Below are 121,896 nucleotides of genomic sequence, written 5' to 3' on the forward strand. Positions count from 1 at the left end.
AGTTTGTTAGTTCTGCCGGGAACCTTTTTTCCTAGCGCATATACGGGACTTCGGAGTCAGTGTTCCTATCGGAAAATATTGAAGTGCTCCGAATGGATCCAGCCCACTTTTCTCAAGGTCCTGCAATATCCCGCTATCATCTCATTGGCATCAAAATTTTTACGATGAACAGAGAAACGAAAAACTAATCTTGCTCCATGTCCTTTTCTTTCTTTTTTTTAAGTGCAAGCGTAACTGAACAGCGAGTGAAGTCGGCGAATGCATGTTTAGTTTTACTGCATTTAGTAAAATTCTAAATTCCATTCTAGTTCATATCTATAATATCTCTATTGCTGAAGGCATCTTTCCATCAAAAATGAAAGTTGCTAAAGTCATTCCAATATATAAGAAGGCTGACAGGCTCAATATTCAAAATTATCGCCCCATATCAATTTTACCGCACTTTTCTAAGGGACTTGAAAAAATAATATTTATCCAGTTAACATCCTTCTGTGAAAAATATCGCGTTGTCACGAAAGCTCAGTATGGCTTTCAAAAAAACAAATCAACACAGTTAGCACTACTACACCAGAAAGACCATATACTGCAAAATTTTGAAAGGAAGCAACTGACAATAGGTATATTTGTAGACTTTACTCAGGCATTCGATCATATTAATCATAACCTATTGTTAACAAAGCTTGATACGTATGGTATCAGGGGCCTCCCACTACAACTAATTAAGTCATATTTAGAAAAAAGACGGCAATATGTGCACATAAATAACTTTAAATCGTTTTCTGGAGAAATAAAAACAGGAGTCCCACAAGGAAGCATTCTTGGACCGCTACTTTTTAACTTATACATAAACGATATTGTTCTGATCTATCCCAAGGCAAAATTTATCATATATGCAGACGACACTAGTGTGTTCATTTCATCGGCATCTTATACTAGTTTAATAAACAGCGCAAACGAGTTTCTCCAGAACATATCCTCATGGTCTATAGAAAATTATCTAAAATTAAATTCAAATAAGACAAAAGCCGTAATCTTCTATGCGAAAGGCACAAAGATTCCACAAATACACACTTTAGAGATGAACAAAGGGAGCATAGAAATAGTAAATGAAATTAAAGTATTAGGTACATACTTCTCTAGTACGCTAAACTGGGATCGACAAGTAGACTCTGTAGTACAAAAGCTTAGCCGTATCACAGGAATGCTAAACAAGAACAGATATCGTCTACCAACATCCGTAAAAATATTAATTTATCACTCACTATTTGCATCACACATTAATTACACACACCTTGTGTGGGGCACAACAACTGAAACTAACCTCAGGAAAATACACTTACTACAGAAAAAGATCGTACGTATAATTGCAAATGTGCCATATCACAGTCACAGTGAACACCTTTTTAAACAATACAACATACCTACAATCTACTCTCTATACAACCGCTCTCTCCTTCGTACGTGGCACTCAAACTTAAACTCTGAAAACAGCGTATTTAATGAAATTGCTTGTCTGCAAAGAAATACAGCTACCTATATTACCCGACGCGGAGAATATTGGTCTATACCCCCTTCAAGAACTAACTATGGTTTGCAAATGACGAAAAATAAATTACCCAGACTGCTTAATACATTACATGGCGCTGGTATTGACATCATTAACATAACACGGTCAGAACTGTCATTACTTATCAGAAGCTTCTCCTAAATAATGAATCAAGCGTAGTTCCTTTCTCACCTATATTCACATGTGTGTCTTGTTAATGTTTGTAATGACATAATTTTTGCTCGTCCTTTTCTTTCACTTAATAATTCCAATAATAATCGACCATCGATTCTTTTCACCTTTAATTATGCATCGTCAAGTGTACGCGATTTTAACTTTTATTTATGTATTGCCAAGTGTATGTAATGTGGTGGTGCCTACTATCTGCATTGCTTTTATTTGTCCTTATCCCATTTCTTTGTTCCTTGTTTGTTTGTTCCGTCATAGAAAAGTCTCTTGATTGATGATTGTAAGTATTATTTATATGTAATGTTCTTTGCGTACGGTTGATTGCGCTACTCACTGCCACCATGTAACACGGGGGCTAAGGGCACCTCAAGCTGCCTCATTGCAGCTTTTATCTTAGTCCTCGTCATTGTATTTTAGCAATGGAAACAAATAAAGAAAGAAAGAAAGAAAGCCGCGAAGGAAGCGAAGGAGGAAAGCGGCTGGAGGCACGGAGGAAGGAAACTAAGGAGAGGCCCTACCCCCTCCGCGCGCTAGGAGAAAAGTGTGGCGGAAATGACGTAGTAGGTTCTCATTTTTTAGCTGCTTTTTTATTTTTTTGTTGTATGGCCATGCCTTTTGGGCCACAATGGCGGCGTTGTTCTGATTTTGAGCGCTCACACGTGTTGCTCTGCTGGTAGGTTTCGTGCCGTGGCAAAGGCGCTGTGTGGGCGGGTTGGCGTTAGTCACCGTGTCTTGTTGCGCTGTGTTACCTGCACCGTGCTCTGCCGGATGTTGCGGGAGCGCGCGCGCTCCGCGCGCGAAACCACGCGCAGCGCGGCGTGGTTTCGCGAAAGATGTAAACAAGAGAGGAGGGTGGCACAAAAGGCGGAGCATCGCCATGAGCAACGCCAACTTCCGGCTTCACTTTCGCTTCACAAAGAGTGACGTCAGGGCCTCTCCTTAGTTTCCTTCCTCCGTGACTGGAGGTGAAGAGAATCGCGCGCCAGGAAAAGCACGAAGGAGCGCGCTGCAAAGTAACGCCACCTAGAGGAAAGTGTAGGTAATGTTAAGCGAAGGGGGGATGGAGAAGCGAAGCGCCGCGGAGGAGGAAGGTATGCGGAGGCGCGCTGGGTTGACCTTCTCTGGAAGTTGCTACCGGTTGTGTGAGCGCTACGGAGGTACCGGGTGCGTCTCGTGATCGAGTGGCCGAGCGCCGAGCGAGAAGGACGGAGCAGCAACGTAAGTGGCGGCAGACCAACCAGAAGTCAACCGACCCCGTAGTCGTCGTCGTTGAGCGCCGGGTACAAGCTGATCAAGTCCGGCAAAAGGCGCGGCCTTCGCGTGCCCAGGAGACTCCCGAGGAGCGTGCTAGGAGGCTTGCGACAATGCGGGTGTATCAAGCAATAGCTCCGTAGCTTAGAAACTCATCAACAGCGTGAAGCCTGTTTGGAAGCCCAGCGCAGTGTATTGCGCCAGGACCGGAAACGCAAACCCGAACAGATAGTATCAATTGCGATAGCAAATTAGTAGACAGCAACACCAAGTAAGGACAGTAGTTTTATCGGCCGTACTAACTTCCAAACATTCGCTTACTAACAAGCTAACAAGCACGGCGTCAGCGCGCACAAGCAGACGTGAACACATGGCACTCGATGACCGCGGACACTCGCCCTCAAAACGCTCCTGCGAGGAAGCGCGGCAGCAGCAGCGAGCGAAGGGACCTCGCTTCAACGCAAACTCGGCGGCGAGAACACAGCGCCCACGCAGCTGTGAGCCGTCGGTACACCTACACCCTGCGGATCGCTTTCAAGGTAATGCGCATCCGGCCGCGGAATACGCAGTTGCTGGTGGAGTACAACGCCCCTCTCTTCTCTCCCCCCCCCCCCCCACGGACCATGCACACGACAAAAGACAGCGCGCTGCCTCCCCGCTTTCCTCTTTTGCGCACGCGAAGTCGTCGGCTCACACAGCCGCACGCTTTCTCTCGCGCGTACAGAGCGGGGACGACGCTATCGCCCTCGGACTTTATGCAGGACGTCGAGGCGACGACATCGGCAGAAATGCGCCTGGAGTGTCCACATAATTGCTGTCGCAACTGTCGCAACATAATTGCTGTGTGCGCGTAACGCGCGTTCGCGAAGTGAACGCCAGTGTAATTTTTTTGTTCCTCCAAGCCGTGACACTCATGACGCCAGTAGGACGTCCCGTATTTCGCGGTATATTTTCGAGCGTATACCTGCAGCATGCGCATCTGAACCGCATGTCTTGGACTAGCTGCTTTATACTGGTCCTCTCCGATATGTTAAAAGACAATCACAAAACAATGTTGTTTGATACCGCAAAACGCATGTAAAATTGTATTTATAACGAAGCTCACGAATATTTCCTGATTAGTATGGTATTCTTTTTTTCTTCGCTATTTTGGGGGGTAGTTAACCGAATTATCTTATGGTTATTACAGCCATAATGGTATTTGTGTAAACTAATGAGCCTTCAAACGTTAACATTAAAGTAGAAATGCTGCCTCCCCAATAATGTTTCTTACGCCACGAATACGCGCAACTATACGGTCTAAGGGTACTTCGACAGTTCAAAGGAACAGAAATATTGCAGTTGCGCTCGAAGACGGCAACCCAGTCAAAGGGCGGGGGGGGGGGAAGCGGGATAGAGAGGGGAGGGGGGGTTCCGCATACACTCTCCGTGCACCTGCGGAAGCGCGCAGAGTGGTCATGCAGAATGCCACGAAATCCAATGCCGACGAAATTACGAAACAAAAAGAAAGAGAACGAAATTCGCGAACGCAACTAACAACAACTTCGGCAGGCGTTCATCCCTCATGCCCGGGAACTTATATTGCGGCCGCGGCTCGTTTATTAGATTTCTTTCTCTTCCGCCACTGTATGCCGCTCGAAAAAATTTCCCCCCCTTCTATGTTTCGTTCAAACGGCCGGTTATGGCGCGTTTTCATATAGATTTAATAAGACACACGCGCGCTTTCCGCCCTTGCATGGGCGCGGTCTCTCGTCCATATACAGAGAGAGAGAGAGCGGGCGCCCGGTCTCCAACGCCCTTTCGATTAAATTAGATTGAATGCGAACCCGCGCAGCGCTGTACACTTTCTACTCGATGGTTTCGCTGATGCAGCACTTTCCCTTTGCATCCAGTTCGTTTCCCCGCTTTCTTGTTTTCATTCTTTCGTTCTTTTTTTTTTTGCACGCGTCCGACTCGCATAAGTTGGTGGACTCGGCTCTCTCGACTGTGCCATCGACACTGCACCCGCTGCCCGCGGCAATTCGCTTTCCCACCCGTGCGGGGCTTTATCGTACGCGGGGCTTCGGGCTGAAATTACTGTACGCAGGGAACGCTGGTGCTCCTGTCGGTCAAGTCTATTGGAATGTGCGGACAATTCTTTCTTTTTCTTTTTTTTTTCACCCGTGCGAAAGACGCCATATCAAGGGGCTGTTGTATTTTTATTTTTTTAAATTTTATTATTTACATATACTGCCATCTTGCATAGCAAGATATTGCAGGAGTGAGTGCATACATATGTCAATCAGTTGAAGAATACATTTGAGTGGCAAAAAGAAAACGAACAATAGAAAAAACAATATCAGGAATAGCTAGTTGATTAATGAACATGATTAGGTAATAGGTTGGCAAATACATCACTTGGTAACTCGCGCAAGGACCCCTCAAGGCCATTCCAAATCACAATTGTATGCGGAAAAAAGGAAAACCTAAAACAATCAATCGTTGCATTCAAAGGAACAATGTTAAGATGATGACTTCTTCTGGTGGGCCGAGAAAAAGGGTTAGTGAAAACAATAGGTGCATTAACATAAGTTTTCCCATGAGCAATTTTATGTAGCAGAGCAACACGGTCACAAGTACGTCTATGGGCCAGTGGCTTTAGTAGTAGCTTGCTCGCATGTGATGTCGGTGAGAACGCGTAGATCAACCGTAGTTTCGCGCGTTGGCCGTTGCAGTTAGTAAACGGCCAGTAAACGCTTCTTGAAGATAGTATGCAGTATATTTTTACTTGTATTAGTACCTATAGGCTTTCATTATTAATTTTCCTACGGTCTGCCACGTCGTTGGGAAAAGAAAGTCCATTGACCTGGTTTAACGTTCCCGATCCCGAGCTGATGTCGAGGAATTGTTGAGCTTGCATACGAATTGACTTGCCTGCTCTCCTTCGCTCCCGTGTAATGTGTAACCGTCATGTGGTCACTACAGACTGTGCCTTCGGTGGTGGCACCAGCAGATGAAACAACCTTCGCTCTTGATATCTCCTTCTCTATTTTCGTTTTTAAATTTTTGTTTTCCTTGGGTATCGAATTTGGAATTTCGGGATATAGCCGGCTCTGGCATATAGCTTATCTTCCCATGATTCTTCCCACTTGGTGCTGCTGTTTCTTTGTTTCAAATCATGGATCGTACCCGTTGTGCTGCGAGCTTTGTATGCCATTCGGAATAATTCTTCTTCCCTTGTTTTTGTTGTTGTTTTCTTCCTAAGTGGATAAGCAAGCTATACCGACATCCCGTCGCTCATCGACGAAATAGTCGCGCGCTTTCCTCGAACTGTTACGCAACGGCCATGCACGCCTGTCTCGCGCTATTGTTGGAAAAAAAAAACGAAAGCAGTAAAAAAAAATCACATGACGAACTATCAGGCATAAACGGGAACAATGTATGCTTTAGGGTAGCAGGAAAGCCCGTCGCTGCGAAGTGGGGACGCATGTGAAATTTGCGTAATCATACATTCACGAACTATAAAAGCGCGGCCACGGTGTCGAAATTCGGGCATTCACTCTCGCGGACGCAGGCTCGATGTATGTATACCGCGTAGACGCGCGTATAGTGGTTGCGTAATGCGTTAATTGCGAACATTGATTTATCTCCGCGGGAACGAGGAGAATATGCGTGGCTGAGCAGTTGGTCCCATATATATATATATATATATATATATATAGACGCGGAATCGCTAACGTTTACAGCACGCATGTGCGGCTGCTGCTAATGCACGAATTTTAAGCGTTTTTGGACGGACGAGGTCATCGATAATATGGCAACTTCAGTTCGGTCGAACCTGTAATTTACGTTACGTGCGAAAGGTCTGCGCTCTTTTGGATGATTAGTGCTGCGTTGGAAATTAAACGCGATCCCTCCCCCCAGTCCCAATTTTTGGAAAGAACGTGCATTCGGTGGCACCCTGAGTTTTACGTGAAACGCTACCACGGAAAACGAAAAATGCAGATCCCACAACGCGGGGGAATCGATGTGAGCGAAGATGTCTGTGCTGTTTGTGTTCATTGACGATATTGGGCGGTGATTTTGACGGCATGCTACAGTCGTGATGACGGTGTTGACCTTTCGTGCACCACTTGCGTTTGTCCACGTAGTACACAGAGCGCACAGCGAGACGTGTTTGCTCGAGAAGTTTGTTGTGCGCCAATACCCGTAGCGTGCGAGAACGTCAGCACTGTCATTCCCTCACAGGCACATCGCATCGTGGCTGAAATATATATATATATATATATATATATATATATATATATATATATATATATATATATATATATATATATATATATATATATATATATATATATATATATATATATATATATATATATATATATATATATATATATATAGCAAGGGGGCGAGAAGCAAGGGGGTTAACCGAGGGATCCGATATTTGTTAGTCATGCAATGACAAGCCAACAAACACTGACACCAAGGACAACGTAGGGAAAATTGCATGTGCTTAATAAATGAAATAAAGTAACGATATATAAATGGAAATTACAGTGGATGAAAAAACAACTTGCCGCAGGTGGAACCGAACCCACAACCTTCGCATGTCACTCCTTCGCATGTCACACCTTCGCAACACTCCCAGGGTTCTCCTAGTACACATAAATACCCAAAAAAGTGGATGGGGAAACGCCGCCGCAGTAGCTCAATTGGTAGAGCATCGCACGCGACATGCGAAGGTTGTGGGTTCGGTTCCCACCTGCGGCAAGTTGTTTTTTCATCCACTGTAATTTTCATTAATGTATGGTTACTTTATTTCATTTATTAAGCACATGCAATTTCCCCTATGTTGTCCTTGGCGTCAGTGTTTGTTGGCTTCTCATCATATGAATAATATATATATATATATATATATATAGCGTCACGCAGCACGGCCTTTTTCATGATTGCAGGGTGTTGCGTACTCCAGGGTAGCGTATCGTACTGCTGCCGAGAAATAGCGGCGCCTGCCTATCGAAGCTCGGCCGACAATACTTATTGGGTAGCGTGGTGTTGTCGGCGGGCTGCAGGCATCCGGTAGACCATGGCGACCGAGCAAGGGCGAGACGATTTGCTAGTGCGAAACTTGCACGGTTTATTCAAAGGTAGATGAAATAAAAGCATGAAGTATCTAAAAGTACATTTCGGAGCCCCTTAAATAGGCTCTCTACAAGTGTGGGCGGGATCTTCCTTCCGTCGATGTCATGTGACAGGCCCAGAGAGAGGGCCCCTCCTCCTCTGGCATCACCGAGCAAGAAAAGGAAAAGTCACGCCTCATTTCGACGAAGCCCGGTAGAATGCGGGGTGGTAGAAGGTCGGGTGAAATTCCTGTCGCCACGTGGTGTCCGACGCCAACCCTAACAAGGGTTTGGGATAATCGCGGCCGAAGCGTCGATTTGCTTGACCGCCGTTTGCGTATTGTCGTCCTGACGTCTCGCCGCGACTTAATGCGGCTTTGCGTCTGCATCAGTTGTCGGCACGAACAAAGTTGCTCGTTGCAGGTTTATTTTTTCAAAGATATCACAAACGTGCCGTACCATACCTTGAATTATTATTATTATTATTATTATTTTTTTCACAGTTTTTCCGCAACAGTCGCCATGTCTAGTGGTATAGCGTTCCTTTCATTGAAGAGACCCCAAACGAAGCGTGCTTTCCGACAGCGCCATTCTCTTCTCCCGCGGTCCTTCCATGTCACGCGCGAAGAGTGGTTATTCACCCGTTACGTCACGGTGTTGGTTTTACGCGTTCTCCGCATCCTCTCTGTATGCCATCTCCCCCTCTTGGCTGCTGTGCGTGAGTGTACACAAAGGTAAGCGCTGCAGCTTCTGCAATGTTTCTTTTTTTGCGGGAGGCTCACGCCTAATTACAGCCTTCCAGAGGGCATTGTGTCGACGAACAGGAAATTCCAGAGCTACGGCATTGTTGCGACGCCTCCGGAATTCAACGACGGAAAGGTCTCGAAAACACCTCTCATGCGCCACTGCCATGTACATTACACATGTACTCACTCCCCCCCCCCCCCCCCCAAAGCCGCGGAGTGCAATACAGCAACAACAGCAGCAGTGGAGAAGGAAGGGGCATATATAGCTTCACTTTAAGAAGCTTTGCTTTAAAAGAAGAAGAAGAAGAAGAAGAAGAAGAAGAAGAAGAAGAAGAAGAAGAAGAAGCTTTAATAAAGAATAGTCCGACAGTTCTTGCTGTGGTGGCCTCAGGTGACGGCTCGAAGTCCTTGGACTCGAGCGGCATCTTCAAAGAAAAAAAAAAAAGAGACAAGCTTGCGGCAATTACGCCGGCCTATGCGGTACATCTTCTCTCCCGCTCCTTCTCGACGACCAAGCGCCAGTTGGCTGTCGCAACGGTTGACGGGGATAAATTCGCGCCGAGCGAGCTCGTTCCGGCAGCTTGTTGCGGCATTCCCGCAGCGAACGCCGCCGTTTCTGGCTCGTGCGTATGTGTAGCGGCCTATATGAGTGGTTCTGCCGCGCAAGACTGTACACAACGAGCTTCTCGCTCGCGTCACCACGGTGGCGAAAGCGCGAGCTCCTTAACCCCCCCTCCCGACTCCCTCCAGCTGTCTTCGTTTCTGTATTTATGTCCTGCGCGCGAGAGCACGCATATATAGGAGCGCGTCGTCGGCTAGCGCAGAGGCTCTATACACCGGGTGATTGCGAGACACCCAACTTGTGCTTCGACGTCGCGGAAAGGCTCCTCCGGAGAATCCGGAAGACCCTTCGAGGCCTTGTGCAGTGCTGCCCTCGGCGGGGTGCCCGGTATAAAAGGCACGCGTGGAAAGCAGTTGATGTCGAAACGCTCCTTGCAGCTGCGGAAGAGAGAGAGAGAGAGAGAGAGAGAGAGAGAGAGAAAGAGAGAGAGTCGGTTCAGATGAAAGCCTACAAGTTTGCCCTTATGTATGCGCGACGAGCTCCGCGCGGTAGACATACGGCGGTAACGACATTACGTATGCCGTGACGAAATCGCGGTAATTAGATTCACCGCCGGACTGCATATCTGTCTCCAGCCGGTGTCGCATCGCCCTGCGTGCCCGCGGCCTCGCAAAGGCTCACGCGTCAAGCTAATGCATCCGGTTATGACACAAACGGCGACGCTGCCACAAAAGTGCGGCATATAGCTGCAACCCGTACAGCTGCAACCCATGCAACACCGGCCAACTTGTCTCTTCGGCCTGGAATCGCACAAGCGGGCCACTCGTAAGCGGTTTCAAGTCGCAGTGATGCATAGCGAGCGTCAACGCTAGGGGTTTTCAACTCTCCAGAGCATGCGACGTTATTTTCGAGTGCGCTGCATGGCAGGGGTTTTCGCAACGGCTCAGAGCAGCTTTCCCACTCGCCGATGGCTGACAAGTCCAACTTCCGAGTCCATGTACGGGCTCCCTTCAAAAAGACACCGAATAGAAACAACAAAGTGTATTGATGCGTTAGGCTTCTCGGGATGCCAGATATGCGCACTCCTACCGTGAGCGCACGCGATATGCGAGTCAGAGAGGAGGCAACCGCAAAGGACTGGTGGCCTCGCAATTCTCAGGCCATATCCCCGTGACGTCACCCATGAGATGACGGCGTCATCTCAGAACTAGAAAGGCGTTTACCTACAAACACTAAATTACATTGGACGTTCCGGTTGGCGTAAAAACTCAAACCTAGACCCAGTGAACGCAATGACATCTAGTGGACATATCCTGTAGACATCAGCTGCCACGGATGTCATGCGCTGAATACGTCCACCTATAGACGTGTCTCGCACGATCATTTGGCCGCCCATTCGGTGTTCTGCGAACACCCACCTCACGTGCGCGAGGAACGTCATGGGGACAAGACGCGTACATTGTACGGACACGTCGGGGCCGCAGTGTTTGCTGTAACGAATATTCCGTTCGCAGGGATATGATGTGCGAGAGATGCAACAGAGCGCACGCACATCAAGATCAGATACATCGCGTGCATACACGTACACGCGCGTGCGCGGAAGTGCAGCGTGCTTCTCATTCTTCTACACGCCTTTTACCAGGTGCACGTGGCACACTGAAATAACTGAATGTTTCAAAGCTATTGCTGCTTCAGAAAATACGCAAAGTATACGATGTACACATGATATGCAGACATAGGCGCCGACTAATTTCTAGTATTCGAGTTTCTAGCGTTTGTTTCTTGTACCTGTGCATGCATCACGTTCTCCTAGTACCTGCATTGGACTTGCTTCGGCAACTTTTTCTGTTGCGCTTCTAGATTTGTTTCTCTTTGTTTCCAAATATGTTGTGTATAACCCACTCCTGCCTAAGGCCCCAATAAGAGGTCGGCAGTACTCCTGAAATAAATAAATAGAGTACGGGAGGGGGAACGATATGGAGAAAAAGTATGGAGAAAACGACGCGACTGAGCTCCCACCCGGTTCATAAAGCAGCGCACTCGAACAGGCTCCCTCTGTGTTATCCAGAACGAAACAAAGAAAATAAAGAAAAGACATCGTGATCGAGCTAGTGCCTCGTCTTCCACGCGCCGGCCGAAGTAACACGTCGCATCTTGTGTTAGTTGGAAACAAGCTGTGATAGCTGTTGTCTTAGCGTAGATAAAGTGCACAGATGTTTCCTTTTTTTTGCCACAAAACCGATCACCACAAAAGCGAATTGACAACGTCAGCTCGAAGGTTTAAAGGTGCGTTTTGTTTCGTCCCAGTCGCCATGTCTTTCTCTAGTGACCAGACGGTAAACATGATCCTTGCCTTGGGATCTGCAAATGGCAACAAGAGGAAGGCCACAGATATATATATGCCAGTCACGGAAGTGTGGCGGTAGACCAAACGCATCGACTGACATCAGAAATTGCGAAAAGCTGAGGCAAACCAGCAGCTTCGAGAAACAGCGGCGGAGGACTCCGTCTTTGAGTCCTATAGACTACGCACGGATGTTCTAACACTAACCAGAACACGCGAAATTTAATGAAATATTGATCACGTCCAAAATTGCGTAATCGTTCGACGGCGTCGTTGGAATGCGGCTTCCAATATGGGAAATTAGGCCTTCTCGCTTTGTCATCTCCAATAATCAACTTCCACGGCAAAGAAATCGTGAGCTTTGAAATAATGCTTCACCGGCCGATTGTTTTCTTAGGTTATGCATGGTTAAAGTTAAGGTTAGGTTAGGCTTAATAACGACAGTATGCATCCATAGAAAACGCACGCGCAATACCCGTGAACAGCTGTTGCGAAGTACGCTGCATATTACGAGACAATGAGAGAGATTTATTAACAGAAAGGTCAAGAGGTCGGCCTGAGCTATAGCTCGCTCTAGGCTGCTACTATTCAATAGGGAAAAGGGAAGCGTTGGAAAATGACAGATGCATGAATGATCATGATGACGATGATTACGATGATGACAGGAGAAGGAGGTGCGTATGTACAAGACCACGACGTTTTAGCATCCCTAAAGCCGTGCGTCCATAGACCAGTGGCCCGTAGAAAGGCCATAGCCGCACTAATTGTAATCACAGCTGCGCTACTTGCGTCAGGCCAAGAACCCATATTGCGTCATAGAAAGGAACTGTATAGTAGCTTGTAGGCGGATGGTTAATGCGCCTTAATAAATAATGCGAGAAGACACGAGCACAGGAACACATGCAACACCATACATGTCGCTTACTTGCAAGTCGAGAGAAGTCTTTAAAGGGACACTAAAGTGAAAAATGAATTCTTTGTCATCAGTGAATTACCGTTCTACCACACCAAAAACACCACTCTTACAACGATAAGACGTTTGGTAAGCCAGAAAAAGCGCAAGAACGAAATACGGGTGGCGACGCCTACTCAAGTTCCCGCACCTGGGCGCTGTGACGTCTTGGATTTTGATGGCATCTTCTAGGGCCTACTAGCTATATATAGCGGTACAGATTGACTACACTGTGTTATAATGGAACCAGATATTAAACATGGCAAGTTTCGGGAACTTTTGTTCAGCCAACGCTGCCCAAACGCGAAAACATACTTTGGTATCCCCGACGTCACGCTGACGTACCGGCGCTGGGTTTTCGGCGCGAAATTCAAATACCGATACTTGGACCTTCATTTTCTCATCTAATAATCAAACTATTTTTTTTAAATGGCTGCCTGCAGGGTTCTCAAACAATGCTCCATTAGTCTAAACTGATTTATTGTTTCGCTTTAGTGCCCCTTTAATTCCGGGAAACCGAATGGCATCAGCGCTGGTGGCGACATCTCGTGACGCTATGTTCAACCACAATGTTTAGGAATGGTTTGCATTGCACGAGTGCCTCGGCCAAGAGGAGTGGGGGGAAAAAAGACACACACGCAGAAGGGAAGCCGCATATATGACTGTTTCTGAAAGAGCGGATTGAAAGTCAGCCGACCTTCGGTTGAATTTTAATCCATCCTGAATTTAACGGTTCCAGTGTCCCGACTTGACCCAGTCGCGAGGGCCACATGTCCCGACTATTGCTTTATCTTTTTTCCCCCCACTGGATAACAATAAATAGGCCAAATTTCATTTCTATAATGCCTGCACGTTGTTCTTCTTTTCTTTTTTGTTACATTGTCATTAACATAGAGGTGCTTTTTTTGTTTCATCGTGGTTCTAGTTCTAATGTAGGCATTAACTCTTCACAGTACCTATATCCGTACTAGTAGCCGTGCTACTCAGGGAATTATACAGCACCTTTCTTGTTGTGAATTGCGGCATGATAGGACAAAAAAAAAAAAAACTTGTTTTTTCAAGTTAGCTGCACGTACAGAGTGCTGGCTCTTGGCACTGACAGGGTTGGTCGCCGCCAGCACTGTCGTGCTTCGTGTGACGTCACGATGAGTCGATGACGTCAGGTATTACACTACCGTAATGAAAACACGCAGAACGCTTGCAAAACACGCAGTGCACGTGGCGCTAACGCCAAAGAAGCGAAGCTGATAATGCCTCCTGACGACACAGGGAGCTTTTACAGAGTTTCCCAACTAGACAGCGACGAGTTCGGCGACGATTTCAGCGACAGTGGCGGTGTAGTTTCTGACGTCCCAAACACACGGTGGCCAGCAAAAAATAATGAGTCGGGAACACGCAACCAATCTTTAAAATTCATGTTCAGGAAAACTAAATGACTTGTAGCCGTATTGTTTGGCACAGATAATCAGAGTGCAATAGAGAACCTATATTAAAATTTTATTAAGATCAGTGGACATCGAAAAATTGCCGGAGTTGCCCTTTAAGGAAACTTAAAATTAAACTTTAAAATTCAGATACACGTTTGCGGGTGTCGAGATCAATGTGTAGTGGTTACCGAGAAAGTATAGTTACCATGCAGAACACTAAAGTGCAGCACTAAACTAGTTTACGGTGGCATTGTTGCAAAACTCAATTCTCATTATTTGGCACCCCCGAAAAGCGTTGATTACAATTAGAAACTCGTGTCCTTTCAACATATTAATGCGGCGTGTCTATCTATCTATCTATCTATCTATCTATCTATCTATCTATCTATCTATCTATCTATCTATCTATCTATCTATCTATCTATCTATCTATCTATCTATCTATCTATCTATCCATCTATCCATCTATCCATCCATCTATCTATCTATCTATCTATCTATCTATCTATCTATCTATCTATCTATCTATCTATCTATCTATCTATCTATCTATCTATCTATCTATCTCTTCTTTTTCTTCTTTCCTTTTTTTTCACTTATCACGTATGCTTCCAAGTTGGATTACGCCTCTACAGCAGGTGCTTGTATTTTTGTATTTATCAAGTAAAAATACCCCGTGGTTGGTCAGATGTGACCACAGTATACGGTAAATAAATAAAATGAATACATAAAAAAATAACAGGGGGCGGAACCTAAAAAGCGTTTGACGAAGCTTTCTTCTCCACAAGGTTAGCATTTGTGAGGAGAAGCCCACTTCAATAATTTCTTCAGAGGTACTCGTGTGCGCGTGTGCGCGCATGTTATACCTACGTGTGCGTGCGTGCGGGCGTAGACGAATGCGTGCGCATGCGTGTGGGTATTTAAGTGTTTGAGAAAAAAAAATGTGTGCTTGTAGAAAATATTTACTGAGTGCGAGGAGCACGAGCAGCTATCGCGCTTCACAGGTCTTCGTCGAAGATGGCTTCTCCACATCAGGACTATTTGTTAGGAGAAGCCCGCTTCACTAATCTCTGAGAAAGTATTTGTGAGACTGTTTGCGCGCATTGTGCGTGTGTTTGAGAGAAGAAGAATGCGTGGACGTGTGTGGTGGTTACCGCGACGTTCAATGCACTAAACGCAGAGTTTCTGAATGTTTTAAACCATTTCCGTAGCATTGAGGTACTGTCGTGGAGGATGGAACACATACTCATCTGGAATGACAAAGCCTTAGCACAGTGGAGGCTAAACAGCGTAAACGGAAAGCAGTGCACAGTAAAGCGTTTGCAGCAGCGATGGTGGCGACAGCTGGTGACTCCAAATCGAACCAAAGCGCGCAGAACTTTTATTTCAATGACCGATCGCGTTCCGTTTAGTTTGTTGGTACTCTAAGTGACTTACGACACTATCCCCGTTAGAGGGCGACTTTTGTAGTATTCTTTCTTTCTTTCCTTCTTTCTTTCTTTCTTTCTTTTTAAGAGGAAGAATGGTGCAATGCGAGAACTTGCGAGCGCATTGCGACTGACCACATCGTCGCAAGTTGTCATCAGGGATGGACTTCTCAATCTCAATAAAGAGAAAGCCACAAACGCTAAAGCGCGCACAAGTGAGATGGCTTCTGAAAGGAGCCCCGCGTTTTCATCCACGTATAGTTGAGGCTGGGGAGGACAAACTATAAACACCTCACTAGCAACAGTTTAGATAAGACAGAACACACAGCACCAATCTTGCGGCTTTTTTCCCTTCCGCGTCTGCAGGGAAACGCGAAACCACCGCACACGCGGAAGCTGCGTCGATTCAGCGTCACATTCCTTGAGCAACCATAAAAGCACTGTCAAAACGTTGCCGGGCTACACACTCGACGCCGCATAACGCCTGTGCAGCCAGCAACGCGCCCGTATAGCTTTCTCTTCACGGCAGCGCAGCCACAGAAAGTTGTCCGCGAGTATGGTCGAACGGGGGTCGGTTTCCCACAGTGGAGTCAGCAAAAGGTTTCCCAGCGCCGCCGAAAAACAATTGACGGAACGCGTCATGACTCCCCCACCGACCGATGGCGCCGCGTCTATATATAAACCCTTTTCATGCTTACAAACAAGAGTTCCCAGAAGACTTCCGGTTAAGCCATCAGGAGCAACACGAGTTACAATAGCCTTTAAACTTACAGGAGCCTCCAGCTCCTGCAACAACAGCAACAACAACAACAACAACAACTAAGCCCACATATGAGTTCGACGCATGGGGAACGTTCTTTATATCTCAAAACATCAAGAATATGTGCCTACAGCATACTGTACGGCAAAATACTTCTTTTTTTTCTCGGCTAACCGGACTCTCGAAAATGGCCGACCGTAAGTTCTCTGGGCTCGCGAACGCACTGCTGTCACATCGCGGAACCCAAACCGGCGCTCTCGGCGCGACGGCGCAGCGGGCACGTATACGCGACGCGTGCGACCGCAGCCAAAGGCGTTGCGACACGCGCGCAGGTCTCGCCCCGCCGCCCGTCCTTGTCTTATCAGCTACGCGGGCCACGTGTCCATTTCCGTCCGGCATCCTACGATTGTTCCTCGCGTGCCCATCGCTGGACAAACAGAGAGAGCCCGCAACTTTTGGTTGCGCAGCCGTCGACGGTAAACGCGCGCTGGCCCGACGGTCCCGGCTCGCATGCCGCTGCATGCCCCCGGATATCCGGAGTTGCTTTTTTATGCGAAGCATATTACTATAGTCGGATACAACTTTAGAAAAAAGGGGAGGCCCCGCCCAGATGATCGAAGCGGCGAAGTCACCGGCCGTCCGGCGCATGACGTCGGTCCAGAATGCGCGCCCATTGGTGCACCCGCCTCGGAGGAGTAAACGCCCCCTTTTTTCTAAAGTTGTATCCGACTATAGAGCTCAACCCAGCTCCCCAGGCGAGGCGGTGCCGCCTTCAATACCACGTGACACCGTGACGTCACGACAGAGGAGAAACGGGGCTCCAACTCGCGCCGTCGCTCGCGGCGTCGCCTTCAAGGCTGACCACGTGACACCGTGACGTCACGACAGAGGAGAAACGGGGCTCCAACTCGCGCCGTCGCGGCGGTATATAAGCAGCTGCGCTTGCCTCTGCTATATAGACACTCACGAGGTGAGATGCCTCCTGGAGACAGAGCTGCTCGTTGGAATGAGAAGCGAAGGTTGCGGCGTGCTACAGAGACTGTTTCTAGGTGGCTTTGCTACGGCGCAGCGACTACGCGCCCCGCATCGGACGCGGTGAGCGTCGAGCAACGCAGCGTTCGGCGCGACAACGAAATGTGCGCCTGAGCAAGCGCCGCACGCCTGAGCCGACGCCGACGACACCGGCTTTTCTGCGACACGAGCTCCTTAACGCTGTCGCGTTAAAATAAAGGCTAGCATGCTTCGCATCCTGGGCTTAACCTTAGCTAAGCCACAGCCAGTTTTTTTTTTATTCGTGCTACTCGTTGCAGAATCTGTCCCGACCTTATAGCTGGAACCATGTATGCTTCTATGTATCTAAGCTCGCTTAACTAAGCAAGAAGTTCCGGCATCTATACGGACAGTCGCGTCATCTTTACCTTTGTCTGCACCATGGTGCAGACAAAAGAAAAAAATATAGCAACTCTGATCAGTATTGGTAACTGCATTTTGTTTTTCTGTTGTTTTTTTAGGGGAATGGGGGAAGGGGGAGGGGGCACTGTGTCGTCAGGTCGCGGCCCAAAACACTTCCTTTTCATCGAAGTGTCGCTAAGTGATGATGACGATAATGATGATGCGACCGCTTACTCGAAATCAAATTTTGCTATTATTCGCGTTTAATTTTTCAAACTGTTCCTAAACGTATTCGTTACTATATTTAAACTGTTGATTTAAATTACTTCATGTGGTGGCGGACCAAAGGGGAAACAGTCCCCAATTTACTAAAACGATATGATATCGTTAGAATGATGTAATCGATCTATAATGTCAAATCGTACGATAATTTCTCATATGTAAAACAGCATGTATTGCTGAATCCCTGATTGCTTTGATCTCTCAATGTAGTGCCGTATTTTGTCATGCCGACCTGCTGTCATGATGTGTGATCCCGAGGCGAAGGCCCTGTCAGGAGGCATGTTACCTCCTTTTGCCGCGCCTCGTGGACATCCTGTACCATCCATGTATATCCAAATAAACTGAATTGAATTGAATATTGGGTTTTATCTAGAGAACCAGCTTTGATGCCACTCAGATTGCTCACTGATAAGCACTTCAGTATGCCTTTAGAAACAACAACAAATAGAGGTGAAAATACTCAACTTCGGATGAAGTGGGATCGAGGCATCGAACTTGAGAAAATTAGAAATTTGAGAAATTGAGAAATTTCCTTGAGAAATCTTACCCAAGGCAATTTACTGGCTATTTCACTGAAAGTCACTGAAAGTATTGTAAGGTCTCCGAAACGAGAACGTTGTTGTCAACGGTGAGTGAGAAATACTAAATATGGCGACTTTCTTGCTACGTTCCAAGGAACGCGAAAAAAAATGATAGTATAGCTACGAAGCTATCGCCGTATTGAGTGCAGTGAGACTAGGAGTTTCTCGCGCAGTGTACCACATGTCCGTGTAACTTGCGCGAAAATATAAAAGTATGCTAGTGCGACGTACATGGAGGGAGCCAAGGTAATGTTGTTTGCCGTCTCTTGCAGCAAGTCAGACTATATTTGTTGTATTTCGTCTTACTACGTAATTAGTTATCGTTAATGCGTCAACTTCATTAAGTATTATGTTCAGAGCAAAAGTGCCAATGAGAAAATCTTAGACCACCCTGAAAAGATCCGACAAAAGCCATATCTCGATAACTGTCGACGGTAATGCGTTTAAGCACAGAATCCATGTAAGTACACAACGTACCACCACGATCGAAACGGGTTATCTACGAGGCGTGTAGCCGCAGCGAGGCTCCTCTTTCGCGCTTCCCTAACACGCGGCGCCATCTGGCGGCGCCGCAGGGAAGCCTGCGCAAGGCCTCCGAAATTCGTGGCGCACCGGCGCGTGCGAACGCTGAGAACTGTACTCTCGTTCGCTGCACACACAGTGGCACATACACAGTGAACTCCAAGTTTGCGAGATATGTACAAACACACACAGACACATAGGTAATTGCCCCCCCCCCCCAGAAAGTGTGTGAAGTACGCTAACAACGCTAACGCAGCAAAGTATTTCGTATTTCGAGGAAGGAACGTCGCTTGCGGCCGCTGCTCGAAGCAGAGGGAGAGAGTGTCTCCTTGTGCAGACGCGCTCGCCTCCCGGCGGTGTCTTAACAGGGCATTCAATTTCTTTTGTTTTTCTCCAACAATAAACCGACCTGAAAATCGATTTTGACAAAACGATCCCTAGACGGCGTTTTAAGATTTCCTGTGTATAACCAAAATTTGCAATGAGGCCTGCTGAGGGACTCTTTGAGCAAAGTGCCACCAGATGCCGCCACCAGCGGTACTGCTGCCGTCCGATAGTTTCTCCCGCACCGGTAGTCCTTAAACGGTAGTGCGCGAGTACGAGCAGGCTAAAACATTTCTTGCGGTTTCGTGCTGTTGTCTTATCAGCTGCGGCCGTTAAGAAACTTATCAGCAAAATCGGCAAAGCATTTACTGTGACCGTGGAGGGGGATTCCCCTACCATACCAAGAACCTCGAGCAATCGCTCCTTATCATTTTTTTTTCAACGCGCTCCTTCCGATAAGCTCCCATAGTTTGCGCGTGCCGTCATGGCCCAAAGATTGCAGTCTGTCTGTTATCTAAAATGTGTTTAGTAGAGCCCCGAAAGACTGCGACTGTAATCTAATACAGAATGGTTTGAAGTGGATGCTGCGGAACCCCATTAGACTTGCGTTATCTTTCGCCACAATTCATGCGCGTACGTCAGACTTTTATTTATCAGGGACGGCGCATCGCGAGAATTCCAAAAGCCGAGATGCACCGAGTTCCTCCGCATGCACTGACGCGATAGCGTTTCAGTTTCGCCCTTCGTTACGCGAGACAAGCGACGGACGATGGGAACGTGGTAGACGCTTCCAGAGAACAGCAGAATAGTTTGATTCAATTAACTGATGGCCTCTAGGGTGCGATCTTGTACGCGTTCCAAAATAGAACGGAGGCGGTCCGTTCCATCAAGCCGCACACAGTTGGTCAGTTTGAACGGTGACGAACGCCATGACGTCAATTGTGAAGTGATATCTGCTGTCAATCATTCCGTGTTGTCTGCTATCGGACGAACGCAATGGAACGGACCGCCAATTTCGAGACGGAAAGAACGGACCGCCTCCGTTCGAGTTTGGAACGCGTACAAGATCGCACCCCTAATGTCTCAACACAATACGGGGACTGTGAAATACGCTGTTGCGTATAGTGTAGCATGTGGCGAATTGTTGAATATCACGCACACCCACAAAAAGTAGAATCTGCGCCAAACTTCGCAACAAAATATGATATCGCAATTGTGTGAAGTACACCTATTCAGACATCTGAAATGGGCGAAATTGATGCATTACGCACCGCTCTGACATGTATATACCCCCAATTCGCGAGCAGGATGTCTGAAATGCCCTCGGAAACATTGTAACAATGTCACGCAAGCTGTAAACTCATCAAATTTGTTTGCCTTAGATGCACTATCAGACGTGATTTACAGAACTGCGATATTTATTTGCGGTGGTGAGTTACGAATTTGTAAATGTCGCGCATTATTTAGTTGTTTTTTCGTTTTTGTTTTTTTGAGGCAGCAATAATAGGACTTCTTCCTTTCCTTTACGTTGAAGTCTTATATTGTGGGGTCTGATGTGGGATTCTCACACCGTACTCTTGGGACAAAGGAACGACAACACAGTAGTGCAAACAATCACAAGGGCATTTATTGCACCTTTCATACATCAATGCCTGCTAGCCGAGTTGCTGTCCACAAAACATGCCGATGGGCGCGCGACAAATCTAGAAGTCCGACTTACCGCGACCGGAAGCGAGCGAATGTGTTCGCCCCACGCTGGATCCCAACGCCTGCTCGTTCGCGTGTATAGTCACGCGAATCGTGGCGCGTTCGAAGGCGGCCACGCGAGACGGTCTCGCCGAAGCATCGGTCGGCGCGCACGCGGGAGACGTCCCCGCCGTGCGCCGACCCGCCGGGAAAGAGGGTCGCTGCACGTGCGGCTCGGCACGTCCGTGCCGCTTGCTGGCTCGAACCCAAAGAGAGAGCACCTTGTCTCTCCCGCACCCAAGTAACCCCGCAGCAGCGCAACACTAGCGCTATCTGTCGGACTGCGCTTCAACCACATCGACCGCGCGGGCGTCACGCAGGCCACGCGGCGAAGCGGGATTACAGGAGACGCGCTATGCGGGAAAAACATCAGGGGAGGCGCGAGGGTCGCGCATCCCCACAATATCGAGCTTTTCCTTTCAACACAAGTCGGTAGGATTCAGCTCTCTCTCTCTTCAGTGCAACAAATTTTATTCGAATGGGTCCGGCGGTTGTCCAATAAGAACATTTCTTCATTTTACATGTAACTGAAAAGGAAGATCCAGGTTGGCGAAAGCTTCCCCTTCGCGTGCGCTTAGAAAAGGGGGAAATTATTCTTGTATTGCGCAACTAAATATAAATGGGAAAATCATAATTAATTTATATATATATTCCCATAACCATAGGCGTGCGCATGGCTTATCCGTTAGAGGGTTCACAGGCTAGGGTGCCTCGATGTGCCGCCTCGGCTGCAGCTCCGTGCTGCCGGCGAGGAGGACGGGCGAGGCCTATGTGGCGAGGCACCCTACCCCTATCTCGACGGAGCTGCCAGGTGTCTCGAAGAACCGCTCCCCAACATGTGCCCTACAGCAGACGGCAGCCTCTCTCCTTCAAGAGAGACTTGGGGACCACCTTCATATCTTCGTCGATGGATCAGTGATACCGGAGACGGGCTCATCCACAGCAGCCTGCGTTGCACCGGCCCTACGAAAGAGCAAGCTGTGCCGTCTCCCGGGGCACGCAAGTTCTACCGCAGCAGAGTTAGCAGGGCTCCATCTTGCTGTGGACCTACTTGCAGAGGCGCTGCCAGCGACCCCGGCAGTCATCTTCTGCGACTCCAAGGCGACGATGCTTTACCTGCAGAACCCTGACAGGGCTAGCCTTGGGGTTGCGCTGCTCTCTTCAAGACTGATGGCCCTTCAGGACGCAGGATGCTCAGTATCTCTGCAATGGCTACCGGCACACGTGGGGATCCCCGGGTAATGAAGAGGCGGACACTCTTGCAAAAAGTGCCCACCGCTCAAGCGTCCCCCTCAGCCCTGCTGTAACGGCCACAGACTTCTCGAGACACAGGCTGCGTCGGCACATCATTGCCTGCCACCCGGACAAACGGGTATCCCTGGGCCGGCCTCCACGGCCTCTTCCATAGCACGGCCTCCTACGAAGGGATGCCTCGTTGCTGCTCCGAATGCGAGTTGGTTACTACTGGACGGCAGCCCGCCGGCACCGCCTTGGGAAAGCCACCTCGCCAGCCTGTGCCTCCCGCGATGAACCAGAGACTCTGGAGCACCTCCTGATGGCCTTCCCTGCTCATCTGCAGCACCGCGGCCGACTTCTGCAAGAGTTCCACCGTCTGGGGCTCCCATGTTCACGACAGGAAGATATCCTCTTCCCCTGTCGTAATCAGCTACCGGCCCTCCTAAGTGTCGTCGAGTAACTCGATTCGTCGGGGCTCTCGGCGAGACTATAGGACATTTCTACAAAGACGGATGGCCTAACGGCCATCCCACCACCTCGGGCTTCCTGATCCGCCACTACTTTGCTTCCATCTCTACGACCCTCTACCTTTCTCCCTCCTACCCTCTCTCTCTTTTAATCCCATCTCCCCCACCCTGCTGGCGCTGAGCCGTGCTCCCGCATGGGTTGCAGAAAATAGCGCTATCCTTTACTCCTTCCCCACAAGAACCACTTCTCTCTCTATAGGCCAAACCATTATTGTATGAAACTCTATGGGCCAAACTGAAGGCCGAACTCGGCCACACTTGCAGCGCCCTCCCCAGAAGTCGCATCTATCCTATAAATGAAATTGTGTCCTTTGCTCCTCAGGACAGTGGGCACTAAGGGCTCGAGATGCTCACAAATGTGGTAAAATTCGGAATAAAGGTCGCCAGTTCGCGCGCTAGCGAGCCAAGCAGCCTTGTAGCTGCGCCACTTCCCGACAGCGGAACTCGGCGGAATTCACAAACGCTCGTCTGCACACTCTGAATCCGCATCTCCGGCTCCGTCTTCCACCTGCAGGGATATCGCGAGCCGAAGAAATTAACGCTGCTGTGCCGCCTGTGGCTCGGCGTGGCCTTCACAAAAGCATATACACTCATTTCGCATCGGAATGGACGACAAACCAACATATGCGACGACTGTGGTTGCGAGGAGACAACTGCGCACCTTCTTTTGTGAATGTCGTTTCAGAGCGCCTAGGAGAAAACTTCCAGCAGCACGAGACAGACTTGACGATCGTCCGTTGCCGGAAGCGGATGATCGCCCGTTGACTGAAGCAAGAACCCTTGGAGACTGGCCGAGAGCGTCCTCAGCAAGGAAGGCGTTGAACGCGTTGTTGCGCCTTTTGAGGACGTTTCTTCCTTTTATGCGAAGCATATTACTAGAGCTCAACACAGCTCCTCAGGCGCGGCGGTGTCGCCTTCAATACCACGTGACACCGTGACGTGACGACAGAGGAGAAACGGGGCTCCAACTCGCGCCGTCGCTCGCGGCGTCGCGGCGGTATTGGCCTCGAGCTCCACCACTGGAAAAGCTGGCGCCACCGTCGGCGTGACGTGCTAGGAGGGATCACGTGGACATAGCGGCCGCGTCGGCTGCTTCGGGCGCGCCGAAGCGAGCTGAAAACGAGTTTAAATTCCCTCGTACGCTGCGGTTTTCATTTAGTGGCGAAATTTTCCCGCTTCGAGTGTCTCCTTTACAACGCTTGAAAGCACTACAACAGGTAGTGGCTGCCTTTGAAGGCGCCCGACATGGTAGGCTACTGCTCGGTGCCGCAGGGCCGGACGCACGTAACGGAGGCCGGTGTCAGCCTTATTCACACGTAGCCGCAGGACAAGAAGCTGTGTGAAGCTTGGCTCGCGAAACATAAAACCGGCAAACAGTCATCGGCTACAACTCGGATATGCAAGCACAGACGCGGGGAAGATTTCTGCTACGGCGCCCGCTCTGCGATGTTCTGAAAACGCGCACTGAGGCGCACGCCCGAGTCAGCTGCCTGACTAATGTCATGACGGTTTGGTCTATCAACTTGTCGATACTATAGATACTGGCTAGTTCAGTGGAGTGGAAAGGCAGCGGTAAGAAGCACATTTGAAGAAAGCATGGCATATGGTCATGTTTGTGTTATGAATTAATGCACTGGATTACAAAAAAGGAGCAGCGGGAAATCGCACGCTGAGCACGCCGATAAACATACAGTGCGACGCAACTCGAGAAATAGTATCGAATGGTCAAAGAATTTTGAAGAAAAAAAAGATTGAATCGTCGCGACGGCACATCACAGTCCCCGTAGGCGTCGAAGTCTCTACAATGAAATTATTTTTGAACAGCTCTGATAGCGCCCACGCAACAATGGTTGCTTGTATACTGTCAAATGCTCATATGCTGCGGCCTAAAGCTCATAGCACGGTGCGAAAACGAGCGCGCGGAGAAAGCGAAACAGTGCGCGGACAAGCATGCAGACGCGCAGTCGGTCGCTGCGAATCTGCGTGATCGCTGCATTCAGGCTTCATTCTTTTACGCTCCATTTAGTTATACAAACACTATAAGAACATATTTCACATAGTTTGCTCTCAGTGTTCACCTACCTTTCACGCAAGAAGCCGGTTCGGCAGACTCCATCGCGGCGACCGTGCGCAGTGGCGTTCACTGTACGTATTCGGTAAAGAGATAGCGACTGTAAACGATTGTGTGCTTTCAGTTTGCCCAACATTATTATTTAGACAGTAAGAAACTTCTATCGTTTCGAAAGTGCTTACAGAAATGTCCGGGAAAGCTCGCGCGTGGTGTTTTCAGTGAGCGCTGACAGCAAAAGCTATGAGGAGCGCGCCACGTGATCCCTCATACTACGCCAGCCAGGCGCTTCCGATAGAGGGCGACTCTGTAACTCCTTGCCGGCAATATAAGCAGCTGCGCTTGCCTCTGCCAGACACTCACGAGGTGAGATGCCTCCTGGAGACAGAACTGCTCGTTGGAATGAGAAGCGAAGGTTGCGGCGTGCTACAGAGACTGTTTCTAGGTGGCTTTGCTACGGCGCAGCGACTACGCGCCCCGCATCGGACGCGGTGAGCGTCGAGCAACGCAGCGTTCGGCGCGACAACGAAATGTGCGCCTGAGCATGCGCCGCACGCCTGAGCCGACGACACCGGTTTTTCTGCGACACGAGCTCCTTAACGCTGTCGCGTTCAAATAAAGGCTAGTATGCTTCGCATCCTGGGCTTAACCTTAGCTAAGCCACAGCCATTTTTTCTTGCTCGAGTCTCTTTCTATATCATCTTTAATTATCTTTACCCTTTATCCCATCACAGGGTAGCCAGGCGGTCTACACTGGCTAACCTCCCTCTCCTTTTCCCCGAGTAAAGATCCGATACTCACTTACGCACGCATCCTGTCTTCACCAAACCATAAGTGTTTTTATTATTTTTATTATTTTTTACATGCAATGTATACCGGTCAAATCATAGCTGGTAGACAGCGCGATACCGCTCAACAAAAGGCAAAAGCGACCACTGACGGGGCTCATGGAACAAGGTCGACCCGAGTTTTTGTTGTCACAAATGCCAGGTTTGAAACGGCCCCTCAACGCATGAGCAGCTTGCCGCTGGGAAGACGCGTAACCATCACGATCTTGTGCAGGTTCTTCTGTGGCTTCCGAGTTTTGAAAGACGCAGTTGAGCCCGCAAGAGGGCAAGTCAACATTTAAGTAGTCTCTCTCACGAAAAAAACAACAACACAAGAAAAGAAAAACTGGGATCTATGCTTTTACGTGTCAATTACGACCCGATTATGATCGAGGCACGCCGTCGAAAGGGGGGGGGGGGGGGGGGCTCCGGATTAATTTTTGGCAACCAGAGTGTGCCACGCAGAGTACGGTACAGGAGCGTTTGCATTACGCCCTCGTCGCAATGCGGCCGTCGAGGGCGTTTTCAAGTAACAGTCAGTGAATATACACCTTCTGATAATGATCGTCAGGAGAACGAATGTGCAAAAGGACGTAAAAGCACATCCTCTTACCAGAAATCCCGTGAACAGCAGCGCTTCTGGGAGAAATACGTCCTCAAAATGGGCAGTGAAATGCGTCGCAGTTTTGGGTGTAACATTTTGCCGAACCACACTTTTTCGTCCGAGAAAGGTCAGCTGAAACGCCAGTGTAGTTAAACAAAAGAAACTAAATTGTGGGGCTTCACGTGCCAATGTCACGATTCATGAGTCACGCCGTATATAGTGAGGAACACCGGATTAATTTTTTGAACATCTGGGGTTCTTTAACGTGCACCCAGTGCACGGTACACGGGCGCTCTTGCATTTCGCCCCCATCGAAATGCAGCCGCCGCGGCCGGGATTCGATCCCGCACCCTCGGAGCGAGATGCCATGGCGACTACGCCACAACGGCGGGTCCAATGAATTTTCCGCCGCACATTTCAAAGACTTAGTTCTCGAAAGTGGCTCAAGGGACAATACTTTAGGCACACGGGAATGTTCTGCGCGTTCAGGCGACATCTTCAATTTTGCAATAACGTACGCTAGCGCTGTTAAGTGACCAGGTAATCATTAAATACTAAACTATTCCATTAGTTAGTCATTATCACAAACGACGTGTTGCCGAAACAATGGCTCGCAACGCTCCATATAACGTGCACTGAGCCCCTATTCCGTGAACTGCCTTTATTGTGACATCACGCTTCACACACTCGATGGCCAACGGTACGTACTTGCCAGAACTAAGATGGGCCCGCTCGAATTGACCGCGACAACCGAGTGTAAACGCACGGACGTCGACGAGAACCTACAGAAGCGGCGCGACCGAGTCGTGTCCAGCTGCGCTCGTTGTTCAGGCCACAACGTCGTCCCAGGGGCGGGGCAAATCTTCCGCGGCTGCCGCAGCCCCTTCCTGGGCGGCGCTGTTCTTCGCCTCCAGGTAGTACTGCTCTTCGACGCGGACGATCCACGCGCGGACTTCGTGCGTGCGCGCCCGGTACGACATGTCGCCCGCGCGCAGGTAGCAGTCTCCGTCCGAGGTCGTGTACACGGTGCGGTTCACGCCGCGCACCCACACCTCGACCACGTAGTGGTGCGCCTCTTCCGGCTTGTCCGCCGCGTGGCGCAGCACCGGCACGAACTCGACGCCGAAGCTCGTGGACGTCAGGTGCGGGCGCAGGTTGCCCGCCATGAAGTCGATTCCGCGCCGGAGGCTGTCCCGCTCCTCCTGGTTCAGCATGACGCCGCGCACGAAGCCCTCCGGGCTGATGCCGTAGTAGATGGAGCACGGTTTCCACGAGTTCAGGAACGAGCAGGCCACGTTGGCCAGGATGCGCGCCGACACCTGCTTCATGCTCGCGAGGGGCCGCACCTCGTGCGTCTCGTCAGAACGCAGGTTCACCAGCATGCCGCGTATGTAGAAGCGATCGCCAGGTGGCGCGCCGGCCGGGCCCCCGCCCGTGAATGCCGATGACGGCGGCACGTTGGCCATCGGCTTGGGGATCTGTGTCGGGACTGGACGACTAGCCGCGGCCGCCTTCGCCGCCGATTGCAGCGCCTCGCTCGTCGGGTAGCAGCTCGAATCGGTCGCGTCCTTCAGCTTCTCGGGCGTCATGGCGACCAGTCTGCGTTGATCCGCGGGCGCGGACTCCCTGTTGTACGCAGGTGGCGGGCGACGGTACGCGCCCGAGTTTGACCCCGGGGCCTGACGGTAAATGGCAGACGGCTCCCTGTTACAGTACGCCGGCGGCGGCTGGCCACGGCGCTCCTGCTCGGGACCCAAGATGGCGCGGAGGCAACGCTCGACGTCACGGTAAACGGTGCCGGTCGGAGGCAAGCTTTTGTGGACTTTCACGATGATGGCAATGATATCCGTGTCGGCGCACTCGAGACGAAGCTGATCGTTGCGAAAGAACATGGCCTGAAGGAGGTTGAGCAAGGCTCGCTTTTCTTCCGTCACCATGGCGACGCTGTCGTTGTCCTGGCAATGACGACGCGCGAGGTCGTCGAGACACAAGAGAGCTTTGGGCACGCAGGCCGCCTTGGCAACGGCCTGGCGGCCGCTCTGCCGGCAGCACATCTGGATCAGGCACTTGGCAGCGGTCATCCTTGTGACGTAGTCGGGGCAGTGGAGGAGGTCGGCGAGAACATCGATCATTCCGATCGCCGTCACCTTTGTCACCATGAAGGTGTGAAATGATTCCTCCTGGTTGTAGTGATTAGTCACGACTCGGAGAAATGTGGCGCACTCCCGCAAGAGCTTTAGGAACGGAACGGCATCCACGTCCTGAAGGACAGCGAGGGCAACAGCCGGCGGCAAGCTCCTCAGTGACGGCACGACCTTGATCAGATTGCCCCAGTGAACGTTGTGGAAACGGCCGTGATCGATGGACCACACCACGGCGACGTCCTCGGTCACTTTTACGACAAGGACCCTTTGCAGGCAGTTGTTGGACAGGACTAGACCAACGACGTCGCCAACGTTGGGAGGTTCTCGACGGGGTTCGCGATTCAGCGAGGATTGGTGGCACTCGGCCATCAGAACATCTATCGCGGTAGCGTCTTCTTTGGCCTTCAAGCTGTCATACACCATCATGTGTCGAGCGTCCAGGCAGTTCGCTACGATCAGCGAGTCGCTCTCGACCGGCGGATCCGCATTCGACTCAGCTTTGGAATCACTTCGTTTTGTCGCCTGCTTAAGAAAGGCGTCGACGCCATCGTAGCCGTTGCGATCTGTAGTGCGGTTACCTTGTAGTTGGACAGCGTAGCTCATCGTCTTGACTTTCTTCGCAGCGACGCCGAGGAAGCGTTCCCACAACTTGTCGCTAAGCTCATCTTCCAGCACCGTCACGGTGCCGACGAGTTCGTGGAACGCGGTCGCTTTGTAGTACTTTCGCATTTCCCGCGAGCTAACGGCGCAAATGCGAGGCATGTCATGCGAGTCGAGATTACAGAGCTGGACTACGAGCTTCATGAAAGTCGTGTTGTTGAGCGCCACGACGCGGCCCTCGCGATCTCTTCTTATTGCCGCCCGAATTTGTGCGAGCTCTCGCTGGGCCGAACTGCAGGCGACGCAAACGTATACGCCGCCGGAGTCGCACTCGCGTTCCACGTGCAAGGTCGTGAAATGGTGGACGAACTTACGGGTCATCTCGTAGATGGTCTCGAACTTGGGTGTCTGCTGAGCCCGCTGCTGGACCTCGGGACGCTTCCTCACGGCCCCAGTTGCCGTGTCGAGGACGCCGACGTCGTCGATGCACAGTGAGGGTCGGAGATGATCTTCGGCACGGAGAGCTTCCTCGTCAGTCGAAGACGAGTCGTCCGAACGCGAGTCCTCGGATGACGAGTGTACCGAAGTCACAGACCGACGGCTGTCCTGATCTTCTTCGGCTGGAGCATCAACACTTGTCTCGACATTTGCTTGCGTCTTTTCGCCGCCATCTTCAACGCTTGCCTCGACGTTCGCCTGCGTCTCTTCGCCACGATTCTCGTCGCCCTCGGCGCTGTTCGCAACATGCTGCTCTTTCGTGCAACAATCGCCCGAACCAGGCAGTGAGGCATCCATTGCTTTGCTGAGCAGTTCCACCAATTCTTCCGAGCTTCTGTACGGCACACACAGACGCGAAATAGCGCAGTCTGCCACGAGTAACGAACAACGCCACACAACCGAGCAGCAACAAAAACAAACGCGACGCGACAATAAACAGCACGCGATGTCAATGTGGCTGCCTGCCGAGCCATGCCTTATTCATTTTACTGCGCCGTCTGCGGTGAAATTTAGAAGTAAATTTCAACGCGCATATTCCGCATACTCAATTTCCTTGACACTATTTTGCACAAAATAATGCACGTAGTATGAGTATAAGGCCCGCGACGGCATTATCTTGACAACGGCGTACAGAAGATGCATGCTGGAGCTACGGAAATTCGGAGCAGTGATCCGGAGATTTACTTGTCTGCTGTTTTGTGTTCCTATCGCTAGTGGTGCAATAGTCGCTAGCGGCGCTTGCGTAATTGGGCTCTTGCATTGCCCAGGGGGCGCTGCGAAAAAGGTGCTAAAAAGCGCCCTCTGTGCAAAAATGGGTCGTACCAAGCTCGGTCGTCTGCTTCGGAAAGCACGTTTACAATATGGACCCGCCGCTTTCGGTTGTGTTGTTTCACGGCCTGCAGCGAATATCGGGCGCCGAAGATTTTTTCAGGGGTGGCACGCTGCGTAAAGGCAAGAAATTATGCAGTGCCGAATACGTGTACGCCGTTCACGAATTAGGCGGCGAAGTTTTAGCACCGTGTCAATCGCAAGTGAAGCGAGTCGCGTACGAAGTGGAACTTCAGGTAAGGTTTGCACGCCAGCTGCTAGATTCAGGCGCTCAAACGCGAGGAAATGCTTGTTATAAATGAATCCACAGCAGCGATAAGCAGGCATCATGTGTACAGAACTGCTCGAGCACACGACGGTACGTGCCGCGATGTACGAACTGCTCGAGCGCACGATCGTACGCGCCGCGACGGCAGTGGTCTTTCGACATGCCGCGAAACGGTGGGCCTCCTGCATTCTTTGTTGACTGCATGCCGCTAAAGAAGTAGTTATGCCTGCGTTGTAGTAGCGGCCATCTGTTCCTTTTAGTAACTGGTAATAACTGATGCAATGCATATGAGCTCGCACGTAGTACGTACGTGCGAATCGCGCTGCAGCGCGAGCTCGTACGCCGCTCGCTTGATGTAGGTTTTAATGACAGCGCTCGAACATCGATGTGCTGCAATCAATACTGCCTTGCTGCGTTGCCTCAACGTGCTGGCTTGAGATCAAGGATGAGCGCATTTAACTCTCTTAACCTGTGCTGCTCGTAGTGGAGTAGTGAATTGTCATCGAATGAGCCCGACCATTTGTGCTCATTTGCACACACCTGGTCACTTCACCACTTCGCATCGGTCGAATTGTTAATTGTCGCTGTGGCCGGGTCTCGAATCGTGAATTACCAGCCATGCCTGCTGCTATGTCGGTCTGCTGTCGGGACTGTAGGTGCAAAATACCGAACATTAGAACGCAGATAATCAAGCAAGCTTCAAGACAGGCGAAGCAGTCAGCATGGCGCGAAGTTTCGCTTACTCAGCGCGACGAACTGCAGCTATGCAGCGCGCCCGACGCTCCACTTCGTGAGGCCTTGAAGGAAAACGGCAGAATATGATGTTGGGATTCAGGCCTTCTTGTTCATGGCATCCCACGACGCAGAAGTAATGACGGTGACGCCTTCTCGAGGCTGGGCTAGGTCTCCGGATCGGCGCTACCGATTCCGTCTGCTCCCAGCATTGCGTCCCACGGCACACAGAGAGCCCGTTTTCGTTAAACTATAGGCTGCGGCGAGCTCGCAGCGTGGTTGACATGGTCTGCGAGAAGTGACGAGCCTTTTCGCACTCGCAACAGGGCAGAAATAAGTGCGAATCGACGCAAAACTCGGCCTAGAAACGTCCTTCGCCACAGCCAGGGCTCAATACAACCCAAGCTGGTACGACCCAGTAGCGCCGCCACCAGGCGCCGCTACTATACCTCAAACTCCAGCGCAAGACGCCCATAGGGAGCCTAACTCTAAGGGAGCCGCCTCTTGCAGGTTTGCATAATATGGCCCAGTGTTTCATCTTTTGGTATTTTTCTTCACACCAAATGACTCATCCCGGTCATATTGACGAACTTGCGAGCCTATCGACGGGCGAAAAGACATCGATGGTATTAATTTCAACGTTATGTTTTTATTTTTCGCAACTGTTTTGTTATTGTGTTCGTCGGGCTCGTGCATGCTTTAGTCTAACAGTGTTACTAAAGAGAAAAAAAATATAAGAAACGCGAAACTGCAAGCTAATAAATACCATGGTACTGCCATGGCCATGGCTCGTTCTTTATTCCATATATGGCTCCACGGCAAGAGATAATGAGAGTGAGAAACGATCTCTGAATGACTGTCAGAGTCTTGTCCATCTGTCTAGACCTGCGGTCTGCACACGGGGACGTGTTTTATGGTGGCCATAGTGCAAGGGCGCAGCTCGCGGTGGAGCGGTCTATCTCTCCCAGGTGCAGGGAAGAAAGGGTGGAATGGTTGAGCGGTCGGAGTGATTTCACGCAGTGTGTGGATCGACGTTATGAGAATCATTTTGCAGGCAACTGGCTATGCAGCATTGTTTGGGATTCCCGCAAAGCGTTACCAGAGTTGACTGATGTGTTTGTGTAAATCAAAAATTTGTGGGTGTGACGCGAGTACAGTGAACTAGAATTAGCGAGAGAGTGCGTCTGTGTGACGGCAGCAGCAAGAGGACAACGACGGTAACAACGATAGGGGCGAAGTGTGGAAAGCGCCCGCGTATACCACGCATTGGGCGCACGTGAATGAACCCCAGGTGGTCAAAAATTAACCCGGAGTTCCTCACTACGGCGTGCCTCACAATCAAATCGTGGGATTGGCACGTAAAGCCCCAGAATTTAGTTTCTTTTTTTTAAAACTATACTGGCGTCTCAGCTGACTTTGCTGCGACGAAAAAGTGCAGTTCGGCAAAATGTTACACCCAAAACTGCAATGCATTTCACTGCCCTTTTTGAGGATGTATTTCTCCCAGAAGCGCTACTGCTCACGGTACTTCTGGTAAGCGGATATCTTTTTCGTCCTTTTGCAAAACGATTCCTCCTGACGATATAATCAGGTGTATACTCACCGACTGCTACTTTAGTGATTTGTGTATTCACCCGCCGCGGTAGCCCAACGTTGTTATGGCTTTGCGCTGCTGAGCTTGTGGTAGCCGGTTCTAATCCCCCCCCCCACCCCCCTCGACGGCCGCATTCCGATTAGGGCGGAATGAAAACACGCCACATGCATATAGTTTGGCCGGGAACCAGCGCTAGATAGGCGGCGCGTCGAAAAAAGTGCGTTGCACGCCGCCCTGGCGAGGAAACGCCGCATATTCCAGCCGCTCGACCAGACGACACGTCCGTGGCCGTTTTATGGTTCGTATGCTTCCGTTTTCGCGCCGCTTCAAGTGGACAGTTTTCGTAAAGAAGCTAGCGCCATCAAGTGAAGGGATGACGAAAGAAGCTTTTTAAGCTTTATATATTTTTCACAGTGTGTCGCGGCGAGCACGTGTGCTTCTTTAAAGGGAAGCTGAAAGGTTTTCCCGAAAAAATGAGTGAACATCTGTACATACTGGTTTTCAACCCTCCGAATTCGAATATCGTATCGAAATTGAGGGAAAGAAAGCGCAAATATATTTTATTTCGACGAAAAATGCAGCAGCGGACACGCCCAGCTCGCGTGTCTCGTTTCCGCCTGTGATTGGTCGGTGCACCTCGTGACGTCAACTCTAGTAACCGACCGCTGCCGCTACACATGAAGCGCGGTGCCAGGTAGTTTGGTGCTGTTTTTCTGAGACGGTAATGGAAAATTTAGAGAGACAGCGTTTTTCTGAGGAGTTCGGCGTTACTCCCTACATGTACGAGCCGAATGCGAAGAGCCGGCCTCTCGAAGAAGCAAACGATGCTGGTGCGAGCAGTGCTTTCGACGCGAACGAAAGTAAAGTCTTGGGATCTCCTCGTGTTGGAAATGCTCTTTGGTGAGTATGTTTTTTGCAAAGCGATCTAGTGATCTCGCCGATCTTTCGCTGATCTAGTGAGCTCGTTTCCGGTCAAACAACTGTAGTGTTGTGTTCCTGCATGCCTCCTCGTGGAACGTAAGCGGGGATGCGATCGTCGGCATTTGTGCGCTGTCCAAAGCTGTCGGCAATCTACAAAGACGGTTTAAACGCGTGAAAAGCTTCCCGGTTCATGCAGTACGTGTAGTGACCTTCATCTGTTGACTACCACTCACGTTGATTACCACTCACGTTGACTACCACGCACGTTGACTACCACTCTACATACACGCAGACGCACCAACAAAGGAATGCAGGGTCGATCGAAGCAGATTACGATGGCACGCACACAGAAACAAGCGCGGCCAGGCACGGTCGCGGACGCTGCGAAGGAACGAAACACTAGAGTTGACGTCACAACACCGCGGTTTCCGGTCTCCACTCCGCTCGCTCACTCAACGGGGGGCGGAGCTAGTGCGCAATTTCAACCGACGATTACGTCGCTCCTAATTGAAAAAAAACCCAAAATTTTACCTACATGGTTTATAAGGTTCCCACATCCGTATATGAGCGTCTTATTGAATTCGACAGACTCTTCAGCTTCCCTTTAACGGTTGCGCCGTGTGCCGTTGCCATGCTTGTGTGGTAGCCTGTCTCGCAAATCTAGCAGCTATGGCGCCGGTCGTGCTGCGCCATGGTTTCGGAAGTATTAGTTGGCCTGAAGACATTCCATACTTCTCTAGCTAGACATAAAAAATTCTGATGTTACTTCGCCACAGCAGTCAATGGGGAATAAAGCTTTATCGCATCAGCGGACTCGGGCAAGCAAAGGTTTGAGTGCTCCGCTGCCTGATCCGCAACAACCCTAGCTACATTTAGCGCTAATTACATAAGTTTACCGGATGCATCTCAGCGCCGAGTCCTCATTCGCATGCGCATTTTTAAAAACACATAGGCGACTTAGCCGCGAGTGCCGGCAATATGCGCACACAACTCGTATTACAAGCAGCTTCCCTCCCACATAATTCTTGGCAATGAATGGATAATATTGACCTTTCGTATCGTTCGCTTGGGGCGGTGGCATTGGAAGGGGCTTGGCCGTGGTATTGCGAAGGAAAAATAGTTGGTACATATGCCGGATGGTGCATGCTATTGCTCATTTTGTTTCCGACGAAATGCCGACTGCAGATTCTGCTGTTTGGTACTGGCTGCCACGGCTGACCGTCTTCACTATCGAATAAACGAAACACACACGCCAAATTCGATTTAGAAACCAGTCCGACACCGCTTGACAGGGCGACAAGACGGGAACTTACTCCGCTCGCCTGACTGCTTGGATCCAACGCCGCCTCCGTTCTTGTTCGTAGGGTGTGCAGAAGGATACATCCTCCCTCATCCCGACGTAGTTGTGGCACTTGTACACGCAACAGTATCGTCGGCGCCCTTTTGTTTTCCTTAGACTTTCAGCGCACGCAACGCCACTACCAGTAGAAATTTTCGTCCACGGGAGCGGCTGCATTGTGCACGTTCTGACCACCAGGGCGGCGCTGCAGGCGTCGCGAAAACGAAAACTCCCGCGCTGGTTCCCCGCCTCGCGCGTCTTCCTCGCCAGCCGCACGGAGCGGTGGGCGAGGGGAACCATGGAGGGACTCGGTAGTTTCGGCTATTCTAGTTCAGTGTAGTTTCGGCCTTCGCTAAAGGAAGGCCATGCGCACGCCTACGGTTATGGGAGTATGTATAAATTATAATTTTCCCATGTATATTTAGTTGCACAAAATAATAATTTCCCCGTCTTTAAAATGGGCACGAAGAGTATGCTTTTGCCGGGGGATCAACACGGATTTTCCTATTCAAACACACATAAAACGCACAGACGTTCTAATTGGACAACCGTCGGACTAATTCGAATAAAATTTGCACTGAAGAGAGAGAGAGAGAGAGCCGACTTGTGTAGAAAGCAAAAGTTCGATATCAGACCTAAAAAATAAAAATACATAAAAATCAGAAAATTGCTGCTTAAAAAAATATTAAAGCATGACATTAACAAATCCCAAACTCTCCACCGCAAAAAGATATTGCAGTTATGCAAATCGCGTCTGTTATGGCATCTATGGCGAAAATATTTGACGAGTTTACAGCTTATTTAGCCTATTAGCACTACATTTCCGAGCGGGGCATGATACATCAATTTTGTCCACTTCAGATGTCTCCAGTAGGTGCAGTTTACACAATTGTGATATAACTGTTGTAGCTGTTACAAAGTTGCGAAAATATCCAAATATATTTCTCAGATTCTGCGTCATCTTTTTTTGTTTATTTTTTGACACTGAGTGGACCTTTGACGATTTGAAACCGACTGTATGTATGCGGTGCTCAAAAGCTGAAACGATAACACCAACGAACGTCTTGGAGTTTTACGCGTAATTGCATGGAAGCGCGACGCGTAATCAATCTGTAACTGGTTTGCAAGCATGGAGTATATATATATATATATATATATATATATATATATATATATATATATATATATATATATATATATATATATATATATATATATATATAGTCTCAATTGTATACAGTATACGTTTCGAGGCCTGCTAGCTGTTACCAACTCAGACAAAACTGGAAACAAAACAACGCATTGATGTAGTTTCGGAATTGCTCACGTTTCGATTTTCGGGCACTGTACGATATATCACAGGTTTGGACCGAAGGCTATTAGAGCTCAGGAAAAGAAAGAAAGAAAAAAAAAACAGGAAAGCTGCGTCCAAGAATTGCCGGATAAATCGCCGATGCCTCGAAAAACCTTCAAGGCTAATTGCGTTCCAGAAAGCTCTCTAGACGCCGCGGATATCAGTCACCCCTATTCATTTTGCATCACCTTGCTTTGCCTCAGAGCCGTTTAAGAAAGTTCGCCACACTTTCTCAAGTTGCCGCCACACCGCCGTAAAGCCCCTTAAACTTCGTAAATGAGTAATACTTGTTGGGGGGCTAGTTGGTGCATGTTTCCAGAAGAGGGTTATAGCGCCGAAAAAACACAACACAGAGCGAGCGAGACGGGACAGGCGCAACTTCCAACTGTTTATTCACCGCGTATGCGAATGAATATAAGGACAAAGATGGGCAGCAAGAACCACACATGCGCACGAGGTTTTTACATAAAGCGGATAAAGATAGGTTAAGTACACACGTATCTCACGCCCGTGTATCTAAAAAAGCAGTTTCATTCTTATAAATGGAGATAGATGGGGCGCTAACACAATCGCTACAGTTTCTTTTAATATAGTAGGCCTCCAACAGTTCACGGGCAGTCTGGTCCTTACTTCTGTTTAAAACCTTTGCTTCATTCAGCCATCAAGTGTGTGGCAAGGTTGAATGAAGCAAAGGTTTTAAACAGAAGTAAGGACCAGACTGCCCGTGAACTGTTGGAGGCCTACTATATTAAAAGAAACTGTAGCGATTGTGTTAGCGCCCCATCTATCTCCATTTATAAGAATGAAACTGCTTTTTTAGATACACGGGCGTGAGATACGTGTGTACTTAACCTATCTTTATCCGCTTTATGTAAAAACCTCGTGCGCATGTGTGGTTCTTGCTGCCCATCTTTGTCCTTATATTCATTCGCATACGCGGTGAATAAACAGTTGGAAGTTGCGCCTGTCCCGTCTCGCTCGCTCTGTGTTGTGTTTTTTCGGCGCTATAACCCTCTTCTGGAAACTTCGTAAAGTAGTGCCACGCTTTGAAGAATGCCGCCACCTCTTCGCGCGCTCTGGCCGAAGCCGACGCCGCGTCGCTATTGGCCTAATAGCATCACGTGGGCCCTCGCGTCGTGCATCAGCGCCATTTTTGCTCGAGAAGCGTCTACGGAGTGGCGAGGAGCACATGTTGGTGCCGCTGCTACGCTCGAGCAGTGTAGGCGGCGCCGCGGTCGAGGAGGGAGCGTGAAAGAGAGGAGAAACGAGGAGGAGTGACGGCGGAGGAGGAGAGTGTCGCTACTTTACGAAGTTTAAGGGGTTTTACACCGCCGGACCCCACCCACCTCAGCTGGCGCGCGCGCTAATTCGCGCCGCGCAGGTGGCAGCTGGTCGAGGCGTTAACGGCCAATGGAGGAGGAGGAGGAGGAGCAGTAAGGCACCTTATGGCATCGTTCAAACACGGTCTCCGAGAATCTCGGAGGCCGTGGTTCAAACGAAGAGCCGGCCTGTCGCGGTAAGTCTGACGAGGGCGTGCGCACACGCACGCGCCAAAACTGACTGCACAGCGCCTTGTTCAACACAACAACAAAAACGTCGAGACCTAATTAGCAATTAGCCCTTGACCTTACTCGAAATCAGGTGTTTGCGAATTTATTCAATACTTTGAACTAACGAATCGAATATTCTTCCACTCAGTTCGATGAAACCCGAATTGGATAGACAAGTTATTCCTAAACACTAATATTTTTCCGATAGTTCACTTTCACTTTATTACCTTAAAGGCCCCACTGCGGGGGGCCTTTAAGGGGTGGGTGTATGAAAAAGGAAAACACGTCGACCATTCAAGATGAGTAGTGAGCTCTTACAGCGTCGACGAAGGCGTGTCGGTTGGTGATGGCCACGACGACGTGGTGAAGGCCGTTACAGTCTACAGTGGTGCGTGGAAAAAAAAGACGACGAAAAGGTGAGAGTATGGGTTCGAGGGCGAGCAATACTTGGGGAATGTCCTGTACGAAGTGATACGCGAGCTGGTGGCAAGAGGTAGCGTACCTGACAGAGAGAACTACGATATATTTTGTGAATTAGGGAAAGACTAGCAATGCGATGGCGACAGTAAAGGTGGGGCAGACCCGTTTCTGGCTTTAATGAAGATAGACTTAATAAGCATATCTGTTGTATGAATACGATGAGAGGATGAACTATAGTAGCACGATTCTGCACCATTTCTAGTGCACCTAGAAGATAAATTTGATTGGGGTTCCAAACTGCTGACGTGTGCTCGAGTTTAGGGCGAATTAGAGACTTGTATGCAACGAGTTTAACGTGAGGAGGGGTGTTTCGTAAATGACGTCCGAGGAAACTTTGGTATTTGTTACTAGGTGATATGATGTGGGACATATACAGAAGCCAATTTAGGTAGTTCCCGACTAATTAGCAAGACATCACTAATTACTATTTAAGGTAGGTATTACAATTTACAAATTCTAGCGGGCAACACTGCAAGGCATATCAACTTGAAAATAATTGTGTGGATGGCACTATGTACGAGATATGTGCCGTCAAACTTGCACTAAAGATAGTCATTTTACTAACTTTCTTAACGAAACTTTTTTTTTTTGCTTTGAAGCAAAAAAGTAACCAGCACGCCAATGCACTTCTCCGCAATGTTCGCGAACTCGTATCTCGAAACTAGTGTCATCCTGAGAATTTGTTCCATTGTGATATCCGCGGCCAGAATTTTTAAATTGCAATATGTGCCCTAAGGTAATTAGTTAAAAACTTAGATAATTTTTATTAATGAGTCAGTTATGCATTTCAATTTTTTGTGCAAGTAATGCCTGCCTCTTCGAGTAGACCAGCTCATTAACTAGAATTGTGCTATCTGCCACAGGATTTTTTTTTATTTGAAGGTCTTCAATGAAACAGCCAGTATATACTAGTAGACGCTGGAAACTGCGATGATAGTTTTACAGGCTACTATTACATGCTGCTCGGAAATTCAACGTTTTCCAGAGATATCTGGCCAGGGAACTTTTGCGGTGTACTGCAGGTAGCAGGACACACTATGCCGCCACGAGAGCCAGACTGTATGTACAGGCGCCGACAAAAGTGGTATTCTCCACGCAGCGGGAGCCAGAGCAGTGGCGTCCCACGGCATTTTGGCGAGCTGAAGCACGAAACATTGATACGAGTCAAGCGACATGCTTGCAGATAATAAAGGGCACCCATTGGCTGTCTCGATCCCAGCTGCTGCCTGTAGATGGCGTTGCGATGCAGTTTGCCGTAGAGTTACTGTATATGCTACCACAGGTAGCAGAGTTGCGCGTAGGTCCGCCATCTTGCCTGGCAAGCAACCATATCTATGCGGCGAAGCCGCACTCTGTTTTTGCAGGCGACATGCCTACCGTATCGTCGATCGACCGTGGACGCTTTTGCATCGCTTGTGGACTGATTTTCCGCCTAATCGCAAACAAAGTGCATCGAAACAGCTGACTGAATAAGATCGTCAAGAAAAGGCGCCGAGATCGGTCCCCACCGAAGCTTATGCCAAGCGTATCCGCCGAGTCCGTCTGCACGCTCTCGGCGCGTTTAGGCTCAGGAATCAAGAAGTCTAAGAAGAATAAATCACCATATTTCAGCTTTCGCATCAGTGTCCTTAAATAAACACAAGTAGCATGAGCGCACAAACAGCACAAGTAGCGACGAGCGCCGATGTGACGCGTCATGAACACATATGTGCTGTCGCCGAAGGATCACAGTCCTAGCCTGCGCTTCTCTGACGAAGATATATGAATAGACAGACGTGTCGACTGAAAGGCATCACTGAACTAAGAAAACGTTGCAGATCCTTCGCGTGAAAAACAACAAACGGCTATCCAAATCGGTAGTAACAGCCCATACAGCGTCCCGGGTCGGCGGTTCATTTAGGACTTTAAAATGCCAATCGCAAGTGAAAATCGGTGTTGTGGCACTTCCGAGCAAGCTACTAAATATGAACAGCAAAATTTTCCTTGTGGTACAGGCGTGAGCTTTAGTTGCTGGGCGATAGCGCATCTACCTTGGCTGAGCGAGACTTATCTCTGTGAAACTAAAACTGCGTCTTAGTCCTTGACGTAGAAAATCAAGCGCCGACGTTCTGCTTTTGGCGTGGCGTAGTGGTAAAGTATCGGGCTTGGGATTTGCAGGTCCGGCGTTCGAATCCTCGTCGGAGCTTGCTTTCTTTTTTCGTTTTTTTTTTATTGCGCCAAAATGCTCTGTTTCTTTCTGTTCTCAAAAATATATATACGGTGTCCAGGCACCGCGTATTTAACGTGCTAGAGCTGTTTTTCGCACCAGTACCCAGTGCCTCCCAGTACGCCGCACCTGCCCAGCATTCAGCGCGCGGCACTGGGCCCATAATCCGGCGCTGCACTGGATACTGGGTTTTGCAATTGGCATACCTGCTTATGTGCCAAAGCTCTCAACGTGTAGGTAGTCTTAAATATTACTGGTGAATCAATGACCAACCATTAGTATTTCGACTCTGGTACCCCATCAAATTTGCTGTAGAAACGTACCCACCTACTAGCAGGCACTGGATATCAGCCACACCTTCAAGTGCCATTTCATTATGTGCCTTTTCACTGCAGGGATTCGAAAAGTAACCTTCTGTGGGAGTGTAGTGAAAGTTTTTCTCTCACAGGATTGACATAGCTACAATATGGGTAATATTGCAAAACACAGTAAAGGCCCTTACCGTATGGTAAATAACGACATTAATTCCTCTTGCATCCTGCTTCACATAAGCAGTAGTAGATGAAATATCTTTACTTAGTTGTGTAACCTCTTTTATGTTCAGAAACAGCAACCAAAGCTGTGCATTATCCTGAAAATGTGAGCTGACTTTTTTATGACAGTTCTGTGAAAGCAGTGTGGTGCATGAGTTTGAATGGGATCGAATAAAAAGCTTTTCCGCTTTCAGAGCGATTCGTGCAGACGGGAGCAGAGCACCCGGTCATTATATCATTCCGATGGGACTGCGCGGACACTGCGATGAACCAACTGTGAGATGCGCTGCGCACGTTGTGTTGTTGCTCCGCAGCTAGCGCGCACGCGAACAGCGAACGCCAAGATCGGCCGGATTCGCTTTGAATTTGACTTGTGTCAATCCAGTTCGCTGCAGCGGCGGCGTCGGGAAATACAAAAATTGGCCCGGGCATCTGCTTCTCCGCAATGCACGGTTGCTTGACTACCACGTGATGACGCTCTGCCAATAGGGGCGCTAGCGGCGGGATAAAACAGACGCGCAACTCTGCTACCTGCGGTAGCATATACAGTAACTCTAGTTTGCCGTTGCTCCGGCTCCCGCTGCGTGGAGTACACCACTTTTGTCGGCGCCTGTACATTCCAGGTAAACTGTGATCATTCACACCCGCAAAACAGTCACGGGTGCCCAACAAGAACACCAAGCAGCTGTGCCGCGCATGCGAACGAACTGACGATTTGCTTTCAATACTGTATTTATGCTTTTAGCAAACAAAAATGCTAGCGATATACAATGGTAATTACAGGAAAAGAAGGCTAGACTCGCTAATGCTGTGAAAACTACGATGTCAATATCATTTCGTAATAACGCTGAAACTGGCTCTCGATCGCACAAGAGCTATTCGAAAAGCATTCGATTCGTTCTCAAAAATTGCTAGTTGAATCTCTATATAACACGGATATAACAAATGATCGTATGTAACGACGTAAATATAAAGTGATCCCCGCTATTACAGGGTAGCAGATGTTTATAACGAATACCAGATACAATGAAGCTATATTTTTGCGTCAGTGGCAGCATAGTTACAATGAGGTTCGAGTGTATACTCGCTGTTACGTTTCGCCTACGACGCGCGGTGTAGCCGGCGCGGATGCAACGGACGCCGGGGCTTCGTTCAAAGTGGCGGACATTTTGGCCCGTTCGGAGCGGCCGCGACGCATCCCCGCCGAGCGCGTCCCGGCATGTTCAGTGCCACGTGTCTTTGTGTGTGCGTGTGTGCCCACGCTTGTCAAAGCGCGGCAGCCGGGGAGAGGAGCTCCCCAAGTGTGAAGCGAGGAGGTCTGACCGGCGCTGGCCCGGCTGATGCGTCACTACACTCGTCTCTACATGTCTCTCAGTCCGTCCGTGCCTCGCTGTCACGTGGTGTCATCCCGTGACCGTCCTTCTTGCCCGCGACGCCAAGAGTATAAAAGCAGCTACCTCCGGACGCCGAGAGAGAGGCTCCGATTTCTTCTGTTGAGTAACGTGCTCTCCCGTCTCTCCACTTCGGTCGACCTGACCGGCCGCTCTTTTGCGATGCTAGAATAAACAAGTTGTTCTGTTAGCAGTCGACTCATGCTTTGCCGGGACCTTCGGATGCTTCCAGTGTGCCCCAGGCCAACGCTACCCTTGGGGCTTGCGACCCATTTGCAACGGGCGCCAGCGGTCCGATTGCAATAACGGGTGTCAGCACTGAGGTTCCAACAGCCGGTGCCATCGGTGGGATCCCAACATCGCGCATTCCTACTCGAAAGGGCTACAACATAAAAATAAGTTGAGTTGTATTGGTAAATTATAAACTCCATTCCTTTAAACAAAAATTAAAGAACAAGACACACACTTACCGCAAGAAGAGGCTTGGTAAGCCTGAAAATATGGAAAACCGAAAGACTGGTAGCGATGGCATCTTGAAGTTCTCGCACTAGCATGCTGTGGCGTCATGGATTTTGATGGCTTCTGTACGGGCTTTTCAGGAGATGGAACAGATAGGCAGAATGCTAGATTGCGATATGGTAAAATGCAAGCAGCTCACACAGGCCGAGTAAGCATTTGTTGCCAACCCAATCCATTAGAGATTACCATAATCATCATAATAAGATTTCTTGCTTTTGGTTCTGCCAGAAGTACTGCTTGGTCATGACGTCCAAAGAATTGCAGCCAATGACCACCACGTTTAATTATGTGCTTGAACGACAAGTAGAAGGAACTTCAGAAAATTTGGGGGCATCAGTCTTTCAAACAAAATTCACAGGCACCTGCTGCAAGTACAGCAATAATATGCTCACATGCTCAAGACTGCATAGCTGTAGAGACTATGTAGTTTTATTCGCTATGTTTGAATATATGCTGCACGGACTTTTTGGTATGTTTGTAAATGTCAAGTGAACATGGAACAAATCAGACACACAACACCCATGTTGCTATGATCACCTCTGTACAATACTTTTCTTCTCTTTATTTCATGGTGAGTACAGCTACAGAGCATTAGTGTAACAACTACACAGCGGCAGGGTCGGCACGCACGTGCCATGAAACGCCACGGTGCGGTAAATACATCATCTTGGATCGGCAAACGGCGACAGATATGCATAATCAACAGGCAGGTTGCCACTGCAACAGCGATTACATACACAAAGCACTTTTATATATTCAAGCGATAGGAGACGTCAGTCTATGTGGAAGATGCACGCAGTCCCGCGTGTGTACTCACTTTGACGAGCATGCCACATGCTGTACGTATACAGACAGCACGTGCGAAAAAATCTGTCAAAAGATGAGAAATGCTGGTTGTACAGGGGTTACAAAGGACAAGAAAAGGCCTCTATGTCTGCGATTCCATGTTCGCTCTACGGCAGTGCTCATGCAATGCGAGTCGTCAAAGGCCAAAAAGAAAGACAATTCAGTTAAATATCGCCACATTTTCGTGATAATGCAAGTTGTGTGGAGGGAGGTTCACTTACCATATCATGCATACGCGAAAAAAATAAGAGTTACTTCTGAAGAATTAATGAATAATCTGGCATGCAAAAGACAGTGTACAAGGAATAGTGCATGCATACACCTCACTTTTGTACATTTAGCCGGTTGGTACAGCTTCTCCTGCTGCTTCGAGGAACGGTAACAGATGCAACCCAGGAGACAAACATCTGTTGAACAAGTAGTAACTAGAGCACCTATGGCATTAAAGTGAGTCATAATCAGTGTTTTAACTGAATTTACATGTTCCCTCATGTACATTTTACACTGCCAAGCATGACTAATACACAAGTCCAGAACGTCCACAATAGACTCATCACCACAAGCAATGATGCATTTGGCTGTTCAACTTGTGGGTTTTGTAAAATGCCCTTTGATCCATCCATCCACGCATGTGTTTGGTGGAATCAATTTTACCTCCAGCAAAAATGGTGAACCTACTACATTCAATGAACCTTACTAAGTTTCCTTCGCTACGTCTTAAATGTTGAACCCTTTAGTGCAACGTTACATCCCAAGTGTAAACTAGGTCCTTTAAGGCGCGAGTTTACATTCTAAATGTCGTAATGGGGCAGCCTGGCATATGCTTGTTTCATTTTTTTTAGCGGAACAAAATTCAGGACACATACACAGCATTACAGAAAGTGCTGATAGCAGTATTTTTTTGTTGTTGTATTTTTTGTTTTGTTTCAGTAACAAGCTATAAGTTATGATTGCAAATGCAATCGGCAGGTTGCAACAACATGCTGCTAGATCAGTAGTTCTGACAGCTCGGTAGTTGGTGGCTGATTGCATTCACAATGGCAGTGAAAACGCACGGTAGACGATAAGAGGATTTAAAAGGGCATCGCAGCCATTGCACTAGAAACTGAGCTTTATTCAGAGGGAGAACTGCTTTATATATATATACAACAGCCTGATATGTAAAGCAAGAATTTTGTTAAGTCAAAGTGAGCAGCACACCAAAATGTCGCTTGTGCTTTTCATATCGCTTGACTGAATGAAACATGTAACAGACAAGCATTTGAGATTTTACATACACAAAGCATAATTCCGTTTTTTTTTTAGAATCAGCACAGCTAACCAAGTGTTTGAGTGGTTAGATAAACAATGAAAAAAATTTACAGCTAGTCACAATGCGGTATCCTGCTGTGCATGCGTTCATATAGTGCTCATTCCTGTGAATAAAAGTTGGTGGTGGCTGCAACAGCTGTGTTATCTTTTTGTCTCCATTTGTGTGATGCGACTCTGCACTGCCACTTTGAATGCAATGCAGAATAAATATTTAATGCATGTTTCTTGTTACCTGTACAATTTCTAACCCTTATACAGCCAACAGTGACCAAGTTAGCGGGGGTTAACGAGCATTAATTTCGCAAGTGTCGGAAGAGATTACTTTCTGCGAAGTGCCGAGGCAGCATTTCTGGGACAATCGTGTTTGATTATGTGTACATACATGTATATATACCTATATATATATATAAAGGTTACGAAAATGTGGCGACACCTCGGTCTCCTGTACAACACAGTACACGCCACAAAAGCAGCCACTGTGACAAGCAAAAGCGTGTATGCACAACAAATCCATAATTACAAATAACACAGTGGATTGTTAAAAACTAAACACGCAGTGAGTCACAAAAGCACGTTAGCACAACTTGTAAATCAGCGATTAAAAAAAAGTTACAAAAGAAAAGGGCAGCACGAATGATAGCACAATCGAGTACTGTCACAAGATGGTTTGAAAGTGAGCTGGCATAAACTAAAAGTTTGAAAGATAATAATAATAATAAAGTGCCCGTGGTGGAGCAACAGCATCACTGCAGTTTGGCGACCTTGGCCAAACTGCTACATATGCGTACAGACGCACAATCACAAAAACACAACAAAGTAATATGATAATGAGCAAACGGCAACAAACGACGAGTAATGATCACAATCATAAAAAAAAAGGGAATGTAATGCGTTACAATCATATAAATACTCTGTGGTTGACAAAGAAAATAAGGCTAATCACGCTAAAAAAATTTTAGCGTGCTTTGCTGTGTACATATGTTTGTGGTAAACACTTCAGCTTCCAGTGATAAGAAGGCAGACGTTCAACAAGCAGTCGTCAACGGAGGTCATCACAATAGCGCAATTAATTTTTTTAATGAGGGGCCTCACTTTGAAATTTGCAAACTGTTCCTGCGGGTCCAGCTTTCGTGAGACAAAGCAGCCCTCGTGAAAGTAGACGGAAGTTTAAAAGTACAGGCATAGCTGCACGCCACACATTGCGCGGCTCTGTGCGACGCCTGCCTACTGCAGACATTAGGAAAACCTCCAAACCTATTTTCCCGACAATTTAACTATGAATGAACAAAAAGCAAACAGCACCCATGCACACAGAGGGCATGGATTATACAAACAGCCACAAATTTTCGTGTTCACTTTTTTTCCTGGTTCACAAATATCTAAGCTATCTAGACAATGAACGAAATTCATGCATATTCTGTCACTTGCTTTCTGGCAACTCTGTGCTCTCTGTGATAAAGAACATCTCCACATATTGGTTCAGAGATATACATAGCTTAAACGGAGTGTCCCCTTGAGAAGGCCACATCACATGTCAAAATACTTTACATTGCACATAAGCCATCTCTAAAAGTGACACGTGCAACAGGAATGTGTGAAAAAAATAATCATTTACCAAAATTCGCAACACACGACACGTTAAGAAGAGCAATAGGGGAAAAAAAAAAAGGAAGGAAATAGGTACAGGACCTGTTGCTACAAAGTAAAACATATTGAATATTAATTTTATAAGGATAGACACGAGCCTGCGCTTGTTTACACAACTGCTCTCAAGATGTCAAAACCAAATAAGACAACAAGAACTCAACATTCACGAAAAAAAAAAGCAACTGCCTTAAATGCTCGCGCGGTTGGAAGAGATGCTCTGTTACAAATTCTATACGGTACAAGAAGTGCTGGCGAGGGTCACACCGTAGCATGTTCAACGTGCAGATGGCAGGGACGGTCTGAATAGAAAGCCCTAAAGAATGGCCTAGTGTTCAATGTAAACATTTCCTATAAATGCATCACTCATTTTGAAGCAGCCCATCAGTGTTGCCTCACTGCTGAACGAAGAAATGCCATCCACCTTTGATTTGGTAAGGTTCAAACATGTTACTGTAAACATTAGGCTGCCTATACCCCAATTCAGTATAAGTGGCAAGATCAGGTCACTAACAACTAGCCAAGGCCGTAGAGGTGCCAAATTACATTACTATCACATCTTAAGTATCTGTTAGTGAAGTCCAAATTACAACTATCTCACAACATCTGCTGTTTGCTCCGTTAAGTCACGCCTACTTTTCTTTGCCCCACAGTGATGATGGCAACCACACCATCAACTGCTCGCAATGGGAAAAGGAATTGTACTAGATCAGACAACACTTCCTACTCACGGCCCTAACACTTTGACATACAAAACCTAGAAAAGTGGCACCACATTAAAGCTACGACAGGAGAGTACTGCCATCAGCCACTAACAATAAGCACAAGCTGCTTGGTGGCTGCTTCAGCACCGTTTCAATGTGCAGAAAACTGAATGAATCTAGTCAACAAGCCTTTTTCCATTACACATTAACATTACACATGATGTGCTTTAAGTTGTAAATTGGCGGTACGTTGTGTGCTTGGAACTTTCTTGTCGGTAACACTATGTGGCGGTACATAGCATTAGAGGAAAAAATTTTCCCTCAATAATAATAATGACGACTACGCTGTTGTGGGAGACATTTGCACCGTAAAGGGCGTAATTCTTTTAGAGCAATACATGTTACGCTTTAGCCTGCGTACTAGTGGCACTGTTCGTCATTCATGTGAAGATGAAGCGCTCACCGCACACACTAGCACTGGGCAGTCGTACTTCACAGCGTCTCCAGTGAAAACCCATCATCTTTCTCATTGCAGGCGAATTACGCAAAGCAACTGTTGCCACCATTATGTTGGCGTACTATGATGCAGGAAAGCAGGCTAAAAGACTTCAAAAGAGAGTCTGCGGTGCTAGTAGCACTGGTCCAATTTTGCGGAACTACATCCACGGTGGAAAGAGAGAACCACAATGGCTGACAGTGATGGATGGAATGCACTATTTTGTAGGTCCCTGGCGTGTCAGGACAATAAGGAAGAAAAGACGCCTAATACTATGATAAACACAGCAGCACTGGGGCTCTACGCTGCTGTCGACGATGGGGGGAAAGAAAACGCACTCCAGAAGGATGCTGTGGCTTGTGAAGGAGCACCGTAATGCTTCTATATATGTGCACAATATACCCTACGGAAGGTGCTGCTTGACAAAGGTCGTTTTCCACTGGAGGGACTGCTGTATTTTAACTGCCCACACTTCGACGGCTGCTTTCGTCGAGTACGGCAGGCGCACATTAGCGACTCTAAAATACACAAACACCGAGACAATAAGAATGCGCTCCGCATGTCCTTAAATATGTTGTGTAGCCTGAAACTACATTAAAAAATATTTCTAACTTATCGAAAACAATTTGTGGGCTGCTCTTTCTAGTGTGAAACAGAGAAGGTAAAAATGTAACGAACTCTGGCCCAAATGATGCTACAAGGCTGCTTCACACATTTAAGTATCATAGGAAAAGAACTGCTTCTCACTTAATAACAACGGCTTAGTCAGATACACTTCTGTGCTACCTGTGCTAGCACGCCAAGCTTTACGACAAACAATTCTCCACCACCAATTAATGATGGCAGCGGAAGGCAACAACACGTAATGCACGCGTACTAGCAAGCTCGAGAAAGGCCTGCCACAAGAGTCTTGCACGCCCACACCCGGACACTCGCTCGCGATAACATCTGCGCGAGAAACTATCACGGACTAATTAAAAAGAAGGCCTCCTTTGAGGTGTGTGGTCCACAGAAGGCAAGCCAGCCCAATCCTGTGGTCAAGTGCTCAAAATAGAACTGCCACCGTGTCTGCTCATTACACCGATGGTACAACTCGTTATAGTGGTGACGCAACGATCCAACACCTTTCGAGAACAATCACGTCGCTTGGTAATTTCCTTAAACCAGACACTTGAAAAATGAGCAGGGGTGCTTAGTGAGCTGGCTTGGCCCTATTTTGGTCTGCCCATGATGCGGGCCCTGAAGCTCACACGTGGAATCCAGAGAAAAGGTGCCCCAAGAGGCTCTCGACTCCACCCATGTGTCGGGACACGGGCCGGAAATGAAACAAAGAACGAGAGATAATACAAGGGACAGCTACACACAATCCTCCAGTGACATCAGCAGTGGGTTGACGTACTCAAATCCCTCGAACTCCGACTGGTCAATCTTCGAGATGACTTTCCTGAAAAGAGGCAACACACGCAACATAAGGGAAATGCTGGCCCAGGACTTTGAGAAGAGTGACCGCACAAAAAACTCTGATTGCAAGCAGCATGGTTGAAAATGAGGACAAAAATAATGTTCCCTTTGCCTACAGCATTATGATTATGTGGTTATGCAGCATGCAAAGGTTCATCAGAAGGCACACATAGAGATGGGACATAACAGCAACACTAGCAGCTCACATACACGTACACATAACAAATACACAAATTGGACTTGCAAAAAGCAACAGAGAAATCAAAGCTTTCACACGAAATCCCCAAGAAAATCATATCGGCATGTTTTTCACATTTTTACCGAAACAGCACACGCATTTATTTGTGCATGGCTACTGGTCTGTTTTCTCTCCAACAATAGTTCTATATGTCCTTTCGTTTTCTTTCGCAGCTAACCGTGCAACCTGCAAGATGACACACTTCCCATAGATCCTTCTTTCCTGCTTTATGGTGATGTGTATGCACGCATGCACACGAACATGAGTACCTCTCAGAAGCGCTAATCTGGTGAGAGAGAGAGAGAGAGAGAGGAAAAAAAAGGCACTTGTCTTGTTGAACACTCACTGCAAAGGAATGCCGCAGCCAACAACACATCTGTTCTGTCAGGCAGTGGCATTCTAAGTGCTAAGGAAACAAGTGCATTACAGCCGTGTATGGCAGTGGACAACAGTCTGCACTTGTGCGAGTTAGCCCTGATCTGACTCGCTATCTGGCGACTATCTTGCGGGTCGTGCAGACACTCGAAAGGCAGGTGACACGGCGCTGATAGAGTCGCTGTCTTGCAGATCTTGTGGGGCACCTGTTTGCGACGGTGCATGCTGTTTATGTGCACAGTCTGGCATCCTGGGAACGCATTCAGTACATAGGGGATGCAGGTGCGGCCTTTGTCTAAATTTTCAAAGCTAAATTCTGTGATCGACAACACCTGTCGAAGGTTAGTGGCCATCTCAACCTTTCGGGCTTTGGAGCAGCGAGTGCTCTCAATGAGCGGCCCAAAAGCAGGTCCAGCAACATGCGCGCAGGTCAAGAGATATTCAACAGCAAGACGAGTGCAAGTTGAGTGCTGCCATGACTGTGAAATATGTATTCAATTCCTAACTGAAATATTCTGTGGATGTGCTCTTCTGTGAAAGCTGGCGATTGACATCTGCAACCATGATGTGCATTTGCAACGTCCTACACGGTGTGTCACTGCTTAGCAATTAAAAAAAAAAAACCCCAGAAAACTGTGAATCATTAGTACGAAGGCATTTAACTAACGTAATTTTTTTTTGCATTTTCTCTTTCCTGCTCGAGTTTTGGTGACTGGTGCACAAGTACTATACCCTGTACACGTTACGCTCTATGACAGAGCGAAAAAGCTAGTGCAAGATAGGTTGCTACATCCCTGCTTCTCACCCCTTGCCACCTCTCTGCGTTTTGTATACAGAGGGTTTTACTGCATCTGTTATCATCCAAGTCGAGGTGATAATAACTTGTTTTGATCCCCAGTCTTGACACACACACCTAATTCAGCGCCCTGCGTCAATCTTATCTTTACAGCCCACTACAACCAAGATGCAGTACAGTGAAGAAGTGAGTAAGCAATACTGTGCGGGTGGCCTTCGCCGACAGGCAAGCACTTTTGTGTTCCAAGAGCAGGGCGACCTTTCATGCAAGTGACAATTTGCATGCGCCCACCAGACATCCAGTCTTTCTTTTTTTTTTTTTCAAACTTGGAACAGCTGCGGAGGAACTTGTTGACAATGAACGCAGGAGTGCTTTAGGGAAGGATGCGGAATGACAAAGGTCAAGCTCATGCTGCCTGGCATTCAACGGGAACAAAGAACAGCAGACAGAACCATTTGTGTGAAAATCAGATTGACTAGTTTTCTTGGCCAAGAGACTGTGCGACAGTGTTTGTCACAGCAGTTGGGCACAGAAACAGACAAAGAACTCTTGCTCGGTTTCCTCAAGTTGGAAAAGGGATGCTGTGTTGTAAAGGGACGTTGTAATAGGTTGTTGTGCGGAATACTAGTCAATAAAGATACACAGCGTTTCCTTGATGCAAAATGAACTGCGATGGCCGTGAGAAGGCAACAGACAATAAAGAAGCAGAAATTCCACAAATGTGCACCAGGTGTGATGCAACTGGTCTTCTGAGGCAAGTTCTGAGGTAAGTGGGTGCGTATCTTCTGCAAATGCTCTGCATGCCTGAATGTGGCCCAACTGATGCTTTCGGTGCTAGAGTTGGAAGTCAAGAGTTTTCGCTGCACCAAACCAGGTGGCAGCACTTGCCTGACAAAACGGTGGGCACAAACAAGACTCATAGCGGGGCAGGGAAAGTGAAAGCATCCAACGTGACCTCCGATGGCTCCCATGCCACGCCGCAAGCAACAGACTGTGCCAAAATAGATAATGGCACACAAGAGATAAGAAGGCCTCCAGGGAGGACGGACAGGCTATCAGAAAGTGTGCGTGATGACACATGGGAAGGTCACTAGGCAGATAAGTGGCAGACAGAGTGACAAACAAGAAGTAAAAAATAAAGCCACGAAAGAAAAGCTAGGTGAGAGAAGAAGGTAGTTGCAGGAAAAGGGAGCAGCTGGCTGCGTCTTCCACACTTTTGTGGTAAAATTTCTAAAGGCGATAAAGTGGCAGGTTATCTTCAAAGCTTTTCCTTTGGCCACTTTGTAGCTGAAGTAGGCACATCCTTTGCACTTTACCCACTCAGCGCATCTCTAAATGTGACATCTTTTCGAGTGGTTTGTGCAGTTAAAAATAAAACACGAGGTGACACATGAACGCAAGAACCTCACCCAAGTGAAAGATGAAAGTTTAAACGCTGACTTGCCCTTCTTGCATTTCTTGTGGAGTATATTGCTGGGTGGACAATCGTGCCATTCAACACCAGTAATTTGCACAGCTAACTACACAACTAAGATGGCTGCTTTCAAAGTATATGGGATGCTATCAGGCACATAATATAGATGCCCAATTATAAAATTCTGCACTAGAAGTGGATATGAAAACACATTCCGCTTGCATATAACAGTCAACCTCTATCAATCTGACTTGAGAGAGCATGAAATGCCTTTTCATTGCTCAGGGTTCGGAAATACCAAAAGGTGGCCACACGTTCTGAAACACTTTATTTTTTTAATTTGAGCGTTCAGATAATTTTATTCAATTTATTAATCTCAATGAACTAGGACGAATGGAAGTTAATTATCGCTGCATATTTTAGTAGCCATAGGAATTGCAGAATCATGTCCAAGTGAGGGAAACAAAAAGGAAAGGAAAAAGAAATGCACAAGCCTACTACTTGGTATGGAATATAGAACAAACCTTTCCATAAGTAATAACTGCATTCAAACCATTGTGTTGAGTTGTCAGCACCACACTTGTAGCACACCTAGTTCTGTGCAGTGCCACTTCATAGTGTTCTCCAGCCAGCTTATGCCTATGTCTATCTCTAATACTAATGAGTCAAAAAGCAAAAATCTTTAAAGGAAAGAAACACCTCGAATTTATGAACACCATTTGCTCTCCTGTATGTCTGCAGCTTACATTGAACATTGTTACGTTTCGCCTACGACGCGCAGTAAATCCAGCGCGGATGCAACGTACGCCGGAGCTTCGTTCCAAGCGGCGGACATTTTGGCCGGTTCGGAGCGGCCGCGAGCGCGCCCCGCCGAGCGCGTCCCGGCATGTTCAGTGCCACGTGTCTTTGTGTGTGCGTGTGTGTGTGTGTGCCCACGCTTGTCAAAGCGCGGCAGCCGGGGAGAGGAGCTCCCCCAGTGTGAAGCGAGGAGGTCTGATCGACGCCGGCCCGTCTGATGCGTCACCTCCTTGTCCCAACGTGTCTCTCAGTCCGTCCGTCGCGGCCGTCACGTGGTGTCATCTCGTGACCTTCCCTCTTGCTCTCAACTTCGAGAGTATAAGAGCAGCTGCCCCCGGACGCCAGGAGAGAGGCTCCGATTTCTTCTGTTGAGTAACGTGCTCTCCCGTCTCTCTACTTCGGTCGACCTGACCGCCCGCTCTTTGCGATGCTAGAATAAACAAGTTGTTCTGTTAGCAGTCGCCTCATGCTTTGCTGGGACCTTCGGATGCTTCCAGTGTGCCCCAGGCCGCCAGGCCAACGCTACCCTTGGGGCTCGCGACCCAGTTGCAATAACGGGCGTCAGCACTGAGGTTCCAACAGCTGGTGGCCGCGCTGAGATTCCAACAGCCGGTGCCATCGGTGCGGATCAAACATCTGGTGGCAGCGGTGGGATTCCAACAGCCGGTGCCATCGGTGCGGATCAAACATCTGGTTGCCAGCGGTGAGATCGCGACAACGGAGGCCAGCAGCGAAGAAATGCGGTTGACTGTATGCTGAGCAGCACAACGACCATCCGGGAGCAGTGCAACGAGCCCTGTGTGATGACTGGTTGCCTGCAGCGGAACGACTGCGCTGAATTCTTGGCTGCGAGGTTTGGTGAGTGCGGGACTTTCTTCTTCTGAGTTTTGCCAGGCTTTTGTTAGTGTCAGAAACAGAGCTGGTAATTGTGGTTGTCGTTGCTGCCGGGTTAGTTGCGGCAAGACAATAGTAGGCAGTAGAGAAAGCAGCATTCAGAGCAGCCATGGATTTGAAGTCGTTGCGCAAACCGAAATTGTTGGAGCTTGCAAGAGAGTTGGGTCTGGATGTCTCAGACAAACTCAGAAAACCAGAACTGCTAAGGGTTATTCTTGAGTTAGGAGCTGAGGATGACGAGCTGTCGGAATGCCTTGAGACCATTGAGGAGAGGGAGACTGCAAAAAGACAGGAGCGCGAACTTAAAGAGCAAAAAGATGAGCTTGAACGTAAAGAACAGAGAGAGAGAGATGAGCTTGAACGTAAAGAACAGAGAGAGAGAGATGAGCTTGAACGTAAAGAACAGAGAGAGAGAGATGAGCGCGAACGAAAAGAGCAGAAAGAAAAAGAACAGCGCGACCACGCTTTGGAAATGAAGCGTCTCGAGGTAGAGATGGAACGCGCTCGTAATGGAAGTCAGGCACACGGTGCAGGAGAACGAGTATTGTTTAAAATGACTGACCTGATGCGGCCGTTTAAGCTTGGAGAGGACATTGGTTTGTTCCTGGTTAACTTTGAGCGAACGTGCGAGAAGCAGGGGTTCTCTCGGGAAACGTGGCCACAGCGCTTGCTCACTTTGTTACCCGGCGAGGCGGCCGACGTAGTCGCTCGCTTGGAGAGAGAGGAGGCAGAGGATTTCGACAAAGTGAAATCGAGTCTGCTAAAAAAGTACAGGCTGTCCGCGGAGGCGTTCCGTCGGAAGTTTCGAGAAAATGAGAAAGGCAAAAGTGAGTCGTATACAGAGTTTGCCTACAGGCTTATGTCAAACATGCAGGAGTGGCTCAAAGAAGAGAAAGCGTTTGGTGACCACGAGAAAGTTCTGCAGTGTTTCGGGCTAGAACAGTTTTATAGTCGGTTACCTGAGAACGTGCGCTACTGGGTCTTGGATAGGCCAGACGTTAGTACGGTGGCTAGAGCCGCTGAGCTAGCCGAAGAGTTTGTGACGCGTCGGGCTCGCGGAGCTAAGGACGGTCAAAAGGGTGAATTTGGCTCTAAGTTCGAGAGGCCGAAGTTCACGCCCATGAGAGCAAAGGGGGACACACGTACTGCGGATGCGAGTGAAAGCAGTCCGACCGAACGTAAGGAGACGGCGGCAGCCGAAGCCGAACGCAGAAAGCGGTTCGAGACGAGGCAAGCGCGCGTGTGTTATACGTGCCAGAAGCCGGGTCACTTTTCGGCGCAGTGTCCGGAAACAAAAGCAAAAGTAGTGTTTTTGTCATTATGCAGCACTGACGAGAACATGAAGCTTCTCGAGCCTTACATGCGAGACCTCCTCGTAAACGGGAAGGAGTGCCGAGTGCTTCGCGATTCCGCAGCTACGATGGATGTAGTTCACCCTTCTTACGTAGAACCCGATATGTTCACGGGCGAGTGCGCATGGATCAAGCAAGCCGTGGAAGCTCATAGCGTGTGTCTGCCCGTAGCAAAAGTGCTTATTGAAGGACCTTTCGGAGCACTTGAGACGGAGGCGGCAGTGTCATCTATGCTGCCCCCCCAGTACCCGTACCTATTTTCGAACAGGTCCGATCACCTCCTGCGCGAGAAGGGGCTTTTGTTTGGTGAGGCTAGCGTTCAGGCCTTAACCAGATCGAAGGTTCGGGAGCTCGCTGCAAAGGCGGTAGTTGCGGGGCCGACGTTGTCGAACAATGAGAAAGGGTCAGAGGCGCAGCAAGCTGATATTCAGAGCACGCCCGAACTGAATAAAATTGAGCCTGTAACGTTAAAGACACCAGTAACTGGAGAGGAACTTCCCGATGCGGGAAAGTTAGAAGAGCTATCTGAAGATTTGCTCATAGCGCCTACGTCAGACGGACTTAATAGGTTGCTAAAAGTCAGCCGGTCGGCTTTGATAGCCGAGCAAAAGAAGGATGGCAGCCTAGAAAACATACGCTGCATTGTCAAGGAAGGTGTCGCCAAGAAAAATGCTCGCTTTGTGGAAAGAGGTGGGGTCCTGTACCGGAAGTATATAGACCGCAGGGGAGTGGAGTTCAATCAGCTGATCGTGCCTCAGTGCTATCGTCAGGATCTGTTGCGCTTGTCGCATGGGGGTTCGTGGTCCGGACACCTAGGAGTTAAGAAAACTAAGGACCGTCTCATGCAAGAGTACTATTGGCCAGGGTGTTTTCGGGACGCAGACCACTTTGTGAAGACATGCGACACCTGTCAGCGGGTGGGCAAACCAGGGGACAAATCGAGGGCGCCGTTGAAGTTGGTACCTATCATTACGGAGCCTTTTAGACGGCTCGTTATTGATACAGTGGGACCTCTGCCGGTAACAGCCACGGGGTACAGACACATTTTGACTGTGATCTGCCCAGCGACAAAGTTCCCTGAAGCAGTGCCGCTTAAAGAACTCAGCTCAGTTGAGATAGTCAATGCACTACTGTCCATATTTGCGCGAGTTGGTTTTCCTGCGGAAATCCAATCAGATCAGGGCACAGTGTTTACTAGCGCTTTGACGACGGCCTTTCTCGAAAGGTGCGGGGTAAAGCTGCTACACAGCTCAGTGCACCACCCCCAGTCGAATTCCGTTGAGAAGCTCCACTCCGTCATGAAGCGCGTGTTGAGAGCCTTGTGTTTTGAACATCAAACTGACTGGGAGCTGTGTCTGCCTGGGGCGATGTTTGCATTACGGACCGCGCCGCATGCGGCTACGGGGTTTTCGCCAGCTGAGCTGGTGTACGGTCGCTCGCTTCGGTCTCCGCTTCGCATGCTTCGAGAATCGTGGGAAGGCAGGGGCGACGACCCAGTCGTGGTGGAGTACGTGCTTAAGCTCCTCGAACGCTTAAGAAGGGCACAGGAGTTGTCAGGTGAAGCAATGGCAAAGGCCCAGCAGAAGGCCAAAGTTTATTATGATCGGACAGCCAGGGCCCGTCGTTTTGAGGTGGGCGATGAGGTCGTGATATTGCGCACATCGCTAAAAAACAAACTCGACGTGCAGTGGGAGGGCCCAGCACGGATTGTTCAAAAACTGTCGGACGTCAACTACGTGGTCAGTCTGCCAGGAAAACGGAAAGCACAGCAAGTTTACCACTGTAATCTGCTCAAACCCTATAAGCAACGGGAAGCAGTAGTGTGTATGATGGTAAACGCTCCCGAAGAGCTTCCGGTCGAGCTTCCGGGACTAGGCTCAGTGACGAACAGGGAAGACACCGATGAAGTCATTAGTGACTTAATCAGTAAAGCACCGCTGTCGCCTGAGCAGAAAACCGAACTGCGCCAGCTCTTACAAGAGTTTCAAGGTCAGTTCTCTGAGAGGCCTGGTAGGACTTCTGTCCTTACCCATGATATAGAACTTACCTCCCCAGAGCCAGTACGATCCAAGGCGTACCGGGTGTCACCCCGCCAGCACGATATTATGGAGGCTGAGGTAAAGAAGATGCTACAGCTCGGTGTTATTGAGGCGGGTGAGAGTGATTATACCTCCCCTTTGATTTTAGTTGAGGTACCGGGCAAGGAACCTCGTCCTTGTGTCGACTACCGCCGGCTAAACTCCATAACTAAGGATCAAATTTATCCGATCCCTAACATCGAGGAGCGCCTTGAGAAAGTTAGTAGCGCTCAGTTTATTTCCACCCTAGATCTTGTCAGGGGTTATTGGCAGGTTCCACTTACAGAAGAGGCTAGTAGGTATGCGGCGTTCATTTCACCAATGGGAACATTCCGTCCTAAAGTGTTGAGTTTTGGTTTGAAGAACGCGCCATACTGTTTTTCAAGCCTCATGGATAAAGTGTTGCGGGGACAGCAAGAATTCGCTTTACCGTATTTAGACGACGTAGCGATATTCTCCGCATCCTGGTCTGAGCATTTGGCACACTTGCGGGCAGTGCTAACCCGCCTGCGCGAAGCGGGCTTGACAGTCAAGGCTCCCAAGTGCCAGTTAGCACAGGCCGAGGTTGTCTACCTTCGTCACGTGATTGGTCGGGGTCGTCGCCGCCCGTCTGAAATAAAGGTGGCCGCTGTGCGAGACTTTCCGCAACCGCGCACGAAGACCGATATTCGGTCGTTCTTAGGTGTCGCCGGCTACTATCAGAGGTACATCCCCAGGTACTCTGATATCGCGGCTCCCCTGACGGATGCTCTAAGAAAGACAGAGCCGCAAACAGTCGTCTGGGACGAGACCAAGGAAAGAGCTTTTAACGCCCTAAAGAGCGCCCTAACAAGCCAGCCTGTGCTACGATCGCCCGACTACACCAAAGGGTTCGTTGTTCAGTGCGATGCTAGTGAGCGAGGCATGGGCGTTGTACTGTGCCAACGGGAAAATGGAGAAGTAGAACACCCCGTCCTGTATGCTAGTCGTAAGCTGACCAGTCGTGAGCAGGCGTACAGCGCCACCGAGAAAGAGTGTGCGTGTCTCGTGTGGGCCGTTCAGAAATTGTCATGCTACCTAGCCGGCTCGAGGTTTATCATTGGGACGGATCACTGCCCTCTCCAATGGCTGCAGACCATCTCTCCCAAAAATGGCCGCCTCCTGCGCTGGAGCCTCGCTTTGCAACAATATTCCTTTGAGGTGCGTTACAAAAAGGGGAGTCTCAACGGTAACGCCGATGGCTTAAGTCGAAGCCCCTAACGTGGGAATCAGCCTCAAAATTGTTTGTTATTGATGTTTTTCTTCCTGAGGCAGGATTTTTAACATATTGCTTTTGTGTAGTGTTTCAAAGTGATGATGTGCTTTCTAGTGCAATTTTCCAATTTGTGGACGCGTTCTGAGTGCTGCTAGACTACTGTAAGGAACTAGGCAGTAGTATTAAAGGGGAAAGAGCCTGGCATGGCTTAGTGAGGGTTGTGCCGTGCTTGCTGACTGAGCGGCTGAGTTTCGGCGTAGTTCTAACGCTTGCTGGGAACGAGAGAAAAATGAAAACTCTCCCGAAGTCACTTTGCAGTGTCCTCTGTGAACCTGAACGTGAGAACGAGGCCTTCTCGGTGCGCTGCGCTCAAGAAACGCCGAGGGACGACCGACTTCGGTTATGAGCATCATCGAGCGACATCCCTCCGGACAGCGGATGCAGTCCCCTGACCATCGGGATCTCCCTCCCCCGGCGGGGCGGTCTGTTACGTTTCGCCTACGACGCGCAGTAAATCCAGCGCGGATGCAACGTACGCCGGAGCTTCGTTCCAAGCGGCGGACATTTTGGCCGGTTCGGAGCGGCCGCGAGCGCGCCCCGCCGAGCGCGTCCCGGCATGTTCAGTGCCACGTGTCTTTGTGTGTGCGTGTGTGTGTGTGTGCCCACGCTTGTCAAAGCGCGGCAGCCGGGGAGAGGAGCTCCCCCAGTGTGAAGCGAGGAGGTCTGATCGACGCCGGCCCGTCTGATGCGTCACCTCCTTGTCCCAACGTGTCTCTCAGTCCGTCCGTCGCGGCCGTCACGTGGTGTCATCTCGTGACCTTCCCTCTTGCTCTCAACTTCGAGAGTATAAGAGCAGCTGCCCCCGGACGCCAGGAGAGAGGCTCCGATTTCTTCTGTTGAGTAACGTGCTCTCCCGTCTCTCTACTTCGGTCGACCTGACCGCCCGCTCTTTGCGATGCTAGAATAAACAAGTTGTTCTGTTAGCAGTCGCCTCATGCTTTGCTGGGACCTTCGGATGCTTCCAGTGTGCCCCAGGCCGCCAGGCCAACGCTACCCTTGGGGCTCGCGACCCAGTTGCAATAACGGGCGTCAGCACTGAGGTTCCAACAGCTGGTGGCCGCGCTGAGATTCCAACAGCCGGTGCCATCGGTGCGGATCAAACATCTGGTGGCAGCGGTGGGATTCCAACAGCCGGTGCCATCGGTGCGGATCAAACAACATTTTTACTCAATTCATTCTCAGGGATATGCTTTCAGTGCTTATTATAGTGCAAGTACAGGACAGAAAAGAGCAGAAAGAGCATTCTTACTTCTCATTGTTTCTTGTCCTATTATGCCATGATAATTATAAACCGACCAGCCCAGCAACAAGTAGTGATGCTTTCAGTGCATGCCAATTGGCTTAGCAAGCTCAAGAGAAAGGGAAAGGAGGAATGGCATTCCACCTATCAACTTTATTATCACGTCGCATCTCGAGTGCACAGGCAGGATACCCGCCACTCCAGCAAGGCACTGTGTGCTACATCATGCAAATGGCAAGGCATATCCTCGGAAGTGATCAATCGAGAATGCAGCCTCGCAAGTGGCACTTGTGGCTTTGGCCCAGAAGAATCAATTATTACCCACATTGTTGAGCTGGAACCGAAGCCCGCAGACATACCATGGGCAGCACTTCCAGTTAATTAATTTTGGAGATACGACCATTTTCACAAGTTTTCACATGGTTAGAGCTGGAGTCGTACAGCATATTTAGCACAGCAATCATGCCGTCTTCGCACAGTGCTGGGAATTTTGCTGCCCATAGATGCCGATGAATTTGAATCGAATAACACAAAATCTCATGAAAGTGAATGTGCCCCCGAAAAGGATCAACTGAAATAACCACCCTGGAAGACAGGATATTGTATGTCCATAGCTCAAGTTGTCTCTCTGTAGAGTGTAGCCTCACACATTTTCATGAGACGTCCCCTCCACACGGGCTTGTCGATTGCTTGCTTTAGTACAAGAAGATAAGGTGGCAAAATGAAAATAAAAAAAGTGCAAGAGAGAGAGAGAGAGAGAGAAAAGAATGAAAGAGAGAAGAAAGGCCACTTACGTATCATCAGGAGTCAGCTGCACGGGCTCGCTTGTGAACTGTGGGTCAAAGTGCTCGAAGTCACGCTCTGTGCCAAGTTTGGGCTTGTATGGCGGAGTCACTTGTTTTCCCTCCAGCTGGGAGAACGAACAGGAGATGTATGCGTGGGCATTAGGAAAGCCAGTGTAAGCAAAAAGCGTGACACTTGACGCGAAAGCAACTGAGCACAAGAGTTGAATGCCCGCTTGTATGTTGACTGTGAAAGCCGAAAGCTATGGCGAGCTGCTTCACAATGACTTTTACAAGCTTCACTTTGTCTAGTGGAGAGCCAAGTTGGGGCTACGTGTGATTGAAGTTGCAGGGGCAATTACGTTTTACTACGAGTTTGCACACAGCAGTGATGTTGCTTAGGATACATCTTACGGTGCTAAATTTAGCATTATGGTTGCGATCTCGTATCACCCAGGCATAGCGACACTTTGATTTGTTACAATTAGGGAATTCATCACCTGTATAAAAAAAAATTATTTATGGCATCAAAATTCTTCAAGCACATGCAAGGCATTATTCTTAAAATGAATTAGGCAGGAAGTAAAGCAGTGACGCCAATGCTAGTGACAACAAAAAAATGGCAAAATTTTCACAACATGCTAAAGAATGATTGACGGTCTTAGTTATCAATATGCATATAATTTATTCATAGCAATTTAGAATAGGTTCTATAAGGAATGACACTGCAGTATGAGCTTTTCAAAGTTCGAAAATTGAACTCATGCAGTATGCCTAGTTAGCTTTTGTACTTGATTACAGTTCAAACCTGCCATATGTTGTGGGAGACAACTTTCTTGCTTGAGCTGGTTCATAATTAAGAGGGAAAAAGAAACGTGAAAGAAACAAGGAGAAGGTGAGTACACATCCTCTGTATTCAGTCCTGTATATTCATCTTGTCCTTGTTTTTTTCGTGCTCATGTTTTCCTTCTCAACTGTGGAAAATACTTGTACGTGTGACTGTGACCATCCCAGTTAGCTTAAATTTGTAAAAAAAAAAAAGTGTGGTAATCGCTTTCGCTAATTGCTAGCACACAGCCATTATAAACAGCTTTTTTTGAAAGACACACTTGACTAAATGCATTATATTTTGGAATTACAAGGAATTGTGCACTATATCATGCCAATGAGTGAGTCAGCATCACAGGTGATCATCGATTTCACGGCAACATCACATTTAATCTGCACTGCCTTAACATCAACAGAAACCAGGACTCTGACCAGATGTAAGCATATGCAGGTTAAAACAACCCCCTGAAATATTTTCCCCTGTGCTACCCACATTTCTGGTTCAGGATATATCTTTTGGCCTTCACATAGCTGCTACCTTCTTATAGTTGCTATTAGAGAGTTTAAGTGTGTCCGGTATTCCAGTAAACGCAAGCGGACTGGGAATTTTAACGAACGAGTGCAGGCACAAACATGAACGACCTGCACGGTGCAGCCACCAGGTGCACAGAGCTTAACCAGACAAACACAGCTAATATTGCAATAAACAAGGGCAATGTTCTACTTCTATGCTGCTGTAAATTTTTGGCAGCAGCACAATCGTGTGTCTACCAAAGATTTACAGCAGCAGCAAGGTAAAATGCATTTGGTTGCTGCAACATTAGCTGTGTCTGTCTGGTTGAGCACTGCATCACCAGGTGGCTGCATCATGCTGACCATCCTAAAGCTCCTCAATCTCCAAAAGTCGCGCCAACCCTCCTCCACTCCACTGCCGTGCACGGCGCGGTTTCCAAAGCGCCGCCGCCTGAGCTGGCCCTGTTGTAGCAGACGACGGCTAACACGCAACCGGAGGCAATTTGCTGAAAAGTTCATTCGAGTCCTGCTGCAGAGCATTTATTGAGTTGAGGTCTTGCTTCATCAGTCGGCAACTGGCCTTATTAATGTGTTGGAATTGCACAAAAAAACTGAGAAAATGACAGTTAATTTAAGGCACAAAGCATCAGCACGTCGAGAGTTTGTGTTGCTGAAACACGATGCATGCACACGGCGTGCTCAAATACACGCTTAATTACCTCACTTCCAGGTTTTGACTGCATGAAACTATGTGTGCGTAGTTTTGTAGGTTCATTTATGTACCTGCAGGATACCTTAGTTTGGCCGTTGCGTGAGAGATTCAAACTGTCTGGGGCTAGCCGTGCCCAGTAAGAGGGCCACTTCTGCTCCGCGCCTTTTACAGATGCTTGTGCCTCACGGATTGTGGCGGCCATGAGCAACATTTTTAGATGTGGACAGTATTGATAACTTTAACAACAAAGCAGCACATGAAATCGTTTATTTATTTATTTATTTATTTATTACAGTGCAAGTGGTTGGAATTTGATAGCAAGAACGATCTTGATGGGACAGCTTAGCAGAGGTTACGAAAATAAATATCCCCCCCCCCCCCCTCATTAGCACCAATAATACTTTTGCTGAAATGCTCATTTTATATCTGTATACTACATGTGCCTGTATTCTTTTGCATTGTAAGTTTTCACAAGGAAGCAGTGTTGCTTCAACTGAAACACTCAAGCCACACAAGGCAGAGAAAAAAAAACTTATTCTTGGGTTTTACGTGCCCGAACCCCTATCTGATTGTAGGCACGCCGTAATGGGGGATTCAGAATTAATTTTTACCAGCTGGGGCTTTTTAACGTGTCCCCAATGGAGAGAACACGGGTGTCTCTACATATCGTTCCCATCGAAATGCGGCCGTGATTTGATCCCGCTACCTCTTGTGATCAATCTGTCTGCGCGTACTTTTGTCGCACTGGGTCGGCAATGGCGGTCGGAGCGCGCGGGAAAGAAAAAAAATGTACAAAAGCGCGACGCGTGCTTCCACATGACACAGATTGGCCAATGGAGGAGCGGGGGAGGCTGGGGCGACAGGAGGTGTGGAGGAGGAAACCCTGGGGAGAGCGAGGTGGCGGAAAGATCTAAGAATGGCACTGTTTTTGGAAAACTTAGGGGCTTTAGGCTATCCTTTACACTTGCCCGCTGCTGCGCGGGCTCTCTGTCTTTCTCCCTTACCTGCGCCCTTCGTCATCTGTCTCCCCTTTCCGACTGGATCATCCAAGAAAAAAGCATGCGCTTTCGCAAGTCTCTTTGGTGCCAATTTCATTGCAAATGAATTAATAAGTGCAGTAGGGCACGTAGTATATGGTTTATATGGCGACGGGAGCGGCCGTCGTGAGTGTGTCGTTAAGAACAGCGTGCTTCCTTGGCACTGGTTATACTTTTTGTCATGAGTTGCTGTGCATACGGTTGCCATATTCACTTCAGTGAAGGAAAAAAGCTTTTTACGCTGCCATCCAGCAAGCATGACGTAAAGCGAAGAAACATATGGATGCACCTGACCGATGGCGCAAACTTCAACGAGCTGCCGTCCATGTGCCTTTGTGAGGTAAGTGGGAGGTTTCTAAATAAGACAGTGTATCCGAGGTATTTATTCCCAAGCTTTCACACTGCGATGCTACCACGGATATTGTGCGCTCCTTCATTATGCATTATTTCCATGCAGTTTTTCTTCCTTGAGCAATAATGCGAATTTTTTTTTGATAATGAAGTGACAATTAAAGACTAAAATTCTACTGTTAGAATAATCAAGAAACAAATCAGACTTGCATTCGACGCTGCTGTAACAAAAAAAAAAAGAAAGGTTTTCAGCTTCGAAATTTCTATGGGAAATGCTACTCTTTCGATAAATATTTACCAGATCAATATCCGAAACAAATCGTTTTCAGGGCATATGATGCTTAATTTATGTAGGATGCTTTTTCTGCCTTTTGTTGAATATTTAGGAGCATTTTTTTGACAACCTATTTGACCCTTTGATTATGCGCGATTTTGGCCAAGAGACGTTGAAGCCGGATGCTGTACCTAGTATCCTTATTTACAGAAAGCAGGTGAGGCCACGAAAACCCCCTGCCCAGTGTAACTCCTTCTTCAGTTCTAATGTTCCGACGACTTAATTCCAACTGCGTGCGCCTGAAATAACTACGATCCAATCTAGCATGCCAACCCGAACTGATTAACTTTGCTTGCAGTGATGTTCCGTATAGCAATGTAACCCCGACTGCCTTTTAGTGTTTTTTAGCGTCACGAGTCACTGGCAAAGCACGCATGAGAAGCATGTGAAGAAGACGATGATGCTGGTTGGCAAAATGGAGAATGGAAATACTGTACCGAATGAATGCATTTCAACATGTCATTTACTTACTTCTGTTACTGCTGCTTTGAGAATATCATTTTAATAAGTTTAGTAAGGACCATACGATCCCAAATGTTTGTGTCACGAGAGTTCTATGTGGATCGCATTAGTGCAGTAATGGAATGTTCTTCATATTAACTACTTAGTGAAGATAATTTCGGCATCCGCAAACTCAGCGTTAGGGTCTTCAAAACAACCCTTGCATTCTGAGAAAATAATTGGACGGTACAAGTACGTGTACGAAGTTGAAGTTGTTCAGACATGGTTAGTGTAAATCACGCTCCGGCCCTTACACGTGAGCCCCATTCATGATGTGGCTAACCAAAATAGGAAGCCCATCTTATTCTGAGGGTAAACGAAATAAATAAATAAATAAATAAATAAATAAATAAATAAATAAATAAATAAATAAATAATGTAGTGCCTGAGCGAAAGCATGCGCAAACACTGCCAAACGCTCCAAGGTTATCAGTCGGATTACCATATTACCGGATTACCAGACACGCTGAAGCTGTCTATTATTTCATAATTTTCGTGGCTGCTATTTTGCAATTTACACAACTGCCTATTTTATACCTTCCAAATACGACGGCAATGGCTTCAAAACAGCCTCCCGTTTCCTCCCTGAGAAGTGCACGTGGGGATAAACGGGCTAAGAAACAAAAGTGGCACAGGCCAAAGCCACATAGTGATGCACCAGAAAAACGACATACCTGCTCCCAATTGATGCTCTTGAAGAATGCATGCGACATGATGTCACTGAAGCCCGTATTCGGGTGACAGCCTAGCCTCTCAACAGGGTTCTGGTGGCGTGCCCAGACAGGGTACATGAAAAAAGAAATAAGTCAGTTGGTTGTGAGTGCCATTCGACACGCTGCCTATGAAGTATAACAGGTGACACACAGCTATCCTTACGCATAACTCGTTCGCCTGATCAATTATAGAGCCTGTGAGCCTTTCCAATAAAAATTTTTTTCTTTCTGCCATGGAAATTAAATTTATTATGGTTGTAATAGAAAACAATATGCGAGTGAATAGACAGAAGTATATCTGAGAGCACAAAGTTTCAGGGGGACGAACTTCAGAGTAGCATTGCTAAAACAGCTATAAAAGGATAGTTAATCTCTTCTAAACTAAAACCCATTATTCTGGTGCGATAAGAGCCAAGCTTGCGCACATTATACTAGACAGTAGGTTATGCAATTCACTCAAATTGTCTTTGTCAAGTAATATATCCTTTCGCAATAATGAAAACTAATATGCTACTGAAACAAGGTTCAAACAATTCGTAACACTTATTGAGTAAACAACACTTTTGCTCATATCGGTATCACGAAATGATGTCACTATTTACAAAGCACTAGCAAAGGTACTAAGAACATAACAGTAATTTACTCAAGTGATGGCTGTATTGTGCATAGGTCTGCCTGTTGCTGCCCAATTTTTCCATGTCATTTCTAGATGATCCTTCTGCTCTTGAACATATAACCTACTCTCGCAGTAGATATCGACCATCAAACAAAACAGAAACCTAACATACACTGTCAATGCAAAGTGAAATGTCTGAAGCAGTGATAAACCCACCTTGTTCAAGAACCCTTTGAGCACTGACTGGGCTTTGACCGAAATAGAGCGTGGAATACGGATCGTCTTCTCGAGGATTGCTGCAGAACAAGTAAATGTAGGGCAAGGCGGTCATGCAAGGACAACCCAATTTTTAACCAATAAAGCAACAAAAATACACATTTGATCAATCCTTCTCTCAGAATTCTCTCATAATTAGCATTTCTTAAGTGCACAGACTCGTGAATGTTCAACTTTATAACAGCCAGCAGAGCCTCCAAAACATAAAGCTGCTTTGAATTTTTGCATTTTCAGACAAATTAGTATACGAGTATCTCACCTCACCTAACATAAATTAACCTAATTGCCTTACTTAACGACAGGTTAGGCAGTCTCATCAAATTGGTTGCTTTATTCTCTATTTCAACAACTGTTTGTGCATGGCTGGTGTACAATTTGAATACCCATGTCTAACACCATGACTTTACGAGCACACTCTAAATAATATTGGCAATGTATGATGACACGCCCATGCTGCTGTCAACAAAGTCAAAAGTTGCCAGCCATGCAGTCCTGCTTTGAAGTCCGTAGATATGAAAATGAATTATGTGGACAACCTTGAATATGAATGCTTCGTGGCACACATATGCAGTGCACACTCTATGCACAATCTGCAGCTCAAGGTCCTCAGTGCATAGACAAATTTAATATTTATAAGCACAGACTCCAGGAGACTTCTGGGCTCACTCCTTGGGATAGCTTGGTAAATTTGGTGGGTAAAACATATAACAAAAATCAAGAAGGAATAGAGATTCTTTGAATTCAGTTTAATTAATTCAGTTTAATAATAATTCAATCAGTTTAATTAATATTTTTGCGAAATAGACAAAAAAATGCTCCACACATGAACTCGATGCAAGGAGTCATAGGGGCGTGCAAATACTTGATTACACATAAGTACAAATCAAATAGTGAACGTTCGAAAATTCGATTTACCAATTTAATATCTATTACTTTTCGACGTTTAGAATGTTTGGCAACACATATGGAGTGGTCGGTGCTTTTCACGGCATGCTCAGTAGGTACATGGTTCATCGGCCAACAGTAACAATAATGCGATGCGCACAGAGGGAACAGGGACAAAAGCAGTGCGTTATTGGAAAGTGCAAAAGCATGTGCGAAGATCGGGCCAATTAGCTGTTGGAAGGAGTGCAGATTGTGTTGGATATGCGTGTTCATGTACACATATTCACGCAGGAGCTTTCTGTCTACACGTGAGTTCATGCACGCAGAAGAACTTGGTACACGTGCCTGTGTACCCGAACACTGTTTCAACAGTCGTCAGTCTAACCAGTACAGGCCATTAGGCCTAATGACGCTGCTTTGCGTGTCAGCGACTAAAGTTACAGTTTGGTGCTGCATCAACACAGATCTGTTCACAGAAGCCACTCATGATTCTCAGAAAGCTAGAAACCGCCTCACCAACGAAAGTGAGCGTACGGTATGGCACCAATGTTGTTCACGGCTGCCATCTCATTTCTTGTGACTCTCGTATGGTGGTCTCTCGTTCCCGGCGCCATTTGCAGACATACATTGGGCGCATTGTTAAAGAATTTATTATTATTAAGGCTTAGAGTGACCCGTCACAAGAATAGCTTTCAATTTGCACAGCAGATGCAAAAGTATCATATGGCTAGTGCACTGATCGCCCAGCTCCACACATCTGCACAAATGGCAGATGGAAACAAAGGAGTGTGCGTGTGCTTGGCACAAATTTTCCGTGCCCTTCAGACGCTAAATCCGACAGTGAAAATGCCCCTGATCTTTACCGTTCCCGCGACTATGGTCAATCTGCGCATCGCTAGCGATGGCTACACCTGATGTGGTGGTCAAGTCAGGAGATGCATGGTCCGCGCTTTTGTTTGGCTCGCTATTGATCTTCGTGAGGTAACGATAACCTAAAAAGCCCACCTGCTTGTAAAGTTAGGAAAATCCTTCTGTATTTCGGAGGAATAGTGTAAAAGAAAGCTTTATATGCAATAAGAGATTGGTATAAATGCTGGTCGACCATTAAATTGAAAAATATCATATGATATTTAGTTCAATTAACATAAGTTCACTACTTCTTCAGCTTCAGAGGACAAAAAAAAGCCCTTGGTTCCAGTCAACAGACATTCTGCTTATTAAACAAATATTTTCCTGTCCTTCATAAGAACCGAGCTGTAATCAGTGCTGGCATACTAATTTGGTGTTCCTTTTAATAACAGCGTACCATACTGTGCATCTTGATTCCTAGGTTACTAGTTACTGATACGATTCCTAGTTACTGATAGCGTGCAACATTCTTGTTATGCAGTGCTAGTAGACTCCTGAGCATGTGTAGCACCGTGTTTTCTTGCACAACATTTGTAAGCATTCACTTTGTCACAAATTTTCTGATGCTAGTTGATATTCAATTCGTTATTCATCCTTTTTCGCGATTCGATTCTATGCGCGATTCTAAATCTACTATTCGGTATTCGCACACCCCTAATGAGTAGTGTTTCTTGTATTCAGATCATATAAAGAATGTATGCCCATAGTGAAATATAAACAATAATGCTACTTTTTTCAGAGAAAGTTAATGTGGCATGGCATACCTGTGAGGCTGGAAGTTTTCTGGGGTCACAAGCACACTGCTACAACAGAGTTTATCCTACAATTACTGGAGGGAACTCTGGCGGTGCGGTTGTTCAGCCACCATGGGAATGTTGGGTAGTGCGTGCGTAGATTTGTCTGATCTTCGCGCTTGTGGCTTCAGACGTTCTTGTGGCTTCATTTGCTACGCTTTGTGCACCTTTGTAGGCCTAGATTACGAAGCAATTTAGGTGTATATATATATATATTTTTTTACTCTGAAAGCACGCACAATCGCTGCTAATTGAAGTGGTTCCACTTGTCCATGAATCTGTGACGTAATGTTTTCAATGTTGGGATTCTGTCCTAGGGATCCTCTGTTCGAATCCTGCCATTGGACAATTTTAGTAATGCTTATTTAATTACTTATAACGCAGTACTTTCTTAAAAATTTTCCCTTTGGAAAGTCACGAAACTGTGTATTATCACGAAATCTGAGTACTAGCCATCATTTTCATGCTGCCTGAACTGCCCTGCTTGCGAGCTGTTGACAACTAGTAGTGTCACAATTCCTTCTAGTAATTGTATGAAGCTCTATGGCTGCTATCACACCACAAAGAAAAAGGTTGACATGCCAGTGTAAGTTGAACTCCACCAGTAACTTGAGTACGAAGGCTGATGTTTTCCCTTACGCAAAAAGCACTTCCCTATAGAAACAAAGTGCAAGCCTTGCAATCCAACAAGGGCACAGTGTTGCCACACCGCAGCGGTGTGCACAAAGACTTGCTCACCTTGGAAAAGGAAATCTTCGGTATTCTCATCAGGATTTTCACTGGTGCCCATGATGTCGAAAGGAGAGTGGCCCGCCAGCATTTCATACAGGAGCACGCCCAGCGCCCACCAGTCTACGCTGAAGTCTGCAAGTCATTCAACAGAGAAACAGGACAGCAGGGTTTCAGAAAAGAGCCAGTGTTGTCCTGTCACATTCACCACTCGTCAACAGAGTATCGAACCGGAACTGTCCGGAATTTTAAGATAATGCGTGATAATGGCATCGAAGTCCTTGAGCAGCGAAGGCAACACTTAAGAATTCGATAATGCGTGATACAGTAAAAGCTCGTTAATTCGAACCGCAAGGGGAAGCCGCTTCAGTTCGAATGAATGAAAGTTCGAACAAACAAAAGTGAAGGAGAGCAACAGTACACTGCGATTCGGAAGCAGTAGGGAATGTCAGAAATTTGGCGAGTCAGAAAGTGATGGCGTGTGTTGCGGGCACACGCCATCTTCAAGTCGAAGCTCTGGGTCCGACTGTGCCACACCACCGATGTCCACCGAAACGAACGTTAGCCGAGGCTTAACACCATCACAATGAATCGCGACGGCCGGTACCTCCTAAGCTGAAAACAGAGGTACACAACCGATGAAGACTGCCGAGACAAAGACGCCGAACATGTGAAGGTGGCGAAGGCCCTGATTCGTTCGTTCTTGATTGCAAGCGCAGCTGCGACGTACTTGATTCGCTGTGTTTTGGCGCTTGCCGTGCCATCTCCGCACAACATTAGCAGCTGTACAAGATTTGCAAAGCCTCCGAGATTCGCAACGGGCAAGAAGTCTCGGAGGTTACGTAGAACGGAGAGGCGGCAGCCGCCGCTGCCTTCTGGCTGACCCCGCGTCGGTTAGTTTTCCAATTTTGCCTTCTCTCGCCGTTCTCCCCGTTTCGGAGGCAATACAGCCTTGTGTGTAGGCAGTAGGCGCGTTTCTCTGGCCGTGTGCCAGGCGAGCGTAGTTCGAATTATCCGTGAGGGAACCTTCTCGCGTTCGAATTAACGGACTTTTTTATACACAGACTTCTGTGGAGCTTGGCCGGACCAAATCGTACAGTTCGAATTATCCATAAATTAGAATTATTGAAGTTCGAATTAATGAGCTTTCACTGTAATGGCATCGAAGTCCTTGAGCAGCGAAGGCAACACTTAAAAATTCGATTTCTTTCCATGCTTTTTAATGGAGACTTATCAATTAATCCTGGATCGTATCTGTCCAGTACAATGTCTAGACTTACTCGACACCATCATCCGAATTCACTAACACCTTATTCTGCACGGACGGATGTATTCAAGTATTATTTTTTTCCCCGAACTATAACAGACTGGAATAACTCGTTGCCTGTTTCAATTGATTGATTCATTGTATGACTGTTGTGTCTTACCACCCTACTTGATTGAATAAGGCACTGTATTATTGTCGTGTTTAACCCCCCTGCTTGAACCTGATCTAGGTCTGCAGTATGAAATAAAAAAACATATATAAAATAAAACTGGTTCAAGACAACTTAAATCTGTATTTTTTTCACTACGGAGTTGAACCAGAACTAAACCATTTTCGCTACTGCCCTCTTCTATGCATGTACTTCGTTGCCACAGCCATGTGGTATTGGTGCAACGTTCAGAGGCACACACGCAAGAGATTGAGCTTCTCTTAGATCCAATAGTTGCTCCTACAGTTGGTAGTCTAAGAAGCTCGCTCACTAGGCGTCAATATCACCCCAACATTCAAATCCCGGAGGCAAACGGCTTGTCCCGTTGCGATTTTCCCTAGTGCACAAATATCAAGGGCTTCACATATGTGTAGTCTAGGCCCTCCTCGGCAATTTAACACACGAAAATGCCAAACGGTATGTTACGTTACCACATGAAAGCACAGGTCCCGTATTCATGGAACTTCTTTTACATAAAAGCGCTCACTCAATGGTCAACATACTGGCGCATGCCAGCCATGATACTGAGCCAGCCATGATACTGATTGCCATGATAACAGGACAATCACTGTGGTAATCGAAGAGAACTTTTGTAACAAAATACGGGCCCAATGCAATTGAAAGTCCCAAAGAATACCCATGCTGCAGATACCACCTACCGTAGTCTTCCCCTCTGAGGATTTCAGGGGCAATGTAATTTGGTGTCCCACAAAAGGTGCTTGTAGTGTCACCGGGACGAATGCCCTCCTGGGGAATGCAATAAAAATACACAAGCCATCAACTCTTGTTCTCAGACTTTCTTATAAAAATGTGCTGGACAAGTGGTGCAAAGTGTTGTGTTTCAAGAAAACTGCAAATTGAGCATTATTACAGTAAAGTTGAGGTGCTTGTCCAACAACCTCATAAAGTTTGGTATGCGAAACCAATGAACGAGCAAATGGTCTCCTTCGAAACAATAAACACACAAAAATACAAGCTCAGTCATCAGAAACCTATCGATGTAAGCACATCGGATGAAAAAGTTTATCTTCAGTTCAACTCAACTGGACGTGCCACTACAGCATACCTGCCAATCTGTGAATTCAAAATTTCATAAGATCCCCCGAACACGACACATAGGGGAGAAAGGAAAAGTAGGAATAGCATGCATCTTTTTTTTTTTGCTTGCCCCGAGTTCATGAATTTTAAGGAATATACCCATTTCATTAACCTTTTCATGTGCTGTGTACACAATTGTATGCAGCAGGATAGTGCATCAACAGCAAAAGCACTGATAAAAGTAATGATATTTAGAATCTGTCGCATACATCTTGAAACATGATTGGAATTGTACTGCAATTATGAATAACGTGCAGAATGTTTTACCAAAATGAGTGGGAAGGTGTGACAAACGGGTGTTTTTACTCGGTGCCGGCATCTTGTATGTAGCGGGTTCACTTCTTTCATTGTTTTGCACAATGTCATGTACCAGGCATAATTTTCAAGTGGCTGGATAAGTGCTTTTCAAGCTTTTCAAAACACAAAATAGCTTATGTTCTGATATTTCATGTTCCTGTAGTGGGGCTTTCACATGGAGTCCACATTCTGTAAATTTGGCAAAACTCGCTAAATTGAAAATTCTTAATCTTTTCTGCAGCGGTGCGCTCCCTACGATTCTGAAGACGCAAGAAATGTGGCGAAAGCAAGTTTTCAATGAACGGGACAAAGTGGCGCCTGACAGTGTTAACACTGATTCAACTTTAGACGTGGAACCCGAGCAGCGGAAAATTTGGCGCAGCGAAGACTGACAAGAACAGATTGTTTTTATACCACAACGACTCACTCGACGACACTGATGCTGCCAACTTCACTCGCTTCGGAAACTTGTCAGAATAAACTTGCTCGATGAAAGTACCCCCTGCATATGGCATCGTCTTGTGCTGCCGCAAGGCACATCACAACTGCTTTTTTTGTATGCACTTATCCACATCCCCCCTAGTAAAAAACAATTGTACACAGTTCTGCATGAGCCTATTAGGCTGCGCATGTTCCTCATCACGCTATCTCGAACTCAGCAGCCTCCGCTGCTTACATTGGGTCGGGCTGCTCGCACACTCTACACAGCAGTGAATTGCACTGTACTTAGATTTAGGTGCACGTCAGCGAATGCAGGGCGGTCAAAATTATTCTGAAGCCTCCACCACGGCACCTCTCACAGCCACAGTTCAGTGTGGCAAGTCTGGCTTGCACATAATAATTATCAAAGTTGCTCCACCACCTATTTCTGTGAGAAGCAGAAAACAGACCAAAAGAAGATCTGGTAGCCTTAATAAATTTTAATAAAATTATAGGGTTCCACGCGCTAAAACCACTTTCTGATTATGAGGCACGCTGTAGTGGGGAACTTGGAAATTCGGAGCACCTGCGGTTCTTTAACATGCACCTAAATATATGTACACTGGTGTTTTCGCATTTCGCACCCATCAAAATGCGGCCGTCGTGGCCAGGATGCGATCCCATGATCTCGTGCTCAGCAGCCAACACCATAGCCACTAAGCAACAAAGGCGGGTCTTTGTAAATTACTTGAGGTTCCTTTCAAGAAGAAGAAGAAGAAGAAGAAGAAGAAGAAGAAGAAAGAGAGAGAGAGAGAGAGAGAGAGAGAGAGAGAGAGAGAGAGAGAGAGAGAAAAAGAAAGAAAAAAGCAACATTAAATCCATATCTGTAAGGCCTAGATGAGTGCCCAGTGGAGCAAGTGAGTACTGAAGAGTGGACCCACCTTGCACATGCCATAGTCGGTCAACTTGATGTGGCCCTCGTGGTCCAACAAGACATTGTCCAATTTCAAGTCCCGATAAATGATGCCTGCAAATGTGAAGACAAAGTGAAGTGAATTCTGCCGGGAGGCGCTTCTTCAAGACAGTTATTGAAATGACAATGAAGCCTCGTTATGGTAAACTAACATTGCACTAGGGCATGCTGAGTGGTTAACCATACTGAAAGCCAGAGACAGTGCAGAATGGGCTTGACAAGATGAGTTAAGACATCAGCACAAGCGTCTCTGTACTTATTTTTTGTATCCTATGCACTCATTCTCACTTCCAAAATAAACTGTGGGAACACAAAGAAAATGACGGAAACAGGGGTCCTTCATTTCCTCTACTGTTTCCAAAAGGTGCAATGCTGCATACCCTACCCTGTGTTTAAACAACAAAAACAGCGGGTTCAAGAGAAAACAACAATTTTCGTTGACCAAGCTCACAGCAGAGGTGGACATCAGAATTAGCATTTTAATTAAAAGATTTAGGACTCGTGTTTTATTTGCAGAAATGAAGCCAGTGAGTGCTCAAAGCGTGACCTCTTTGCTAGAAGCTTCTTGCTTTGCACTAGCTGAGAAGTGCAGATTCGAAATGTGCCACGAAATGCATTGCTGTTCCAGTCACCACACTGAATTATCCCAAATAGCCGAAATGCATCAGCTGCAATAGGAAAGCATTCTTGCAGGCGATATTGAGCACTTCCAAAAAATAGTGCAAGGCAGAGGATTTGTTACAGACAGTTACACTTTGAGCACTGGCCTGCTTCAAGCCTGAAATTACAACTTTTCAACCTAAAGTCATTATGTAGAAGTCCTTGAGCAAAAATTTAGTTGTATCGGCAATTACTGTGCAAATTTTGATATCTGCAGCTGCTATAATCACTACATTTAATTATTTGAGGCAGTCATCACAGTCACAACACTGCACTGCAATAAAACAACATCCATTAACTACCACACGCTGGCACAAATGCCAAAATTAAGGTTCAGAGTTTTAGAGCAACCACTGTAACGTAGTTGCTGGAATCAAGCGAGAAAGCAGAGTGCCACTAGTTTCCCGCAGTGCCGCAACTGTGGCACAGGACAACCCCAAAAATGAGACAAGCAAGGGGAGACAAGAAGCAGTGCTCACCCCTTTCGTGTAAAAAGTTGAGGGCAAGAGAGATTTCAGCCGAATAAAAACGGGCATGCTCTTCCGGCAGGCGGCGCTGCCGTTGCATGTGGAACATCAGGTCACCTCCCCGCACAAACTCGATCACAAAGAACAACCTGTGAGGAAGAATAAGACTGTTGGCGCATATGTGTGCGTGCATGCATAGACATACGCACACAAACAAAAACAAAAAACAAACAATGGTGGAAGCAGGGGAGGGCACTATTATGCTTCAGAGTGGAGACTATCTCTATTTCACAGGCTGTGATGCTTCAGTGTGTGGTGCTCGAACTACAGCATTATTTAGCCACTCCACGCTGTGCCGGCGGGATTTGAGCGCTATTTGGAAGAATGGATCAACAGCAGGCAGGCACAGCTCATTTTTGTGGGAGAAGCCTCTCCTGCATTCTTGACCTGTCACTGACCACGCCCCTTTCAAAAGAACTCGCCTCGTTTCAGGTTCCTCACCGTTGGTTGCCAACCGATAATTCAGGCATGCTTGATTATTCAGACAGCTTTGCAGCGCTGCCACTGCATGGACAACATGGACGTAATGTTCAAGGAGAACATAAATTTCAGACTCCGCCTGCATGACCGTGTGCTAATTTGACCACCGAGTCGAGCAGAATTGCATGTTTTTGGCTCTGAGACATCGCCGGCATGGTCGTCGCCCATGTCACTGGAGCCTCCTCCAAACTGAAACTAGTCAAACCAAGTGACTTCAGCACTGATTGCACTGAAACTGGAAGAAAAGCTAAGCCAAGTTGCCAAGTTGTAAAGGCTGTATTTGGGGCTGGTTGTGTAAGTTCAGCGCATGAGAACCGAAAGCTGCGTGAGTTGGTAATTATTCATGGTTAAACTGTAGTGTGCACAATGAACGAAGAACGCCTTGTTTGTAAACTACTCCCGTCATTCATTCTTTTTGAACGCCACAGTTTTACCATGAAAGCTCAGCATGTATCATGATTTTTTTTTCATTTACGTGTTAAATAGCAATGCAGTCTAGGTGACTTCTTCAAGCCGAGCACGGTGATTGGGTAAGGGAAGCCTTGGACAACAACTGCTGTGAAGAAACCCGCAGTCATTCAGCCATTGCAGTGCGGTCTACTTCTTTCATGTTGCCACACAATGCAGATTCAGTGCATGCATTGACTGTGCTTCCGGCTATCTGTAGCGGCAGCACAACAATGGTCAAGGTACAGACTAAGCAGGATGCAGGCAAACCTATGTGCGCACAGCAATGTGTTGATAAACTTGGGCCATATTCTCGGGCCACCACTTTCGAAGGTGCTAACACTTCTGTAATATTCTGCGTGACTAGCACTGGATGCATTGACGAGACGCTGACGATACATCTGACACTAGTCATAAAAATTCCAGAAGAGGGAAAGCATCTCCGAAGGAGGACACCCTGTAATACAGCACACTTTTCTTTGGCCGCTTGGGGATTAGTTCCATATATTATGGCGAATCTGATATCTTGAAGAACCAATTATTCAGACATTTAGGCACTTCCCATCAAGTCCAAATCAACGGTTGGCGACTGTACCTGGGATCTTCTGTGAGGGTTTTGGCAGCCCCTCCAGATCAACCAGTGGAATTCAATAGTACAGGTAAAATGAGCAATACACTGACATAAGCAAGCAGGTTATCCAAAAAATCTGAACGACCGACCTGCTCTCTGTCTGGAAGCAGGAGTGCAGGCCCACTAGGAATGGGTAGTTGGAGGCCGTTTCAAACACATGCTTTTCTGTCTGGATCCAGTCAATGTCCTGCACATCACAAAATAAATGCTCACTAAATGTTTCATGAAGTTACGAGTAGCATGCAAAGAATCAAGAAGTGGAAAATGCTGCTATTTATACCATTCAGAAACATACTACTCATAGTGAAGAAATAGCAGGCCATACAGGCGCAAAGAAAGCAAGCCTACTCAATGACGTCAATCAATCAAACCTTATTGGTGACTTCAGTAGAATGCTATAGCGAAAATTCAGAATTGCAATTTTAGCATTACAGTCGAACTAACTAATAACAATAGTCAAATGCCAAGAAAGTCCAATTATTATAATCGATAACTCTTATATAACCGGGTTGCATGAAAAATGAAGAGAGAACAAACATTCAAACATTTTAATTAAACAGGAAGATGACCATAAGTTATTCCCCTATCCTGCATTTAGAGTTGCAACTTCATCTCCCAATAAGCACCCATTTTGGTATCTTGAGGTGATAGCTAGTTTGCTAAACTTGCCCTTGTGAACGCATGCACATCCAAAAAAGGTACTGATGCTGTTCCCAACACTGGCGAAAACTGCACACATTTTGTTTACGGCCGCTGCTGTGCCACTTTGGCGGTCATGTTGCAGTCTGTTTTACGAGGAAAGCGGTTACTTATAATTTTCATTGAATTGCCAGCTTGTCCTTGGAGCAAGGAAGGGGGCGAGGTAGGGCTTCATATCCGCCTAGCCAAAGTACATATTTATGTAACTGAAGGGCCTTAGAAATGGGTTTTAGAAATTTTGATTGTGGGGTTTTACACACCAAAAACATGATACGATTGAGGCATGTCGTAGTGGGGACTGAATTAATTTTGAACACCTGGGGTTCTTTAACGTACACCCAGTGCACGGTACAAGTGGCCACATCAAAATGCAGCCACCTTGGCCAGCATTTATTCCTGTGCCCCAGGCTTAGCAGCACAACGTCAAAGCAGCACAGCAAGTAGAAATGGCTTTCGTAAAAAACAAAGGTGAAGTATTTCCCACAATGGGGGTTGGGGGTGGGGTGATAGAGAAAGGGAGAAGGGAAGTACGATGGAAGCTGAAAATGTCAGCCTTACTACATGCACGGCTTTTTACATCAGATGAGCTGTTTCAATTGCCCTGGAGAGAAGAATATAAACAAAAGCAAAAAAAAGAACAGACAAGCAAACCAAGCTCAGATAGTTAACAAAAGGTCCAGGGCTGTCTAGAAGTCCTGACTGGAGCAAGTATAACAGCAAGCCTTTCGTGTCTTGGACTGCATCCCCACTTTTGTTCTACGGCCCTAGGAAATCCCTAGTCTGTATATGTCTTTGAATACTAAGTGATGTCTGCTGCTAACTGCACGGTGGTATAGTGGTGGCCAGTGACATAACACATGCTCAGTACCACCAGGTTGTTCACACTGAGAGCACAAATGAGAACTGAGTTGCTCGATCTTAAACAAAACTACTGGTGTAGGCTACACAATGTCTCGACCGATAAATAAACCTTCAACGTCCTTGCCCAGTACCCGGGAGACTCCGAGGGTCAATGCTGAAAAGAGGGACATACTGACGATGAGGGTTGGTCCAACAAGCCACAGGCCAACAATATAGTGAGGATTTCACGTATGTGTATGTATATGAAAGATGCAGACATACTCATTAGAATGTGGTGTGCTCCGTTATAATGACAAATAAAAATATTCATTTTCGTGCTTCATTGTGCTGCACTGGTGTGCAGTCAGAATCAACAAACACCTCCAGCAAACATACTTTTATGCATTTACTAGCAAACTCCTATGAGCACTTCAGCCTTTTTCGCAATAAGAGCAAACTCAAGAATGAAAGGTTTAGTGATCGACAGCAGCACTTGCATACCTCGTCATCAGTGACAAGCTCCTTCTTGATGATCTTCATGGCGTAGATCCGGTTGGTCTTCTTGAGTTCCACCATGAGCACCTTGGCGTAAGAGCCCCGGCCAATCACCCGAATCAAGTCAAAGTCCTGCAGACCGTACTGGCACGAGTCGCCACCAGATTCCACCTGCTCCAAGCAGGAACAAAGGGGGCAAATCCCACTAGGCATCAATTATTTTCTCAACCACAAAGGTTTACAGAGCCTCAAAACTAGGAAGAAAGTTCAACTTACACAATAACAAACTGTGCAACAAATTTGTGAAGAAATGTGATCTCATCATGGTTCCTACATACGGAAAACCTCTGCAGTCACACGTGTACCATATCGGGGTTACATTCACCAGCTCGATTACTTCTTCGGCTTCAAACTTTTGATCTGAACAGAAGTTCTTTTTGCCACCAGTTAGAAAACTTCTTTTGCTAATTGAAGCCTGACAAGCAGCTCTCGTAGACATCTCACATGGTTACGTGCCGGCTTTCATCTGAACGCTGCTTTATCATTATCTTATGTCATGTAGTGCCAACCAGTGCCTCACGAGCCACTGCCCCTTCCAGTACTTGTATTTCCCCAGACTGTCATGATGGTGTCTGGTTAAACAGCCAGTTTACTGAAGAGAAGGTTCCAAGTTTTGAAGTGACTGAAGTGACTTCTGCTCTTCAAACATGTATGTGCATTTTATTTTATCATTGTTACTACACCCTTTGACAATGATAATACAGCAACACTTAACAGTGATGCCACAAGCACAGCTACAAAGCTCTTATCACTACGGCTGCGAAATCTAAATGCACTGCTCTCACCCCTCCCGAAACTTGGTCATCAATGTCTTGGCCAAGGTGACCAGCAGAAGAGTCGGTGGTTGTTTCGACAGCTGAGCTTGCCCTTTGATGTGTCTTATGCCTGGGAGTTCCAGCTAGGTAGAAGAGAGAGAGAGAAAGAGAAAAACAAGATTACAGTAAGCAAACAGTGACCCTCCATGCTACTGCTTCCGAGGATGTTGTTAATGGCAAATGTCTCAAATTTAACCCGGGGCAGACCTGCTAACTATACAAAGAGAGAAAAAAAAAAAAAAATTAGTCCCCGCTAGACTAAATTGCGCCACAGATAAAACGAAGTATATATATATAAAGTTGATCCTTGAAATATTTGCTTAACAGCAGCCAAAATATTGGTTGCCATCATACATTGATTTCACAGAGCGTGTAACAGTGCTACAGATAAGTCTAAATAATGAAGCAGGTCCAAAAAATCAGTGAAAAACTGGCTGGTGACTCATTTGTATTCTTATGAGATCAGCTTTTCACTACACTGGACACGAATTAGGAATGAAAATTTTTAGTCATAACAATTGTAAACCAGCTCTAAAATGAGAACATCTTAAAATGACACGTATGCTGGTGACTGGGCCACATGCTCCGCCTGTGCATCCCTTCCTTTAACTGTTTCTTAATGTTAAGATGTTGCGACACTGCTGCTCGGTGAATAGACTCTTTGTATAATTGTAAAGCTGGCTTTCCTTGCGAGGTGTTAGCCCAACTAGTGACGGTCGTTTCTGCAAACAGCATGTACAAGCACACTTTTGTACAGCTGAACCCAGTTTTAACGATACCGGCTTTAACAATAGAGGGTTTAGCTTGTCTGGTATTCAGGTAAAATGTAGGCGGACAGCAACACGATTATGCCAGTGCCGAAAATTTATACCAGCAGTGAAGTAGAATACGCTCGGTTAATGCAATATTAGCTGTTTCTGTCTGTTTGAGCACTGCGCCACCAGGTGGCTGCACGATGCAGACCGCTCACGTTTACACCCCCGCCCCCGTCCGCCTGTGTTTTACCGCAATACCGGACAAGCTAAACCTCTCTAATATATCAGTTATAACAATGAAAAGCTGCTGCACCGTCAACCTTTGTATGTTTTCTATGGAGAAATAACCTGCTTATGTCCCCATGCCGCATTATCAGTTCTAACGATGAAGTCTGGCTGCTGAGTGTATATACCTAAAGGTAATGGGATGCGAATTCCTTGGAAAGAAAAAAGAAAAAGAGAAACATGAGCCGCTGCTCGACAGCCCGCCACCCCAACTGCCGCTGGGTGCTGCTCTCCTTGAAAGATGCACGCCAGCCTCTCAGGCATCTCTCCCATCGCCCTTCCGTCCCTCCGAACAAGAATGCACTGCGCCCATAGCACTGCACCATGCCACCCTCCAATACATGAATGGACCTCACCAACTATGCTGACAATGCTACCGGTGCGGCCCACGCTACTCCCAGATTTCTCGCTACTATAGCCCTCGTTCTGGGCAAGTCACTTGTGCTTGTCTTTGTTCGATGCGTCAAAGTCCTTCCTCTCCACGCTGTTTCTCAGCCTCATTTGACTCGCCGCCGAAACGGAAGATGGCTGATCTGCACGCTGATCACCGGCAATGGCCGACGTTGCCGGTGAAAAAGAAAGTGCACTGCTATAGATTTGGAAACTAATTCTAACCAATGAGGTGATCATCGCGAACGTGCTTGCATCAGATGGCGACAGTGACACCCAAACCGGCAGCACTGATTGGTAGGGAAGGCTGCGTCAACACTGTCCCCACAGGAGGTCCTGCACATGATTTAGTCCCTCATGAGCTTGTTCTCGCGAGGGACCTTCCGCTTGACTACGTGGAGCACCTGGATGCCTTGGAAAAGGATGTCAGCAAGCTTCACGTACAGCAAGCAAGGCTGATGGACATGTGGTTTTCTGTGCAAGCCAATGGGAAGTATGTGGCGGGATGCTTATGGCGATCTCGCTCCAGCATTTATTTTGGATTTCTCAAGCTGAGATGCTGCCACGGCAACCTTCCCGAATTTCTTAAAAGGCGCCTTTTGGGGACACCAAAGCGATACCTCAACAGAGCTCGTATGTCGCTTGCCGCCTGTGACCATTCTTTGCAGTTGTTATAGCAGTACTATTCTTGAACGTCGACAGCCGCGGCTTGTTAACAACATGCGATCAGAGCGCACAGGAAGTTAAACAGTTAAATGAGTCAACCCAATCAGAAGCCGGATGAAGAAAGGTGACGTGGAGGAGAACTGGCCTCCCTACCATTATCGTTTTCTTGAAACAGATACGCCATCCCCCACTTTGATCTTTTCTTTCGTGCAACCCGGGTATAACAATTATCGGTTATAGCAATGGAATTTTTATGGCACCTGAATACTTTTGTAAGTGGGTTCGACTATATTATGGCATGGAAAATGTAGACGTGTCCCTCGCGGTGAAACCATGTTTAAGAGAGAAGCCCCAGCAGGCACAGTTGGCCCTTTGATTTCTTTTGAATGATAACTGGTGCCGCCGTTAGTTGAGCAAATGTGCAGTGCAGAGAAGTGCACTTGCCAGCTAGGACAAGGGTCTATTGTGTACTGAATGGAAGGTGATAAACAAGCAAGACTTACCTCTGGTCAAACTCGTGCCATTGACGTCACCGCCATTTGTTGTGTCGTTTGTCCTTGATGGTGCTGGCGTAGTGGGGGCAGACGACTCAGCAAACTGGTCCTGGTCATTTTTCTGGAAGGGCATTACACAGCTTTGAATTACACGTTTCTTTCAGAACGTAAGTTCGGTACCTTGTCATAGCGGACAATGCATAGCACAACGCAGTGTTAAAGGCGTACCGAGACGAAAATATTGTGTCCTGCATTTCTTTTTGTTTTTATGTAGCTGCATACTCCATAATTACGATATGAAAATTCAATCCCTTAAGACCATCATGAATAATTACACCACTTTTTAGTCGACCAGTTCAAAATGCGCACCAAGTGCATCATGACTTTGGGCGCAAAGCAGGCGATCATTCATATTAATGAGACTAGAAGTGGAGGTCATGTGGTATCACAAAAAGTCGAAGTGCACGCTAGTCAACCTTGGTGCAGTCGTGCCCTTCCAAACGTGCACTTCTCTTGGAAAGGCAGTAGGGGCCCTTCTCCACTCTTCCCCCATGGAGTGTTAAATGGGCTCAGGAATTGGCAGCACTGTCATGGTGTGTGTCTAAGATCGTGAGATCTGGTTTCTGTGACAGCAATAGTCTCCTGCTTCACATCCAAAGCTGCACTGCACTTAGCGCTCGTTTTGAAAATGGTCGCACAAAGAAAAAGCTTTAGCTCAGGCCCAATTCTGATGCCGTCTATTCAGATACATGTAGAACGCAGAAACTCTTTTCTGAGATAATCACGGGACCTATTTTAATAAAATTTGTTGTATTTGAAAGAGAAAGTTAAATTCTAGTGACTGTTGAAGCGGAAGTGTGATTTAGGGCCTCAATATTTTAAATGGAGTTTCCAAAAATTGGTAAGTTTGGAAAAAAGAATAGAAGCATGAAGTTTACAAATTTGCAGCTCTCCACCTAGAACAGATATAACAGTTCTGTAAACTGCATACATTAGAGCATGCAAAGCGGCCAAATTTGATAGGTCAATTTATGTTGTAAATGAATTTGTTAGATTGTTTACAAGGGTTTTGCAAAAGTTCTGCTTACAATTTAGTGGTCGATTTGAGAACAAATTATAATACATCAATTCTGTCCACTTTAGACGTATTATTAGGTGCAATTAAAAGAATTGTGATATAATTTGTCATTGCTGAGTCATAATGTTGTAAACTTCATAATTTCATTTCCTGAAAATTTGCAATTTTCGTCATTTTTAGTAAAAAATTGATGGCCTAAATAAAAAATTCACGACCAACAGTTACTAGGTTTAAAATTTTTCTTTTAAGTGCAACAAACCTCATCAAATTTGGTGCAGTGGTTGCCGAGAAAAACAATTTCTCCTTTCCCATGTATTTAGATAGGATGCCCCGAGCTAAAGCTTCCTCGCATTAAAAGGAGACGCAATTATTTATTTGTTGCTAACTCGAGGAATTGAGAGTCTCCATAGCATAATTACTGGACCAACTGCTATCGAATAAATAAATAAAAATGAGAAAAATATTGTGCCGGTACTCTTCTAAACGCTAAGCATGAAGAACAGGACTGGCTCTTTCTAAAGGTAACAAACAGCTGTTTTGTGGCCAAGTATGCAACGAAAGATTGAATACAAGGTCTCTTAATACATTTCTCATTGATACACTTTTCTGGTTATCATGACAGGTTATCAATGCCGTCTACTCAAGGCAGCTGCTGGTTTGAGACAGCCTGTCCCAAACATGCACGGCCATTTTGAGCTTCCAACACCACTTGCATCAATTTCCAAGCACTGTCTGCAAATTCTACTTCGGCAATTGTGGTAGTTCATTCACAAAACAGCCCATGTCCAGAACAGCATCAGTGGCATTGCAGTCAAGAAAGAAGTTGGGGGGTGCATGACCAGCTATCCCCCACTGTGGGTATGTGCCACGGCCACTCAGGACAACAACAACAACAACAACAACAACTACAACCAGCTTAGCCTTGGGACTTGCCAACACAGTAAACCTAAACTGAGACCACACGCACGCCAAGAAAGCCGTTCCCTGGACTGCAATACAAAGGTGTACTGGACCGTCCAACACACCTTGTCGATCAGTGTAGTAACCATTTTCAAAGCAGGCTGAGGAATGCAAGTAGTGCTAGTAGTGACTGCCGAAGTGTCGGAAAGTGCATGCTTAAAGTAAACCACCTCAAAACAGCATTCTCTAGGAAGACAGCAAACTTCACAGTCTTCACTTGAGTGTGCTTTTACCTGTGCTATAACTTGGTGTAACGGAGGTCATTCACTAGGGAACATGGGAAAAGAAGCTACGCGCATAAGGTGCCACTGAGCTATGGCCACACTATGAGGGATGAAAATCAGTTAAAACTGATTAAGTAGTAGTCACTCATAAATTTATCTTTGTTTATTTCACAAAAAACGGTTCATTACTATAAATCACTGTGAGCTGTTGCAGGAACTTCAAGGCTGCGTGTCCCCACCTGTCTCTCCCTCTCTGTATTTTTTTTAGGCTTATCAAACATTGTCTCAAGGTGCGAGAGGCCTTTTGTGGTATTGTAGAAGCGAAGTTTACTATTAGAGCTAACTTAATTCTCCCTTTAGTAAGTATACCTTTAACTCTTTCGTTACCGAGAAAAAATGGTCCTTTTTATAGGTCTTGGAAAAAACTCAAAACATTGTCGCCGTCAGAGCTTGATTCTGCTTTGCTGTCATCTTTGGAATCATAACATCATAACTCAAGTCCTCGTAACTATATTGAAGTGCGGGTACAGCATAGTTTCGAGCAGGATGCTCTCCTTGCAACGCAGCCGCGCGAGACGATGCCATGGGAGTGACTTCCGATAACTGCAAAGTGACACCGACAGTGTCCCGCGCCTGGATTTTACGAGATAAGCCAAACCGAAACGATTGGAACCTGGTTGAAAATTCCAGGTCCATATGTTGGACATGCGGCAAACCTTCAGAAATACCCTTTGGCGAAATAAAATGACTTGGACTGCAAACCAAAGCTCACTAATGAACAGCTGGCGTCATTTTCGGTTAATTATCACTGCTCAGCCCTGTCGGATAGCAAAGCCGACGATTTAATTTAATACTTGACTTGCTGCGAGTCATTTACAAAATTTTGATTACTAGTGCAGCGTAATCGTGAGCGGCAAGCTTTTTTTCTCGAGCGTGGCAAAAGGTGACAGCCACGCCTCTTTATAGCTAATGTATGCTAATGTATTTATGAACTAATGTATGCAATATACATACATTAGTTCACAGAAAGGCCCGTCAGAAATCACAACAATGCCGAAGCATGAAAATTAAAACTGATTTTGAAAGTTCAGTGTCTGTACTAACTACTGGATGGCCTTATGTTGATAAGAAATGGCTCCAACATGTCGAAATCAGATATCTAAAGCATCTATCACCGGTGATTGATTTGAATAGGCATGGTAATGCAAGAGTTAAGCAGCTCCAAGTTAGTGAGGTTCTGCTGCGTCGGAGAGAGGGGTGCAAAGTACTCACAAGAGGTCCCGAGCAAGCCAGCTTGATGAGCTTGTGACACTTCTTGTGCACCATGAGTTTGCAGTTGATGCACTTGAAGCCCTGCCTGCCCAGCCCCCAGATGCGGTCCAGGCAGAAGGTGCAGAACGCACGCTGTGGCAAAAAAAAAAAAGGAGGGGGAGAGGGGGGTTGCAGCTTCAGGGCACGCTGCTCAGTGCGAGAGTCTAACATAAAGTGTGGCAGACAGATCACCACTCACGAGACATAGATGTGTTACCACTCTTTAGCCCAGCAAATTAATTTTCAAGCCCTGACAAACTGAAACTTTTTCGACAAGGACGGAGATGGACAGATGAAAGCACTCAAACTGATTTTATTTAGTGATGCCAGGAAAAACAAGAGTATGGGCTGAGGGCAATACAAGACCATGGGTGGACATTTTCCACCCCATATACTTATATTTAAAGTGACATCATTGAATAAAATAATTTGTTAGGAGCGTTTTCATCTGCCTATTTTCTTCCTTGTTGAAAAAGTTTAATCTCGGCAGTGCTTGAAAAGACATCTATCCTGTTCCAACATATTCAGCCCCCGTTTAGTCTAGCAGGTATCCACAATGCAGCAACGGCAATTCTTCAGTGCGAAGTGCGCGTGACAAACCCAACAACTCAGCTTGCATGAAAGGCAGACGTGGTGAAAGAAGTGGTCAAGAACACAGACTATGTACAACAAAGTGGTTTTTCATTAAAGTTTTGTATCTTTTGTAAAACTGAAGAGCAGAAAATTCGGTGCCAGAAATGTACCATGCAGTTTCCTCATTCGAATGCTCGGTAACAATTTCCTCTCCTCACAACAAATAATTGTGCAGTATTCAACTAAAAGAAACTTAGCCCCTTCCAATCTTCTAACAGAAAAACACAATTTACCACAAGACAAGAATGCAATGCAAAAGCAGCCAGATGTTTCTGCATGACTAATCTCTTAATCGTTACAGCAACTGCCAATTCATAACCTGAAAACAAAAATTACACAACATAAAAAACGCAGAGCATAAAACTGAACAACAAATATATAACTTTCTCATCCACTAAGAAAAAGTAAGTCAGAATGAGTAGACAGCAAGGACAAAAGGCAATCACAGTGAAAGAACCCCAAAAAGACAAGAAGGCTATTATCACTCACTATCAGCTCTATTAGTATCATCGCACACATTGACAACCACGCATGCCTAACAAAAGCAAAGCCCGGGAGGTCCCGCACAGAGCCTGGCTGTCACGGACCGACACTCAATCAGGAGAGGAGCCAAGAGCGAGATAAGGGGCCACCCACTCAGCCCCTTCCCTGCGACAGTAAGCTTCGCGAGGAGGCTGCTGAGGGTGAGGCCACGGGAGCGGCAGATGAGAGAATTGACGACAACTGCAAGGCACAGGGCTCCTTCCGTATGTCTTTTTATGTGTAAAGAGGCAAGAAGTGCAAACAGCACTATCTCGCCCCGACGAAAACTGCCATCACACAAGCCACGTCGCAATACATCTCCCGTGGAAGAGACAACGGGAAAAGACGGAGAAGTGGTGGGACAGTGTCATACCCGGTTGAAACGCTTCGCCTGGAAGATGTGGCCGTTGACACGATAGAGTTTACGCCACCGCCGTGCCCCTCTTCTGTAGATGCTCTCTGAAACGTATACACAACAGCACCATCAGGGACTTCCGACAGCTTTGCTAACCAGGCTAGAGATATTATGTGCCTTCACAAATGAAAAATGGTAAGTGGGGTTCAAAATTCGAAATGCTCAACATATGCATATGCCATTCAACAGCCATACATATGCTAGTCATAATGAGAGTTCGATCACTTTTCAGATTTAAACAGAGGTACAATATTGTATTCAGAACTGCAGCTCCTGTAAGCTGTACGGTAGAACCTTACAGTAGAACTTGCTCCGCATACAGCTAAAATATACTTATAGTTAACAGGAGTGCAGCTTTCATTTAACTTCCTATGCTGTGTATGATAAAAGAACAAAAAATAAAGCTCTTTTTATAGTCAAGATAATTTTGCACATTAAAAAAAAAAGAGAGAAAAAAACTACATCAGACTCAAGAAAGAGAGCTAAAGGGATACGGTAAAACCGGGGAGTCTATGTTAAAAAAAAAAACACCTGAGAAGGAATTTTTGAACTCCCACTAAGTAGGCAGTTCTTTGTCAACATGCTATCACGCTGCATACATTTAAAGCTGCATACTCCTATTGTCATGTTCTATTCATTGCCAACTGTACACTAAAGCAAACGTGAGACATTACACATGAGTTTGCTAAAAAATTGAGAAAACATCAACTTACTGTCCTCTCCAGCACAGGGCATACCAGGGGCCACGGGGACATTAGGAAAAACTGCATAATATAGAATGATAAAAGCATAATGAGAAATTAGAAGAAAGAAGAAATACTGCACAAGAAATAATTAAAACAAAAGGATGGATAGGTGGGCTAGTTGGTAATGCATTATAATACAACTTTAGAGCGCTAAAAATACAAAGGACGTAGAAGAAGAAAGACATAAAACCTTCATTTGCGCGTGTGGTGTGCGTTTCTTCTTCTACATCATTTGTTTTTTTAGCACTCTAAGTTTTTATTATAACCAAAACAAATGTGGAGAAAGAGTTGCAGTGAGATGCGGGCTCATAGACAAACCGTGTATGGTGAGCTCAGAGTCCTTGTTGAGTTCGTACAGACGGATGGCTTCGTTCAGTTCCTCCTGTGATGAAATGGTGCATGGATCGCCTGCAGCAAAGATATTTACATTATATTATTTTTCTGAATCATAAATGAAAAAAAAAATAATACATATGCTGCAACAAGAGAACAGTTTGGCTCATATCGTGTGATGCACACCTTGGGCTATAAAGATTTCAAGTGTACAAATGGTTAACCTACAGCTTTTCTTTGCCCAAAAGCTAACAGGGACTATAACGAGTGAAACAAATAACAGCAAGGTGCTTGGTTAACATTCGCACATTCTTCAACCTATATCATAAACCCGTGAATGTAGCTCAACTCACCTTGATGCCATTTTTGCAGGACACCGCATAACAACAACCCCTTAATTATTGGCTCCAATTTCAATGGTTAATATTATCAATGACTCCGCTACCGTGCACCTGACAGAGGAAGGAAGGGAGCTCAGAGACAACCTAAGCAAACAACCCATTAACAAGCACGATGAGATGCAACAAAAAAATTAGACAAATATAACGATTCTGAGCCTTTGTGATGCAGGCTCAGGATCGTTACTCACGCAGGCTTTAAGAAACACAAATCAATCAAAGAAAACCAAGAAAACAGAACAAAGAGAAGAGGAAATACCAAGTAAAGCCAAAAGCAAATCACTACAAGTCTTATTTGCTAAACACCCTTTTTGTCCGTGAAAGAAGGTTTTCACAAAAGAAAGTCCCTAGACATTATCTCAGTTCTCAGCTCTTGCAACGAGCTAAAAGATATATATATACATATATATGCAATAGAAATGAGACTTTCAGAAAATAAAGTGCACTTCAACCAAGCCCCATGAAGCACCCAGGCCTAATGCAGCAGACAGGAAAGCTGCAATGCTAGGCATTGCACAGATTCCACCCCCCCCCTCCTTTCCTAATATGTGACATGGCTCATTAGGCAGCAATCACATCACTAAAACACTGCTAACAGTCAGTGTCTCCTCCACAGTGCAGCACGGGGCCCACTCGGATTCAAGGCCTGAGCAGGTGTTACCAGAGCCGAGCGAAAGCACGCTGCGGGGCAGACCCGTCTCCTCCTGACGACACAACACAGATGCGGCAGCTGCTCGCCACAGACAGAACAAAATAGGTCATGCAACACCGCTGCAACGCACAGAGAACAAGTGGAAAGAACAATGTGGTCTGAGAATTGGAAAACAAAAAAAAGAAGAAGAAGAAAACAAAGCAGGCACGGTCGTGCAGCATGTGTCATTTTTCAGAGTGACAACTCTTCCCTCACAAATATCAATGCCTTCTCTCACGAAGCCTCAAATGGCGGATGTGCCTTTGTTGCGACATGTTCATATACACGAGACCCATAACCAAACAAACAGTCAGTACTCAACTTTCTGCACTTTGGTTTTTCAACAATTTAATAAACTCAATGCATTCTAGTGGTTCTCTTCCAATTTCTATGGTAAAGTGCGTGTTACAGTGCTTTGGCTCAGCAATGCTGCTACGATGCTGTGACTAGGCTTCTTTTCGCTAGAACTGATATGATAAAGATAAGCTATGATGTTTACTGCTACTCTTCTTGGTGTTCTAGCAAACGCTTTCACATTCTTGAAATCAAGCAAGATCACATTTGCAGCATCAGTCAACAGTTTAGCATATTGCTGTTTTCCTCCACTGTCCCCAGCTCGGAAAAACTTAAGCCTGATCCTGTCCCAAGTTATCTCTTATCCCAAGCTAAAGGAATGAAAAGTGAGAGAGAAATGAATAATAAAATAAAGCCATCTGATAAGGACGCAATGAAAAAATAATGAGCAAGCTAAGCTACTTACATAAAAAAGAACCATGCACACGAAGGGCCCTCTTGAATAATTTGCTTATGCTATGCTAATCTTTCACTATTTCTTATCGAAAAGCCAAAAGTGCCTCCCCCCCGAAAAAAAAAAAGAACAATCTAGGAAGTAGCCGTTGATAGCTGTATTTGACAAGTTTATTTCCTACGATAAGAAAGATCGTGCTGCCAACAACTGCATGTAGTTAGGGAGCGGGCACTCTCAACGGCTCATGGCACGGTCATAACTAAAACTTGCTGATCCAGGATCCGTAAATGACCAAGACTACAAGACGTTGGCCCCTGGCTTCAGATATTCTTCCACTGCCCAGCATTTTCCACGACAGCGCTGCAACAGCGTACCTTCTTCATCGACCCACTTCATGGTGAACGGCTGCTCCTCGTTGAATTTGCAGATGTCCCGCATCTCCTTGCAGAGCTTTTCCAGAGCGATGGATGGGTCGATGTACATGACCATGATCTCCCTGCACAAGATGGCCAGGTTGAAGTTTCCAACAAACATGCACAACCACAGCGTAGAGTTTAGTAGTATTCAAACGGTGCCAAAAAAGCATGCTAAGCACACATTGTTTTATGTATTCTAAAACTAAAAGAAAAGAAGAAAAAAAAATAAGGCTTTACACTTTTGGCATCCTTCAGCCATTTACTGCATAAAGGTATAACCACTTTAATTCGCGACTGCCGTATGAAGACGACGGCGCGACAGTGGTGAAAGAGATCACAAAATAACAACCACAATGATGACAATGATGGTGGCACAATGACACTTTACTGAGGTGCATTAGCCTTAGGTGCAAAAATGGTTACCAGTGAAACACACTTTACTGGTTGACATTCATGGCAGCAAAGAGCTGCCTCTTGAAAGGGAGCACTTATAATGAATGCTTCACCAAAGCAGTCTTACAAATTAACGGACTTGGCCCACAAGTACACAACATAAGGATTTTGCAAATCTCATCTTGAGTTCATCACCTCCTTGTGTAATCTTAGATTCATCTCTCTTTCAGCTTGACCAAAAAACTGCTGAAAAATTACCTCGCTGTTGTTACACAATAGTGCTGTGCTCAAAAATCTGTTCACTAAGAGATTATTGCTTTGCACAGTAAAATGTGTTCTCAAGAAAGAATAGCGGCTTTCCTGCTCCCTTCTTATACATTCTAGTTGTTTCCACTATTTCCCTCACTCAATTCAATGACAGTTCCATGACATATTATCCACAGATATATTTGCAGACTTATGAAAAATATTTGATACCTTACAATTCGATCAGCACAGTTATATTTTCATTCTTGACCTTGTGTGTGTTTTACGCAGTGCAAGGAAAACTGAATGTACAGGCTACACGGAGGTGCTGCCTAGTGATTACACCACGTGCAACTTGTGGCTAATAAAGGGTGTTCCCCGTAACTAGTGCCGCAATTTTAACAACATGCGAGTACCACGTAGCTGGACAGAACCAAGGTAGTGCTGTTTGCTGTCACTTGGAGCAAGTCAGACTAATTTTTGTATTTTGCCTATTTACAGAATTAGTTATTAACAATTAATTAACTTCTCAAATATTATAATCGGAACAGAATTGCCAATCAGATAACTGTAGGCCATCGTGAAAACTTTCTGACCCCTCTTTCTATAGCTCAGTATGTGCCACATAAAAGTGTCGCCCAACTAGTCGCATGGGACTTTTTCGTGTTTTGCGTTTTCTCTAATGCTTAGAAAAAGACTGTGTGTAATCATAAGAGGTTGAGTAAGCAAATGGTTCCTTCAGGTCATGGCCAATATGGAGCGTCACAATAACCACTTTAACACTTTACCCCACTATTTTGCATGCCTAGTGCAGCAATTAAGTGCAGTCCATACACAAAGTAATCATTTGCCACTTGGAAATGCTTGTCGCGATGCTTACGTGACATCATCCTCATCATCATCATCCTCCTCCTATTTGGTTATGTCCACTGCAGGATGAAGGCCTCTTCCTGCGATCTCCAATTACCCCTGTCCTGCGCCAACAGATTCCAACTAGCCAAATTCCAAATTTCCTCATTTCATCGCACCACTTAGCCCTCTGCTGTCCTCTACTGCACTTCCCTCTCTTGGTATCCATTCTGTACGCCTAATGGTCCAACAGTTATCTAACCTGCGCATTACATGACCTGCCCAGCGCCATTTTTTTCTCTTTTAATGTCAATTACAATATCGGCCTAACTACATGGCTGGTCGGTACAACAGTCGCACGGACCTCACTGTCTGCATCACCTACAATTATGAAAATTTCCCACCATTACAATGAACAGAAGTCATTACATAATAGCTAGTTTTGGCTTGTCTATAAAACTTCTGCCTGTTTACGGATTACCGCAGCTGTGGACAGCAGTAGCAAAGCTGGCAGTGAGGTTTTGTGACAATTTGTCCAACTAAAATGTGCCTGCAAAATTTTTGTGTCCTGCAAGTGCTCTAAGCGAAGCAAAATCATAAAAAGAATTGCACATTAACAATTCTGTTGCCACCAACGCTTTACACCATTAGTTAAGTACAGTATGGTGGGCCACTGCAGCACTACTTTTTATGCTCTCAGGTTAAAGGGATACTAAAGAGAAAAGTGATCTCACCTGTATTTGTAAATTACCCTCCTACGATACCAAAAACACCACTCTTACTGCAAGTAGGTGCTTGGCAAGCCAGAAAACGAGCAAAAACAAAAGATGGGTGACACCGTCGCCTTGGAGTTCCCACACCAGCCCACATGATGTGAGGAATTTCCACTAGATTCTTCATGGGTAAAAATGGACTACGTGGTGTTCTGAAGGAGCCAAGGACTGAACATGCCAAGTTTCGGGACCTTTCACTGGGCTCAACGGGGTCCAAACATAAAAAATATTTTGAAATCCCAGACATCACCCTGACATACCAGGATTGCGGTTTTGGTGCGATATTCAGAAAATTTAACTTTAATCTTAATTTTCTTTTGTGGTAATCAACCTGTTATTGCTGAATTAACAACAATACAGTTCTTCAATGATAATTACTAGCGTAAAATGATTTAGTGTCCTTTTAAGCTCTGTGTCACAAGATGTCGCTACGAGCGTTGGTGCTGCTGTGGACCTCTCCGATAACCCGGCATTCCAGAAATGGCAATACCTTTCTGTGGGCAAGCTAGACCTCTAGTGTGCAGATTGCATACAATGCAGATGTTCTGGAAAAAGGCTGAATTTTATGTCAACTCCTGGAGAAGCTAGTAGACCTACATGTGAACAAACATTGTCAGCAACAACTGCTGGAAACTGTTCATGGATATTGACTACAAATATGCTCAGTTTTCAAGCAAAAAAGCACACTGGCACACTAAGGGGTCCCGCCACCCACCAGCAGCAGGCTGACTCCCGCTACCTCTAGAAACAAAAAACCCGCAGTGCTGAGCTCTCAAGTACGTTGCCTGTATTACAGATGAGCAATAAGACTTGGGTATCATGCCTAGAGCATCAGGCTACAATAAGTCTGAACATTTTGTCCTGCTCTTTAAAATCATGGTATGTGCACTTTCATTTAATGTCAAGCATTTCAAGTGCATTTAATGTCAGCATCAAGCTTCGGTGGGTCTGAAACCTTTCGGCTCACAGAATTCTCAGCTCCAAGCGATGTGTCTGTCGGCAATCTAAAAGACTCGGAATATAGCAACTGCTGGGTGGCCACATGCGACATTGCTTTACGTCACGATGATAGGCACTTGTGTATCACAAAAATGTGAAAGTGTCAGAATGTTTGCATAGCCGGGCTATAATAGTGCACTGCTGCCGATTGTAATAAGTTTGAAAGATAAAACAGAAGCGTGGAAGAAATGTGTCAATAAATTACCCCCTCCAACTTGTCATGACCCGCTTTGTGATCTGTTATCAGTGATAACATATGCATTGTTCTAAAACAAAAGAAATATTAAATCAAGTTTCTGTATCTCTTGGGAAATAATTTCAACGTACTAGCGATGAGTGAACCGTGCACACAACTGAACAAAAGCTTGCAGCACACAAGAAAATGTATGTCCTGTCAGTTTTCACACGGACATTACTAAACTTCCCTCCCAATTTGAACTACCATTTTCAATGCCAACATGCAAGTATGCATATTTAAAGCACATAGCAAATTAAAATACACAAAACAAAATATACAAAATATGAAAACACTGCCCAGCTGTCTCCTTTGTATCCATGTTTCTTGCTATAGAATTCACATCAGAGCTACTAAATTATATCTACACACTTTATCTGTAGTCAATGTAATTTTTGCACTCTTCAAGTGAATCTAATGTACGCAGTTACATTTGTTCCGTGTTACTGCTGTGTTGAGTTTCTTCAATCCAAAGGGGGCAAAAAATGCCCATTTGGTTTTATCCAGTTTACTTTGGGTTACTGTGTGTTCACAGAACTACCACTTGTCACTTCCCCACTGCAAGTTTGCCTAAGGTTTGTAAGCTATTCATAAAGATTGCATATAGGTTGTGAAGGTACTACATGAATGGTAAAATACACACACAGTGCATCCTCAGTCAATATATTTCATGTTTTTTATTAGCCTCTTAATGCTGAATTGGATACTGAAGGCAAAGAAAAAGGAAGGGTAACCCCAGCATACTGCATCTTTCAAAAATGGTAAAATTTAGACATTTTGCTAGGTTCTTTCATGTGCATGAGTGCTCTTTTCTCACATTCCATTCAAACAACTTTGCCTTAAACATTCTGAAGTTTCGAGGGTGAACTTAGAAATGACAAGTACAGGCGATGACTCAATGAACAAACAATGAAAACAACAAAACAATGAAAATGTGTGCACCAGCTAGATGGAATGATATTCACCTTTTCCTGAAAAGATGTGAGCAACATAAAATACTTCACTGAAGCCCTGGCCACAAATAAACTTTTCTGTCAGAAACGTGCATAGTTGTGCCAAATATGTCCCGATTCCATCATACATGACTGAAACGGCTGGCGGCACAAATATGTGAAACGATGCAGCAACGTCGGCCAAGGTGGACTGGCATACATTGAAGTTTTTGCACATAAAGGGTAAGTGTCAAGACATATCACACAGCAGAACATGAATTTTCCAGCTGATGCTGCTGACTATTAACAAGAGAATAATCGTGTATACAGCTGTTCCCCACTATTCCGATGTTACGGCCAGTCGAGAAACTCAGTGTGTGTGTGTGCGTGTGTGTTTGTGTGTAAAAGAAAACAGAACTGCGCATGGCTCATATAAAGCCGTGACACACGACAGACGATCTTTAAACCCGGCTTCCGCGGCCGATATGCGTGCGCTTATTCATACTACGCCCACGCAAAGCACTCAAAGGGCGTAGCTCGGACCTGTTCGATAACCGGACTTGCTTCACAGAGAGCTCTTCTGAGGTAATTTGAATAAAAGCGAAAAGAAAAGCAAGATGCGCGACACAGGCTGGGCGAGTTGGTAGGGGTGCACGCGCTGCGCGGTTAGCAGCCAAGTTATATATCCGTGCTTCTCTTTTTTCCTCGCTGACAGGTCTCTTACGGGCGTTGCTCATATAGCAGTCTGTAGGTGTGTGGGCCGGAAAAAAATGCGCTAGCTCGGAAAGCGTGAGAAAATAAAAAGTAAGGACGGAAAGAGGTCGAGAGAAACGGCGCTGCGCGAGCAGACGAACAAGGTAGCAGACGATCAAGCGGCGGCTCTTTTTCCGAGGGACCGTTACGAGTCCAGCGAGCGGCGTAACGTTACGCAGCGGCGCACTACACGCTTGGAGCAGCAGCAGCTGCGCGAATGACGCGGCGGCCACTGCAGCACAATGAACAACGGTTGGGGCCGTGACCGGAACGAATTCCATTTTCACAAACACGCCGCGCGTCAAACAAGAACCCAGAAAAGGAAAAGAGAGCGGGTAGCGCGAAGCGCAGAGAGCCGTCGTCGCGTCACGCAAGGGCTGCCGACTCGCTCGCTCGCCGCGGAAACATCCGTCGCACGCCAAGGAACGCTGCAGCACGCGAACATGGAAAGAAAAAGACGAGAAAGAGCGGCGGACTTTCGCCGTCAGCCTGTGATAACACTGGTACAGACATTGCAGTGCTTCCGCGCAATGCAGGGGAGTTGTGAAATGTGGGGGAAGAAATAAGAAGGAAGTTTCCAGGCGCTGGCGATAACGTTACACGGCGCCGTGGATGGAGAACTGCCGAACGGTGCGAGTGACATAACCACATAACGTTGCAGGCAGCGGGCGCGCGCGGACAAGCGGCGGCGGCCGCGACACTTTCGAGGTCAGCCGTCTTAATTGCCGCGCGAAGGGGGACACGCGAAGTCAGCCGGAGGAAAGTACACAAGAAAATCAAGATCCGTCTACTGCAAGAGGGGACGCAACAGAAGTTGGGCGCCGTCAGCGAGCCGTTCTCTGCGGGTGTGGATAACTAAGGAGAAGCCGAATTGACTCGGGGGTGCCTCTGCATAGCGTGACAGGAGCCCGACAAAAACCAAACAGGCAAATGACAGGAGGGGCGCTTCGATTAAGCCCTACAAGGAGCACGTCTTTCTCTCGAGACGGGCTTAGTAACGATCACTCGAACATCTCGGTGTGTGAAAGAAGCAGGGAAAAAAATAAAGGAAACACTGTTTTGACTGTGAAAACTCGGAAATATAACGCGTGGAACTGGAGAATGTTGGAAGATTGCGTGTGTCAACGGTCATCACAAGACAGCCGGGAGATACCAGGCTTTTAGGGAAAAACAACAAGCCTGGCGAAAAAACAATGAAAACCCGAACATTGCGAAAGAACATGCTCCATCGTCTCACCCATTGTAGGCCGTCTTGACACGAATTTCATTGCCTTCGCCGTCAGTCATCTTGGAGGCCGAATTAATTACTCAGAGCGAAGCAGCAGATTGATGTTCTGTGGTCAACTCGCGGGAGAAGCGCGCAGCGACTGCTCATAGGATCGCGATTTTCGCGAACGTAAAAGGCTAACTAGCGTCGCAGACAGCGCGTCCGCGACGTCGATTTCACAGTCTTCAAACGCTCAGGCATTTCAGCACTTGCAGCGCTCGCCAATCTTGCTGCACAAACACCCCAATGAGTCAAAGCAGAAATTCCACCGCCGCCATGCTGGGTTGTGCCAAACGGAAGCGGAAACACCTTTCGCATAGCATCTTGGGCCTTCTCGTTTATATATACAATGCCTGCCCAGTCGCTCCGAAATGCGTGAGAGCCAGGTCGTAAGCCAGTCATAGAACCAATGGTCCAATGTGACGGCGCCGCGTTACGAAACCCTCGTTGAATTTTTTCCATTGTTGTTAGGGCATAGGCAACTTCCACCACATGCTACTGGCGCTGCCGTAACTTCATCATCCCACAGTTCTTGCACGACAGTTAAGAAAGAAAATTGACGTACCTCTAACCCCTTAACCATTCGTAAACTATTATCAAGTGGTAAAAAAGTAGCGTCCTCTATGTAACTACTTGTTTTGGAGTTACTGGGCAGGCATTGAAAAAAAAGAATGCAAGGTCTTCGTACTTGCTGTCCCTTATTTAGCCACGAGGCAATAAACTCACCATAATTTATTAAAACACTTAACAAAAGCTTTGTTTTGTATTATGAGACAACGTTGTATTTCTTATATTTAATTTTGTGTGGCCCAGCAGACTTTTGAAACGTAGCGCCACTGGCGGTGTAGCCTGAAGCGACTGAGACACGTATGTGTAAGCTCCGGCTAGATCGTCTGCTGCAATCATTCCACACAAGGAATAAATGAATGACAAAGGATAGCCAACGTTCAGAGGTGAGATGAGCTATCTAGGGATCGCGCCTTCACATTTATGAGATTTACAAGAGCTTTGAGACAAGCTCTGCGTGGGCACCCAAGAAAGAAGAAAAATAACACGCTGCCCAAAAAGGAGTTAGAGACACTAGCGTATTGCTGAGCCTGGCACAGGTTGTGCTGTTCATGGATCAAAAGTTTAATAGGAATTATCGCTTGCGCGATTTTATATGGCCCTACGTCCACAGGACGTTGTAATGTCTACACGACATGGCATACGTTAAATACGCTGCATCGTTGATTGACGAACTCGGATACAAGTGTAGCTGCTCTCGGACGTATATTTATAGTCGCATTTGTATCGCGAGATGGAATTTTTGCGGACGTTTTACAGCCCGCTCTTCTTCTAAGCATACCGGGATGTTCTCTTTCATCCGACATTTAGCAGCTATTGGTAATCCGCCGGAAATATGACGTATTGTATGTTGTATTACACCAATTTCCAGAAAGCGCCATATGAATCGATCCAATCGAACCGATGCTGATCTCTTGTGCGCCATAAGTACGTATGTCTGTGGCTTAACGAGTGCCTGGATAGATTACCGTGCGCTTATTGTAGGGCACCTCTTTGTTCGCATTTGCTCTTATTCGCCTGAAGTCGTATGTCTAAAACTACCAGTTTCGGCTAGAGAGTATTTTTGTTTAAAAGCTTCCCCACCAAGCACTTTTTTTTTTTCAACGCAGCACGCGTTACATATTCGCATCTAGAGCGCACAATTTTGATATCTGCTTAACCAAACGAAACATAATGAGCGAGGGGCATCGCGCTCATTAGAGTGTGTATACAGCACTAATAACTCGTGGTGATGAACTATCATCTTTATTTCACCATCACGTAAGCATATCCCTGAAGAATCGGGTTGTACATGTAAAGGTAAATGAAATGTTGAACTAAACTACCAGCCATGCAAATCTTTGAACACAGGTGGGCAGTGTGTTGTATAACGGATGTTATATACATCATTCAAAAACATGTTATTTTATTGCTGTGTTACTTAACACACCTACAAATTGAGATATTTGCATCAGTAGTCGATAATTAAAATATTTCTATTTACTATGTACTATGCTGGATTCTAGCATATGAATATTCAGTTACATAACTCTGCATTCAATGTATAATAACTACCTTATAAATGAATGTTTACAAACTACACATTCAGCTGTACAACTGCTTGATAAGTTCTAGCGTCCAAAAACAGCCTAGTGGGCTCCTTACTAGAATCTAGCATTTACATTCATAGCAACATGCTCAAAACTACGCACCAGTTGTTGCAACACTCAGCAATGACACAATTAATGTCTCTCCACTTCTACATACTCGCAATTAACATGTTACAATTGGCAGCAGTTGAATCATTCGAACATCCTAAATCTGTCAAACAGCTTCGTAGCCTCGTATGACTCTGCTCATATTTCCAGCGGTTCATACTCGGTTTCGCGGATGTTGCTCACCCTTGGACAAATCTTCTGCGTAGGAACACTCCGGTTCAGTGGACCTCTGAGTGTGAAGCCGCTTTTTGCCAGCTGAAGGGTTTGTTAACTTCACAGCCCATACTTCGGCACTTCGATCCTTCGTCACCAACAGAGATTCACACAGACGCCACTGGCGTTGGCATCGGTGGCGTTCTCATTCAACGCTCTAGCAATAACTAACATGTCGTTGCGTATGCAAGCCATTCTTTAAGCAAGCCTGGACGCAACTACACTGTGACGGAACAAGAATGTCTAGCAGTAGTATTTGCCATGCAGCGGTTTCGCTCATATGTCTATGGTCACCCGTTCACCATTGTCACAGATCACCATTCTCTGTGCTGGCCAGTCAATATTCGTGACCCGTCCAGTCGCCTCGCACTATGGGCCCTTCGTGTACAGGAATATGTCTTCACTATTTTGTACAAGAGTGGCCGTCGACACGCGGACGCAGATTGCCTTTCTTGGATACCACTACGTACGACAGATTGTGAAGCCGATAACTTTGATCACCTTATCGCTTCTCTTTCGCCTGACTTTCCCAATGCCTTGACATTTGCTGCAGAGCAGCACAATGACCCAAGCTAGAATGCTCTTTACTTTGTCACGCAAGGGCCTATAACGTCAGGTTGATTTTGTGTCCGAGATGGTCTTCTTTACAAGAGAAACCTCTCAACGATGGGTGCCCGCTTTCTACTGGTGGTTCCGGGGTCTCTGTACACATCTCTTCTGCGCGTTACGCATGATGACCTGACCTCAGGTCACTTAGGGACCGTGCGAACACTTAGTCAAACCAAAGAAAGATTCTACTGCCCTCAAATGTGCAGAACAGTTGACACCTATGTTGCCATTTGTACATAGTGCCAGAGCCATAAGCGACCTACCTCAGCTCCAGTCGGTCACGTGCAGCCAGTAAAGCCCCCCAGTTCCTCTTTTGAAAAAGTCGGCATAGACCTTATCGGACCGTTTCCGCGTTCTTCAAGAGGCAACTGGTGGACCATTGTGTGTGCTGACTACCTGACGCGGTATTGTAAGACGGCAGCTCTATCCTTTGCCTCTGCAGCCCAGGTTTCCCAGTTTTTGCTGCATTCAATCATACTCCAACGCGGTTTGCCTTGCGTAATCAACTCTGCCTAATCACTCGGTAATCAACTCAACAACTTCACCTTGCATAATAATAAGTGACCGCGGTTGCCAATTTATTTCCGATATTGTGGAAGCATTACTGTATTCGTGCACCTCCACGTTTCGACACTCAACAGCTTATCATCCACAAACTAATGGGCTCACCGAGCGCACAAACTGAACATTGATAAACATGCTATCAACGTACGTCGCTTCGGACCACAACAACTGGGATGAAGTATTACCGTTCGTGACATATGCTTTCAACTCTGCGAAACACAAAACAACCAGTTTCAGCCCTTTCTTCCTTCTTTACGCACGCCCACCTTCTCATACGCTGGACACTATCTTTTCTTTTGTCATCCATGCCGATTTGTCTATGGCGGAGACTCTGTGTCGTGCAAAAGAGGCTCATCGACTTGCACGCTTACGTACATTGGCTGAGCAAGGCCACTCTAAAGCACGCTACAACAGTCACCACCAACATGTTACGTATGTTCCTGGCGACCTCGTGTGGCTGTGGACTCCAATACGAAGACGTGGCTTGAGCCAAAAGCTGCTTGCCGATTATGCGGGGCCATTTGTTATCCTTGATTGTCTAAGCGAGGTGAACGTCTCACTTCCAATGGCCGCTGTTCACGCAAGACAGCTGACGCATGTTGCCTGCCTGGAGCCGTTCACACGCATGAAGCACGAGTGACTCACAGGAGGGCTTCGTCTCGGAGAGGAGAAATGTTACAAAGGGTCACTGCAAGTAAAATATGCGGGAAGTGAGAGTGGAGAAAGAGAAGGATGACGTTGCTGCTACAATTTGGACGGTTATTCATGCTTTGGTGATCATTAAAGCAGCCCCTTAACCCTCTCCGGAGACTGTAACAATATATTATCTGTGCAAAAGCTTCATAAATACATCAATGGAAAATTTCCTCAAGTAATTGACAACAGCCAGCTTTCTGATTCCAGGTCCACTTGATTCACTTCCGGTGTCCAAGACTGGTTATAGCAAGTTTCCCGCTAAGTTTCTTGCTGCTTCTTGATTTTGTTACTGCCTAACCGTAGGGAACCTTGCACTATTAACATGTTTAGGCACAACCTCTGCGCTTGCCTCCAACCTGTTTAATTCTACATTTATTAATTAGCATTGATAACTTATTTCTATATTTTGACCTCTAACACTGCACTGAATAAGTCTATGAATTCAATGTTATAGGAGGTCTCCCCTTGTAGTCTTTGATCGTTGGGACTTCTTCCAGTATATACCATGTCTGTGTAGAATATTGCATAGTAAGATGATACTGATCTTTGTTCTGACACCCAAACATTTACTGCAAAATTGACAGCAGCTAGCAAATTAAGTGTTCAAAATTCAATGTGCTCATTGATTATCAGTGACCATATGAATGTTCTGTCTCTTGTGTTCAACAACAGAAGCTCGCCACGTGACATGGAGACGCGCAAGCGTCCCACCAGCGAACATCAAAACTCCATCGGTGACAGCACCCTGGCTCCAAGCCGAAACCCGCAGCTGGAGGATGGCTGGGCAAGCGGGGATGGTCAACACAACAGCAAAGACCACGCTGGTGGGGCACGAGAAGAGTGGCGTAGCATTGCACTTCTGCTGTTTCTGTACGTGCTCCAAGGCATCCCACTGGGCCTCGGTTCAGCCGTGCCACTGTTGCTTCAGAACAGGCATGTCAGCTACAAGGTGGGCTTTTGATTCAGCAGTTATATGTAGGGGCACTGTGTTACTTGTTCCCCCCAAAATTTGCTTCCAGTTTTGTAGCCTTTATGTAAAGTATCGCCCTTGTGGCAGATGTCATTGCTGCACACATGACACCTCTGGAATTTCCCAGTGAAGCCTTTCATCCACAGGACATCCGAGTCATACCCCATTGTCCATTCACTGTTTTGGAGACAAATCGGACATCTGGCGCGTGGCCAGATTTGGATATCCTACCACGGATGTTGCGGGGTATTGCACATGAACCTTTTCAGGCTTACACATGTATTTGTCCTCCAAGAGGCCTTGTCTTTGAGCTTGCTTCTAATAGAATTATGTTTTCTCGTACGTTCGAATTATAATCCGAAGCTATCATGTCTACGGCTCATATTTACATCATAATTTGTTAGTTTTCAGACGCAATTTATTTTAAAAACTTCAGTTCGTTCAATACACCACTTGTGCCTGGTTGAAGGCCTAGAAAAATGAGGATGTTGCACTTTCGCATCTGTTCTTGCTGTGCAAGCGCTCTGCCTGTTGCATCTGTCACACAGCAGGTGCTGCAGGTGCAATATTCACAGAAGCAAACAACGTGCAAAAGGCCCTGACATGTCCGTGAAAGGTACGCAGCATGTCCCCATGATGGCCCTCGCGGACATGCAAGGGATGTCCGCAGGACACTGAAAGTGCAGCCAAACAACTGTGTAAGGGACATCTGCAAGACGTATTCAGCACACCCAACATAAACATGTTCTGGCAGTTGATGTCCACAGGATATTCAGTGGACGTCAGTGCACTCACTGGGTTGTTGGCCTAATTGGTGTTTGCTAAGGGACATACCGTCAAATCTTGTTATAACGAGGTCGCATCTAACACAAAATTATAATACCTTTGTTATATTCTATATTTGTTGCATGCTTATATTGGCAAGAAATATTTTAGGTTTACTTAGTTATACGCCTTAATTTTTATGTCCACGTTCGTTACATCAAGGTTTCACTTTACTTACCGCTAGACCGATAGACGAGAAAGTAGGAAACACGAACACCAACATGGATGGTAATTTCCAACTGGTTGCAACGCTTACAATTAGAATGCTTACCAAAGCATTGTCTTTGTTTATACAGGTACAACTTGTCATCTATAAGCATCATCCTTGTTTCTAAACAATAACACTATGATGTCACTGGTGTGCATCTGCATAGACTGAAATGTTCACCTGCCATTCTTTGTCACGAAGTCACTTCAGTAATTAGCCTCAATGATCTAAGGCTTATAGACAACTTTTTTATTATTATTGCAACAAGAAGCTTAAAATGACTGGGAAGTCATGGCACACCCTTGCTTGTTGGCAAATCGTTGGTAGTGGTAGTAGGCGTTCAAGTCTTGATGACATTGACATTGACATTGAGCTATATCTGGTTCTAAGGAGTAAAGATTAATCGGCTTACTTTAGGCTAAAAGGATACACCACTTCATGTCATGCAGGAACAAGCCCTGTTCAGCTTTGTCACATGGCCCTTCAGCGTGAAGCTCCTATGGGCACCCATCGTAGACTCTCTGTACTCGAGCCGCTTTGGCCGGCGCAAGTCGTGGCTGGTGCCCACCCAGTACGCCATTGGCCTGTCCTTCTTCTGGCTGTCGTCGCACGTGCGGTTCCTGCTGGGTGACGAGGAAGGCAGCAGCACAACGCAGCCCAGCGTCCTCTTGTTGACGGTCATTTTCCTGTCGCTAAACTTCCTGGCAGCTACTCAGGACATTGCTGTCGACGGCTGGGCCCTCACAATGCTCTCAAGGTGAGTGAATGAAATATTTCCTACAGGCAGCAGTGCAGCATCTGCCCATGGCTTCTGCCCATCAGCATTCGTTTCAGGCAATGCAGTGTTCATGCAAAGCAAGTTCTCAGCATTCCCTCAAGTAGTGTAAGCCTCATGCAGGTTTGTTGTGGCTCATTCTGCAAGAGTGTAGACTGGCAGTGAAATGGCACAAACTGCATTAACAATGTCAAAAGGGAATAGATCTATACATAGCATATTTGCCTGGCTGATTGTGTTACTGTTTTATCCCCAGTTCCATCCTATTCAGTAATTTTGAGTGCTATGTTTAGGAAACTCCCCTGTTGTACAGTGATTTAGCTGCCACATTGCACACAGCAGTTCTTGTTTTAATTGACATAACTTGTAAGAAAAGCATGAGATACAGCCTGGACATTACTCATTTCATAAAGGGAAAATGAGACATCCACCCAATCGTAGCAATTGCTACAAAGGAAACCCATATGGGTTTCTCGAAAGCAAAAGCTTCATAGTTGAAGAAAAAATCGTCCTGGTCCGAGACTCGAACCTGGGACCACCGCCTTTCCAGGGCAGCCACTCTACCATCTGAGCTAACCAGACAGCTAGCAGATGGTAGGGCAAAGTCAAACTCATCAACAACTCTGAAGCAAAGGCAAGAGTTTTACATAGTAGTTCTGCAGAAACCTGCAAGGTGGTCCACCTTGCAGGTTTCCACCTTGTTTTTCAACTTTGTTTTAGGTGCACTTTAAGGAACTCGAGGTGGTTCAAATTTCCGGAGTCCCCCACTACGGCATGCCTCATTGACAGATTGTGGTTTTGGCACGTAAAAACCCATTTTTTTTACACCTCAAACCATGTCAGAGCCGTCCTGGAGACATAACTCACCGGGACAGGTGATCGAGATATTTACGCTCTCTCTCTCACACAACCAGTAAGCAGTTGAACGAAAAGCACGAAAAGCCATCAGACAATTTCAGGAGTCTATCATCATCTGCTGTCATCAGTGTGTAATAGAGATATGCTTAGTTTCTGTCATGAGCAAGTGTGTAATCTTTTGAAGCCTTAAAGTATTGAAATGGGCACTGCTTTTGGGAGCTATATACTGGGACTTGTGTAACCCTACAAATGGCATGTGTCTACTTCACCATTTCAGGAGGCACGTAGGCTATGCCTCCACATGCAATTCTGTAGGGCAAACGACTGGATATTTCTTGGGCAACGTGGTCTTCTTGGCTCTCGAGTCTGCAGACTTCTGCAACCGTTACCTGAGGTCTGAACCTCAGAAGGATGGCATTGTCACTCTTGATGGTGAGGCTCCTTCTGCCACTTGGTCATTTATTTTATGAACAATTGTTAAAAACTCAACATTTGGTTTGCTTTCTTCATCCGTTCATTTGTTCTGTTATGCTGACAACAATCATCGCCATGATCATCGCTTTGTTGTCAAGCCACCTTCTCATCATCATCCTTGTCACGGGGCAAATCTTTGCCCATTGTTCCTGCAATTTGAACCCATGCCTCAGTGGTAATGTGCAGTTAGGAGCTGGATGGGGCAAATCAATGCTGCAGAAGTTTGCGAGGTGAAAAAAATAATGAAAGCGAAAAGTGTCATCCATCCGTCTGTAGCACGAAGCTGTTAAGGGAACCCATACAGGTTTCCCTAGAAAGAAAGCTTTGCAATTGAATAAAAATTCATATTTGCTTGGGGATCGAGCCTGGGACCATTGCCTTCCTGGGATGATTGCTCCATCATCTGAGCTAACCAGGATATTAGCAGATTGCAGCACAATACCGAATTAATCAGTAACTCGAAGCTCAGGGACACAGAATATCGCAACTCAGTTCTGTGAAAACCCGCAAGGTGGGAAAAAGCTCATGGAAAGAAAAATTGCTAACCACTGCCCTGTCAAGCTGCTCTGGCACTTGATAATTTGTGCGGAGTTTTCGTGCTACGCTGACTTGTACTCCAGCGACATGGAGATTTTTGCAGGGCGATCAAGCCAGATCATGATTAAATTTACTGATCGTGATTGGCCCCTTCGAACAAGCTGCAGAAGGGAGCCAGTCACAATGGAGAAGTTTGATCCTGATCTGACTCTATCGCGATTGAGAGTGCCCTGTGTGACCCAGGTATCGGGGAGTGGTGGCATCTGTGCATGTATTTTGGGGGCCTCAATAGGCAATACTGTAAATTATAGTACACTTGAACCTGGTTGTGACGTAGTTGAAGGAGGAGCCGAAATTAGTTATATAGTTATATATAGTTATATAGTTATAGTTATATCTTAGTTATATCTATTACTTCATTATATCCACTATTGTAATTAAGTGGAATACATGCCCAATAGGGTGCGCAATTGTAAACATAGAAGTAATATGACAGCTCTGTGGCCCACAGAACCATGCTACACAGCCACGCATGCGATGAAATTTGAACAACAAAGGTATCTTTGGCATGTGCAACACACGACTTGGCACCCGATGCGACAGCTTTAGATAGCTGTCTTCTGTTCCATTGTGACAGGCTTTCGTGTCCACTTTCTACTTGGTTCGTTGCGGTTGAGCAGCACATTGCACACAACACAGCACTCCAGCAAGTGAACTTCACTGCACTGGCTTGGCTCGGCCGGCTCGAGGCTGCCGAGAGTGCACCGATGCCAGTGAAATTTCGGAGGCCACGTCCAGTCGCCAGCCTGGGCGTGACCCCCCAAAATTATGTAGGGGAGGTCTCTTAGGCCAGGCCGAGCTGCGGCTGCCTATGCAGTGCACCATAGAGAAAGACATAAGTGAATGCACTAATCTTTCACACCGCTGTGCATAGCTGCGCAGTCTTGCGCATGATCTCCGAGATTGCGCTGAGGAGATGTCGAAGGCCACGCCCAGCTGCGCCTGCCTGCACGGCCCCCGCTCAAAAGCGAATGCACTAAACTTTTGCACCGCTGCGCATAGCCTCATAGCCAGGTACTAGAAGAGAGAGAGGTCAGGGGAGAAGTGCGATCGTGGGCTGCTGCTTTTGCGCAGCTGCGCAGGGCTGTGAGAAAGACCGGTGTTGCCTGACGACGTATTTGATTCGGGGACGCAGGAGTTTTGAACTGCCACTGCGAACAAGTACCAAACCCCGTGGAAAGTGAAGTACACGGCGCACAACAGTTGGCTATATTTCGAGACGAATCTAGTTTGTTACACCCATTGGCAGGACAGTTTCACTTTGTTAAAACGAGGTGTTAAAATACACATGGATCTCTATGTTGATTTCAAGGGAAATTTCATTTACTTTGTTGTACATATTATTTTGTTATATCCCGTTTCGTTATAATGAGGTTCGAGTGTATATGGATCTTTTATCACCAGTAGTGAAAAAGAAGCAAGCAAAGCATCCATTCATTGAAAACGAAACTATGCATAGTAGGCAGTATAATTGTTGCCTGTGCCTTGAACTGTTTAACAGAATGGCCTTCTTGATACGCTAGATTGTGCAGACTTGCTTTAACACACTTCCCTCAATGTCTTTACTGTATACTGATGCAGCACATCCACCGCAGCAAGTGCATCCTGAACCGTCGGTTGAGTGTATAACATGTAAACATGTGCAAGCAACTCAACAATGCATTTGTTAGCAACGCAGTAGGTTCTCATTTCAATATGCTTCCAATACGCTTGCAGCACTGGCATTGGATGCCCTGAGTTCAATATAGCCAATGTCGACTCCATTATGGATGAGTTATCTTACATTACATTACATGTTATAGTAATTGTTTCCCATTGCAGAGGCAACTTGTCCATGACATATGTTCCCTGCACAAGCTAGCGCATGGAGTCATAGACTCTGCTCCACTGCTAACCGCAGTCAGTTTTCATCTTCCTACACGCTGTCGCAGGTCTTTCCTGTTTTATCCATCCCACCCCTTTCTCAAGAGTTCATTGAACCGTTGGCAAATAATGTACAACCTCCTTGACATGGGTAATGTTGATATACTCGTGTCATTACACTTCTCTAAGGTTGTTATGAACAGCGTGGCTCATTCTTGTATTGAGATACACATTCGAGCTCTGCATTGAGTAATGTACAATTTTAAATTTTTTTCTACCATTCTTTTATCTGTCCTTGCATTTCTGTTCTTTTTAGTTTATATGCATGTGTACATCTATAGTTATGGCTATTGGGCCGGTGCTACTTAAATGCTGTTGTTGTCTTTCACTTTATTTTGTTCCGTGCATTGTTTATTATGTTATTTTTTTTGTTTATTATGCTTTTTTCGCTGTTACATGCACCATTCAATTTGTACTGTACTGCACCACACTAAAGGCACCAAGCTGTTTGTGATCACATATTCAATAAATAAATAAATGAGTACTGATCAGCGAATTTTGTACATTTGATATGGAGAATAATTCGCTTGATAAGGGTTCGTTATATTCGACTGTACATGCTCGGCCTCACATTGCAGCCCGCTAATTGCGCTGTTCGTGCAGGGTTCCTGTATTTTTGGGGAATCGTGTTCATGGTGACGACCACCCTAGTGGCCGCGCTGAAACACGAGCGGGACGCAACTGCCATGGACGACGATGGCGACCCTAATCTGGACATTGCTCAAACCTACAAAATGGCACTTCGTATCTTTCAGCTGCCCAGTGTCCGCACATTCTGCATTTTTCTGTTCACGTGCAAGGTGAATGGCGTTTGTCTCGTTCATGTGCAGTGCACATCTTTATTAGTATCTCGCACCAAAGTAGGAACATGTAGATTAAGTACAACGTTCAGACGAGTGGTCTCGGTCTCTCTTGTGGCATTGGGCTGCATAAACATGTTTTTGGACGTTGCATTACTTTCAGCATGGCAAACAGTGCATACAACGGAACAACAGATGAGGAGCATTGCCAAATCCATCAGAAGTGAAGTAGAGAAAAATGCGATAATTGCACAGTGAAGCCACTAATTGTCAATGGCAAACATGTTTCTGTATCTTAAATTGGCTAATTTCGATATATCTGAATGTCCAAGTGGTGCGTATGAAGGTGTAGTTACGAATAGAAGCAATGTCTACTTAGGTAGTTTCGGTTACATGGGTATGGCTCACTTTGAAAAAAAAAAAATCTCCTCAGATACAAGCAGGACCCTTTTACTGCTCGAAACTAATCTTTATTTCAAGAGCTGCAATGCATATAACAAGGACAGAACATGGCAAGCTTAGAGAGAGACAAGCATAATGCCTAGTCTCTTGTTCTATTGCTTGTGCTGTTTCCCATTTTAAACAAAAATCAACTAGCCTATCTTTGAACCCTCTAGCTTAGTGTTACTGTCTTACCATTACTGCTACTGCCATGTCCGAGCGGTAACTGTGCGTGTACGCGCAATCTCGAAACGCACAATACCTGACAGGGGTGGTCGTGGTAACAATATGGTTGCAATGCAGAACAGGATATGCAGACAAGAGACGACGACAAAGAAGTGCTGTTGTTGCTGGGGCGCTTTGGCCACCATGTTCTAGTGTCAGCTGGTGCCTTTAGCATTTGCTTTGCATAAACAACGTTTGTGCTTGTCTCCACCTCGCAACAATATGTATAAGGTTGCAACATCGGCCACACTGGACACATCGGACACACTGTGCATTGTTTAGAGGGTGACAGCGCAGAGTTGGGGTCGCCTAAGGCCGAGGGATTAGGGCAGAAGACTTAAAAGGGCCATGCCAAAGTGCTTGGTCATGCATTATCACATATTTGGACAGTTGCCATTGGTGCTGGAATCTATCACGGAGAGGGTAACAGCTCACCTGGAAACCGACTCTCCTGCTGAAGCAAGTAGCCCTAAATATGAATGCTTACTCCCACCTGATGCAGCATAGTGTCGGTTTGTCACATGGCCTGTGTATATAAAGGTTTCAGTTGGTATAAGCCTGCCTGGGAGAGGTGTGAGCCCACTGATGTTGTGAGCCCCCATGGCGTCAAGCAAATGTCGACTTGGTGCCCTGTTGCCCATGTGCTGCAGTGCAAGCAGTACTCCTGAAGTCCCAACAGCGCAGATTGTTTCCAAGGGCATTCGCGATGTTTAGTCTCCTAGCGTTTTTCCCACATAACCTTTGACAGTATATTTTTTTGTTTTATATGGCAGTGCAGGTTTAACTTGTCTTTGGACGACATGTCCCAGTTGTGTTTATACAACCTGTCTGCGTCCAGCCAGTCATGTGCCACGCACGTGCAGTACCTGTAATAACGCCCTTGATCAAAGTGGTCAACATAGCACTGCAGGAAAAATGGAAAACAGTGATTAAGTTTTTTCCAGTAATGAGTAACACTAGGAAAATGAACTGGCATACATGCCAGGCTAATGACATTTTGTGCTCGTCCCATAGACTGTCGCCATGCTGTGGCCCTGGAGCCAGACACAAGCCAAGAGAGCTGAACATGCCAGCCCTTGGCCCTGGCACGTTCCAAAGGCTTTGCCGAAGGTGTTCTGTTCTGCACTGGTTCTGAAGTGCAGAGTGGCAAGCAATCAGGAGGCGCATGCCTAGGCATCAACTTCTGGAACCATTGGTAGTTGGTGACCACGTGCTGCGTGTCGCAGTTGCTTCTGCCAGGTCTTTTGAACAATCTGGGCTGTTCTTAATGCTGTAAAATTGTGAGAAGCATCCTGAATTCAGGCTTGACTGGACCTCCTTGTTTCAGTCTCGTTACATGGCACTACAAACAGCTGTTAGACGGTTCATGCCAAAATGACCCCAATATACTACTATGTACTAAGTGGGTATTGGTATGGTTTGCCACAACAACTACATGCACACTTCTCGTTTGGTTGGTTTCCCTCTCTAGTGCCCATCTTGTGATGACGTTGTGTAACTCTACACTGGCTGGCAACTGTGAGAACTTTACTTGGGCCATGGGCTTAAATATTTCTTGCCTAATGCTTGCAGCAAAGTGGCAGGCTTCTTTTGCTTGATGCTGGCGGTTGAAACTCAAGCAGGCTGTACCACAACTATGCAGGTCGGCTTCGCTGTGGCTGACAGCGTGACGGGTCTGAAGCTCCTCGAGGCTGGCTTGCACCGGGAAAATTTGGCCTTGCTGGCAATCCCGATGGTACCCATTCAGATTATGCTGCCACTGATGATAAGCAAGCATACAGGTGGCCACAGGCCACTCGACGTGTTTTTCAAGGCCTATCCATACAGGTATGGAACTCGGCATGAAGGGGCCTGCATCTTTGCAGTGACCTGCTTTCTTTTTTTTTCCCACTAGTCCTGCTTTGTTAAATAAATATGAAGCAGAATTTACTTCATTCTTTGAGGGTTACAGAAGCATTGTGCTTTGTGTCCATGTGGTGCAGAAGGTCGCAATATTTTAATATATAAGAAAAATGTAAGAATATCTTTTTTTTTTAACGAATAGTGTGGAACTCTATCACTGTTCCTTCTGTGAGATTCTGCTTCATTGAGCAGTAAGGAATCAAATTTAATGGCATTTCTTCCCTGTGACCTTTATGGTAAGCAAGTGAGCAAAATTAGTTTTGGCAGGAACAAACCAATGGATGAAACAACAAGTGAAATGGCAACAACACAAGCATGTGTGAAGAACAAAGAGGAGAAAGTCGATCCAGTGATCAACTCTTGTTGACTAATGAATGAAAAATTGTACCTTAGTTTATCATCATGTTTGGAATGTTTCCAAGGACTGAACTCTATGGTACGACACATATCATGCAAGCTTCATGAAAAGCTTTATCGGTTGCACTGAAGAATAACCCTTGAGCACATATGGTTGCTTTTATATGTCATTCACTCCTGTCACATGACCTCTGGCTCTTGTAGGTTGCTCCTTGGAGTGGTGTTCATGGTTCTCCTCCACTGGACATATCATGTCAAGAATCCAGATGGCACCTTCCCTATCTACTACTATGCAATCATTGTTGTTGTCTATGCAGTACACCAGGTAAGGTTTGTGTGCATATACAGTGAAGCATTGTTAAACCGTAGTTCACCAGATCTCGGAAAAAGTATGTACTACTAAATGGTAGTACTGCTTAACCAAAATAGCATGAGATCGCCCACTTACCTGCCAGAAATGAAACTCAGAGACAGTGTGATGAAAAGGCAGTATTTATGCACTTCATGCGACAAGAGTCTTATTTTCGTTTTATGCCGCGGCAGCTTAGCAGTGACGACAGCGGCCTCAAACTCAAAGCTGCGAGCTAGCTCTTCAGCCAGCCCCCTCTTCTCGGCAAACACTCGCATGGCAGATTCCTCATTTGCATTGCATATTCTCCATGCATGGGCACAGTAGCGCTGTAGAAGTCGCGCAGTGCTGTTCTTGTCATGATGATTGCATTCATGAGGCTGACGTAATGCATAGCTTCTGCCACTGTTGGGCCTAAATCGCCCGTGCTGTCACTTTTCATGTCGTCCTCATCACTGTCGTTAGGAGACACTTCAGCAACAACAGTGGCAACAATGGCGAAAAGTCGAACCTCGTAGCTGACATCTTGCTGTTGCAGCAGCGCTGCCGAGCAACTTCTGCGTATTGCACATGCAACACACCGTAGTCAACAGTAGATCCCTGTTGCGTGCCAGCGCCGATTTCTTCGTGCCATATTTAATAGTAGAAGGATGTCCAATTTTTCTTCTTTGCTGAGCACCCAGTGTTTTTATCTGAGCTTTGCCATGATGTGGGTCCTAGCTTGCACGATGCCACAACCACGGCCACAACGCTCTCTGGCATAGGACCGAAATGATGTTGACGTGGCTTCATGCGCAAAAGTATAGGGTGCTTCGAGGCCGTTGTTATCTCTGAGACTTGTTCTGCCAGGCCACCCAATGGAGACGACGCACTGCTGTGATTGCAGAACGAAAAGTAGAAACACTACGTGCTAATCGATACATACGCAATAAGCTGGTACGGTTTATGCGGGTACAAAACGCATTATGTTCAATGGCCGCTGAGTCGGAGATTTGACTTTACTACTTTTAAAATGAAACTATTATTTAAGCAGGTACAGTTTAACGAGGTTTTACTGTAGAATGACCTAGCCAAATTTCCTTATGGAAGTGGTTTCGTTGTGATCAGGATCTAAGAGCTGATGTTTTAGAAAAATGCTTCACTCTACTTTTTGTTTTAATGGTGATTTAATGGAGATGATACGTGCTGGCTGTAAAATGCCGGTAGCACAGCACAGCTGCATGTAGTCATAGCTGGATAACGAACTCGGGCATTTCATTCAACCCTGGAGGAGTTCCTGACATTGTTTTTTGAACATAATAGATTAACATGCCCAGTTGCTCGCATGATGTTTTATAGAATATGATGGCTTATTGGCTTGTTGTATTCAGTTGCCAGTGCAGAGACAGCAGTAGACACGTACAGCCAATTATTGGTGCTGTTGTCAGGGCCCCACATAAGGTGCTCAAGCTGGCCAGACTCTAAGCATAATGCATTGGTAACTCAACATGTCCATAAGAGCAGGTCTTAAGAAACAATACTGATCTATAGTGGTGCAAGTCCGAGTGCAAATACATAAGCCGTCCTCCATTTTTATTTTTCAACAGGAGGACATTTTCACACAGACAGGAATGCAAAGCACAGTGCAACAAGTGGAACCGTGCTATAACAAAATCGCATTTGACACGAACATATCTTTGCTATATCCAAAATCTGGGAAAAAAGTCACAATCAGGTTTATTTATGTTAGGGTCGGTAATACTGATTAATGATTAATCGATTAAATGTATCCCATAACACGATTAATCTTCATCAATGTCGGCCTTTCATTTAATCGACCTAACTGATGAGGCCTGTTCGATTAATTGTTATAGAGAATTTTACTAGAGTGGCGTGAAAATTTTGACGTCGTACTGAAATGGCGGCACACGTGCAGTGACTGTGTGAATGTGGTAGAACGACTGTTTTTCAGAGTCCTGAGAGGTGCCCAGCCGAACGCTTCCCCTCCCTTCCCCCCACAGCGCACAAACCAGCACGCCAGCTGAAGCCAGAGGCTTGAAATGCCCTCGCACTACTATACACACTATAGCAACCCAGTCGTTGATTGTCGTGCCACTCCCAGTCCACCAAAGATGTGGCACAGCCTGCACTTTCGGTTCGGAGCGTGTATTTGACATAGCCATGGAGTTCATGTCGATTCCAGCAAATCTATAGTGTCCAAGCATCTATTTATTCTCGCATGCTGGTTGTGTGGCCGCCCAAGGAATGTGTTGGTTTCTCTCAAGCATCCCAGCCAATTGACTTTTCTTCACTCTGCAGTAAACAGCACGTGGTTTAGAATTCTAATCCAGTAATTTTCTTTTCCCTGTACGTATTGCAATTCATTGCATACTTCAGCTGGAGTTCACCTTTCACTTCTGCCATTCTTCTTATTTGTTTAATTGTACTGTACGATGATTTACTAGTGTCATGTATCTTGCTTAATTCTGCTCTAATTGCCATTTTATAACATATATTGTTTATCTTTTCAAAAGTCACAAGTGCCAACTATACTTAATCTTTAACAGTATAAAGATTATCATATATCAAATGTTTACACACTCGTGCTTCAATCTTAGTTCCAAATCTCAAACTTCAAAATGGGATCCTACTAAAGCAGATAACTGTGTTTCAAGCTTTTTAAGTGTGCCCGGCAAAAAATTTAGCTGAATCAATTAAAGGCTAAAATGATGAATGGTTAATCGTTAACCGAATAAAAAAATTAATAGACCATCCCTAGTTTATGTGAGAGAAACACAGGCATGGTGCCTCGAACGGGCTAACAAACACCTACCTGCAGATTTTTATGGCACCTCAGTGGTCTGCCATGTTAATACGTGGCAAAGCCACGAAAAAAATAAACAAATTGCACACATGTGCTTGCACCGTCACTGATGTGCATCTATGCCATCAATATGATAGCACTGGATTGGTTGGCACACTGACTTGCCGACTTTGGCCAAGCCACTCAGCTGGCCTAATTGCACAGCGCCCTTGTCCAACGTGTGCCATTTCAAGTTGGTGTTGGTGGATAGTCGACAGGCGCTTTTTCAGACAGAGGAGGAAGCGCATGCACTCTCAAACTCCGCTACTACGTATATCCATCGCTTAGTCTAGCCTGTATATCTCACTCTCTATCGCCGATGCAATCAAAGGTTGTGAGCATATTGCCAGCGAGTATCCCATGAGGATTTGTTGCCGATCACTTTGCTGGTTGTTGACAAATTTTTGTCACAACTGGAGTGCCTAGGTTGTTCGGCCTAACCAGCGTTGCGGTTTGAGTTCAAATTGACTTGCAATGGCTTTGTTCACGGCCGTCACATCAGCAGCATCGCAGCGCAGACAACGGAAAAATTGAGCTGCACACCGTGCGGTGTCCGAAATTTCGGTTGCCGTTATGTATTGGTTTTAGGGGCAGGTGGCCAAGCTGCAGTGTATAATTGTACAGATCTGAAAAGTCAGGTAGCTTAAATATTGGTTGACGACTGCATTTGCAATTTTGCTACCAGAACACACATTTCGAGCGACGCGAAAGCAAAAATTTATTTCGCTGTTACCAATATTGCTTCGTGTCGGATCTTGTATTTTCGGTTTCTTTATAGCAGGACAATACATATTCCAGTGAAATAAAGCAAAGCCAACCAAATCTTACATTTACTTCGTTACAGTATCTTTGTTTGTTATGTTACGGTTCGACGAAAAGTGCTGAAAGATCAGCTGCGTTTGTAGCGTTCAGATGTCTTTTATTACTGGCAGAGCCCAAACTGGCACAAGGATACATCTTTCATGTTACTTCTCTGGGTGACTTCACTTTATGAGTGTGCTCGCGACTGAGTGAAGGTGTGTGTGTGCCCGACTTTTGGTGCGCAGGTGACCGTGTACAGCATTTTTGTGTCCCTAATGGCATTCCACGCAAGAGTGAGCGACCCCGCCATTGGAGGAACTTACATGACTCTCCTCAACACCATCACCAACCTTGGCGGCAACTGGCCTGCAACACTGGCACTGTGGATGGTGGACAGTCTCACTTTCAAGAGCTGTGTTGGTGCCGCTCAGGGATGGCTCCACTGTTCATCCAAGGAAGACCTGGATGTGAGTTTTAAGTGATTCATCACTTTTCTAGCAGTTATTAGACGAAATGGTTTACTTGAGACAGCACCATATCCATGGTGTTAACTAGCACATATAGTGTATTCGAGGCATTGAAGTTACATCTGGCTTTAATGATAAGGAATGTGGTTCTGTGAATGTTGTTACGAGCACTGGATATTGTCATAAACTGATTGTGCTGTGTGTGGCCAGTAATTTGTAACACTAAATGAGATCCGTCTTTAACTGCATACCGTACCATTTGCATAGCATTGCTGTAGCGCTGGCGACAGCTGGCATTCAAGGAGGTGCACCTACTTGAATATGAATGTATAGTTAGTAGCACTGAAATGGTAACTTGATGTGTTCTAAAAATTTAAAAGTTGATGACAAGACCTTACGCAGCGTCCTGACAAAGCCAGCGCCATGTCTCAAAAATACTTGCCTCCCACATCTTCAGTAGCAAATGTGTGCAAGGGGGCCTAAGTATACGCAAGGCTCTTTCCATAATTGATGCTGCTACATTGACTGTCAAGCTCTAACACTGTCCACGTTTCCTACAGGCATGTAGCAGCCAAGGAGGCATCTGTGAGACTACGTTAGATGGCTACAACATTGAGATGGTGCTCTGCATCGTGCTCGGCTTCCTGTGGCTCCTCTCTGCGCGGCGGTGGGCGCACTGGCTACAGTCCCTGCCACAGTCTGCGTGGAAGTGCACTTGATCGTGCTGCAAGTACGTTCCAAACGCTGCAATCAGTGGATACCATGAAGTTGTACAGAGACCTTTAACTTTTTCTTGCATGGCTAGACACCTGTTTTCAAGTGAAGCTTGGTTTTTCATCATCTCTCCTCTGTGGAGGCATGACCACATGACTTATGTGTTTTACATTTTCTTTTGCATTTGTAACTGTTCATGTGTGCTTTGATTTGCAGAAAAAAAAAAACAGTGAAGACTTTCTAGGTAACTAAGCTCAGAACAACATGCCTCCTGAAGGCGCATCCCTCAAGGAAAGCACATGGAAAATTAACTGCGGCTGCCCAGGAAATGCAGAAATAATGAGTAAAATGAAAACGAATGAAAGACAACCTGTTGCTGGTGGTAGCAGAACCAACGTCTACCACATTTCGCGTGCAATGGTCTATCAACTGAGCCTTGGTGGCAGCTGCTCACTTGACCACTTTCTTGAATATTTGTGTATGCACACTAGACCTGCCCCTGACAGTGTTAGCCAGCAGATGTGTAAGTTTTGTGTAACATTAACTCCATGTATTATATTGCTAATATATAAAAATGTTAGTCAGTAAAAGGCATTGGAGATCAAAAGCTAGTTCACTGTGAAATGTTGGGTGATGCACTTCAATTGCACTATGTGTGTAGCTCATAGTGCAATTGAATAGTGCAATAGTGCAAACTAAAGGCCATGGCAGCAGATGTGGAGCATCCTTTCAGATGCGTACAGGCATTATGCAAGGGCAAGCGCACGTGCACCACTAAGTTTTGCAAACTAAGAGTTTTTGAACAGGTTTTGAATGAATGGAACCTTCACGTTTATATGTCACTAGGTGAAAGTGCATTGTGGTATGGTATCTCAGTGCACGGTGATCTAAAAGCAGGCAGACAAGAATTACTAGAAGTAGTGCGAAGAACATTGCACATGGTTCGAGAGCCTACAGCAACGAGGCGGATGGAACACTGGAATAACTGTGTGCGCTGAGCTTCAGGAATTAGACAGATACGTTATCCTCACTACTAAGTATTGTAACACAGAATTTAAAAAACCATTGCATAACAGAAAACAGAAGGATACTGCATAACTTGAATACACACAAATTATGGTTAGAAAGAAAAAGTGAGGCTTTTACGCATCATTCATGTACAACTCTATCCCAGAAGAACTCGTGAAAATCAAAGTTATAAACAGGTGAAGCGACTGCTTAGAAAATGGTGCATCACACTAACAAAGAAGCTCTTCTTTCTTTTCTTTCGTGTCATCAGATTGGTGGTAATCGGGAAATTCCCACAACTACGATATTTGAGATCCTGCTAGTTCAGTGCTTTGTACTGTGTCGCTCTGTTAGGTTGTCTATTACCTTTCGTTTAAAGGGTGTGCATGACCATCAAGCTGCCAGTGCACTCAAAAGCGTGAGCATATGCATAGGTGTGCAGAATATGTATGTAGTACTTGTAAAAGCACTTTCTGTAATAAAAAAAATCATTATAATTTGGGAAATCCAGATAAGACTGTTCAGTGCTTAAAACATGTTTGCTTAGTATGCTCCGTTTCATGCTTAGTAGGCAACAGTGAAGGAGCTACACACATAGTGCAATTGAAGTGCATCACCCCACGTTTCACAGTGAACTAGCTTTTGATCTGCAATGCCTTTTACCAACTAACGTCTTCATATATTAGAAATAAAATACATGGAGTTAATGTTGCACCAAATAATATGTTGTTTGTATGCCTTCAGCTTACATTACGTGACGCAAATGCTGCGAGTGTAACAAATGCAATCAACATTGTGCTGGTTTACGTAGCATATTCCTTATTCTTGCTGTCATGCGCTCGCTGTATTTTATGGTCACAAGTGAAGGTAGTCTATAATGTCGCTCTAGCCTATGGAGCATTGGAACTGTGTATGAAATCCAGCATAAAGATCTTGAGAGGAGCTCAAGTCTCAAGATATGGTTACTCAAGATGTGCTTCCCCTGCTGGATCAATTTGCATGTTAAGTGGGCTTACAGATAATAGTGGGAGCTTTAGAGCTGACTCTTTACTGTGCAAATATTCATTAATGGAATCTGTTGCAATAGAAGAGAAAAAAAGCAAAAAAAAATATATTTGTAACATAGTTCAGAGTGTTGTGTAAAGTGCGCTTTCTAGTGAAAACAACGCTTGCTATCTTAATGAAAACGTGGCATGGTATTCTATGAAAAACTTTGTGCTGTCACTGAAGATGGTTACCTGTTTTCTTTCTTTCCAGATGTCAAGCTACGCACAAGAAACAGCAACGGAAACTTGAACGACAAGCTCTGGAACTGGATGCCACTTCTTCAGTCACTCATGCATTGTATAAAACTCGCAATTTGTTTTGTTGTGAAAAGCTATGCCTGAGCTGGTTCAGGCATCTGTGGTACTGTACATTTGTTAGGTCAAAAAGCATTCCAACATTTTCAGATGTCTCTGTACAAGTTTATACTGTATGAGCATGATCATGTTTTCCTGGCCAAAAGTTTTATAGTTGCCTTTGCGACTAAGTAAGAAACGTGAAGACTTATTGGATTCCATGATTCGCCCAAGTTTTATTTCTATTCTGTTGCACGCAGCAAAAAAGGGAAAATTCACCGACGATTGCAATACTCCCTGATGAGAAATTTGAGTGCAGCTCTTTAGGTGCTTTGAATTCCACCGGTTGTGTAGCTCATTGTTCGGAAAGGAAGCGCGAATGTGTGGCTCGCGTAGAGCGCATTCTCCAGTGGCGGCAGCGCAGCTGAAGTAGCGCATGCTCAATGAGACTGAAGCCCACGCCAGCGCTTTGTTTCCCTACATGGTACCAATGGATGCGCTCGTTGCGTGGCTTAGTAATGATGTCATCGGTGACCGGGTGACAGCGCCTGCTACTATGGCACCATCTCGTAGCAGATCATTGCCGTAGTGCACCCCATTTGGCATCAAAGACATTAATTAATTGAAGAGCAGTACATACCTAGGGTTCTTCATTTTCAGATAAAATCTGATAACTCCTCAATTTTGTACCCCAAACAAAATTTATGAAACTCTGATTGAACCCCACTTCTCGCCAAGTTTGCCCTTTCATGAAGGATAATAATAAATGCAGGTGTTAAATAAACTAATGAACGCTGCCCACCTTTTGTGATAGAGTGGTCAAGATATATCAATATTATTATTAGTACTAAATGAATGCAGCAAGCACCTCGTTTTCACTTAAACACTAGCAAAAACCGGCATATATAGAAATGTAATATGTTCACCGTATGCTGACGTTCACTGAATGAAAGCTTGTTGCTCTTTTAGTTGGCCACATTTACATGAATACGACAGCGGCACATTGCATTGCACTTCCCACACGTTGCATACATGCATACGGTGGTAATGTATTTGGAAGCGAATTAACGGAGTGCTGACATCGCTCTGTATTGCAAACGGTAGTCGTGATGTTGAGAGGATGTTTACCTAACTACGCTACATTCAAAAAAAGGTGGCTGATTCTTCTAGTCAGTTCTTCATTAATTTTGTTGCAAGAATGTATATCAGTAATGAGTAAAACGTGGTGACAACAGACCAACATGTCTAGGATGGAGACAAATGTTCAAAATGTGCATGATATAATGTATGCCAACAAGGGCTTCTGAGCTAAGGAAAAACATCACACCTCCTGCGAAGCATGCCGGTGTGTGCTACTTTTCTGATACTTCATTCTTTTGTTGAAAAACTCGCAGTTTTGTCTGAAAGGCGAAGCATTGATTGCGATAGCAAATTATTAGACAGCTATACGCAGCAAGGTTAGTAGTTTTATCAGCTGTATAAACTATTGTAAATGTTTGCTTCCTAACTAAATTAACAAGCACGGTGTCACGCACACACAGGCAAACATGAACACATCTCAATCAACGATTTCAGACACTCGCTGTCAGAACGCTAGTGTGGTGAAGAGCAGCAGTGGTGAGCGAATTCCCCTTTCTACTTCTTGCTTCACTGCGAACTAGGCAAGCAAGAAAACAGTGTAGATGAAGCCATCAGCTATCTCCAGTCGGCTAGCCTTCGAACCCACCACAGATTGCCTCCAAGATAGGATGCGTGCCGCCTCGTGAGAAGACACCCCTGCCCCAAGTCACCATCCTTCTCGGCTCACCTTCACATGTTTTCCCTTGCACCTACAACAAACGGCGTGAGGCCGCAATCTTATCACACATTGACTTTATATGAAGCATCATGCCAGTGGCGGACATTCGTCTGGTGTGTCCATGTAATTTAAATCGCAATAAAAGTGCAGA

At 46.2% G+C, this 121,896-nt stretch overlaps 2 protein-coding genes and 1 long non-coding RNA gene across 3 annotated transcripts; 2 read left to right on the forward strand and 1 right to left on the reverse strand.

The window, feature by feature from the left end:
• The first annotated feature begins 38,081 nt into the window (after positions 1 to 38,081).
• Positions 38,082 to 62,065, forward strand: LOC139056155 (uncharacterized). The gene is made up of 3 exons (XR_011512188.1): positions 38,082 to 38,212; positions 51,400 to 52,020; positions 61,900 to 62,065. It is a non-coding gene; the product is annotated as an uncharacterized lncRNA (long non-coding RNA).
• Positions 43,900 to 98,089, reverse strand: aPKC (protein kinase C iota type). The gene is made up of 18 exons (XM_065429224.2): positions 97,696 to 98,089; positions 91,237 to 91,358; positions 89,011 to 89,100; positions 88,660 to 88,710; positions 87,905 to 87,990; positions 86,338 to 86,469; positions 82,813 to 82,924; positions 80,184 to 80,296; positions 79,345 to 79,509; positions 77,394 to 77,491; positions 75,699 to 75,835; positions 74,528 to 74,613; positions 72,431 to 72,518; positions 70,306 to 70,431; positions 66,920 to 66,999; positions 66,049 to 66,138; positions 61,111 to 61,226; positions 43,900 to 49,820 (listed from the first exon to the last, which is right to left on the reverse strand). Exons 1-18 carry the CDS (start codon positions 97,743 to 97,745, stop codon positions 49,733 to 49,735), a joined length of 1,830 nt encoding a protein of 609 aa, XP_065285296.1. The 5' UTR covers positions 97,746 to 98,089; the 3' UTR covers positions 43,900 to 49,732.
• A 430-nt stretch (positions 98,090 to 98,519) lies between these two features.
• LOC135899844 (acetyl-coenzyme A transporter 1-like) lies at positions 98,520 to 120,748 on the forward strand. Its single transcript, XM_065429225.1, has 10 exons — positions 98,520 to 98,678; positions 102,744 to 103,020; positions 104,524 to 104,831; positions 105,985 to 106,139; positions 109,305 to 109,501; positions 111,810 to 111,994; positions 112,631 to 112,751; positions 116,664 to 116,885; positions 117,446 to 117,615; positions 119,865 to 120,748. Exons 2-9 carry the CDS (start codon positions 102,760 to 102,762, stop codon positions 117,602 to 117,604), a joined length of 1,608 nt encoding a protein of 535 aa, XP_065285297.1. The 5' UTR covers positions 98,520 to 98,678; positions 102,744 to 102,759; the 3' UTR covers positions 117,605 to 117,615; positions 119,865 to 120,748.
• The last annotated feature ends 1,148 nt before the right edge of the window (positions 120,749 to 121,896 follow it).

The sequence above is a fragment of the Dermacentor albipictus genome, chromosome 2 (assembly GCF_038994185.2).
Source record: "Dermacentor albipictus isolate Rhodes 1998 colony chromosome 2, USDA_Dalb.pri_finalv2, whole genome shotgun sequence".
NCBI classification, from domain to species: Eukaryota; Metazoa; Arthropoda; class Arachnida; order Ixodida; family Ixodidae; genus Dermacentor; species Dermacentor albipictus.

Bases quoted from the DNA above. Each gene is read 5' to 3' on its own strand.
- aPKC (XM_065429224.2), bottom strand. From the start codon at position 97,745: ATGACTGACGGCGAAGGCAATGAAATTCGTGTCAAGACGGCCTACAAT. The intron at 70,432-72,430 runs GTAGGTGGTATC...AATGACTTGCAG, and splicing joins CCTCAGAGGGGAAGACTACG to ACTTCAGCGTAGACTGGTGG. The intron at 67,000-70,305 runs GTGAGCAAGTCT...CTTGTTCTGCAG, and splicing joins CGAAGATTTCCTTTTCCAAG to CAATCCTCGAGAAGACGATC.
- LOC135899844 (XM_065429225.1), top strand. From the start codon at position 102,760: ATGGAGACGCGCAAGCGTCCCACCAGCGAACATCAAAACTCCATCGGT. The intron at 109,502-111,809 runs GTGAATGGCGTT...ACAACTATGCAG, and splicing joins TTTTTCTGTTCACGTGCAAG to GTCGGCTTCGCTGTGGCTGA. The intron at 116,886-117,445 runs GTGAGTTTTAAG...CGTTTCCTACAG, and splicing joins CATCCAAGGAAGACCTGGAT to GCATGTAGCAGCCAAGGAGG.